At 58.0% G+C, this 138,665-nt stretch overlaps 1 protein-coding gene and 1 long non-coding RNA gene across 8 annotated transcripts; one reads left to right on the top strand and one right to left on the bottom strand.

Annotated features, from left to right (window-relative positions):
- Nucleotides 1-38,166: 38,166 nt before the first annotated feature.
- Nucleotides 38,167-124,782, top strand: BCL11B (BCL11 transcription factor B). 7 transcript variants are annotated; one of them, XM_051835203.3, is made up of 4 exons: nt 38,167-39,227; nt 51,116-51,481; nt 75,055-75,270; nt 118,246-124,782. In XM_051835203.3, exons 1-4 carry the CDS (start codon nt 39,170-39,172, stop codon nt 120,357-120,359), a joined length of 2,754 nt encoding a protein of 917 aa, XP_051691163.3. In that variant the 5' UTR covers nt 38,167-39,169; the 3' UTR covers nt 120,360-124,782. The 7 variants fall into 7 exon arrangements, with proteins under 7 accessions (XP_051691163.3, XP_089178674.1, XP_089178676.1 ...); XM_051835202.3 differs by having other exon boundaries at nt 38,168-39,227; nt 51,113-51,481; XM_089322548.1 differs by lacking the exon at nt 51,116-51,481.
- On the bottom strand, nt 100,022-106,171 carry LOC149120164 (uncharacterized). Its single transcript, XR_016226698.1, has 2 exons — nt 102,608-106,171; nt 100,022-102,491 (listed from the first exon to the last, which is right to left on the bottom strand). It is a non-coding gene; the product is annotated as an uncharacterized LOC149120164 (long non-coding RNA).
- Nucleotides 124,783-138,665: the final 13,883 nt, after the last annotated feature.

Genomic DNA, 138,665 nt, shown 5'->3' with positions numbered 1-138,665 from the left:
ATAAGGCTCTCGCCACTGCCTGTTTGTGTGCCCTCTGTGGTCCTGAGAGATGGCACCGCCAGGGGCTGTGCTGCCACCCCGCACCCCCACTCTCCCTTTCTGCCTATCTTTTATTGTCCACTCTTATCTTCCTCCCTCCCCACGCCCCACCCTGGTGCAGATCCCCAAGACCATAACCTTCTTCCAACGGCTGCAGGCTTTTCCTGACCTTCTGCCCCAGGCACGGAAGGTAACTTTATCAGCAGGGCTGGCGAGGGTTTGGCTGGGGCCCCAGCCCTGGGTGGCCAGAAAGAAGGCGGAGGTGGGGGGAGTCCTGCCGCCATGGCGGAGACCTGGAGCTGCCCAGCTCTGTGAGGGAAAGGTCTGGTAAGGACCAGCTGGATCCGACCCACGACATTCTTCTTGGCCTCCAGCTCCGCCCCCACCCGCAAGCCCCTGCCCCACAGAATGTGGGCGTGGGGGTGCCTCTGGTCCATTTCTCCTGGTCTGTTACTGCTCTGCACGGTGACAACCCCTCCCATCAAACAGCGAGGGAAGCAGCTGGCGAGGACAGAGCTGACAGCCACCGGGGACCTCTCTGTCTTTGCACCGTAGGATGAATTCCATGTTGCAACCTTCTCATGCTGGGGCCACGCTTTGGTACCCCATGGTCATGCACATCAGATCGAGAGGCAGCAAGACGTGGGTCCTGGGATCAAATGGCTCGGGCTCCGGCCAGCATGCTCCAGCCTCACAGCGGCTGAGCCTCGGTGTTGTCATCTGCCCGGTGGAGCCATGATCCCTGCCTCACGGCCGTGGGGGGTAGAATGGGCACCTGTCTGCAGAGGGCTCTGCATATGCAGCCGACTGGAAAGATGACGGCTTTGCAGTCAAGGGTACTTGGCTGCACATCACGGTGTTGCCGCTGGGCAGGTCCACTTCTTCCTGTTGGCCCGGTGGGCGCCGTGAGGCCCCTTCCTCAGGTGCACGTTGGGTGGGAGGGCACGGTGGGGGTGGAGGGAAAACCGGCTCCCTTGAGTCACTCTTCTCTGGTGCCCAGCCCATGTTTGCTTTGTCTTTCTGAGCTTTCAGCCCTTTGGCCAGTGGAGGTTAAAGATTACTGAGGCAGCTGACAATAAAAGTGCCCGGCACGCTGGCCTTTGACCGCCCATCAGAAGGCAGTGGGGTCGCGTTCTGCACAACCGCCACCACCGGGAGGGAGGCGAGGGTGTGCGCCCGGGCGCGCCCTCCTTGTATTAATATTAAGAGGACAGTGGCTCTCGCCTGGGCCCTTGGGCCAAGTTTCTCTTTTATCTGAAGCCAGGGCCACAATGTGGCATTGTTCTCCGTCTCAAAGGCCACCGGGCGGCCCCAGAGTGGACCCGGGATGGACTCCACCTGGAAGAGTAAACACCCACCCCGAGGTGGCCAGTCCAGGGGGAGGAGCTTTGCCTCTCTCCTGGAAGAGAGAATTTCCCTCTGGGTGGGTCTGGGACTCGGAGACCCGCAGGCGTTGTCACTGCAGACCTCCCTGGAGCTGAGGGTCCCGCCCGGGCTGGGGTGGTTGGCTTCTGTTCCGTGATCCAGGGACGAAGTCTCGCGTTGTCCTAGGCCCCAGGGAAGCCCAAGGACCTCCTTCTGGGATGATGTGATCCTAATGCAGAAAAGACCAGGACATTGCAGAGGAACACAGTTATCAAAACATTTAAGCACCGACGTGAGCTGATACCTGTGCCTCTTTGTAAGTGCATAAAACCACCACGATCTCAATGTAGTGAGGGAAGCAGCAAGGTCCCAGGCACCCCCGTTTTTTTTTTTTTTTACTGCATTTATTTTCTAAAAAACTTTTAGTTGAAATAATTATAGACTCACAAGAAATTACAAAAATGGAGCTGTCCCGGGCAGTGACATCGTACTAGCTGTGTACATTTTGAAACCAGGACACTGACTGGCGCAATGCAATGCGTCAGGCTGCAGACCCTACCTGCGGGTCCACACGCTTCCTGTGGCGTCTCCTGATCGCACACGCAGGCGCCGAGAACCCAGGAGAGGCAGGAGCTGCCTGGAGCCCCCGTGCAGTGGCGTCACCTGCTCCTCACCTCCCCTGACCTGCTGAGCTGCTCTCCACCCCATGCTCATAGCCACAGTGAACCGGCGTGCGGCACCAACCAAACCCTGTCCCATGCTCCAAAGAGGTAAAAACTGGGTGCAGAGAAGTTGAGGAATCCCTGCGGTCCCCAGCAGTCACCGGCAGAATGGACACCGCCACATCTGTTCTCTCTCACCCACGGACCTCACGGTCTCCAAGAGAAGCCATCCCCGGTGTGTCAGGAAGGAGGGCTCGGCTTCCAGTGTTGTCACCGTGTGGGTGGGTCATGTGCTGAGCCACTCGGACGTTGGTGTCTGCGCCTGGAAGACGAGGGTCTCCGCAAGGAGCAGGGTGATGTGCCCACCTGCAGGAAATGCATCCCAGCTGGACTTGGGGAGGACTGGTCTCTCACTAGTGGTGGAGCTCCCGGTGTTTCCGCTGGGTGAGGTGCTTCTGCCCTGGCGGAGTGTGTGTGCGTGCGTGCATGTGTGTGCACATGTGTGTACATGTGTGCCTGTGAATATGTGTGCATATGCATGTGTGTACACGTGTGTGCATATGTGCATGTGTGTAAGAATGTGTGTGCACATGTGTGTACATGTGTGCATGTGCATGCATGTGTACACGTGTGTATGTGTGTATATGTGCACATGTGTAAGAATGTGTGTGCACGTGTGCATGTGTGTGTACATGCGTGCGTTTGACTATGTGCGTGCATGTGTGTACACGTGTGTGCATGTGTGTGTGTACATGTCTGTGTGTGTGTAGACCCAGTGCCAACACAGCTGGGCAGCTCCTCACACACTCATGCAGTGCCTCTTCCCCATTGTCTCACATCATCTGCTTGGTGTCCAGAGCCCCTCCCCAGAGGTCCTGAGAACCGCAGGCGGCTGGGGAAGGGGCAGGTGGAGACAGTTTCTGCCAAAGTTCTGTGCCGGGGAATTGGCAGGAAAACGTCTGCATTTCCTCTTCCACCGTTTGGAAAACAAATGAACGCGTGAACAAATACGTGCACGGTAACACCCTGCACGGTTTTCTGAATGAGCTGAAACCCTCTTGATGGCAAACAATAGGATCCCAAGTTAACTGGGCTTTCGTGGGGAAAGAGTTGGATTTGGCTCAGGTCATAGGCCATCCTCTGGGGGCAGGGGCAGGGTTGTTCTCAGGACACATGGACCCGGGGCCTTGGACAGCACTGCACCTTTGTCTCTCTCTCTCTCCCTCCTCTCCCCCTCTCTCTGCCTCCACTCTTTGCCTCTCTCTCTCCCTCTCCCTCCCTCCCCCCCCCATTCCTTTATGCCTGTTCCTTTCTGCACGCTTCCTTCATGTGTGCTGTGGGCTGGGCAGGAATCGATGGCCACTGGTGATTCCAGAATCTCAGTGTGGAGCTCCGTGACTTGAGAGGGAAGATGGCTCTTCTCCACTGGCTCCATCCAAAAAACACCTTGGGAAGGACCTGGCTGGCTGACTCGGATCCCATGGCTGAATCTGACCATGACCATGACCAGAAGGCTCAGTGTGAATCATGAGCTCAGCAGTTCTGCTGGGCAGGCTGTGCTGGTCCTGATCTGGACGGTGGCTGGACATCCTTGTGAAAGCCCGGAGCATCTGTGGAAGTGCTCAGGACAAGAAGGGCCTCTAGGAATGCCAGTGAGTGGCCAGCAGCTGCATGGGTGACTCAGGGACTCTCCAAATGAATGCCTGGATTTTTAGAATTAAAATTACCAATAAATTAAATAATATTATTTAATTGTATATAATAATGTGACCACTAAATGTCTTGTCCTTATAAGCTGGCCTAGACATAGTGTCTGGTGCCTGCATTTAAAGGGGCCAGGCCAGTAGGCTTCATTCATTCCTTCAGTGTTGGTTAAGTACTTCCAGTGAGCTCGGTGTTGGGTATGAAGTCTCTGCCTCGGCTTGCTGATTGTGTCCCTCTCACACCCACAACCTTCAGGGGCTCCCTGTAGCTCCATACTTGTGGTGATACCAGGTACCTGACAGTAGAGAACACAGATTCTCTCTGTTGGAAGCCACTTCCGCTCAAAGCTTCAAAAACTTTCCACAGTTAAGCTTCATGGAAAATGAGGAATTCCTATGTAAACACCACCAGACAAACAAGGACATCAGGTGGGTTGGGGACAGTGAGCAGAATGAGGATGCTACATAATCAGACTTCCAAAAACTTCAGATATTAGGATTTCTACACACAGAATGCAAAAAGTGTTTAATATGTTTAAGAAACAAGAGAAGGTTTAAAATGGATAAGATGCAAGTGGATTATGAACTCCTGTAAGTGAAAAAACATAATAATTGGAGTTTAGGACATAGGACATTTAGAACAAGTTAAGAGAGAATTAGTGAGTTTGAAGGTAAGAATAAGGAAATTATTGAAAATCAGCCTGCAGAGACGAGGGTACGGAAAAGAAGAGACCTAAGGATAGAGTGGAGTTTCAAGTGCTGTTTACTCAAAGCTCCAGAGGGAGCTGAGAGGAGAGAAGCAGAGAAGAGAGGGAGGGGGAGATGGAGTGGAGACAGAGAGAGAGAGAGAGATGCTAGGGCAGCATCACCAGTGTGAACACACAATGGCCAAGAACTCTCCAGAATTAGAGGCAGAAAAATCCTCAGAATCACAAGCAAGTTAAATGAAAAAAAAAACACAATGAGACTGTAGGCACAAGAAAATATCATATGAGCAGGAGAGAAAGAGATTGAATACCCAAAGGAGAGACAGCTGACTTCTCACCAGAAACAATCAGAGCCAGAAGACGGTGGAAAGATATTCTAAATGTGCTGAGAAAAAATGATTGTCAATCTGGATTCCATACTCAGTGAAAATATCTTTCAACAGCAAAGATTAAATAGTCATTTTATATAAACAAAATTTCCCACCAATAGACCCCCACTAAAGGAATTCTTATAAACACATTTGGGCAGATGGAAAATGACCCTAGATGAACGATCTGAGGTGTAGGAATAAATTAATTAAGAAAGCTGTAGGTGGCTGGCATTGTGGTGTAGCTGGGTAAGCTGCTGCCTACAGTGGCGGCATCCCATATGGGCACTAGTTTGAGTCCTGGCTGCTCCACTTCTGATCCAGTTCCCTGCTAATGCACCTGGGAAAGCAGTGGAGGATGGCCCAGGTGCTTGGGCCCCTGAACCCACATAGAAGACCTGGAAGAAGCTCCTGGTTCCTGGCTTCGGCATGGCCCAGCCCTGGTCGTTGCGGCCATTTGAGTAGTGAACCAGTGGATGGAAGGCCTCTCTCTCTGTCTCTCCCTCTCTTTCTTTCTTCTTTTTTTTTTAAGATTTATTTATTTTTTACTTGAGATTCAGAGTTACACAGAGAGAGAGAGAGAGAGAGAGAGAGAGAGAGAGGTCTTCCATCCACTGGTTCGCTCCCCAATCGGCCGCAATGGCTGGAAATGTGCCGATCCAAAACCAGGAGCCAGAAGCTTCTTCTGGGTCTCCCACGCAGGTGCAGGGGCCCAGGGACTTGGGCCATCTTCTACTGCTATCCCAGGCCATAGCAGAGAGCTGGATTGGAAGTGGAGCAGCCGGGACTAGAACCGGCACCCATATGGGATGCCAGCGCTTCAGGCCAGGGTGTTAACCACTGCACCACAGCACCGGCCCCTCTCCCTCTCTGTAACTCTCCCTTTCAAATAAATAAAATAAGTCATTTAAAAAAATAAAGTGGTAAATATATGGGTAAAATTATTTCATACTAATTATATAAAGCCAAGTGTGTGACTGCTTGCCACAAATACTGAGTAGATTGGGGCTCAGTGATGATGATGATGGTGATGATGGATGATGACAAAGATGTCCACAAATGACGGTCTTGCAGGCAAGTGACATGGAAAGAGTGCAAAATTAACATTAAACAAACGTAAATTTGATCCTAAAGCTTCTTATTGGGGCCAGCGTTGTGGCGGAAGGGGTAAAGCTGCCTCATGCAATGCCAGCATCCCACGTGGGCACCAGTTTGTAAAGTTTGTCTCAGTTGCTCCACTTTCAATTTAACTCTCATTACTGGCTTGGGAAAGCAGCAGAAGACAGCCCAAGCGTCTGGGAGAGCTGGGGGAAGCCCCTGGCTTTAGCCTTGACCAGCCCCTGCCATTTCAGCCACAGTGGCACAGACGAGCAGAGGGAAAATCTCTCCATCTCTCCCTCTCACTCTGTAAATCTGACCTTCTATGTATTAGCTAACTGAGTTGGAGAATATAGCTTAAACTCTCTGAATGTAGTTTTATGACATGGTAAGTGGGGATAAAAATAGTGCTCATAGGGTTTTGAGAGAGATAACTTAGGTAACATTTTAAAAGATTTATTTATTTATTTGAAAGTCAGAGTTACACAGAGAGAGAAGGAGAGATAGAGAGAGAGAGATAGAGAGATAGAGAGATAGAGATAGAGAGAGAGAGAGAGAGAGAGAGAAAGAGGTCTTCCCTCTGATGGTTCACTCCCAAGATGGCCGCAATGGGCAGAGGTGCACCGATCCGAAGCCAGGAGCCAGGAGCTTCTTCCAGGTCTTCCATGTGGGTGCAGGGGCCCAAGGACTTGGGCCATTTTCTACTGCTTTCCCAGGCCACAGCAGAGAGCTGGATCAGAAGTGGAGCAGCCGGGTCTCAAACCGGCACCCATATGGGATGGTGGCACTGCAAGCAGCGGCTTCACCCACTACTCCACCGTGCCGGCCCCTAGATAGCATTTTTTTAAAAAAGATGTATTTATTTATTTGAAAGTTAGAGTTACACACAGAGAGAAGGAGAGGCAGAGAGAGAGAGAGAGAGAGAGAGAGCGAGCGAAAGCGCTAATAACAAAGGGTACGGTGCACTGAGTATCTAGTATACGTGAGGCACTAAGCCGTGAAATTTATATTTATTTTCTTGTTTAATTCTTACGCTATCTCTGTGAATTAGGCAGTGGCATGCCTAGTGTATTCAGCACCTGAAGTAGATCATTTTTAAGGCTTTCCCTTCGGAATAAAACAAAATTATTTTCCACAACAATCATGCAATAATCAGTAGTAATCATTATTTTATTGGCTTTGTAGCTCTAAAAGTTAATTAAAAATAAATTGCAACGTTGAAACTATTTACATTCGGTAAAATCCTTTATTTATGAAGTAGAATTTTCGCTTTGCAGACAATCACACTGCTCTCCTCAGGTCGTACCCTTGCAGGACGTCCTCGCTAAACGGACACCTGTAACGGAGTTCACGTGTGTTGGAAGTTCTTTGGATTAACCTCCATATAGGATACAGTATTTAGCAAAAGGTAAGAAATAAAAACATGTTAATTTGAAGCTTACATGCATATTATTAAAATCCCTCTCTCTGTAACTCTGCTTTTCAAGTAAATAAATGAATTAAAAAAATACAACAGTGATAACAGCAACTATTTACAACTATGCCCAACAAAAAATTTTGGTCTGGGAAGAGTGTTTTATCACTGGCATCATTTAGAGCTGCCAACTCCTGGCCTTAATAAGATGCGGGTCACTTTTCAGTTGGTTTTATGGTTCAAAAATCACCTGTGTGGAGCCAGTGTTGTGGCACAGTGAGTTAAGCTGTGGCTTGCGCCTCGGGCGTCGCAGATTGGAGCCCCGGTTCCGGTCCTGGTGGCCTTGCTTCTGATCCAACTCCCTGCCTAAGGCGCCTGGGAAGGCAACAGTGCACGGTCCATGTGCTTAGGCCCCTGCAACCCATGTAGGAGACTCAGACGGAGCTCCATGCTCCTGGCTTTGGCCTGGCCCAGCCCTGGCTGTTGTGGGCACTTGGGGAGTGGACCAAGCTAATGAAGATCTCTTTCTGTCTGTCTGTCTGTCTGTCTCTCTCTCTGTGTGTCACTGTGCCTTTCAAATAAATAAATCTTAAAAAAAAAAAAAAAAAAAAACTCTCCACACACAATTTCATGCTCACAGGATGAACCCTTCTCCAGGGCCTGCCTGGACACCCACAGCTTAGATCCTTAACATTTTTCATCTTGCTCAGAACTCTCAGTTTTGAATTTCAAATTTGTTAGATCTTGATGCTTCATTCAAAGCTATTAACTTAATATCTATCTTTCTATCTGTGCATCCATCTATCTCAAATGTATGCTATCTTCTCTCTTAACTGTGTTATAAATAGACCATTTTAAATTTTAATATCACGTTATAGGATTTTTTTCCCCCTCAAAATGGTTTAAAGAGATGTTCAAATTAGTACATATGGGCAGAGTTATCAAATTAAAATAGTCATATGGTCTTTTATAATGCAAATGTATCATTTTTTAAAAGCAGCATAAAAGTTGAAATGTAACACGTATGGAAAACACACAGAACCACTGAGTGCGACTTACAGGATCTCTGGAGAGACCACACGCTGGTGAAACCGCCACACCTGTCAACGAGCCGGAAGCTATCAGGCCCGCCGGGCGCCGCTCTCCGGTCCACATCTCCTCTCTGGGGACATCTGCCCCCGTGGCTTGTTGTGCTCGCCTCTGACTGTGTTCAGGGGCTCATGCAGTCTGTAGGTGTCGTGGGCTTCACCACGTGGCTGCCCTCGCAGTGGCACATTTCTTCTCCTCCCTCCATTGTGACCACACCTCTGTTTCTGCACCTGTTTTATCAGGGACAGACATTTGACTTGTCTCGGTATCAGGAGTAACGGCTGTGCACCGCCTTCTGTGGGCTTTCTGGTGCCCACCTACCCACACTTCGGCAGGGGAGCAGTGAGCGACAGGGGCCGGACGTGCGTGGTCAGTGTGGGTCAGCATTCTTGCTCGCTCCTCCCCTTGGGGGAAAGTAGTCTCTCCCCAGCACGTGTGGAGCTAATAGTGTTCTGTGTATTTGCCTCATGAGGATGAGGAGGGTTCCTCCCATTTCTGATTTGCCAAGTCTTGACTCGTGATGGGTATTTGATCCCACTACGTGCTCTGCACTTGTTGAGATGAATCTAATGGATTGTCTGCATTATTTTGATATAATAAACTGCATTGGTTTATTTTCAAATCTGAAACCAACCCATCATTTCTGGAATAAACCCCATTCGGTTACGATATGTTATTATTTTTATGAATTGCCAGATTTGATTAGCTAATATTTATTCAGAATTTTATGAGTTTTTCTAAGGAATTTGGTTTGTAGCTTTTTTAAAAAATATATGATTAATTATCTGATTTTGGCATCAAGGCCTCAGAAAATCAGTCAGGAGGTTTCCTCCTTCTGTATTTTCCAAAGAGTGTGTAGGCCTGGTGATGCTTGCTGCTTAGGCCGGCACCGCGGCTCACTAGACTAATCTTCCACCTTGCGGTGCCGGCACACCGGGTTCTAGTCCCAGTCGGGGCGCCGGATTCTGCCCCGGTTGCCCCTCTTCCAGGCCAGCTCTCTGCTGTGGCCCAGGAGTGCAGTGGAGGATGGCCCAAGTGCTTGGACCCTGCACCCCATGGGAGACCAGGAGAAGCACCTGGCTCCTGCCATCGGATCAGCGCAGTGCGCTGGCCGTGGTGGCCATTGTGGGGTGAACCACCAGTAAAAGGAAGACCTTTCTCTCTGTCTCTCTCTCTCATTGTCCACTCTGCCTGTCAAAAAAAAAAAAAAAAAAAAAAAAAAAAACCAAAAACCAAAACAAAAAAAAACCCCAAAACAAATAAACAAACAAACAAAACAGAAAGAACAGGGACAGGAAGAGTAACTTAAAAAAAAGTTTGATGAAATCAGCAGCGAAGTCCCCTTTACTTGCGCATCAGTGTTCTTGTTAAAGGTTTTCACGTTAGAAATGCAATTCCCTCGGCAGATGGTGGGCTACTTGTAGCGTACGTCTTACTGAGCTGGTTTGGTGAATCCGTGTTTTCACAGCCTGAATGCCTGTGTCTCCCAGGTTCATGGGCGGGGCCCTCACCTCCAGTGGAGGTCATGGGCAGGGACCCTGAGATGGGATTCCTGTCCTTACGGGAAGGGGGAGTCAGACCAGAGTTCGCTCTCCACCATGTGCACCTGGTGGGCAGGTGGGGAAGAGGCCTCAGCAGGACCCAGACCCCGCCGGCTGCCTCTTTGGCCTTGGACCTCACGGCCTCTGGAGCTGAGAGGCAGAGACACGCCCACTGCCGTGGCACCTGCTCCTCCGCCCACGGCGCTCTGCCGGAGCAGCCTGAGCTGGTGCAGACTCGACTTTCAGAATGTTTGTCTCACCACGTTGTTGGAGTGATTGGCGTGAAGTTATTAGGGTATTTTGTGAGGATTTTGGTGTCAAAGCCAGATCACCGTCTCCCAGCGGTCAGGATGAGGTCTCCTAACCCAGTGTTCAGTGAGGTCACGGGAGTGACAGCTTGGCGGGTCAAGCAGACCTGCCAATCAGAGCTTTCCCGTGCCACGGGGCCCGTGGCTGGCCTGGGCGCTGTGGGACCGGAGGCTGCACCTGCTCTTCTGTTCCTGAAGCTCACTTCTTTCTCGGTTATTCTAGCTGGAAATTCACCAGTTTTATTGACTTTTTCCCAAGAGCCAAGTTGTGGTCACTTATTTTCTCTGTTGTTTATGTTTTGTTTCAGTAACTTCTGTCTCTGTTACCTCTTTTCTTCTGCTTACTTTTGTTTTTCACGTTTAGCTTACAGATGGGTTTTAGATCCCTCTTCTTTCTCACAGACCCTTTTAAAACTGGAACTTTTCCTCTTAACCTCACTCCACACGCAGCTCACGTTTTCATGGGTTTTTGCTGTCACTCAGTTACAATGTTTTCGATTTTGATTGCAATTTTCTTGGACCCGTGGGTGATTTACAAGAACGTGGTTCAATTTCCCAATGCCTGAGGTTATCTGTGCACCCCCAATATTATTGGTAACTGATTTAATTCCCTAAGTAGCTTCAATTTGGCCAGAAGATGTACTCTTTTAAAAATGACTGAAGCCTACCTCAAGGTCGGGAAGAACAGTCCACAGCCACTTGGGAAGGGTGTGCATCCCGCAGCGTTGGGCGCGTTGTGCCACCACAGTCAGGTAGTTAACACGCGTGGGAGTGGTCTCATCTACCACACCCTGGAGGATTTTTTTTTTCCTATTTGTGCTGTCAATGATTTTTTTTTTAATCTTAAAATCTCCAACAGTGACTGCTGATTTGTCTCTTTCTGCCTTTAACTCGACCACTTTTCGTTGTTACAGGCACAGGAATTTTTCATTCTTCCTACTTGACTCGTTCTCTCGAATCTCTCTGTGTCGTGCTTCTTTGCTGAAGTCTGTTTGTCAAGGATCAATACAGCTGCTCCACCCTTCTTACGCCTCCCGTACCATTTTACTTTCCAATCGCTGTGTCTTTGGGTTTCAGTGTTTTTTCTGGAGAGAGCAGTTGGCTGGGTTTATGCTTTTAGCTGCTCTGCCTTTGGGTTTCAGTGTGCGAGCCACTGCTTTTTCACCTACGTATCAGTTTGTTAGGATTTAGGTCTATCAGTTCTATCAGTTTGCTATTTTTCTGTAAGCTTCTCTCTCTCTCTCTCTTTTTTTGAATTGGTCTTCTGTCTCTTCTTCTTTCTTGGTGTTCTATTTCAATTCCATTCTTGGCTTTGTAGCTGTAGACATTGTCATTATTTAGTTGTCTAGAGATTGTAATAGACATCTTCTAGTTATCACAGTCTATTTTCATACTGAAACACTGCACTTATAGTATATATATATTTAAATATTTATTTATTTATTTGAAAATCAGAGTTATACAGAGAGAGGAGAGGCAGAGAGAGAGAGAGAGAGACAGTGAGAGAGAAAGAGAGAGAGGTCTTCCATCCCCTGGTTTACTCCCCAATTGGCTCTAATGCCAGAGCTGCGTTGATCTGAAGCCAGGAGCCAGGAGCTTCTTCCGGGTCTCCCACGCGGGTGTAGGGGCCCAAGGACTTGGGCCATCTTCCACTGTTTTCCCAGACCATTGTGGAGAGTTGGATCGGAAGTGGAACAGCCAGGTCTTGAACTGCCGCCCATAGGGGATGCCGGTACTACAGGCAGCAGCTTTACCCGCTACGCCACATACAGTATATATGTTTAGCTTGAAATACTTCAGATAAAAGTTAAAAACACTGAGCAATGATTTCATTTAATGCCATCATCACACATTTCCATGTATATTCATGATAGGCCCAGTCAGCAGAGTTGTCAGTTTTGCTGTAAGCAATCACCTGTCCTTAACAGACATGAAGAGGGGGAATGTGTGTCTGCAGCGCGCGTCCCCGTGGCTGCCATTGCTGGTGACCTTGACTCTTTCCCTGCGGATCCAAGTTGTTAATAGATGTCATCCTCCCGCAGCCGGTCCTGCAGCGTTTCCTGTGACGTCCGACTCACTGTCTCCTTTCTGGCATCTCCACTTCGCTTTCATTTTTTAAAAAGATTTATTTATTTATTTGAAAGTCAGAGTTACACAGAGAGAGAAGGAGAGGCAGAGAGAGAGAGAGAGGAGAGAGAGAGAGAGAGAGAATATCTTCCATCTGTTGGTTCACCCCCAGGTGGCCCCAAAGGCTGGAGCTGCGCCGATCCGAAGCCAGGAGCCAGGAGCTTCTTCCAGGTCTCCCACACGGGTGCAGGGGCCCAAGGACTTGGGCCATCTTCTACTGCTTTCCCAGGCCACAGCAGAGAGCTGGATCAGAAATGGAGCAGCCGGGTCTCAAACCGGTGCCCATATGGGATGCTGGCACTGCAGGCGGTGGCTTTACGTGCTTCGCCACAGTACTGGCCCCCACTTTCATTTTTGAACTATTTTTGCCACATACGGAATTTTTGGTCAACAAGACTCTCAGAGTCTGAGAATGTGCAGTTTCATTGTATTCTGATGAGAAGTCGCTTAATCATTTTACTTTGTGTTCTCTTCTTCTTTTTCTTCTTCTTATTTTTGGCTACTTTCAAAGATTTCTCTCTAGTTTTACCCTTCTGACTATGGGGTCCCCAGCTATCATATTCTTCTTATTTATACCTGCTCAGGGGGTTCCAGCTTCTTGATCTGTGAGTTCACATTTTTCACCAAAAATAAGAATTTTAGGCCATTATTTCCTCAAGCACTTTTTCGGTTCTTTTCTGTTTGCTCTCATTCTCGAACGCCAGTTGCATCCACGCTGGAGCCCCGGCACTTCCCACAGTCCTCTGATGTTCACCTTCCTTCGGTCTTTCTCTCTGCCGTGGCTGGGGAACGTCCATGTCTTCCAGGCGGCGTGTTTCCCTCCGCCTTCTCCAGCCCGCGTCGAGACACAGGAGCACACTTCTCACTTTCCGTTTCGAATGGGCAAAGGTGTGTACGTTTCAGCAGCAGAGTTTTTAGCTTTTTTTCTCACTTGTATTTCCTCTGTTAGAATGTCCTATTGGCTCACTCATTAGGAACACATTTTCATTTAATCTTCTGAATGCTTCTAAGAGCTGCCCTGAAGTCTGTTAGCCAGCTCTACTTCTATGCTACTGGGGGTCGGTTTCTTCTGGCTGCATTTGCCTTAGGTATCCGTCCCGTTTTCCTGTCTATTTGCATGTCTATTTGCATGTCTAGGATTTTTTTGTTGAAAACTGGACATTGTGGATAAGATACTGCAGTGACTCTAGATTCCGTTCTGTTCCTCTAAGGACTATTGGATTTTGTCCCAGTGGGAGGTTCATTTGCCAGGATTGACTCTCCAAACACCGCCTTTTCTTTTCCATGTTCAGTTTTTCCAACCTTTGGCTGCTCTGTGGTCAGCTTGGCTCCCTGGTGTCAGCCAAGGATCTGGGCAGGGGTTTCAGCCCCATTTCTCCTTTCTGTGACTTTCCTGAGCCTGTGGATTCTCTCTTAATTTTTTAAAAAAGATTTGTTTATTTATTTGAAAGGCAGAGTTGCAGAGAGGCATAGACAGAGACAGAGAAAGTGGTATCTTCCATCTGCTGGATCACTCCCCAAAATTGACGCAAGGGCCAGAGCAAGGCTGATCTGAAGCCAGGAGCCAGGAGCTTCTTCTGGGTTTCCCAGGTGGGTGCAGAGCCCCAGGCACTTGGCCACCTTCCGCTGCTCTCCCAGGCACATTAGCAGGGAGCTGGATGGGAAGTGGAGCAGCTGGGACTTGAACCAGTGCCCATATGGGATGCCGGCACTGCAGCGGCCGTGCAGTGTTGGCCCCTCTCTCTTAAATTTCTAGCTGCTCCACCAGTCGTAAACTCTGACCTGTAACACCTCAAGCCAGTAAGGATCCAGCCTGCCGCTGCCCGAGGCCTGGGTGCTGCAGAATGCCCTGAGTGAAACGCACAGTGAGTTCACCAATCTCCCAGGACAGATGCTGCTCTGATCCCGGCTGCTTTCTCACTGGGCTCCCTGGGCTCTGTCCCAAGCAGGAGCAAATGAGCAACCAGCTCATGACACCCCCGGGTTTGGGAATCAGGGTTCTGAACCTTCAGCCACTGCCTGCATCCTATCCGGGCACTGGTTCAAGTCCTGGCTGCTCCGCTTCTGACCCAACCTGGCTCAGTCCTGGCTGTTGTGGCCATTTGGAGAGTGAACCAGCAGATAGAAGATCTCTGTCTCTCTGTGTCTCTCTCTGACTTTTTCTGTCTGTCCCTCTGTCTTTGTACTATGACTTTCAAATAAATAAATACTTTAAAAAATGCCAGCTACTCCCCTAGTCCAATCTCTCTCTTCTACCTCCTCACGTGTCTACGGATGGATTTTTGCCAAAGGACTCCTGAGGCTCTGAGGTCACCACCAGGCACCGCATGGAGAAAGCCACCTGTTTGCAGGGCACATCGCGTGGCACTAGTCCCCTCGGGTTTCTGCGTTCTTCTGATTATTTTACAACGACCTCAGCTAGTATTTCCTGTGATGAATTCTCTCCAGATTTGACGACGTCCTCTTTGAATGTATTTCCCTGGCCGACGCTGCCGTTACAGCCAGCCAGAATTCTAAACGGTATCATTTTCGACAACTCACTTTCTGATTGTTTGCTGCTGTTCTAGAAAAATAAGAGTGACTTTTGCTATTGATGTCCTATCTAGCTTTTTGGCCAAACTCACCTATTAATTCTAATACTCTGGGATTTTTACACATGTTGCTATGTTGTTTGAGAAAATGATAGTTTCGGCCGGCACCGTGGCTCACTAGGCTAATCCTCCACCTTGCGGCGCCAGCACACCGGGTTCTAGTCCCGGTCGGGGCGCCGGATTCTGTCCCGGTTGCCCCTCTTCCAGGCCAGCTCTCTGCTGTGGCCAGGGAGTGCTGTGGAGGATGGCCCAAGTGCTTGGGCCCTGCACCCCATGGGAGACCCTGCACCCCATGGGAGACCAGGAGAAGCACCTGGCTCCTGCCATCGGATCAGCGCGATGTGCCGGCCGTAGCGCGGCGGCCATTGGAGGGTGAACCAATGGCAAAGGAAGACCTTTCTCTCTGTCTCTCTCTCTCACTGTCCACTCTGCCTGTCAAAAAAAAAAAAAAAAAATGACAGTTTCATTAAATCATCTCCAGTTCTTACACCTTTCTTTTATTTATTTATTGTTCTTTACTGTACTGTCTAGGATCTTTAGAACAATGTTGAAATAAACGGAGGTGGCGGGAAACCTCGTCTTCTTTCCCATACCGAGGAGAGAACACAAGGATGACGACCACTGTGGGATTCTGAGGAGCTGCTCCACACAAGAGCGGGGAGCCATCTCTCTGCTGACTGCTCATAGCAGCTTTCTTAATTAGGAAGAGATGTTGAATTTCATCAAATGCTTCTGTATCTGTCGAGATGATAGTATGATTTTCTGAGAATGTTGGGAATTAAATCAGTTGATTTTCAAATATTAAAAGAGACTTATGTTTCGGAAACTCATCAGTTGTAGTCCTGATGTTTGATTCTTTTTTTTAAAATCACTGAATTCAATTTGCTTCTATTTTGCTTAGGATTTTAGCATTTATGTTTAGGAGAGAGACAGACCTGGAGTTTTCTGTTGTTTGATGTCACTATTAGAATTTTAACATCAAGGTTGTGCTGGTCCTAACACCAGCAGGCAAGTAGTCGCTCCTCTTCTGTTTTCTGGAGGTTCGTGCAGTATTTTGCCATCGCTTCTGCCGTCAATGCTTGAAAGACTCCCCAGGGCAGCTGCCTCAGCAGCTCTTTTTTGGGGGAAGATTTTAAATTATGAACTAATTTTTAAGTATTGATCTGCTCGTCACGTCTTCTAGATCTTCTTGTGTCTGTTTGGAAAAGTTGTGTTTTCCTGGGACTCTGCATGAGATCCGGGAGGCGGTGGTCCGCGACGCAGCACCTGCAGTGGTGCCCACGTTTTGTTCCTCCCGTTGGCCGTGTGCGCCTCTCTTTCTCTTGGTTGGCTTTGCTGGGTGTTTATCAGCTTCATTTTCTTTTGCCCAGGGATGGCGTTTGTACTGTTCTTCTCCGTGGCGTATGTGTTTTCAGCCCTCGTCCCTCATTTCTGGTCTCTGCGCTACTGTTTCCTGTTTTTATCTTCCTGTCTTGTTGCTTTCATTTTTCTCAAACTTGATGTGCTCCGTGTTGTTAATTTCAGTCTTTTGTCTTCTTTCCAGGCGATGGATGTGTCTCTGTCTGCTCATAGCCGTGGCTCTAGACCAGGTTTTTGCAGGTTGAATTTTTAGTTTCATTTCATTCAGAATCTTTTCTATTTTGATTTGCTCTTTGGCCAGTTGGTTGTCTGCAGGTGTTCTGATTCCTTTACAAACACTTGTGGATTTTTTTTCCCTGTGGTTAATTTTTGTCTTATTTACCCCAGGGTCCCAGAACAGTTTCTGAAGTTTCAGTCTTTTCAGATTTGTTGTGAATCACTTGATGGCCCAGACTCTGGCCTTAATGTTTTCAAAAACACTTTTAAACACTGTGTCTGGATCTTCTAGTTTGTTAACAGACTTACTGGTGTCCTATAAGCTACTCCATAGGAGCTGAAGGCATGAGTTTCCCACCATCAAAATCTAACAACTCACTCCCCTATCGGCAGACACGAAGCCCACCTTCTGCCTTGAGATGTCGGACCTTCTTGTGGCTGCTTCTTGTGTCCTTGTGTGATTAAGCAAATGTGTAGTCTAGGGGTTCAGGACATGGTCTCCCAGCAAGCTTGCTAGTTTGAAACCTTGTTAAAAGTGCAGAACCTCAGGTGCACTGAGGTAGTTTCTCAGTTGGGTTTTATGATCTTATAAGCTGGGGAACCACTGCTCTAAAGGAAGGCATAGGAACGACCAGGAGACAGGGACCAGCGTTGCTGTAATGCTACGGCTGAGCGCAAAGTTTCTGGGAGGCCGTGGAGGGAGGAGGAGGGGAACAGGCATTTTCTCTTGCTTTTTTTTTTTAAGATTTTATTTATTTGAAAGTCAGAGTTACGCAGAGAGAGAGGGAGAAACAGAGAGAGAGCAAGAGATCTTTCATTTGCTGGTTCCCTCCCCAAAAGGCCACAGTGGCCAGAGATGGGGCAGGCCAAAGCCAGGAGCCAGGAGCTTCATCGGGGTCTCAGGATGAGTGGCGAGGGTACAAGTGTGCTTGTACTACCTTCTACTGCTTTTCTCAGGCTATCAGCAGGATTGAAGTGGAGCAGCCAGGACACAAACTGGCGCCCGTCTGTATGCCAGTGTCCCAGGCGGTGGCTCTATCCACTGCACTGCAGTGCCGGTCCCCTCGGCTGCTTTTATGCCCTGGGGCTCCTTTGCTTCTTCCACTGGTTCCCAAACATGTGTCACCAACCAAGCACTTTGAATCTTCCTTGGCCCTCGGTCTGGCCCGCGAGGAGAGGAGCTGAATCTGAGATAATCCTCGGGCAGGCCTGACTCCCAGCCACAGATGCTGACTGGATCTGGGTGGCTGCTGGCGGCTGCAGGAGAGTTCGGGGCTGAGGAGGACCAGGTGCCAGGTATTTCTCTTGGGGTCAGGCCATGAGCAGCCCCCGTCCTGGGGAGAGGGAGCAGACTCCTCAGAGGCATCACAGCAAAGTCAGCCCCAAGAATGGCTCTGGAAGCTCTGTGCACCCCACTAGGCACCTCCTGCGACATCCACACGGATGCGTCTCTGACTAGAGAAGAGCTCACCTTGCAGACCCAGCTTAACACTCATTTCTTCCCGGCTCACTCACTCGTTCATTCAACAGATGCATCTTGTGCACAGCTCTGGGAAAACCATCTATTTAACAAATACTACTAAATTGGTGTGGCAACAATTGTTCTGGTTGCTAGGGACGCAGCGAGGAATAAAGTAGACACAACTCGGCCTTTTTGGAGCTTACATTCTGGTGGATAAAGACAGACAGCAAACAAAGTGTTCAATTTATAGGACGATAATGGCTACAGAGAAGCGTGAGGCACAGGCGACAGGACGGGCCAGGAATGGTGCTGCAAGGGTGCTACGTGGATGGATTCCTTTCTGGGCATCATTTCAGACTTGCAGAAAAGTTGCAAGAATAGAACACAGAATTTTCAGACACCTTTCACCCAAACTCCCCAGATGCCAATATTTCATTACATTTATGTTCTTCCTTGAACCATTTCAGAGTAAAGGACCTCTCTACCCCTAAACATTTCAGTGTGGATCCTCCTTAAAACCCAGGATTTCTCTATGTCACCACCATCTAATGTTGAAAATCAGGCAATTGACATTGAAACCAAGCTATCATCTAAATCGCACACCTTGTTGGGGGTTTACCGATGGTTCCAATAATGTCTTTTACTTGCTAGGAAAGCCCAAGGCAAGTGCTGCGTTCAATTCTTGTGTTCCTGTAGGCTCCTGTTTCACAACACGTTGGGATGCACAGCGGGTGATTTTGCGGAATGAGCTTGTTGGTGGCTTCTCATATTTGGATACAGGTCAGACACTTTTAAAGAGTATTATTCCGGGGCCAGCCCTGTGGCACAATGGCTTAAAGCCTTGGCCTAAAGCGCCGGCATCCCTTTGGGTGCTGGTTCTAGTCCTCACTGCTCCTTTTCCGATCCAGCTCTGCTATGGCCTGGGAAAGCAGTAGAAGATGGCCCAAGTCCTTGAACCCCTGCACCCACGTGGGAGACCTGGAAGAAGCTCCTGACTCCTGGCTTCGGAACAGCGAAGCTCCAGCTGTTGCGGCCATTTGGGGAGTGAACCAGTGGATGAAAGACCTCCCCCTCTGTCTCTACCTCTTCCTGTAATGCTGTCTTTCAAATAAATAAAATAAATCTTTTTTTTAAAGAATACTATTCCTTTTTATTTTCTATTTCTTATTTTATTTTATTTCTTTTAAAATCATTTTAACATTTATTTGAGATGTAGGGGAACAGAGTGCAATGGCTGGGGCTGAAGCTGGGGGCTGGGAACCCCATGCAGGAATACCACATGGCTGGAGGAACCCAGGTATTGAGCCAACACCTGCTGCTCCTGGGGCCTGCACGGGCAGGAAGCGAGAAGCGGGAGTGCAGTGTGGACTTGAACCCAGGCTCTCTGACGTGGGACATGGTGTCTTGGCTGAGCACCTGCTCCTGGGCCAGGTGCCCTGGACAGGAGGACCACAGAGGTGGGGCGCCCCTCTCAGCACCATGTCAGGAGGCTCCCACCGCAGTTAGCCCTGTTGTGAGGGGTGTTCGCTGTGAGCTCTCAGTCAGCGCGGTGTCCGCCCGCTTTCTCGGTGCAGTCCCTGCTTCACCCTTTGTAATGGAAAAGCGCCATGTGGGAACACGCTTTGGGACTACGTAAATATCCTGTCATTCTTCAGAGTTTTATCTACTTGATGACTCTTGCCTGAATTGAGAATTATTTTTATTATGGTTGCCAAACAGCGATTTTTAATTGGATCATTCCTTCCACTTTTACTAGTTGGCTTTCTACCCTAAGGAAGAACGCTCCTCATTTATCTACAGCGTTACGGACCCATGGATTCTTGCTTGATTCTATGAGCTGTAATCATTTACTGCCGTCATTTATTTTGATGCTCAAATTGTCTCTGCAGTGGCCACGGGAAGCTCCTGCCGTCTGGCTCCTGTGCCTGGACGCGCCTCCCCCAGGTCTTTGGGTACCTCCTACTTTTTGCCACACGAAGATGTTCTAAGCTCATCTTGTACTTTCTTGCTCTGATCCTGGAATCAGCCCTTGTTTCCTCTGCCTGGAGACTGGAGCTTAGAAACCAGATCTTGTCTGCACGCACGCTCGTGGCTTCTCCATTCTCAGGGCTGCCGACTTTTACGCATACACACAGGTGCAGATCTGCACATCTTACGAGTCTTGCTCCGTCATCCATCTATCCTCTATCTATCTCTTCTCCAGCTACAGATTCACACTGATACGTCCAATTCCAAATATCTCACAGCTCATGCTATCTTTTCTCCATAACTCTTGCTACAGATTTTTAAAATTTATTTATTTGAGAAGTAGAGTTACAGATAGAGAGAGGGAGAGACAGAAAGGCCTTCCATCCACTGGGTCACACCCCAAATGGTTGCAGTGATCAGGGCTGGGACAGGCTGAAGCCAGGAGCCAGGAGCTTCTTCTGGGTCTCCCACATGGGTGCAGGGGCATAAGCACTTGGGCCATCTTCCTCTGCTTTCCCAGGTCACAGCAGAGAGCTGGATCAAAAGAGAGGCAGCTGGGCACAAACCAGCGCCCACATAGGATGCCGGCAAGGCAGGTAGAGGCTTGACCTACTACGCCACAGCTCCGGCCCCTTCCATAACTCTACTCAACAGAGAACAAGCTAGCTGCCATGATCCACAGTATATTCCTGTGTGTGTTTAGTCCTGGAGTGGACGGAGTGTAGTTTTCATTCTTGCCAACCCACTCCTCTGCAGTGGGTTAGCGCCCACTGTTTGTTCAGAATTCCGTCTGTTTGCTGGGGGCACAGAATCCAGCACCGCATTGAAAACTCTCAGCTCCCCTCTCCCTTTAGCACAGCCACGCTATTTATTTGGAATAGAGCTCTGCGTCCTGATTTTTGACAAATATTTATTATTTATTTTATTTGAGAGGCAGAGAGAGAGAGAGAGGAAAAAGAACTTCCATGTCCCGATTCCCCCTCCAAATGCCGGCAACAGCCGGGACTGGGCCAGGCCTAAGCCGGATGGTCAGGATTTCCTTTCTCTGTGAGTGTGCGCCAGGTACAACTGCACTGCCTCCCATCTCCTCCACACTCTACCCCGTCCTCACCCAGCCCTGGGGGTAACCATTAGGGGCTGAATGGCGGTCTCCGAAAGTTTGTATGCAAAGTCCTAACTCCCATCTAATTGCTTGGAGATCGTCTTTAAAGAGATAATTAAAGGGGTCGGTGCTGTGGTGCAGCTGGTAAAGCCTCCGCCTGTGGTGCCAGCATCCCATATGGGCGCGTGTTTGAGTCCCGGCTGCTCCACTTCCAATCAGCTCCCTGCCAATGGCTTGGAAAAGCAGCAGAAGATGGCCCAAGTGCTTGGGCCCTGCACCCACATGGGAGACCTGGAAGAAGCTCCTGGCTTTGGATTGGCCCAGCTCCGGCCACTGCAGGTATTTTGGGAGAGTGATCCAGCTGGTGGAAGATCTCTCTCTCTGCCTCTCTCTCTCTCTCTGTAATCTGCCTTTCAAATAAATAAATAAATCTTTTAAAAACACAGAGAGAGATAATTAAAGTAAAATGAGGTCACACGAGTGGGCTGTAATCCACTCCACTGTGTGTCTTTGTGGGAAGAGGAGGTTCTAAGACACATGCAATGAAGCCAGGAGCCAGGAGCTTCTTCCGGGTCTCCCACGTGGGTGCAGGGGCCCGAGGACTTAGGCCATCTTTTGCTGCTTTCCCAGGTGCATTAGCAGGGAGCTGGATGGGAAGTGGAGCAGTCAGGACTGAACTGGTGCCCATACGGGATGCCGGCACCAGAGGCAGTGGCTTAACCTGCTGCTCACAACGCTGGCCCCTTCCTTCTCCCTCTCTTTCTCTCCAGATGTAACACCCTGGAGCTTCTCTCCCACTGCCTCACTTCACGCCGTATTCTAGAAATGGCTCCCCAGAGTGCATCAGCTGCTGAATAAGCGCCAGCCACGCGCTCCGGCACGAACCCCACAGCCTGCAGGCCGCGCTGAGTGCATCGCCTCATTCAACTTTCTCCTGATTTCTTCGGGATTTTCACCAACGACAAGGGCCTGACGTTTCCTTTCCTGGAAACGTCCTGGGCGGCTCCTGGTGCTGGTCCGCCCTCACGTGAGGTGGGCAGAGATGTCTCCACGTTTCCGGAAAGCGTTTGTGTTACATCGGGATTTCTTCTCTAGATGTTTGGAAGAATTTCCCCATGAAGTCATCTGGCGCAACGTCCCGGGGCGGACGGAGGCGTGGGAGGGGCCAGGTTTAAGTCGCAGATTCAGGCTTTGATACAAAGGACTCCGCATTTTTTGTTTCTTCTTATGTGGTGTTTTTCGGGGCGTTTTTCAAGGATTCGTCCGTGTCCCGTGGGCCGTCAGTGTTCCGGGAGGAATCAGGCGGGATGGCGGGATGGGGAAGACAGAGGATGCAAGGTGCACAAGCCGGGTGCCCGCAGACCCCCGGGCAGCTGGGAGAGCGGTGATGGAGATGAGCTCAGTGAGGGTGCGGGGGTCCCCAGGACCCTGGGGGCCGGGGGGGCCACTTGAGCAGAGTGCTGCGATGTGATTTGTGTGGCAAGGTCAGCCTGGCCGCCCAAGACACAGAAAGGAGGCTCCTGGTCCCAGGAGTGGCCATGGTAGTGAGGAGCGGTCGTGCGTGGGCAGGCAGGACCAAGAGGATGCCGGGATGGGTTGGCGGGGGGTGTGGGAAGAAGTTGAAGGTCAGGGGTGGCTCTCAGCGTTTGGGCCTCTGAGCAAAGACTGTTTCCTGAGTTGGAGAGCACCATGGGAGGGCCCATCTGGGGAGGGGAGCTCAGATCTCAGCCTGGGGCAGGTGAGTGGGTAGCGCGGCTGGTTGGATGCATGGAGGCCCTGTTGGGGTGGACATCTGGGATGCACTGGACACACAGATGGCCCTGGCAGCCACGGGGGAGGTGCTGACACGGCCAAGGCAGTGGCAGGGACATGAGACGGGGCCACGGCCAGAGGCTGCCGGTCAGCGAGTCGGCAGGAGACCCAAGGCCGCGTGGCTGCCCTGGAGCCCAGGGAAGGGCCGAGAACGATGCCCCGCGCGTGGGCTGCTGCTGGCCCGAGGCTGAGATGACGGCTGGACGCTGGCCACACAGAGGTCACCGGCCACCCTAGCGAGTGGCCCGGGCTGGGGCCTGAAGGTCAAAGCGGCCGGAGTGGCTTCAAGGGCGAATGGGAAGACAGCTCCTTTCAAGGAAGGCGCCTGGGGCAGCTGCAGCCGGAGCACTGCCCGTCAAAAGGACAGCCAGCGGCCCGGGAGCTAGGCACGTGGCGCGTTCCACTTCCGGGTCACGGCGGGGTCACAGAGGCGGGGAAGAGACCTCGCCGTGCCCACCTGGTTCTTGGAGGCGATGGGGCGACAGGAGACAGGGGGCGGTGTGCCGCGATGGACAGAGCCCACCCAGGGGCTGGGGCAGCCGTGCAGGGGCAGGAAGAGGCGCCCCCGGCCCTGACAGGCACGCGCAGAGGCTCCTCCCCCCGGAAGCGGAAGCGCAGCGCCGCCATCTTGGCTCCGTGGAGTGCTTGGAATGAGTTCCACAGGCTGGGCACAGAGGGCGGCCCAGGGGGCCCGCGGGACAGGACAGGAGCACGCGGGGCTTGGTGACGCCCGGGCAGCCGTGGGCCCGGCCGCCGGACGCGCTTGGAGGCGGGCTGAGGCGGGGACTGTGCCTTCCCGAGCCTGCATCTGGCTCGCTGGAGACGGTGGGCTCCCCAGGTGTCCCTTTCTCTCTCGATGAGCAGATGGGAAAGGGAGCGGGGCATGGGCTGGCGAGTCCCCGGCCCCAAGGCAGGCCCGCCCCGGGGCTCGGGGCTCCCCAGCGGCGAGGCCCCCGCCCCTCGTGGCCTCACCGCCTCCCAAGGTAGGTGGACTGCATTATCTCTGGGTTCCTTCCAGCTCAGAAAGTCTACGTTCTAAATCCGTCCATCAAACCCTGTTTTGAGGGCTTTGAAGTGAAGCCTGGGTGCTTTTACATTATCCCACACACCTGCCTCGCACCTTCCAAGCTTCCGACGTCTCTGTGAGTGGCACGTCAGGTGGACACATTTCTGGCCCGCCGGGGCCCTGTCGTGTGGCGGGGAGCCGGCGGCTGACCCCCAGGTCTGTAGGTTGGTTTGCTCCTGATGGGGGATGGCTGGTGAGGACCAAGGAGACCGCCGCGTCACTGGGAAGGCCTCGCCTGTGGCCCAGGTCCACGTGACGGGGCAGGCGCGGTGCCGGGTGGGCAGAGACACCTGAGGGAGGGGGAGTCTGTCACCGCAGAGCAGGATCCAGGCAGGCCGCCACTTGTGTCGCGCTGTCGTGCTGCTGCCCGGGCTACAGCCCAGGTCCGCTGAGCCCTGCTGGGCCTCTGTCAGCACTCACTGGACGCCCGGCCCTGCTGCGCAGGCCACGGCTCTCAGCTCCCCTGGCACTTGGCTTGGGTCCGTGACGAGTGCCAGTGCCGGCCAGCGGGGTGTGAGCAGAAGTTCTGGGGTCACCTGTGGGCTGAAGATCCTGTGGTCACCCCATCCCCTTCTCCCCTCGCGCGGTGGCCTTGGGCTGCCAACAAGCTCAAGGTGCAAGGACAGGGTGAGCGTCCAGACACACAACGGGGCTCGTCCTGACCGGCCTGAGTGAGGACGTGAACCAGGAGGGTCCATGCGCTGTCGGACACCTGACTGGCTCCTGGCTCGGCCGCTGCTGCTGTGCGGCTGGGGCAGGCCGCACTCCTCGGCTTCCCGCTGTGAACCGGGGTGCCAGTGCCTGCATGGAGGCCGTGCAGTGGTGTGCAGGAGTGCCGATGTCCAGCTGGTGCCTGGCACGCAGTACCGGCACAGCCTGAGTCAGCTCCGGTCTGTGGCCCTGGCCCTGGGGCTGCAGTCTCGGGGGGGTCACATCGAACCAGGAGAGGGTCCCAGGGCCTGCACACACACACACACACACACACACACACACACACCCGCCCCGCAGCTGCTCTCAGAACCGTGCGTTCCCCGTGGGGGTGCATACAGAGCCGGGGCCTGCCCTGCTGATGGTGTCTGCAGCGGTTGCTCGGGGCAGAAGGGTCAAGAGGTCAAGAGAGTCTTTCTGCTCTTCCTCCTGCAGGAGCTGGGGAGGGGGCTTTGCCTGAATGTTTTAGGGGCAGAGACGACAAACATGGTGTTTGGTAAAAACCAGAGAGATGTGTCTTTTATCCTAGCTCCGTTCTCCCTAGCCCAGCTGGTAACTGAGTCCTCTGTGTTCTGTTTGTTAGTCACAGAAGCAAAAGGGAAACCAGCCAACCACAGGCCTCACTCGCACCTCGCCCGGCTGCCGGGTGCAGCCTCTTGTTCTGAGGCTGAGCTGTGGCCACCGCAGGTGTGCGTGCAGGGCGCCGCCGGGTCCTTCAGCCCCCAGGGCACCGTGCGCCTGGAGCCGGGACGAGGGGTGAGGGGTGGACCCGTCACATCCTCACCCTCACCCTCATCACCCCATGGCACAGGGTGTCTGCAGCCCGCTCGCTGCCGCTCTTAGCTGGGTGGCCCAGGAGGGCTCGGCCAACTGTCCCGGTCACAGTGCTGCCCTTGCAGGGACAAAATGGGAGAGAAAGTTGTCACAGGGCCGACAGGCTCGGCGTCAGGGTCGTTGGCTCTGGGCCCTGAGCCTTGTGTGTTGTCCAGCCTGTGGCAGCTGTGACGAAACAGATCGTCACATTCGTCGTCTCTCAGATCTGGAGGGCAGAGGTCTGAAATGAAGGCTCAGAGACCCTGAGCCCCCCGGCCGACTCCAGGGGAGGGGCCTGCCTGCCTCCTGCTTCTGCGGCTGTGCTGCACGATGGGCCCAGTCTGTCTCTGTCGTCACATGATATTCTGTGTCTTTGTGTTCGGGGGGTGGCCTTCTTATGGGGACACGGCCACCCCAATGCAGTGTCGCTGCTTTAGCTGATTATATCTGCAGAGCCCTGCTTCCATGTGAGGCCCCATGCACAGGCACCGTCCCCCGGGGCGAGGGGGATGCTGGGGGCACACGGGGGCACACGCGAGAAGGGGCTCAGCCAGGAGGGCTTTGCGTTTCAGGGGTGCGTGTTTACCCACACACCAGGGAGCACGTGTTGTGTCAGGCGTGGTGTTCATCCAGCTCACTGCTCTGCCGAGGCCCGGAGTGCTCCTCTTCCAGGGCCGCTGGACACGTGCTGGCCTTTCACGTGTCCATGCACTCAGTGGCTGCAGTGAGACCGGATCCTGTGCCGATGAGACAGGTCCTGCTCCCAGAGAGCTCCTGGCCACAGAGGAGCAGGCTATGAAGGTGACACTCGGTGCTGTAGGCTGGTGGGTGTGATCCAGAGTGCTGGGGACCATGGGAGAAAGCAGGGCAGAGCACGACTTTAAACCCCCTGCCTTGTACATGCGCGCGCGCGCACACACACACACACCTACCTCCCGTCAGCTCGTTCACTCCCCAAATGCCTGCAACAGCCGGGGCTCTCAGGACAAAGCCAGCAGCCAGCAACTCCTCCTGGGTCTCCCATGCGGGTGGCAGGGACCCAAGCACTTGGGTCGTCACCTGCTGCCTCCCAGTGTGTATTAGCAGGAAGCTGGAATGCAAAATGGAGCCAGGTCTCAAACGCAGTCACCCCAATATGGGATGCGGGTGTCCTAAGGGCGGGCTTCACCCCGGGCCACAGGCCTGCCCTTCGCCTCGAGGTTTGGACTTTCATCCAAGTCAGGAGCCCCGGTCTGCAGAATCTTTGGCCTTGCAGGTGGTGGGGGAAACTGAGCTCCCGGCTGAGGTCAAGGTCATTGGCAGACACGGGTGCGTCCGTGCCCCGGCTCAGGCTGGCAGTGAAGGTGCCAGGGGGACGTCCCCTGCTGCAAGAACACGAGCCGTTCTCAGCCTTCCCTGTTCCAGAAGGCTCCGTGGTGAATGCATAATTAGGCCCTCTGTAATTACCAGTTTGAGTCTGCCTAGGACACTAGGGCTCCCACCCCCTAATTTACCTTATAAATTTATTCTGCTAAAAAAGTCGAAAATGTCAGTCTTCTGTGAAGCTGCATAAATGAATTATCTCCCCGGATGACAGAAGGTGGGAAGGGGGAGGCAGCGTCAGAGGACATTCTTCATTGTGAGCGTCTGTGAGAACCCCGCACTTAGCATGCACCCAGCCGACAGCCCGGTGGGAAGCCCCAGTGCCACCGGCTTCCGCGTGGTGTCCCCAGCGTGGGGACGCGCGGTGGCGTGTTAGCCAGCCTGTGTGGACTCTGCTGAGATCCGTGGTGACCAGCTCCTGCCTGCGTGTGCAGAGGGGAAAGGAAGGTAGCTCCTTCCCTGAGGCCCCGCCCCACCTCCCTCCTGCGCCCCCAGTGGTCTCACACCAGCACAGCGACCCCCGTGGACCAAACCCCGAGGCTGGCACCACAGGAAACTCTGCTTCCTCGCACGGCACTCACGCCGCAGATTCTTTTGCAGAGAAGAGTTTGACAAAACTATTTATAAAGATGTATAGCAAGCCTATAATGACACGTTAGGAGGTTCGGGAAATGAACTTCCTTTAAAAGTCCCTCTAATCCCGTAATCCTAACACAATAGCAGCCGTCATTTCTGAATCTCCTTCTAGTCTTTTTTTTAATTTTTCCATAGGTGATCCGTTTGTTGTTGTTGTTTCTCCCTGCACAATTAGGCAGAAGGCTCAGCGCAGCACCTTCTAATTTTGGATTTTGGGGGATGGATTATAAAACCCATAAATGTGGATTGTGGGGTATCTGGGGGACTAAGAAGAGCGAGCGATGAGGCCCCCCACCCCCCTTCCCCTCCAGGCTACTCCTTCCAAAGGGCTTCTCCCCGCCTTGTTCTGTGGGCACGGCTTGTGGCTTGCAGAGCACCACCTGCTCTGAGACCTGCTTGTGCCACCGTGAGCCCGTCAGCGGCAGAGGAGACAAAGCAGTCTCGGTGGTTGGCCCGGGAGCCTCCCAACTTCACGTGGGGCTGAGTTCCCACTTGGGTGGTGGCTCGGGGTGGGGCCTTTGGAGGAGCAGTTCAGCCACCACTCGGGGTGCCTGCCTCCCGTGCTGAGTGCCTGGTTCGAGTTGCAGCTCTGGCCACAGCTCTCGGCTGCTGTGCACCTGGGAGGCAGCAGCTGTGGCTCAAGTGGTTGCCCACGTGGGAGGCCCAGACTGAGTTCCTGCCGCTGGCTTCGGCCTGGCCCAGCCCTGGCTCTTGTGGCCACTTAGAGGGTAAACCAGTCGATGGAAGATACCTCTTTTCTGTCTTCTCTCTCTCTCCCTCTGCCTTTCAAATAAAATAAAAGTAAATAAGTAAGTGAATAAGTAAAATGTTGAAAAGACCTGGGGCCTTTGAGGAGGTGATTGAGGCCCAGGCTCTGCCTCGTGGTTGGATCTGTGCCTTATGAGAAGGCGGAGGGCACGAGCTGGGTCCCTGCTGATTTTCTGCTGCCCGAGGACAGAGTGTCCCCTCTGGAGGACGCTGCGCTGGGAGCCGTCTTGAAGGCAGAGAGAGAGCTCTTCCCGGACACCAAACCTGCTGACACTTTGGTCTTGGACTTCCTAGAGTCCAGAACTAGGGCAAACTACATTTGCATTGTGTTACCCAGTCTTAGGTATTAAAAAATTTAATTTTTTTTTTATTTAAAAGGCAGAGTGACACACAGAGAGGGACAGAGAGAGAGAGAGATCATTCATCTGCTGGCTCACTCCCCAAGTGGCAGCAAGGGCAGGGGCTGGGCCGGACCGGAGCCAGGAACGCAGAACTCTACATGGGTCTTCCCAAGGCTGGCAGGGTCCAGTTCTTGGGCCATCGTCTGCTGCTTTCCCAGGCACTGCAGCGGGCAGCTGCATCAGAAGTACAGCATCCGTTATGGGATGGCAGCATCGCAGGCGGTTAACCCATTGTGCCGTGTTGGCCCTTAAGCTGTTTTTCTTTTACTATAGTAGCACAAATGAACCAAGACAAAATATTTCATCAGTGTTATTTGAGTATGTTCACAAATGAAGTCTGGGAACAATTTTTCTTTGCACTCCTGAAATGAAACCAAGTGTGTACCGTGGACTGAGTGGGACGTGACTCCCTCTGCAGCAGAGAATAGTATCTGTTATTGATTAAATGCCCACTGTGTGCCAGGTCCCGGGCTGGGGGCTTTCTGTTGGGGGACTTGGTGTGATCCACACATTGGGTGCATTTTAAAAATTTTTAAAAGATTTAGTTGAAAGTCAGAATTACAGACAGAGAGAGGGAGATCTTCCATCTGCTAATTCACTCCCCAGGTGGCCGCAACGGCCAGCGTTGGGCCGATCCGAAGCCAGGAGCCAGGAGCTGCTTCTGGTCTGTCACTTGGATGGCAGGGGCCCTCACACTTGGGCCATCTTTCGCAGCTTTTCCCAGACCATTAGCAGCAGCTGGAACTCAAACTGGACCCGTGTGGGATGCCGGCATCGAAGGTGCTTTACCTGCTTTACCTGCTAAGCCACAGCGCCGGCCCCTCCAGGTCTTTTAAATCTTTCCTCCTTCGCCCTGTTTCTCTCTGCCTCAGCAGCTCCTTGGCATCTTGGCTGGCGTCATGGCTTCCTGGCTGTCCCTGTCTTCCTCGCGCTAGGCCGGCATGCCCTGCCTGCTCCTTTCAGACCTCGTTCCTCTTCATGGTGTTCTCTTCCTGCCCCTCATCCTGGTCCGGCTCCGACTTCGCCTTTGCTGTCCTGGTTCCACCTCCAGTGATGCCAGCTTCCTGCGGCGGGTTTGCAGGGTGGCTGGGGCTGGGATCCAGGCGGAGAGCGGTGTAGGGGTTACACACAGAGACCAACCTGCGGCAGTCTCTCTGCCAGTTCATGCCTGGCCTTGAGCTTCCTGTGTGATGGGGCGGATTCGGTAGGATGAGCTTCCTGACCAGGTAATTAGGGGTTCTCTCTGACTCGCAGGCCTGAGGGTCTGGGAGGATTTTATGACCTGTGATCAGGACCCTGGCCCCTGCCCCTGTGCTCCCATGGCACCTGGGGTGCACCGCGTGAGTGTGCCTGGTGGGCTGTCCTAGCCCCATTCCAGGACAGTCGTGTGTCACATGTCACTTCAGGACAGGGCACAGCCTGAGCAGCGTTCCCAGACATGTCCTTAGGTGGCTCTCTCACCGTGTGAACAGCACACCCACCCGGGGCCTCTTGGTGCAACCAGAGACTTGGTAAACACGAGGGCGAGGCTGCGGCCAGCCTCACACAGCGCACTGTCGTGCAGACGACGTATTTCTTGGGAGTAGGAGAGTCCGTTCTAACACAGTGAGAAGAAGGATCATGTCACTTGTTACCTTCACTGACAGCAGTGCAGCCGGTGCGTGTGCAGTGGTCGCGCCACGTGCGTGTGGGCTCTGCGGTCTGCTTTGGCATTGGGATGGCTTCAACGTCGCCAGACCATAGGAATCCTCCTACTCGCTATAGTGGGACAAGACCACTATGGGCATAGGGTATCTGTCAGCAGGCCTCCCCTCCATGTGTGTGGTTCAAGGAATGAACCACTAAGTGGCAGAGACCTGCCAGGTGTTCGACGTAGGTGCACCTGTCAGGTGCTCAGAAGCCCCGTCTACCAAGGGAGCGGAATGGAAGGAATGCCCCTTCCCCAGGCCACCCAGCCAGGGGGTGCCTTTCCATGTGGCCTGAGCCTAGGGCTCTGCACCCTGGCAGCAGGCAGGGGGTAGGATTTGCAGGGCAAGGGTGGCAGCAGGCAGCCCTCGTGCCGGGCAGGGAGGCGGCTGGCGGCCGGCCTGGCCATCCCTCCTGGCAGGTGGGTTTCACTAGAGGATGCCTCTTCCCACAGCCTCCATTTTTCATTTCGAGAAAGCCCTTGATGGCTGCGATGGCAGCGGCAGAGGCTAATTGCACAGGGCTGCGAGTTGATGCAGCCGCTGCAGTTCCTGTCACCTTCTAACAACCCGGGAGGAGCTCCCGGGGAGTCGGGCACGGGGCGCAGGGCTGTGTGCGTCAGTCGTAGGTGTCACTGTCAGAGGCCGGGCAGGGCGCCAGTGTCGGGGAGGAAGGCAGCACCACCTCGCCCGGCCTTTCATTAAGTCGGGAACGATGTCAGAGCCTGCATGACCAGCGTGCACCCTAACGGGCCCTCTCCTTCTGGGCGAGAGGTTTATGGGCAAGGAGGGGGATCAGCCACTCAGTGAGAGCATTGCCCGCATCGGGAGAACGAGGGTCCCCATGCTCGTGGGGAGACAGGCCACGTGCTGCGGGTATTCCAGTCCTCGGGGTCCCTGTGTGGCCGCCTCTGGCAGTCGGGGGCTCACCTGCGTTTGCCCCGTGCCTGGGAACTGTAACCCTGTGAGATCAGAGGGATGTGGGAAATGAGACAATGCAATAAAGTCACAATAAAACATCCAAAGCCTTTCATACTTCTCCACTTTCTTTAACTCAATTTATTTTTCATTTTGTGGACAGAGATTTAGTCCGGGTATTAGTTTATGATTTTTACTGAAGGAATTACTCAACACACACACATATAAAAAGGAAATATTATTTTTATCATTTATTTTGTGCCATGTATACCATAGGAGAAAAAAATGGAGCGAAATCACTTCAGTACCGCTGTGTTTTTCATTACAAAGTTATTACATATAGAAATTACTCCAAATTATCTGAAATGAATGGAAATTATGAGGTTTAAATTCCCCAGGTTACAGCAGGCATAGCTCTGGAAATTTATTTTGTCATCTTGCTGAACATAATTGCTACAACAAAATTTCTTCCATTTTACAACTGCAGCATAACTTATTTATACCGGTGTAGCTGTAATTTTACATCAATAAGCTGCATGGGAAGGAATACACAGGTGGTAATTGAAAACAATAATTTGTGCTGAGGTCCAGGTGGAATGGTTGGCTCAGGGAAAGACTTCGGCTACTGTCGGCAGCAGCGTCGTGTTGCGGTAGCCTCTTCCCATCCCCTCAGCCAGCGCCGGTCACAGCATCCAGGCACCCTCCATCACGTCCCCACGGCTGCTGCGGGGCGAGTCACAACTTGTGTGACTTTGCGCCGTGGTCCCTTCATCCTGGCCTGCAACCTGAGGCCCCGGGGCCCTGGGGCGGCTGAGGGCGGCTGAGGGCGGCCGGCGCGGCCCCTGCGCCAGCCCCTGCCCTGCCCGGCTTCTGCTTTCCAGCCTGCCTCTGGGTTGGGTGCATTTAGGTGCCCGGAGCTAATTAAGGTGTTTGATAGATTTGAGTTGGAGGATGCGTTCCTGCCAGAAACATCAACAATTCGATTCCCCAAGCACAGTGCAGCGTTACATCCACTAATGCTTTATACATTACTGTGTTCTTCCCAGCCGGAATGTGTGGTCTGGGTACAATACCAAACCCATCCCCACGCAGGCATTCTCAGCCTTCGGTTCCCTAATTGTTCCTGTTAAGCAGATACAAATAATGAAACTGCAGATGCCTGTGCTAAATCCCAACAGCTGATGAATCCACCCGTTTTAATCCTGAGGTCCAAACACAGATCTGCAACAGTTGGCCGTAAATCTGCCCTATTTGGGATCCAGATCTCCAGATCCAGGGTGGCCTGGAGACAGGTCAGAGGTGAGCATCTTTGCTCTGCCTGGTGTTCCAGGGCATGGTCCATGTGGGAGGGCCAGGCAGAGGGGCTCTGTCACGAGTTCCAGTGGGAGATGTTATTGCCACATCCATATTTTAGAAGCCATTGTAGTTACAGTGATCCCGGAGGCTTAAAATCCATTGAAATCATTTTTTTTCAAAAAAGGATCCAGATTACACTGATATCAGAGTGCACAGAGATCCAGCATCTCGGTTTTCCCTGGGTGGCATTAATGATCTTTTGTTGTAGCAAATTGTCTGCCTTGTATACTGAGCTGAAGTTCACGTTCACGCAGATGCACTGTGTTAATACGTCCGTAATGGAACAACTTTCCGTAACTTGCGCGCACTACAGAGATACCATCCTGTCTTTAGCAGTGCACCTGCTGTTAAAACTTTGTGCTGCAGAGCCTGGCCGGTTTGTCAGTTCGCAGCCTCCACCTTTCTCTGAAAAACAGAGGGGAAGCCACTTTGGTGTTCTCTAGGGTACTACCTACCTTTGCCGAATTCATTCGAAAGTGCGCGTGGCGGTTTCTAAAACTACAAAACAACAGATGCGATCTCCCAGAGCTCTTTTTTCTTTCTGGCTCTGGAAGGCATCTCTGCACCCAGGTGTGGCTGGGTTTTATTTTTATTTTTTGGTGAGCGCCCTCTTGCACCTCCTCATTAGCGGTGCCTCTGGGAGGCAGGCTAGCCTGACTCACGCCTCTCCCCGCGCCGTCTTCCAGAAGCCACTTCCTCCCAAGTGCAGCACAGCGCAGACAGCCTTCCGAGGCTGGCATGGCGGGTGGGGGACAGCTCTCCACTGAGTCAGACTTGTCTACAACTCCCACTTCGCACTTGGGGCAACTTCCTCTTTCTCAAACTAATTAATCCTGCAGCCGCACACACCCTGGCGCGGAAGGTGGAAGGTGGAAGGTGGAAGGCGGAAGGTGACGGTGCCTGCTTCCCTCTGCAGCAGCTCCCTGGCACCAGACACCTCATTGTCGCTCCAGTTCTCACCCGGCTGACAGCCAGAGTCAGATCAGAAAATTCCCTTCTGAATCCTAACGCTCTCCCCAGGCGAGCCATCTCAACTCTCTTTCCCTTTCTTGTCTGGGCTCTAAACAGGGCAGGTTGACGGTCAGCAGATCAGCGAGTTGAAAGCTTGCTGTGTGTGTGTGTGTGTGTGCGCGCGCATGCGTGTGCACGTCTGTGTGCATGTGTGTGCAGACAGAGCTGCTACCCTCTTCAGGAAAACAGTTCCCTTTGCATGTTCACTTGCACACTGGCAGGCGGGCAAGCAGCACAGAGACCCTTCTGCACGCCCAGTGTGTGCACCCTGGACTCCAGCCATGCTGAGGGGTGGCGGGGGGACCCGGTCATCTTCACCAGTAACATTTCCCCTGAGGCGACCAACCGGGTGATACCAGTCCCTACCAAATTTGAATTGATGACTCAACTTGAAGAATTAAAATTAGCAAGGCAAGAAAATTCCAAATGAGGTGAGAAAGCTGTAGAAATAGTCCCAGTTCCCCTAGTACCCAGCCATTCAATATCATTTCAGATGACAGGGACAGAGCTAGGAACATTCAATGTGGGTGTGAGTCTTTTTCATATACGGAGAGCTGGGTAAGTATTTTTTTTAAGGAAAATAATACATGAATCAGGAACGGTGAATTTAGTTTAACCCCTTGCAGGCTGCAGACATGAAGCCAGCAGGCCGTGGTGCTTCCTGGTTGTGCCAGAGCCTTCGTGGGCCTTGCACAGTAAGCAATAGCCAAAAACCTACCACTGGATCAGACCCAAGTGTCACTTGCAGACAAAAATAAGGCGCAATGATGTCATATTTTAACAAACGCAATGTTGCTAAATTCAGTACCTGGTTAAGAACCAACCCAGTAACCAAGGCGGGCGAAGCCTGTCGAGTGCTGACGGCATCCAACAATGCGCGGCGGTGCCGAGACCGCGCCGGCAAACTCGAAAGGCCTCCTCTGCCTCTTCGTGTTTCTGGGTTTGATAGCTCCTGAAGATTCTGGAATGGAGAGGAAGGAGATAAGGAGCCTCTCGGGAGCCTTATTAATTTGTACATAAATCAGATTCGCTTAATCCTTGAATGGCAGTTTCCTTGAAAGTTAGGAAAAGTCGGTCCACGGATCCACGGATCCACCGATCGCACCAAGTCCACGATGCTTACGGATCTGCCGGAACAGAATCAGCAACACGGTTTGCTCCTGAGTTTGCCCTGCACCGGTGAATACTCAGAGCTCTGCTTTCTCTTTGCATTGAGGCTTTTTTTTTTTTTTTTCAAAACACCTGAAATGGAGCCCAAATTAATGTTGATGTGCTGTTGAGCTTTCCTATGGCTACGAAGTTATTTGACTACATTTTAGAAGGAGGATCCTTGTTAAAAAGAAAATAACAAAACAAGTGAAATGTCAGCTTTCTTTCCCCAGAAACATCAGGAGTTCCCGTTTCTACCGACACTTCTTATCTTGATTCTTTCCAAATTTCTGTAAAGACATGAGAGAAAATATAACAGCTCAGAAGGCAAAGATAACATTAAGAGAGCCCAGCCTCCGTAGAGTTAGTGTTGAGGCTCGAAGAATTTTAAACAAAAAGCCTGGCTTGTGGGCTGGGTGGATGGGGGGTGGGCCCCGCTACTTGGCGTGTTCCGGGTGGCACACCCGGGGAGCGAGGGCCCGCAGAGGGTTACAGCAAAGGCACCCTGATTTCTGAACTCTCCCTCTACAAAGAAATGTAAGGTGACGCAGAATGGGGGGGGGTATCTGCTGGAATGCACCGAGGAGCTAGGACGCAAGAGTGGCAGGGAACGTCTGTGAGTTCAGAACGCTTTTTTGACATCTGCTCTGTGTGCGTGTGCTGCAGACGGTGCCGAGATGCGGCGGTTCTTCCGTCGGATTCGTCGGCGCGGAGCCCCCGGTTCCGGCGGCAGGTGCCGCGGAAAGCAGCCAGTCTCCTCACCTTAGCGCAGGACCAGGACGCACCTGCAGCTGCACCTGCCGCTTCCGTTCTCAGGGTCACCACCTGCATCCCCTCTCCGGGCGTGGCAGTGACTTCAGTGTCAAGGAGGGCGCGGTGCATCTGGGGTCGGGGGGCGCGGGTGAAGGTGCAGGGGCCTCTCCAGAAAGCCTGGGGGCCCGAGGACCGCGTGGGGGCCGCGAGGCCGCGCGCGGTCGAGCGGGAGGTCAAGGTCGGCCGAGCGGCGCTATCGATCCGCCCGGCACGCGAGACAGGGAGCGCAGCGAGACTAAAGGGGGAGCTGTGAGACCAGACATTAACAGCTCGCAGCGCTAATGATGCCCGTGCCAGACGCGCAGGGGAAGAGGAGGAGACGCGAGCGGCAGCTGGGCTCGCTCGCTGCTGCGCCCGGCCGCCTCTCGGGAGAGGAGGAGGGGGCAGAGGAGCAGGCGGCGGCGGAGGGCTGGGGGCCAGCGCAGGGCTGGGCAGCCTCTCGCCGGCGGCCGCGAGGTGGGGCGGGCGGCGGGCGGCGGCGTGTCCGGCCCTGCGCCTGCCCGCCCTCGCGTCCTCTTCCCGCCGTCGGGGCAGCGCGGGGCCAATGAGGAAGTGCTCCTCGGGTCAGTAGGGGCCCGTGCCGCCCCCTGCCCGCCACTTCCTGCCGGGGATGGAGCGGGGGTGTCCCCTGCCCGGGCCGGGCCGCGTGATGGCGCGCGAGTTGGCAGCGGCAGCTGAGAGCCCCTATCTCCCCCCCCCCCCCCCGCGCCCTGTGCCTTTGCGTCGCCCTTGGAGGGGCCCCTAGCCTCGGGTGGGGAGCGTTTTCCTGTTTGCCCCAGCCGCTGCCTGGGTACCCCTCCCTGCAATCAGTCCTTGGAGCGCGAGGGATGCAGACTCGTCCCCGTGCGCTGTGTGTCCTCGGGCAGGGGTCTCACCCTCTCTGGGCGTCAAGTCGCCGGTTCTGAGAGGGAGAGAGAGAGGGCGCCCTGGATGCACACCTTAGGGAGCCTCGGCGAGTCAGGATGGCCAGTTTATGGATTTTTTTAAGTTTATTAAAGGTGCGTGCGGGCATTTTTTCCTCTCAGGCCACTTTCCTGGAGAGCTTCCTTCGGTGGGACGCGACGGCCGCAGAGGGAGGCGCTTCCAGACCGTGGGACACGCGGGGGTGCTGGGGCCGCCCGCGCCAGGAGAGGAGGTGCGCGCCCGCTGCCGCCGCGTCCCCACCCGCTGGGCCGCAGACCCAAGCCGAGGGCACGTTTTATGATTCCTTTGGGGGAGGTGGGGCGGGAGGGGGGCTCTTTCCGTTCCCTCTCTTGCGCGCTGTTGGGTATCGGTGCCATCGCTGCACCCGAGACCTTCGGCGGGAACAAAAAACCCCATGCCCCCGAGGCAGGCGGCGCGCGCGGAGCGTCCCGGCCTCGCCACTGGCTCGGGAGAAGCCTGCCGAGCGGGCCCAGGCGCGGGGTGCGCGCGCGGGGGCGGGGGCCAGGGCCTGCCCGCCAAGCCCAGCCCGGGCCAGGCCCTGGCGCGCCCTGGCCGCGACCAGAGGAGCCCTGGGAAGGGCCGGGGGTCCAGCCGCGTGGCGCGCCCAGCCCTGGAGGCCGGGTCATCCAGCGGACGAAGTTGGCCGCCGCCGGGGGAAGGGCGCGGACGGGGCTGCCCACGGGGACTTCGGGCCGCGCACCGCCCCCCACAACTCCGCCGGGCCTCGCCCGCTGCGGATCAAACAGCTGCCGTGGCTGACCGGCGATTTCAAGTCCTCGGGGCCCGCCGAGCCGCGCGTGGGGGGTGGCCTCCAGGGTGCCGGGAGTCACCCCCAGCCGAGGAGCTGCGGCCACACCTCTGCCTGGGCCGGCGGGTCCGAGTTCCCGTCCCACGTGGAGCGCCCCCAGCTCTGCTCGGACCTCAGCGATAGGAGTGGGGCCGCGTGTGACCCCTGGGAGTCGCTGGGATGAGAGGTGGCAGGGCCAAAATTTGGGAGGAAATCCCTCCCAAAAAGGGCCTCGGAGCGAGGTCCCGGGTACCCCTCCCTCTCATTCACTCTGTGCACCTCGCTCTCCCACGGGGCCCACACCGGGGCTCCCGAAGAGGCACTTTTTGGGAAGTTTAACCCCAGGTTCCCCACTCCGGCCCCCCAATAAAACAAAAGTAAAAGCAGCCCGGCCACTTTTCCGGGGGCCCAAGCCGCTGAGCCCCCGGCCTCATGTGGCCGCCTCGCCCCCCACCCCCAGCTCCCCGAAAGCTTCTGGGCGGGCGGGTGGTACCGGCCGGCATTCTCTCACTTAGCCGCGCCCCCTTCCCGGGGGTCCTGGCCCCGGGAGAGGAGGGGGTGCTGGGGATTTTTGGGGAAAGCGTCGCCCCCCCGGCCCCCGCCCCCCGCCGTCCTCGCGCAGCCGGTGCCGGGGGAGCCGGGAGCGCAGCGGCCCGCGCTCGGCACGTGTGGCCGGCGGGCGGCGGGGCTGCGCGCGGGCGAGCGCGCGCCTGTGTGTGCGGCTTGTTCTCTTGCAGGGTACAATGTTAAAAAGCCACCGCTAGTCGCCCCCAGTGCTCCGACGCGCTGGGTCTTTTTGTCTCTAGTGCAGATTAAACGTCACGTCCGCACTTGAACTTGAATTTTATCCCATTGTACAGAGGCAGCCCCAGCCATAGAGAGACCGAGAGCTCCCGGAGAACCCGGACTCCGCCATCTTCACGTTGCAATCTATAAGCTCCCAGTCCGCGCCCGCACCGACCCAGGCGCCCTGGGCGAGCCGCCCTCAGCCCCGCTGCCCCTGGGCCCGCGGCGCCGGGGCAGCGCCGGGCAGCGCTCGCGGGGACCCGGCAGCCGCTCCGGCCGGCGCCCGCCTGCCAGGTGGACTGGGAGGAGCCGCTCCCGGAGTCCCCCGGAGCCGCGGCAGGGTCAGTCTCCGAGCAGAGCGCGGGCGGCCCGCACGCAGCCCAGACGCGGCCGAGCCGGGGCAGTGCTACCTCGCCGTGCGTTTTTGGAGGGGGCGGGGTGAGAGGGGGACGCGACAAGTCCCCAAGTTTGCTTGGCCTTTTTCTTTCTTTTATTTATTTTTTTTTCATTTGTTTGCATTTTTTTTTCTCCTTTGCCCCTTTCCTGGTAGAAGTGCGCTCTCCATCTACCAGACCCCGAAAGAAAAGTGTCAGGAGCCGGTGCAGAAACCCGGTTCAAGTTCTCCAAGACGCTGGAAGTCCAGGTGGCCAAGCAGTTTGAAGAAGTCTAGGAGATTTTTTTTTCCTTCGGAAGAAGATATTTTTAAAGAAACCGGCCAGCGCGCGGCAAGCAGCAGCAGCAGTGGTTTTTGTTTTTGTTTTTGTTTTTTTTTCTTTCTCCTTTTTTAGATCGGGAGGTTTTTGGTTTTTTTTTTTTCCTTCTTTTTCTTCTCTTTTTCTTTTTGCAAACAAAACAAAAAAGAGCCTAGAAGACAGAGCAAAATAAAGAAGAAGAGGAGGAGGAAGAGAGGGCAGCAGAGGAAGGGGAAAAAAAACACCAACCCAGGCCGAGGAGGAGGCGCGGCGGCGGCGGCGGCGGCGGCGGCGGCGGCTCGGACCCCACCCGGCCCCCATCGGTGCGGCTCTGCGGGCGATGCCGGAATAGGTGCCGGGGCAATGTCCCGCCGTAAACAGGGCAACCCGCAGCACTTGTCCCAGAGGGAGCTCATCACTCGTAAGTGTCTGCGGCGTGCGCGCCAGGGGCCCGGGGCTGGGGACACCGAGCCGGGCGCAGCCGGGCCGGGCCGGCCGCGAGCGCGGTGGGGAGGGCGGGGCGCCGCGGCAAAGTTTCTCCGCAGCCGGACGCGCCTCGGGCTCGGGGGCCTGCGGGGCCGGCGGCGGGCCGGGGCGGGCGCGCGCGGGCTGCAGGAGGCGTGTGTGCGCGCCGAGCCCGGCTGGACGGTCGCCCCTCCGAGCGGCGTGTGTGGCGCCGGCGCTGGTGGCGGGGCTGGGAGCGGAGGGGGAGGGGGCTGGGGGAGCGGAGGGGGAGGGGGCAGCCGGGAAGTGGGGAAAAGTTGGCGAGCGCGTGGGTCCGCGCTGACGGTGCGGGCGGAGGAGCGCGGGGCGCGCCGCGGGCGAGGGGCGGCCGCCGGCTGCGGGTCCCCGGTTGCCGCGCCCGGCCCGGCCCGGCCGGGCGCCGCCGGCCACGCCGGTCGCAGGAGTCTGCAGCCGCCTCTCTCTCTCTCTCTCTCTCCCCTCCTCTGCTGTTGGCAAAAGAATCCAGCTGCGCGGCTGCTAGCCGGGCGCCAGCGCCCCCTCCCCACCTCCGCCTGTCTCCTGGGATGATCTTGTCTGTTTTTCCCCTCTCCTAAAAAAAAAAAGGTGGGGGGATTGGAGTTGGTGAAAAACCCGCGCTACACAGTGTGTGGGGGGGAAGGTTGTCAGGAGTGGGGAGAGACGGATGCGCTTGTAAAATAGCAAAAAAAAAAAAAAAAAAAAAGAGAGAGAGAGAGAGAGACCCCCGCCCCCCGCCAGTGTCTGCCCGTCTTCCCCATCCGAGCACGCGAGGCAGGGAGCCGTGCAGACGCGCCGGCTGGGGCCGATGGCTTTCCTGCGCGTGGCGGGGCGCGCACAGTCAGGCCGCTTCGCGCGCCGCGCGGGGTCCGTTCAGGAACCGGCGGAGCGAGCGCGGGCGGCCGGGCTGAGCGCAGGGGCGCCCGCCCGGGCCCCGCCAAGGGCGCCTCGCTCCGCCGCTCCGCCGCCGCGCGCCGAGCTCTCCCGCGTCCGCTCCCGCGCCGCGCCAGGGTCGCCGCGGCTCTCTGTTTTTGTTTTTTAAATTGCAATAGGAATCAAACGCCCTCCGGTGCCCCGCAGCCCGCCGTGCACCGCCCCGGGCTGGGGCCGGGCTGCCCGCGCGCGCCTCCGGCCGCCGCGGAAGAAGGCAGCCGCGCGGCCGAGGGCCGAATATTTATGTTACATTTTAAAAAATTTAAATAAATAAATAAATATATCCAGGGGTTCTCCCCTCCTCTGAAATCCCAGCACAGGAGCCATCTGCTCGGAGCAATTGCGGTGGCTGCTGTCTCCTTTGTTACACCCGATACGTTCGTAAGACTCTGGGAATTAATTATTGCTAATATTTTGGGAGGAGGAGTAGATGCTAGGACGGGGCTTGCCTTCCGAGAGGGATGCCGCTTTGCAGGGAAGACGGGCTTTCTTTTTTATTTTTCTTTCTTTTTTTCCCCCACCGGGCAGACATCAAAGACTCACTGGTTGCCTGCAAAACAAAATGTTTTGCAACCGACTTGAGCCTCCCGCGATCCAGGTCCCTTGCCCCAGCCGACAGGCCATTCCTTTACGGAAGCCCCCTCCCCCGGCAGGGGGTGGCTGTTCGGCCTCTGTACTGGTAGATGCCTAATTTCTCCAGGAGGCAATTTTGCCCCGTGAGCCTCTGTCTAATTGCTAGGGTTGTTTTTTGAGGAGGGGGAAGCGTGGGGGAGCCGGGGAAGGGGGGAGTCGCTGGGGGTGCTTTGCCAGGCTGGCAGCAGCGGCGAGCACCGGGAGCCGGCTGCAGTTGTGCGGGAGGGGAAAGAAGCAGGTAGGTTTGCCTCGCGCTGGCTCCTCTCTCTCCCGGCAGCGCTGGGGCGTCGGGAGACAGCCCTGGGCACAGGAGGACGGGGCCAGGGGTGCCTGGTGCCTCCTCACCCACCTTCGTTTGTTCTCCGTCTCCCAGCCTTGCTCCGAGCCGCGCGGGGCAAAGCCAGCTGACACCCGGGCTCTGGCAGGCAGGGGAGAGAGAGAGAAGGGCCGGGAGGTGGGGAGAAGGGAGAGGCGATGGAGACCAGGGAGCCTAGGGGCTGTGCCCCTGTCTGCTCCTGGCACGGGGAGCCAGGGTCTGTGCAGGGTTTCAGCAGGGATGGTGGCCCAACCAGTTTTCAGACAAGGCCATTTATTACCCCGAAGCAGCTGGCTTCCCTCTGTCCTGTGTCACCGGGATGTGGAAGCAGGCAGGGGGAAGGCGGTTGGGGCTGAAGGCCTCGGTACATGGAGGCAGGAGTCGTGGATTCAGGGTGCCCTGGAGCCCTGGCTACCCAAGAGGGTGCTGGCACCGTCCCCAGCGGGGGGTTCGTGTTGGGGATTTTTAAATGTGAAAGAAAACACCTCAAACACAGTGCATCTTCATTGGTCTGGTCTGGTGGCAGCCGGGCCTTGGGGCTGCAGCCTCAGGTTCTTAGGGGTGATGCAACTTAGAGGCAGGCCTGGGAAGCCAGGAGGGCGCAGACAGCACCCGGCAGCTTTGTCCCCGGAGGGTGGGGGCTGGCGTTTGGTGGGGGGTGCGATGGGAAGACGGGCTCCCTAATGGGCTAAATTTACCGACAGGGCCAGTGACAAGAGTGTGGGGACAGCTGGAGATGGAGCCGTGGGCTCTGGTTTGTTTCAGAACGTTTGACCCAGATGGAGATGGCTTTGAAAAACCAGAGGACAGACACGGCTATTAATAAAAACAAACAACACAGCACAGGGACAGCAGGGCAGAGGGGAGGTAAGAGGCCGGCGGTGGACCAGGCACAGGGAGAGGCCGCGGGCCGGCTGTGCCAGCCAGGGCCAAGGCAAGGGAAAGTGTTCTCGGTGCAAGGCGGGAGCTTGAGACTTCCAGAAGAAACTGCAGAAAACGCTGTGTCCACACAGATCCCCGGACCCCAATCTAGGTGGGCGTTCAGCAGCACAGCCGATTTCCTGGGAAGATTAGTGATCCGTGTGCATCCGCGAGCCTGCAGGACAACCCGAGACTGGATGCGGAAGTTGGGCCAGCTGCGTGCCTTCCATGTTGCCTCTGCATTAGGCTTTGCTGTGCCCGTCTGCTTTGAAGGGGGTCCTGCTCTCGATGATCGCCACTCTCCCTGGCCGGGGTGGGGTAGCGCAACTCCGAGGGTCTAGTCCTCTTTGGAAACTGGGCCTCTGATAAATTTCCCGAGATCCTGGGCCCGCGTTTCCCGCTTTTGGTAGCTGGTGCGGGGAGTGAAGTTTGTCTCCGTGCTGCACAGACGGGAGCCCTGTGTCGGGAGACGTGTGGTGGAAATCGGCTGCCCTGATCCCACAGGAGACTACAAATTCGCTCATCCAGGGTGTTGGACCGGGCTGCTTGTATTCATTTGTAATTCACACCTGAGAGAAGAATGCCACCGGCATATTTAACAGCCCCTAGTGTTTTCAGAGGGGGTGTTTTTCCCCTACCTGAGGATCACGCACAGTTGCGTATTTCTCTTCTCGACCCGGGGCGGGGAGGTCGCCGGCTGCCTGTGCCTTAGCCTTGGAGACTCGTCTGGCCTTCAACATCTTTCTGTGACAGAAAAAAACCAGGTGTTGCTGACGTCCCGGAGGGGACGCAGCGGCCCTTGCCACCTGGAGGGAGGCGGGGGTTGGATGGTTGGGCGGCACGCCTTGCTGCCCACTCTGAGGGGCCTAACGGGGCGTCCACCGCGGCGGGCAAGGCCGTGTCTGGGTGTGTCTGACGAGGATTAGGATTCTGTCTCAGGTGAGCCAGTGGCATGGAAACCAGTTCCCAGCTTCCGACTGCACGGTGCACCAGTTCCTAGTGCTGTCTCGCAGCTCAGAGCACGGGTCGCACCGCCTGCACTTATCCCCTCTCATCTCCTATCTCGATTGCTTTGCGTTCCATGTTGCTCGTGATAAAATACTTTCCAAAATAAACTTTGGGCTGCGTTGCCTTCTGGTGCATGGCTAGCCGGAGAGGCAGCAGCTCGGCGGGCGCCGCTTGGCGGCTAGGGGGCGCTCGGTGCCCGTGTCTTGGCTGCCTGGCGCCTGGGCGAGGACGGCTGGCCGTGGGCTTCCAGCAGCAGCGGCCGCAGTTTCCGTGGCTGCAGAGTGTCTAGGTGTGAAGTTGCAGTATTGATTTTCCTGCAGAGGCTCGTGCAGGACAGTGAGGACGTAAGTCGGAGAGCTCTCTCTTCCGGCGGCCGCTTCACTAGGCCGAGGAGGCTTTTTGCTTTAATCTTTTTTTTTTTTAATAACTAGAATTGTTTGGAAGGCTTGTGTTTTCCGCAGTCTGTGGCTTTGCCGTTCTGAAAATCCCCTTATGTTGATAAAGTGATGAGACGGGGGCCCCGGGGGGAGTGTGCCCCCTCTGGGGGTAAGGCAGCGGGGCTGGCTGGCTGTGCTGTATCCCTGGCTTGTCCCTGGCTTGTCCCAGACCCGGGCAGCAGCCGGGAGTCAGGCGCGTACAAACAGCTTGAGGAGTGAGAAGCCTGTTAGCTCCGACTTGATAACGCTTGGAGTCTCGATTCCATTTATTAGGAAGTGTGCCCACTGCCCCATTCCCTAGAGATCTAAACGCCAGCTCCAATAACGCGTCAAAGTTTGTCTGGAAGGGGTGTAGGCTTGCCGCCGCCACCGCCGATACATAGCCTCCACCTCCCACGGTGCCCGTCATGGGTGGCTTCTGATGAGTCCGTTTCTCCCCTGAACGTGGGATTCAGTGCCCGGTGCCTTGCTCCTCCGCTCTCAGGGTGTCTGGATCCTACCGTCCTCTTAGCCGAGTTCAGGAAGCCTGCAGCAAGCGCAGCCACCCCAAGTCTGGCGCTGGCGCTCCGTCTCTGAGCCGAGGAGCTTACCCGGCGACAGCAAACCGTGCCTTCTTGTAACCTGAAAGAGAAATAAATTAGGTCAGACAAAAGCCTCGTGCTGTCATCAGCCAGAGAAAGAGCCTTCACTCTCCAGTGCTGAAGACCAGCAATTTATCTGATGATCTCTCTGCCTCACTGAGTGTTTGCACCGAGCCGGCTGAAAGCGGGTAGCGAGTGCACTGGACAGCTTGGGCACGAAGGGGCATGGTCACCCGGAAGCCTCGGGCTGGGCGGCAGCTTCTGGCCGGTGGAAGACCGTTTGAAAAATCAGTTTAGCGATCTCCAACCCTTTGCCTGGAACTTGGTTTCACCGGCTGTAACCAGACATCACAGAGCCGATGCTGCAGGAAGAGACACATGTGTGGGGGAGGGGTGGGGATAGGTGCTCCCCCTCGGGGGACTCTGCACCTCCTGTGGCTTGAGAAGGGGGCCGGTTAGGCCTCACCGTTGGCTGCCAGTCTGCAAGGACTCTGGCCTCCAGATCGCTGCTGGCGTCACATCTGGGGGGAGCAAGGAGAAGCAGGGCATTGCACCCCGTGGGCAGGGTCTCGATGCTGGCTGCACAGCCAGGTGTTTCCGGGTGGAGAAGGGGCACGGGAGAACGCTGGGAGTGAGTTCTGCGTCCTCCGGCTGCTGACGGTGGCTTGTCACTTCCAACCTTTCCTTACTCACAAGATCCCGTCCTCTGCTCCTGATCCCACAGATCCCGTCCTCTGCTCCCCGATCCCACAGATCTCCCTGTGGGCCCTGGGAGAGCTGCGCACGCCTCGTTCCCTGGCCCTGCACCCTCGCCCGAGCACTGCCGTTTGTCGCCGGCCGGCCCTGAGCAGTTTCCCGGGGAAGGGTTTCGGAGGGGCCGGGAGCAGGCTGCAGGGAGACGCTTGGAAGCGGAGGCACGCACTTCCGTGCCTCCCGCGCAGGCCGAGCCCCAGGAGTGACGCTGGGCCGAGGCTCGGTGAACGGGGCCACGGCCACCAGGGCTTGCAGGCAGCGTCTTCACGGCGAGGCGGGCCCTGTGTAGCAGCTCAGATGAAAAGAAACGTGTTCTCTCCTGCTTCCGCAGCAGCTGAGCCTTAGCCTGGGTGTTGCCCTAGCCGGCCCATGCCGTGTGACTGCAGTGAAGTCCCAGACTACACAAAATGAAGTCCCTTCAGAGTAAAGGAGAGAGAGAGAGAGAGAGAGAGAGAGAAAGCCCTCTGTTTTACATAACATTTTCTGACCCTCTTCCACTGAAATACAAATAGGTTTGTGAAATGTTCTTGAGAGTTCTCTACCGAAACAAGGCAGGAAAAGGACCCCAGGACGCTCGGTGTCAGTGTTACTGTGATTGACATGTGCCTGTGGAAAGGATGCAGGCCTGCGCATTAAAATGGGGGGGGGGGGGTCCTGTTGAAGTTTAGACCTTGGGAACGGGGCTCTGAGCACGGCTGCCGCCGGTTTGCTGTCAGGCTGTGTGACGCTGAGCTGGTCCAGCCGGGGCCTGCAGTCCAGTGCAAGTCTTTTTTTTTTTTTTTCTTCCCCTTAGCACGTTTGAAGCAGCATAATGTTCAGTAAAACAAAATCTCCTCATTTGGCCACAAAGAGTACTTTCAGATCACAGCACCCGAGCCCCGCTGTGGCTCCAGGATCCACGGCATCTGCTGCTTGTGTTTAGAAGGACTTCTGTAGAGCGGCGAAGCGTTTGCTTTTTCTTCCCTTCAAAGCCACTGTTTTATTTCTCGAAACTTGGGTCCCTCCATTCTTTGGACTTGGCTTTTTAATTTGTGATCCTTGAGCCACGGCCAGGTCCGCGAGAGGCCCCCCCCCCCCCAGTGCTGTTTTCTTTCTTGATGTGTCTTTTCCTGCTCTCGCCTTGGTGAGACCCGAGCGCAGTTCTGTGGGGTTCTGGAAGGGTGAGTGCAGCGGGGCAGTGGGGAGTGGGGACGAGGTCTGTAGATCTGCTGAGCAGGTCAGCGCGTTCTCGGGGAAGCTGCAGCACATCTGCTGTACCCCGAGTCCAGGCTGGAGTTCTGCAGGGCAGCGGTACCCACACAGGCCCCCTGCCCGCCCAGAGTCTGCCGGCCAGGGCCAGGTGAGCCAGGTCCTTCCTGGAGTGCAGGCCAGGCTTGAACCTTGTGCCGGCTGCCAAGTCAGCTGGGTCCTGGCCTCTTCTGGGGAAGGGAAGCGCACGCTGCTGACATGTTTTCACACTGGCTCTCTGCTCTGCCCAGATGTCAGAAACAGTGACAATTGCATTTTGCGGCGTGTGCTGTGGCTGGCACTGAGCAGACAGGGCCTCGTGGGGTGGTGGCCGAGGTGTGCACACGTCCCTCCGGGGAGGTGTGGGGCTGGACTGCTCCGCCCTTCCTGCAGGTGGACAGGTGGGCAGGCGGGCAGCACAGAGAGGGGTCCCCCGGTGATGACACTGCCTGCTGGGAACCCTGCCTGGCTGTGTCCTCCCGGGCTCTTAGCTGTGTCCGCTCCTCTGCTGGGTGCTTCATTATCCCCCCTTGAGGAGGACTTCATGAGAGCTCTCCTCATGCCTTTAAGCGTCCTCTGGCCATAGATTATTTTCTGCACCAAGAATTGATTCCAGCCCCCCCGCCCCCGTCCTGCCCTCCTCCCCACGGTTGTTATTTTCCCTTGGATCCAATAAATTAAAAATTGATGGCAGCTCGGAAAGTGCTGTGTGTGTTGGTGGCGTGTCGATGTCGTGCGGCTGCCCCTCCCTGGGCGTTCGCCGGCAGGAGAATGAAGAGATCCCCTTGCAGATTGCCCGCGAGCGCGTCTTCGTAGGAAGCAGGTGTCAAGTCTCCAGTCAGATGCAGGGCTGTAGCAGGCGGGCGACTGCCGAACAGTTCTTGTAAACACACATGCAGCTCACCATGGAGGCTGTGACGTCGGTGGCACAGGATTTTAAGAGCCCTGCACTCCTCCCCCACATCCTTTTCCTCCCCCCCGCCCCCCCCCCCCACGGAAGCGATAATTCTGCGTATGTTTCTCCTGGACTGTCTGTGGCTCAGCCATTCAAGACCGAGATTTGGATCTGAATCGGTGTGGGAGCATGAGCTCCTGCCTATGTATGCAGTGACACACGTGTGTGTGTGTGCGTGTAGCCACGCACAGCTGTGTGCAGCAGTGCCCACATGTGCCGTGTATGTGGCGATGCACACGCCCTGGGCTCTGGGGACAGCAGGTGGTTGACCCCTTGGCTGGAATTTTCCATAGAGCAGGTGCAAAGGCAGTTTTTGGTGAGGGATGGGGACAGATGGGGCCTTGGAGCCGTGCACGTGGGGGCGGCTCCACCAGGTAAGGCCTGGCTGAGCCTCTGCAGCCGCTGGGGCCTTCTCCATCTTCTGTGCCCAGTTCCTTCCCGGCCGAGCTGAGACACGGGGAAGCTGGTGGCAGGGTCCAGTGCCTGCCCCTCCGGTTAACAATGATGTCCGTTATTATCTGTGAAGCCTGATTTCATTGCTTCTAAATGCGTTTACCACCTGGGAGGAGGCTAGCCTTGTAAATAAAATGTGGTTTTGTTGTAAAAGAAATTCTAACTCGTGTGTGTGTGTGTGTGTGTGTGTGTGTGTAAATATCTATTTGTTCATGCATGCACTTCAGGGTTTAACATTTCAGGACTCAGCCCGGTCCTCTGGTGTCTGGCATTTGAACACGTTGCCTGCCGCATCCGTTCATTTCTCCTCTTAATGAGTCAAACATTTCAGCAGGTGCTTGACTTTATCTGGCTCCCCATCTATCGAGAGCAGTGATATTTTGCAGGGCTGCCCGACACTTGGGGAGCTTCTCACAGAAGCACAAACCTCGCGTCTGCCTTAGTTTCCAAGGGCCTGACTTTCCTAGACCAGGCTGCGGGAGGGGGGTCGGCAAGGCTGCTTTTTGTCTTTTCTCTCTCTGCTGCTGTGTCGTCTCTGGGTGGCAGCTCCGACCACTGCTGGCGAGAGCAGGGCCTGGCGCTCAGGTGAGCACAGGGCAGGGGAGGAGCTGTGCTCTGCTTTGGCCGTCTTGGGCTTGGCCAGGGGGCTCTTGCTCCTTCGATTTCTTCAAGTATTGATGCGATTCTAAGAAGGGGTGCGTGCGCACTCACACACACACACACACACACACCCTGCACCCAGCTCCGTCGCCGCCCGCCAGCGGAAGTGAAACCACAGTCTCTGGGTGTCTCGGCCCTGAGCGGGCGCTTCCAGGCCCAAGCAGCTGCCCTCCCCCACCCTGACCCCCCAAGTTAGTAGGTTTTGGGGCTCAGGTTGACTCTGCTGCCTGAACCCTGGGGCTGCCCCTGCCACTTTGCTTAGCAGTGTGGCACGCAGGAGGCGAAGCCCAGAGCCCCAGGGCCTAGGCCACAGGGAGAGGGAACCCCTTCTTCGGAAGGGGCTGGGCGAGCAGGCTGTCATCTGAGGGAGTTTACTTTCCAGGCTGAAAGTGGGAGGGGAGAGGGAGGTCTTGTTGTTGTTGTTTTTGTTTTTGTTTCTTTCTCGGATCCCCGGGCTGGGACATGGGACATGGCCGTGGCTTTGAGAGCCCAGCCCGGAGCCCTGGCTGATCCCAGGGCTGCGGATGGGACTCCGGTGGCTGCGAGAGGCCTGGCTGCAGCTGCACAGACAAGCGTGGCAGCAGCGTGAGCGGCCTTGGAGATCTCCACGCTGGGTTCCCGGGGCTCGCGGGCACAGGCTGCCGGAGAGGAAAGACTACCAGATGTTACCAAAAAAAGGGGCGGGGTGGGGGGGGTGGGGAACGTGCTGGTGCAGCGTCTTGGCAATAGAGGGCTGGGGTGGGGGAGGCGTGTGCGGCCTTTACAGATTTTTTCATCAGTCCGTGTTTCTTCGGAAGTAGAAATGCATTTGGAAGGCTGTCGCCTGGACCCTGGGAGCAGCCAGCCAGCCAGGACTCCCGTCCCCGGGAGGGCGGATGTGGCCGGGAAAGTTAACGAGAAGCCATCAAAAGTGCACCCAGGATGAAACGGGAAACAAAGGAGCCCCAGAGCGGGGGGCCAGGGGCCGCGTGGACCTGCGGGCGCCCGTGAGGTGGCCGCGCTCCATGCCACTTCTCGATTTCGCTTCCGTCCCTTGCTCGTTTCCTTTGTGCCTCTCTGTCCTTTTTGTGAACAAAACAATATTTTGACACCCCTTCGCGTTTGTTAGCGCCCCTTCCCTGCAAAGGGCGCACAATGCAGCCTTATATTTCTAAAGAACTGTTTGCCCAGCCCTCTCCTTTGGCTCCGAAAACGTATATGTAATTGGTAATTAAAGGTGCGAGCTTTTCAATATCAACAGTATTGCTCAATGCTAGAGTATTAAAGGGAAAGGAGGCACGGAATAATTCCCTTTTGCATTCTGACACCCATTCCCGGCCCCGGCCCCCCCCCCCCCGCCCCGAACTGCGTTCAGCAGGAAGGTGGGGGTTGCATTGTCACCATAGCAAAGCATCTTTTCATAAAATAAATTGGTAAATTAATTATGTAGCATTGTCTTCCAACTCCTTTCTAAGTAAACTCGGGTTTCTTTTTCAAGTGTAATTAATGGTTTCTGGGAGCGGCTTTGTGAGGGCTGCCTCTACACCTTGTCGGTTCTTTTTGTTGGCGATCTGCAGCCAGGGCTCCCTCACCCGCCGGTGTTTCTGCGCTGCCATGGGGCTGATGTGCTCCTGCCTCGACTTCCCCGAGGGCTCCATCTCCTTCCCGGGAACCACAGGCATGCCCAAGGCATTCCCTTCTGAGCCAGACCCACGCCTCTCCCCGGCCACGCACTTGTACGTCCCGTGTGTCCCGCGTGCCGGCTCGCGGGCCCTGCCGAGGCCCAGAGCAGCGGTTTGCAGGCAGGGTGGGAGAGGCCGCAGGGTTTTCCCGCTGAATTATCTGTTCTTTGGCTGCGGCCTGCGCACGGGATGTGTGTCTCCTCCCTTGCCTGCCTTCTCCGTGCTGTCCCTGTTCCCAGCTCTCACGCCGCTGAGGATCCACCTGCATCTGTGGGCTCCCGCGAAGGCCCTGCCCCTGGTGCTATCCACGCGGCAGGCTGCTGCCCCCCCCCCCCCGCCAGCTCCAGGCCCCTCCCCCTTTATTTTGGCGGCTGCGCTTTTCCCTTCAGGGGGTTCCCAGTCTTTCATGAACTTCAAAATATTTGGGTCCTGTGATCCCCACCATAGAAAACAAAAAAAGGGAGGACATAGTTTGTCTGCGAGAGAAGTGCAAACACATCTCTTAGACGGCGGGCGTCTGCCCCTACCTGCCGCCCGAGGCTGGAAACAAAGTCCCACCCCCCCAACCCCCTCAAGTGAAAATAAACCCAGCCCGGATGGTGGGGAGTTGATGAGCACTGGGAAACCCACGGGAGACACAGAAGTGGGCCGGGGCCGGGCAGGACGCGGGCTCCTGCTTCCGCAGCCCTGGCGCTGCGTGCCTTGCCCCTGGGACCCTGGTGCTCACTTGTTGCTTTCCCAGCCGGTGGGACGACGCCCTGGCTAGCTGGTGTGTGCCAGGCCTCCACGCCAGGCCTCAGGTGGAGTCCGTGAATGGGGAAGGCAGGGACGTGAATGGAAGTGTCCTGGGGGGAGGGGCGGCGGCTGGCTGGTGGTCACCTGGAGAGCATTGCCAGAGGGCGGGTGTTTGGCTCCCAGCGTGACTGGGCTGGGTGGGGTGCGGGGGGGGGCTCTCATGTTGGGGAGTTTGAGACCCATGTCTGGTAGCAGCTCGGATGTGTGCGTGTGTGCACACGTGTGTGTGTGTGCTCTTAGTGTGTGTAGGGGGAGAAATGGCCAGAAAATAAGCTCGGCGGACATAAGGTCAGCACTGCTTACGTGACAACTTCCGGGAGCCGCGGTGGCGCCCCCCGCCCCAGGGAGCACCTGGGGAGCTCTGGCAGCCGAGCGAGCGGGGTGGGGGGGCTGCTTCCCGGTGGGGAGGGGTCGGGCCGGTGCCGGGTGCTTGCGATTGCCTAAGTCCGTCTCTGTCTTCTCTGCCCCTCCCCCGTGTCCTTCCTGTCTGCAGCAGAGGCTGACCATGTGGAAGCCGCCATCCTCGAGGAAGACGAGGGTCTGGAGATAGAGGAGCCGGGCAGCCTGGGGCTGCTGGTCGGTGGCCCCGACCCTGACCTGCTCACCTGTGGCCAGTGTCAGATGAACTTCCCCCTGGGGGACATCCTGGTTTTTATAGAGCACAAGAAGAAGCAGTGTGGGGGCGGCCTGGCTGCCTGCTACGACAAAGGCCTGGACAAGGGCAGCCCGCCGCCCTCCTCGCGCTCCGAGCTCAGGAAAGTGTCCGAGCCCGTGGAGATCGGGATCCAGGTGACCCCCGACGAAGATGACCACCTGCTGTCGCCCACGAAAGGCATCTGCCCCAAGCAGGAGAACATTGCAGGTACGGAACCACGCGCTCGCCTGGCCGCGGCAGGGGCCGCCCCGGTCCCACGCCGCACGTGCTGGGGCCCCTCGGTGGCCTCCGGGCCACCAGCCAGCCAGCCGGGCCCCTCCCCCCCGCTTTCCGAGGGCCCACCATCCAGGTTCCCTTCCCGAGGGGTCGGGCCTGGGCTTGGGGAGGCCCCACGGACTCCTGCGTGCTTTGTTTCTGGCCAGGGGACTCCTCTCTGCCTTGGGACCTAACCTAGCGGTGGCCGGGAGCACAGCACGGAAGTTGGGGCGTCTGCTTGACCCTCTCTTAGCTGGTGGTCTTGGCTTCGTCCCTGGCTGTGCAGCCAGGCAGGCTTGGGTTAGAATCTGTCCTTTGTCACTTGGGCACCCCATCTTCAAAGGGAGCTAAGCTGGGGGGAGGGCTGAGAGGGTGTGTGGCGGTCCCTGGAGGCACCCTGAGTGACAACACTCCTCCCCACCCCCTCTGGACTCAGCTTCCTGGCTATAAAAGGAGGGTTAGGGCCCTTGGTCTCAGGGACTGCTCCTGACACTGCCTGGCCTCGAAGGGGTCCCGGGGAGGGGGCTGTGGGAGCTTGCGGTAGCACTGTGCCCCTCGGCATGCGCCTCAGCTGGCCCCCTGGACAGCAGGAAGAGCAGGTGTAGGGTGGGGCCCAGGCCTGAGCCTGCATGCTCCATCCAGGGCCTCTTGTCACAGAGGTTTGCTCTGCGTCATGGTCGTGCTCATGGCCATGGCCACGGCCGGGTCGTGCTGGACCCTTCTCCTCAGCCACCGCGTCCTCTGCAAACCGGAGTGTTTGCGTCTGAGCCCAGGAGACCTGGGGCAGATGGGGGTGGGGGAGACCCTGGCCAGCCCGTGTTCCCCAGAAGCAAGACAGACAGCAGGGTTCCTGCCGATGAGTGTGGGTCCTGCCGGTGACTTTGGGCCAGTCGTGGGCCTGAGCCTCGGTTTCCTCATCTGTCACCAGGGTGTGGTCACACAACAGGCCTGGCGTGGGGAGCGCACGAGCAGGACAAACTCTTCCCTGCAGTGTGCCGGGGGTGGCCGGCTGGGAAAGCGTGTGTTCCGTGCCCACTGTGTTTCATCATGGAAGCTCTTGAGGCAGCGGAGGGAGGCTGAGGGCGTGGGCAGGGACCCGCCCCCCGGAGGCAGTCAGGGCAATACAGCAAGCTGTCTCCTGCATGGCAGCTTTGTGACTGTGGGCCTCACTTTGCCCACCTGCGTAATGGGAGCGATGAGGTTCCTACAGGCACATGCGGGCGGAGTGGGGGGTGTCCTGGGTGAACCCTGTCCTCCCAGGTGCAGGGGGCACGGGCAGCACAGGTGCGTCGGAGCTCAGAGGGCCTTTCCTGGCGGGCGAAGCGTCTGGGGTCAGTGCACACAGACCTTTCAGGGGTGGCCTCTGCGAGGAGCCGTGGGCCCCATTTATGTTTCAATGCAAATTCTTGCTGCTTTTTTCCAAAAACACGCGCCGCCTCCTTCCGTGTCGGAGGAACTTCCCAACGCGAGGCTGCAGGGCCCCGTGGGTCGGTTTGTTGAAGAAAGAGACTAAATGTGATTTCATAAAAGGCAAAGTTAATCTCCGGGGCAGCTTTGTCCCCCCCCACCCCGAGTTGTAATAACGCGGCAACCTTCAGCATTTTATTTTATGTGTGACGAAAGCTATTCTGGGGCTTTCTGTCCAGCAACAGGACGAATGGATTTCTTCATTCGAGGAGAAATATGTAAAATAACCCCTTAGAAGTCTAAAGAGATATGTTTGTTCAAAGCATTTAAAATGTTATTTTAATCAAAGGCGCCGCACAGCCCGCGCGCTGTGTCAGCTGAAGGCGACGGTCCGCTCAGCCGCGCGCCGCCGCCCTGCCTTTCTAGTCCCCGTTTTTCCCGCTTCCCTCCCGACTTTGGCACCAACTTTTCTTCCCTTTTTTTTATTTAATAAAAAGGAAAGATTAAAGAATAAAACTTCAGTGGCTCAAATGTGTAAAGTAATTTAATATGGTGGGAGCATTAATTATTTTAGCTTAATTGAATTCTGAGGACTGCCGTAGTTGCATTTTGCTAGACAAGCCCTGTTTATTATTTCTCTGTGTAGATTAACAGTAAAGGAAACACAGATAACTTTCAGTTATTTATTGTAAAATAAATGTGTCAATTCATGTGTAAAGCAAGCTGCTCGGAGATAATTGAGTCTTTATATTTTAAGAGGGCTTTCTCCACCCTGGCTTCCGGAAACCCGCACAGCTGCTGCCCAGGCCCCGCGCTGGCCTGGCCCGGGCCTCTGGTGCTCCTGCCCCCTGGCCGTGGCTGCACAGCGCTCTTCCAGCCCTTCCACGCCCCCCTGCTGCCCCTCAGGGTGTGCTGGCCCTGGCCAGGCCCTGGCAGGCGGCAGCTGTTCATCCTTGGGACTCTACCTCTAGCTCTGGCCACCCAGGCTTGGTCATGTCCAAGTTGAGGTGGCTGTCAGGGTCTCACATGCCTAGGACCAGCAGTCTGGGTGGAATGGTCTCTGGCTTGTTGGGGACCAGAGTGCAGATGGGCAGAGGGAGGGTCTTTGGTCTTGCGTTCTATCAGGACAGGAGGTCTTGTCTTGTCTAGTCTTTTCTCTTTCTTGCTTGCTTTCTTGCTTGCTTTCAGATTTATTTATTTATTTGAAAGTCAGAGTTACACAGAGGTAGAGAGAGAGAGGTCTTCCATCTGCTGGTTCACTCCCCAGATGGCCATAACAGCCGGAGCTGCGCCGATCTGAAGCCAGGAGCCAGGAGCTTCTTCCGGGTCTCCCATGCGGGTGCAGGGGCCAAAGGACTTGGGCCATCCTCCACTGGTTTTCCAGGCTATAGCAGAGAGCTGGATCAGAAGTGTAGTAGCCGGGACTAGAACTGGCACCCATATGGGATGCTGGCACCGCAGGTGGCGGCTTTACCTGTTGCACCACAGCGTCGGCCCCTACATTTCCTCCTTCCCTTCCCTTTCCTTCCCTTTCATTTCCTTCATTCTTTCCTTCTGTTAGATTTATTTATTTGAAAGGCAGAGTTGGGGAGGGGGGAGAGAGAAGGAGAGAGAGAATCTTCCATCCGCTGGTTCACTTCCCAGATGGCTGCAACAGCCAGGGCTGGGCTGAAGCCAGGAGCCAGGAGCTTTATCCCACGTGGGTGCAGGGCCCAAGCACTTGGGCATCTTCCACTGCTTTCCCAAGTGCACTAGCAGGGAGCTGGACCAGAAGTGGAGCAGCTGGCACTCAAATTGGCGCTCATGTAGGATGCTGGTGTCATAGGTGTGGCTGCTTAACCCGCTGTGCCTCAACACCAGCACCAAGTTCTTCATGTTTCTTAAGACCCCTTCCCATGGCATTCTCTGTGATGGGCTAAGACCCACCCATTGAGAAAGAGACAAGAGCCCACCCGACCCTGGGAAGGGAGGGGAGACACAGAGAGCAGGTGTCCCTGAGCCGTTGCCTGGGAGAGCGTTAGGGGACTTCGGGGTGTTTGGTGTTTGAAGGCCACGAGCAGCCCCCTGCCAGCCGCAGGCATGTGGCTGGACCTTCCAAGCCTCTGTTCCCTCCTGTGTGCATGAGCCCAGTGCCGGTCGGATGTTTATGACTTGGGCGCCCGGCAGGGTGGGGCAGGGTGGGGCAGGGTGGGGCTGGAGATGTTAGCTTTTCCTTGCTGGCACTTTGTTTTCCTTAGTGAGAAGTAGACTGGTCTCCTGAACTTGGGCTCCCTGCTAGGGTTGGGGAGGAGCCCAGAGTCCCCCACTCTGGGGCAGTGTCAGGAGACAGGCGTGCGTCACGTCCCCTCCTGCCTTGTCACATGGCCGTCACATGGTGGCTTCTCTTTGCTGGGGAGGGCCTGGAAGCTTGGATGTCAAGGGAGTGGGGGGTTTTGCCTCTCTGGGGAACATCCTGGTGCCCTCGCTCCCTGCTGGCTGCCCGGTCACTTGGCTCTTCTGGGCCTTAGTTTCTTTGTCTGCACCTGCCCTTCAGCGTGACGGGATGGGGCAGGGAAACCCCCCCCACCCCAGCACGGGGTCAGGCCTGAGGTAGAGGACCTGGACTGGAAGCTTCCAGAAAGCAAGCTCTCCGTAGTCAAAACCGTGAGCGCTCACCCGAGACCCACTTCTCAGCCGTCCCTCCAGACCCTGCCTCCGAATGCCCACTGGGCAGCTGGGGTGGCGCGGCGCAGGGTCCAGGCAGTTCGGTTTCTCCTGTTGTCACCCTCGCACCCCTGCAGGAAGCTGTGCAGTCAGCAGTCAGCTGTCACTCACCGCTTTGCCTCCTCGTCCCCGCCCCCAAACCCAGAATGTCAGTTTCCTGCAGTGGTGCAGAGGGCTGGCGGCCAGAGGCAGGAGGTGGCAGATGCCCCCGGTTGGGAGGGGCAGGCGGGCTGCGCTTCCATGTAGCTCCTGCTTTATCCGTCTTTGTGTGGGTCCCAGGAAGGGCCAGGGATGAGCCTGGGGTCCCAGGGCGCACGGCGTGGGTGGGGGCTTTGTTTGGGGTCCTGGTGACCATCGCTAAGCACAGCGTGCTGGGGAGAAGGCCTCTGGGTTTAAGGCTTTGATGATGTTTGCTTCCGATTTTTTAAAAATAAAGTAAATGCAAAAAAAAAAAAAAAATAGTAGCTCGGCCAGTGGGAGAAACGAAAGGACTTGGCTGTATGCTGGAAAGTGGAGATAAACCCCTCACAGGTTGTCTTAAAAAACCTGCATCTGATCTTCTTAGAGTTGTGATTTTTCCCTCCAAATTAAGATTAGTGAAATCCGTGTGCGTTGTGGCATGGATTATCTTTTTTGCTGTTATTAAATCGTGGCTGCTAATTACTAGTTCTGTGTGCATCGAGGCGTGATGCGGTGTTCTGGGCTGGGCCGGGGGCCTGGCTGTGTGCACAGGGCTGACCCTAGAGCTTGGGCACGGCTGGAGGGTGCAGGGGAACCAGCCAGTACCCAGAGCGGCTCACCGTGCAAGGTGCTCGTCCTGCCAACTTCACTCTTCAACCTTGGAATGGGCATTTCCGGCTCACTTTGCGTTGGGCTCAGAGAGGTTAAGGGACTTGCCCAAGGTCACGCAGCAAAGTAGAGTTGGCCGTGGGTCTGCCTGGCTTCCTCTGGTGGCTTCTAGGGAGAGGTGCTCTTTACTCTGCCTGGCTGGTGGGGGGTCCTGGGGGCAGGCACTAGTGGGACCCCAACCCAGGTGGTCTTTGAAGCCTCCCCTAGATCTGACCTTTGTGGGGACGGCCCAGAGGGCTGGACCCACCACCTGTGGCACCCTCCCCTACTTTCCTACTGGTGGAGATTTGGGGAGGTGCAGTTGAACTTGAACTCAGATGGGCCTGGCCCGGTGTATACGTACGGATTTTTTGCTGTATTTCGTATCTGTTGTTGCGTTGTTTGGCTCCCCTTGCATGCTGACACTTTGCTGTATTTTGTGGGACGTTGGTTTTGCCACAGACTTTGCTGTGTGACCGTCGCCTCCTCAGTCGCAGCTTCCTATAGGACGAGAGAACGTTCCTCTTCTAGGCTGCTTGTAGGATTGATCCTGACAGCGTGGAGAAAAGGAGAGAAGACCCGTTGATTTCGGTGCCGCGTTGGAAATGCGTGCGCCATTTCATGATGCCTCTCTCTGACCTTCCAGAAACCCCCTGGCCTAACTGGATCTTAAGGCTCGTGACCTGTTTGTACGCACTGGGAGGCCTTGCTGGGATCCACAGGCAGGTTCCGGCCTCTGGGCCAGGCTGGGAGACTCTTGCTGCCAGCCCCTCCTGGTCTCAGCTGCCCAGGGCCTGAGCCTGCGTCACCCAGCACTGGCAGAGCAGCTCAGGACTGGTGACCTTGGGGCGTCCCCGTCTCCTCTGTGGTCCAGGGCGGTGAGCGAGGTATTCCTGCCCTGCTGGCCTCCCGGGGAGGCTGGGGACGGAGCCTCCGTGTGAACCGGGAGCAGTGTCGGCGGTTACACCCCGTGATGCCTTGCTGAGCTGTGGTTATCGGGTTTAACAAGAACAACAAGACCAAAAAAAAAAAACTGGTCAACAAAACGGGGCGCTTCTCCCTTGGTGGGGTGGGGCCTTCCTTGTTGCTTCCCTGCTTCTGGGGCGATGCGGACCAGAGGTTGGAGACTTGGGCATTCTCATCGTTAGGTTTTTATTTGACAGTAAATCGTTAGCAGTTGACTTAAGTTTTTTATTAGGCTTTTGACAGGTTTTTTTTTGTTGTTGTTATTGTTGTTGCTAATTTTCATGCCTGACTAATGCATAACCAGCAGCTCCAGGATCTGTTCCGAGTGGGCTCTGGGTCACTCATCGACCTGAGTGGGGCAGCCTGGCCGTCGCCCCCGTGCCCTGGGTCCGCCTTTGACTGTAACCCCTGCTAAGGAGGCCTCACATACGTGACGGCCACTGTTCTCTGGTGACTGTGAGGTGGGAACCTGAAGCACAGTGCGTTTGGTTCTTTGCCCGAGGTCGCACGGCGGTGAGCCGGGGGCCTCGGGTCTCAGCCTGGACAGTCCTGGCGTTTACCCTGCCGACCAGGGCTGCCGTGGTCGCGGTTCACTCTAGGTTTCCATCTACCGTCCCCACTCCATGGGGCCGGGACACCACGCGCTGGTTTCATCTGGGGTTGGGGGTGCAGCTGAGTCGCACAGGTTCGGTCCTTGCACAGTCACCTCGAGAGTCGGCAGCTGGGCTGTGCCTGGACCTCCCACGTAGGCACTGGGTCAAGTCCGTGGGAGCCCAGGCCCCCTGGGAATGGGGAGGCCTTTTATTTTTATTTATTTATTAGAGAAGTAGAGACAGAGAGAGCCCCCACCTGCTGGTTCACTCCCCAGAGGCGTGCAGGGGCTGGAGCCGGAGCTCTATCCAGTCTCCCAAGCACCTGCTGCCTCCCAGGGCGCACGCCAGTGGGAAGCTGGAAGCAGGCTCCAGAGCTGGGATTGAACCCAGCTCCCCCCATTTGGGATGCAGGGGTCTTCATGGCTACACCCAGCACCTGTCCCCGACTGCACGGTCTTTCTGTTGTTGGCAGACCATCAGTGGTGTCCACACCGAGGAGGAACCTCCACGGGGGAGCTGGGGGGGACCAGGACAGGGCCTCACCCTCTCGCCACACCTGTGGATTGGGCATTGACTGCCACCTGTGGCTGTGCATCTCCTGTCGAGCTGACACACCCACCCCTACCTCGTTGGGGCTAGTGGGCCAGTGACCCGGTCAGATGCTGGTGACACAGGTGCAGGATTAGCCAGTGGGGGTGGGGAGGGGCTGTGGACTCTGGCCTGAGGCAGACTTGCTGTGTGCCTCGAGTGGGCCCTCCCATCTCTGGGCCTGAGTTGAAGAGTGGTCGGGAGCCACCGGTGGTTTCCAAGGGCTGCAAGAGCCAGGCAGCGGGTGTGGGGGTGTGGGAGGCCGTGGCGGCCTCCGTCTGAATCTGCTTCCCGCCCTGCAGCCCTGGTGTTTCAACCGTTTCTTTCATTTTTTTTTTTTTAAGATTTTATTTATTTATTTGAGAGGTAGAGTTACAGACAGTGGGAGAGAGAGAGAGGTCTTCCATCCGCTGGTTCACTCCCCAAGTGACTGCAACGGCCAGAGCTGAGCCAATCCGAAGCCAGGAGCCAGGAGCTTCTTCGTGTCTTCCACGCAGGTGCAGGGGCCTAAGCACTTAGGCCACCTTCTACTGCCTTCCCAGGCCATAGCAGAGAGGTAGGTCAGAAGAGCAGCTGGGACTAGAACCGGTGCCCATATGGGATGCTGGTGCCGCAGGTGGAGGGTTAACCTACTGCACCACGGCGCCGGCTCCTCAACGGTTTCATGTGCATTGGGCCTAGGAAGTGAGTTTTCTCTGAACAGTTCTACTAAAACGTCAGCCGAGGTCTTTGTGCTCCGAGGGCGATGGTTCTGAGAGGTTGACAGGGTTGACACAGGGTCTCTGCAGGGCCCAACCCTAATGTTGGAGCTGACAGTTTGGTAATTGTCAATATTATTTTGTGAAGAGTCCCCCCCCCCCCCCCCCGCCAAGGCCCCACAAGATCTGGCCCCGCCCTGGCCCCACACCTGTCACAGGGCGGGGAGCCTGCACGGCTTCGCGGGCCTCCTTTCATTTTGTTTTCAAGTGGGTTTCCTTGGGGCCCCGCTGCTGGCTTTCATCTGGAGTGGCTCAGGAGGAGGAGCCTGTGCAGAGGGGCTGGGAGCCCACAGGGGTGGAGGTGGGGGGGGCTGGAAGGAGTGGGGTAGGACTACTCCTTACCTAGCCACTGCCTGGGGACACTGCCGCCTGCTGCGCTGGAGCTGGGAGCCTGGGCACTCAGCACCATGGCATCTCGTGGCAGGTGAAAAGTCAGTGGCTCTGCTGGCGCTGGCCACACAGACCGCAGCTGTCCGTTCGCCCCCTCCCCAAGGGTGACCCTCCTGGCCCAGGACCACACTGGATCACTGCAGATGTTTGGTCCAGGAGCAGTGCCTGGCAGCTTCCCCGGGCCTTGGGGTTCCTGGTGTGGACAACAGGGAAAACGGTGTGGGTCACTGTGCACCCAGGAGGGACCCCCCCCCCCCCCGCAGTGCACAGCGCCTGCGGCCTGGAAACCCTCCCCCACATCCAGTCCAGGAAGCCCCAATGCCCTCCTAAATTCAGGTGCCAAAGGCATCCTCAGAAGCGGAGGAGAAGCCCTGCCTTATGTGGCCGGGTCCTTCCCTGGGGCTGGGGGCCAGACACTGCCTGTCCGGGGCTCCGTGGCACCATTCAGTCTGGATTCTCCTTAAAGAGAAAGCCAGGCAGCCCCCTTCCAGGACCTCTCCACCTACGGGCAGCGGGGCTGGGAGCGCTGGGGGCGCCGAGACCCCACAAAGCCAAGTTCTCCAGGGCCCTGTCAGGCGCACTCCCCTTCCAGAGCCGGCCAAGGAAGGCACCTGGACAGCCGGTTTTCCTCGGGTCCTCGGCTTGTAGAACTTGCCTTGCCCTCGTGGAGACTGTATCCACGGGTACAAAGGAGTAGGGTCTTGTCCCGACCTGGCCTCTGTCTGGGGGGCGAGGGGACCCGGAGGATGAAGTGGGACACGTGCAGAAACGCCTGGTCGGTTGGGGACAGCGGTGGGCGCACGGTGGGCGGCAGCGAGGTTCGAGAATGGCGGGGAGCGCGCCGGCCGGTCGATGTCTGGGGGGCGGTAGCCCACGCGCCCGCATCTCTGTGCCCCAGCCTGTGCTCCGGCTGCACAAAGCCGGGCGCCCCTGCCTTCCCACCAGTGCCAAGCCTCAGCGGCCGCAGCGATGCCGCCCGAGGTCTCCTCTCACCCCTCCTCCACCCCTCGCAGGAGACCTCAGCTCCTCTGGCCCCGCCGGCAGGGGACCTCCAGGTGCTCCCGCACCGCCAAGCCCGGGCGCACAATGGCCTTCCCGGAGGCTGGCGGCGCCGACCCCGGCCCCGGCGCGGCGCTGGACGAGGGGAGCTTCCACCCTGCGTGGGCCTGGGCCCGCTCGGGGCCCGCGGCGCTTCTCCACCGCCTCTCAGAGCCTGGCCTGCGCCCGCGGCCTCCAGCCTGCGTCCGGGGCGCGCAGCCCGACGCCCACCGGCCACCTCTTTGCCTGCCCTCCGGGACCAGCGGCCGCTGCCTCGCTGATTGTGCCTCCCCGGGGCGGGAGGGCAGAGGGGGCTCCGGGCCCATGCATAATTCGAGGGCTTAATGGGCCAGCTGCCCGAGCGGGCGGAGGCGCAGCTGACCCTGCCCGCGTCTGGCCTCGGCCGCGCGGCGCGCCCCTTTCTTCCTCCTCTGACAGCTCCCCTCCCCCTAGGCCCGGGTCCGAGGAAGGCGGGGGCGGGGGTGGGGGTGAGTCGAGGGGCCAGCCGGGGTTGGGCGGGAGGGAGGGAGGGGGCTGCCTCCGCGCAACTTTTGCTTTGGGGGCGGGGGCGTGCAGCGAATCGGAGCCACAGAGGACCCGGCTCGTCGCAGGGTTGGAATGCAGGTCTCCCGGAGCAGAGTGCAGCCCTTGAGTCTTTCTCCTGAACCCCTTCCCCCCAGCTCCCCCGGCGGCCCCCTGGCGGCCCCCAGCCTGGCAGCATCCCGGCGAGCACGCCCCTGGCCCGGGGCCAGCCCCCTTCCCTGGCAGCGCGGAGATGGATGGAGGCGGAGACCCAAGGTCAAGGGCGGGGAGCCCGCCCCGGGCCCCTTTGTGCTCTCGGGACCGCCCCTCCCCCGCCGGCTCCTCTCCCCCTGCCGGGTGCCTGGGCGCGCACGCTGTTGAAGGACCTTCCCTGGCTTCGGGGTTGCACTCCCGGACCCCTGGAAAGCCCCGCCCGGGGCCTCAGGCCAGGGGCGGCTCTGCTCCCGGGTCCTGGGTCCTCCCCGCCGCCGCCATTGTCCTGGAGGCGCCCACTGACCTGGGCGCTGGGCAGGAGGGTGCTGCGCTGAGTCCCCTTGCACATCCTGTGGCCACTGGGGAGACAGGCCTGGCCGGAGGGGGGTGTCTGGCATGCGCTCAGCCCGCCTTGGGAGAAGGAGCCGGGTTTTGCCGAGGGACATCCCTGGGGCTGGGATTTAACCCTCTGGGGACGCCGGCGCTTGCCAGGCTGTGTGGGGATGGCACCCTCCATAGAGCAGGACACAGAGCACCAGGAATCCCAGGAACGCGCGGCCGTCCTCCCTGGGAGAACTGGCCTGCACGGGGTCACCTTGCTAGCACCCTCCCTGTTTTTCCTGCTTTTAAGTTGGCCTTGGGTTGTTTAAGGGTCCCAGGGACCCCAGGAGGCAGGACTTGCACCCCCAGGGCACCCACCTCAGAGTCCTTCAGGGAAGCAGCATTTTCCCAAAGCTGTTCCTCCGGAAACGCAAATGCACGCTGCTTGCCTGTGGAAGATTTAAAAAAAGTTTGCCTTCGCGGTGACAGCTTTTCTCAGCCAGGATGGGAGCCGCAGCTCCATTTGCCATTATTCGGAAATAAGTCTGAACCACACAGAATAGATTTGCTGTAACAACAGGCAAGGTAGTTAAAAAATCTGTGTATACATATATATTTGTGATTTGGGTCCAAAACAGCACATTCTGTGCTCTTCCTTCTAAGGTTCTGTGCAAACAATGCCTCCATGGCGTTTTGAGTGCGAGTTGTTAAAAAAATCTCAGGTTGAGCGAACCTGAACTTTGAGCTTCTCTGGTGGAGGGATCTGAAGGTATTTGTCAATTTGTTTTCTGAAAGCCCTAAAGGACAGGTAACCGGTTCAACACTCGAGAACTCAGAGCGACTGCCGGTCTTGGGCGGGGAGGGTTTCCTATCTGTCTGGACTCGCTGTTGGGTTTCTCGCTGTCCATTTAGAACAGTTCCAACAGGACGGAATCCGCCTCTGAGGCTGGGAGTGTGGGTGAAGATCACGCCGCGGCGTTCGTCTGGGCCAAGACGGAGAGGCAGATTCTCCTGTGTGATCCTGGAGTCCTTGGCAGAGACAGTGTGTGTGTGTGTGTGTGAGCCTCAGGAGCTCCCCCTGGGTCTGTAGGGTTCCTTTCCAGAAATGACATTGTGGAGATTTTTGGAGACAAGGTGTGTGTGTGTGTGTGTGTGTGTGTGCGCACACGCGTGTGCATGTGCGGGGTAACTGCTCATGCTTTGCTGGAAGGCGAGGTGCCTGTGGTTGGCGGACTTGCTGGCTGTTGCACTGAGAGGCGGCGGGCGGTCATCTGTGTTCTCCGTATCTTGACGACCTGATGGTGGCGTGGATCCCGTGGGCTGGGCTGGGCTGGGCTGGGCTGGGCAGAGTGGTGGAAGGCTCTTCTCCAGGTCCCTCCTGGAGGGAGGCAGCATGGTGGGCTGCCTGAGACCTCAGCCCTGAGACCCCTGGGCAGGGCCAAGGCCTGGAGCAGCCTGGGAGAGATGTGCTTTGAAATGGGGGTGGGGGAGGGGCTTAGGAGCTTCAGGAACCTTGCTCTGAGCCGTCCAGGCTTTCTTACGCGATTCTCTGGGGGAGCAGCCCCTGGGTCCCAGTCGGAAGGTTGGGGAACACCGGCTGTTGCTTGGAGCGGCCAGGGCCATCGCAGCGTGGGGCCACCGCGCTGCCCGACCTTGACCGTGTGTGCTGCCTAAGCAGCCCAGGGTGCGCTGGTGGCCTCTTCTAGGAAGTGGCAGGAAGGCAGGGGGATTTCACAGCCATCAGAACCTGGAGACAGTTGCTGGGGGTGGCGTGGGGGCGGGGCGGGCAGTGACTCCCAGAAGGGCCGGGATCAAATGGCTGCTGGGATAGGATGTCCTTTTTAATGCAAGGGAGGAAGAATTAGGGGCTGGGGGGTGGGCAGGCTAAGTGGGGAGGACTTGGGTTTTCAGTTTGGAAACCCAACACCAACAGGAAAGCCTCCTCGGTGGAGCCCATTCATGGTGGCGGTACCACAGCGTGGGGGGGTCAGTGGTGGACACGGTCACGTGACGCGGAATCCCCCGTGGTGTCCTTGCCCTTGACCTGGGCGCACAGTAAGAGGGGTGTTCCTGATCCTGGGACCCTGGCCCCAGCAGCGCCGGCGTGTAGTCTCGGACCGCAGACCGCCCTCACGCGCGTGTGCACGGTGTGGCTGGTGCAGGTGAGGAAATTCTCCCTTCCCTCTTGCTTCCCGAAGCCCAGCAGTCCTGCCCCCGGAGCGCACAGCTGCCTGCCGAGGATCGGCACCCGCGCCGGGGAATCGGCAGGCCGCCGGCGGGCTGTTTTCCTTCCAAGAGGCTCGGTAGCTTTTGTCTGGCAAATGCTGGGTGACCTGCATTAGATTTGTGATAGGGGTCGCCTCTGACAGGGCCCCAAGTCTCTGCTACTTAGAGAATATGGACGCTGGCCTGATGCCTCGGGTTTGTCTCCGCCTCCCCTCCCAGGGCCGGGCCAAGACCTGCGGCGGGGGTAGGGGAGTGTGCCTTCTCCCTGCTCCACGGGGGGCCTTGTTCCCTGGCATGGGCGCTGGAGTGAGGAGGTTGAGGGATGGCAGATACCCCGAGCCTGCGTTGCCGAAGGCTTGGAGCCAGCAGCCGTCTGGCGCTCCTTAATTGAATACAGGTCTGAGTATACTCCGTGTGGGCATGCTAGGGTGGGCCGGGAAGCCGGTGATATTTACCCCCTGGCTCCCGGTGGCAGCTGCGAACCTCCCAGCCGACTGGCCGGCTGCTCCTCCGTCCCTCCTCCCGGCCCACGTGGTTTGCAAAAACAGGTAGGGAAGTGGGCTCCGAGGTCTCAGGACTCCCATGTAAACAGCGCGCGTGTGAGCTGGAGTTGCATCTTTTGTTCGCGGCAGCTCGTTAATTAACCAGCAGATTAGGGCTGCCTTCTCTGACACGTGCGTGCGTGCGTTCTGGGGCCGAAGATTCTCGGTCTCCTGGAGCTCCGAACCGAACCGGGCCCGAGTCCTCCTCCCCACGTCCTCCGGCTCCCTCCCACCCTCCCCTTGGGCCCCAGTGGGCTTCAAGTTGCGCGGAGGACAGCCACGTTAAACACAGCTAAATAAATCATGTTTACGCTTGGCATTCGTGCCAGTGAAAAATCTGTTGGCTGTTTTTACTTCCTTATTTCTCGGCATTTGTTTCCTACCTGTTTTTGAGCACATGCCCAGAAGTAGTAGTTTTGTCAAATGAGGGGGTGACGCCAGCCAGCCGAGCTGGCTGCCAAGGAAGCTGCTGGATTTTGCAAAACAGAGTGACGTTTTTTTAGTGACACTGATGTTTTTTTCAAAGAAATTAGGATGTAGAATAAGGGTATTAAAATGCACTTAGGGGAAGGGGGAAGAAAAGCCCCCCAGTCACGCTCACAGCACAGGGCCACGGAGCAGGCAGGGCAGAGCAAGGTCTGACCGCACGTGGCCGCTGGGAGGCTGCGGGAGGCAGAGGCACTGCCCTGGGCCCGGGAGCTGAGCCCGGGTCCCTTCCCCTCCGTCCCGAGGCTTCCTTTGGGCTGCCGTTTTGGGGATGGGCTGCGACGGTTTTTCTTTCGGCTTCCGCGTCTGTTCCGTCTCTCAGCCCCCTGAGCGGGGCTTTCGGAGCCTCCTTCTCTGAGGCCGCAGCCCAGAGCCTTGCCCTCACCTGGGCTTGGAGCTGGCAGGCTCCGAGGCTGCACCGCGTGTTTATGCAGTGGCCTCCATCCCCTGGGGCGCTTGTGGCCCACCAGGTTTTGGGGGGAGGGGCCTGCGAAAAGTCGTTTTCATAATGGAGGGCCGCTGGTTGGGCAGAGAACTTCTTGGTAATCACAGATGAAGGCTGAAGGTTAGAAAAAAAAAATAAAAAAAAGAAAAAGTTCCCAAAGCCAGTAAGTGGCTGATAAACAGTGGGCACCGCTGGAGGGAGACCAGGCCTGTGTGACCATGGCACCCTCGCAGGGCTTCCCCAGCGAGTTCTGGGTGGGCTTCGGCCCATCAGCCCTCCGTCTGAGACTGCCCAGGCCAAGAAAACAAGAAAACAAACGACAACAAAAACCCAAATCCAAGTCGGCGCTGTGATCGCCCAGGTTCTGGTGGGAACATCCGGCTGAGGCCTGTGCTGCCGGCTGCTTTAATTACATTAACTACTCGTGGCGGCACCAGCCTCGGCCGAACGTGCGCCGGGTGCAGCGGCCCTGGGAGCGTGGCTGCCTGGAGTGGCGAGGGGCAGCGTCACCGGTGTTCATGCGCGCCCGGTCTTTATTAAATCAATGCCGCGAAGTGTTAATTTTTACAGATTTTGTTGTGCACACACACCGCACGGCACCTCTGGCGTGGGCCGGGATGGAAATGGATTTCACGTCAAAAGCCGAGTTGGAAGGGGGCACTCAGACGGCCTCCCCAGAAGGAAAGCCCTGATGCTCTCGCTGTCAGATGCTGCCCGCGCTGAAAAGACGGCTTGCAATATGTGCGTTAAATGCCATCTACATACGGAAGACTCAGTTAAAGGAGCTACTTAGTGGAAAGTAATTACAGGCCTGCTCCATTTTTCAGGCAGCGACATTTGAGACTGGGCTGAGAAACATAAAGGGGCCATAGAAGGGTTTTGCTCCTGCGTGATGTGAGCAGTGCGCCTCGCTGTTCTAGAATGTCCATTAGGAGAAGGTAAAAAGGAATGGGGGCCGAGGGCTGCAGGATTCGGCCATCAGCAAAACCCAGGGAGAGCTGGATTTTTTTTTTTTATTACAATAGCAGAGATTGATTGCTTGTCGTGAAAACAAGATACACATTTCAATTATAGCAGGAGTCCCCTTTTTTGCAATTTGATTTTTCTTTCTTTTTTAACGTCTCCCCACCAAGTTTATTTCCGTTCCATCTAAAACCAGAAACCCCGCTGGCCCTGCGGGCGCCTGTTCCTCTGCTGCCCAGATGGAATTTTATGGTCTGATCTTAAGAGGGTGGCACACGCTTAACGCTCTTCAGATCCGCACCTGACACCTCGGCCGCCTGCTCTGGGCCGGGCGAGCCGTCACGTCACCGTCACCTCCGTCCCCTCCTCGCTGGGCACTCCATTTTCTTTACTTTCTTTTCATTGGCTGGGCCGTGTTGTTTTCATTCCTGATTCCCTGGGATTCTCACAGGCCAGACTGCCCGCTTGTATTGATCGCGTCACGCCGTCTGCACGTGGCCGCCGAGCAGAAGCCGGCGTTGGAGTTTATGGGACCGCAACTTCCTGAGCGCGCCAGTGTGTATGCATGTTTTTCACGTGCGATGCCTGGTACAGGGGGTGCCAAGCGGCCGGGAAAAGCGCGCCTCATTTGCTGCGCGGTGTAGACGCCCAGTCTGAAGGCGCGTTTCCCGGGTTAGACTCTGCACGTGATCTGTGACTTCTGTGATGACTGTGGATTCCCGGCTCTGAGTTCATGGAGACACGGGGACGTGGGTGCGGCGTGGCTGGCCAAGCTTGTCACTGCGGCGTGGCCACTGAGTCCTGTCTGGAGGAGGCCTGCAGGGCCCTCGCTCGCATCCAGGTTCCTCATGCTCGGAATCCAGAGGGCTGCAGCCATCTTTCTCCTCGTGCTTGCAGACTGCCTGGTTCCGGTCCGCCCCGCTGTTTCGTGCAGAGCCATGGAGCACGCCGTTTGCACCCCAGATGCCCCGGAAGACAGAAACGACAGCAGGATGTTGGAGGAGTTCTGTCTGAGGGCAGAGGGTACGCAGGGCAGGCTTCTAAGAGGAGGCCTAAACCAGGGAGGAAGGGGGACCTTCCCTGCTGGGTGTCCGTTAACTGCTCACTGCTGTTTGCCTTTGGCCACTGGGCCGCACCTGCCCGTGTTGTTGATAGGTGTGGGTGTGCGTGTATGTGAGTGGGGAGATACAGTCTCGCTCTAAGAGATGTGCACACGCACGTTTTTCTGACTAGTCAGGCGCGTGACTTCCCCTTCTGCTGTCCCCAGGCCTGTCCGTTCCTGGGTCCCAGGTCCCACCACGGTGGCTCTTGCCTGCCAAGGTCTCCCCCGAGGACTGGGCTCCATTTTTCTGTGCCTCCTGAAGCTGCTGCAGGTGGTGTGGTTTATCTGCCTCCCAGCAGTGGAGAGAACTCCAGGGGCTCCCCAGGAGAGAAGCGGAAGCAGGAGGCTAGGCTACCCGGCGTGTGCCCCTGCAGATGCCTGCTCATGGGCTGGAATGCTCAGCCCTGTCCACTTTACCCACGGGAGATGAGTCTGGGGTACCCCTCCCCAGGAGCACCTGACCTCCCCCCGTGCTCTCTCTCTGAAGGGCCACACAAGGCCCGGGGACATGGGTGGTGTCAGCTCACCCACCGATCCCTGGCTGGCGTGCAGAAAGGGGAGCTGGTGCAACTCAGACCATCTTGGGGAACTTGGGCTTGGCTGGCAGGTGCTCTCGGAGCCAGTGGCAGGGTGTGCCTGTTCCGGCTGCTGATTGCAAGATGTCCCCTGCGCGAGGTTGTGGGCATGGCCCTTCCCCTGCTGGGGTGCGGGCAGTGGCCGAGCGTCTGCAGTGACCGCGGTGCTGGTGGGCACGGTTTCAGGAGGGCACAGCTCAGCATGCGCTCAGAGAGGGGCTTCTTGTCTCTTCTTTGCGGCCAACCTTCTTGCAGTGGGTGTGGGGGATGCCCAAGTGTCCACCAACAGGGCCCTGGGGGTGGCCGGGGGTGGGGGTGGGGGAGGATTGTTTGGAGAGGTGGCTCAAGTCCAGAGATGCGCGTTGCCTGTGTTCCGGGGTGCCCCTGGCCAGCCCCCCACCCCTGGTGCCTGGCACTCCACTGGGTCCCTCTGTGGGTCTGGTAGGGCCCAGCTGGTTGTTGATGAAGTCGAGGCGTCCTAGTCCTTCCCTCCCCAGCCAGCTGCTCCCGAGCAGGGCCCGGCAAGCCCTTATGAGACCTCGTTTTCCCTTTTGGTTGCTCTATCAAAGGACACTTGGGCACTCGTCCCCAGACCATACCCCATGTCCCCAGCAAGGGCTTGGGGACCCAAGATGGCCGCTGGGTCTGGCATGAGACACTCAGGTCTTAGGATGGGGATGGCCTTGGGGCGTCCTAACCTCCTGCTTAGACTTTCTGGGTGTCCCAGGGCTCTAGCTAGGCCACACACCCACTGCCTCTGCGGTCCTGGCTTGGGGACCCTCCTGTACTTGTAGGCTTTCATGGCAGTTTATGGTTTATTTCACATAAACGCTTGGGTTTTCCTTTCTGCTTTGTGTTATTATTATTACTATTAATTTTTTATGATGACTTGAACAGCGAGTTCCAGTCTGCTGGTTCCCAGGTCCTGAGAGTTAAACCCGAGGAAAGGAAGTCACACCTGCCCAGTGAAGGAATCCATTTCTGAGGTCTCCCAGCCCCGCGTGGCTCTGAGACTGGGCCACAGGAGGGCCCCTGGGCACTGGTCTGCAAGGAGACCCAGGTGGGAGGGCCGGGTGTCCTGGATGAGTCCGGCTTAAGGTGGCGTCCACGTCTTCCGTGGACATCACCGGTGGCAAATCAGCTGTGTTTTAACTGCAGGCTTGTTTTGCCAGCTAATACTGTTCTGTGGGCTTCGGTGTGAACCTGTGGCGGGGCTGTCAAGATAGGAGTGTGGGGCCCGAGCGGCCAGTGATGGAGCCTGTGGGTTGGTGGGGGCACCCCTTCTCAGTGGCAGTGGGGGTCCTCTCCTTTCCTGTTACCACCTTCCTTAGGCGAGCAGAGCGGGGGTGGGGGGCTGGGTCCCCAGACTGAGGTCCCTAGTGGTCCCCCCCCCCCCCGCCTTTAGGCCCCTGGACCGGTGACCACACGTTCGGTCCGTGCCTGCCCAGACAGCGTCACAGCTCCCTAGCGCCCTGAACAGGCAGGCTCGGATCTCATGCCTGGGGTTTGCAGGCTGAGCCGGCTTCCCCTCCATCTTCTCTCCAGCAGACCGGAAAAAGAACCCTAATTTCCCGTCGGGGCGGGCGGGGGTGGGCTGGGCTGGGGCGAGGATTCTTGCCTGGGAGCACCGCGTTTCGCTTCGTGTCCCCCCCCCCCATCCATAGCATTTTTATCATCCTTAAGACAAAGTAGCTGGCAAAATATTTAAGCGATCAGAAGAAATGTTTTTATTTGCCCGCGTGCGAGCTGGGTTATCTGCCTATCTTGTTTATGAAATTTGGGGCTGCCTTTCCCGCACAGAGTGTTCGCCTCTCAAATCTTCCCAGCTCCCATTTCCATATTTCTGCGCGCTTGTTCTTTGTTAATCACTTGGCAAGCGCTTATTTGAATATTAAAAATTTCTTTAATCATCAAAGGCAGGAGCGCAGTCTCATGAATATTCATATTTTCCCCCTCCTCAGACTGGATTCTAGTTCATTACCCTGCAGTAAAAGCCAAACAGCCATCAATCGCCCTCATTACAGGCTCTGGCGTTTTGATTGGCTGCCTGCTGCCCAGAGCTTTTATTTATTTATTTTTTTAAATTTTTTCCCCTTCTCCTATGAGCTGTCTGCTACCTGCCAACAACACCCGCCCCCCCCCCCAATCAACAATGCAAGAATAAATTTCTCTGGTTGAAAAACAACTTTGCAAACTTGTCCAGCCCAGCTCGCCGCTGGCCGCTGCCTTAGTGGCCGCCAAAGCCAGCCCCCCTCCGCTGTCCCCACCCCCGCCCCCAACAACCCGGGAAAAGAAGGGGGGAGGGAAGAGCGAGAAAATTAAATAAATAAATAAAGAGGGAGAAACTTGAGCCTCAGAGATGAATATTTGTCAAGAGAGTTGACGTAAGTTTCATTTGCATAATGACTTTGTACTTCTGCATTAATAAAATTTGCATATGAAGCCATGTTAATTACTCCTGATCATGCTTTTTGCATTCATGCATAGTAATTTTCTCCGACTTGTGAGAATTAATGTCTTGGCATGGGAGGAGGGGCGCGGGGACTGTCAGGTTTGCTTGCCAGTGTCCCGCACTCGCGGGCGCTGGCCCCCTGTCTGTCCCCGGCCTTGATCTGCACCATCGGAAATGGATCCAGGACAGCACCGGCAGCCGGGAAGACGCCCCTCCCGCGCGCGTGCGGGGCGCGCAGTCTGTCCCGCCCCCGCCCCGCTCCGTTGGGGCGGAGACGCCCCCGGGCGGGCGGTGGCGGAGCCGGCGGGGGCTCTGGCGTGCGGTGTGTGCCTGCGCGCAGCGCGCATGTGTGAGCCGCGGAGCCGCGCATCTGCCGGCTGCGAGGGAGGGGAGCTGGGTCGCGGGCCCGGTGGAGGCTTGGCGGAGGCTTGGCGCGGGATTCGGCCCCGTCTCCTAGCCGCAGGTGCATTGCGGGGTTGTCCTGGAGGTACCCCGTGTCCGCGGCAGGGGCGTGGAGCCAGGAGGCGGAGCTGAGCTGGGCCTCCCTGTCCCAGGATAGGTGTGAAGTGTTGAATAATACTTGGCTTTTTAATGAATTAAAGCAGCCTCCAGTCTTCTGCGAGGGGCAGCGAGGCAGCCAGGGGCTTCCCCGTCCCAGGCCAAGCCGAGAGGGGTTCCCTAGGCCTTGCCCTCGGCACACACAGGTTTGTGTGTACAATAAGATTTTAAAAAAATGATAAAATAAGAATTTTTAAAAATAATATTTACTGGGCCGGCGCCGCGGCTCACTAGGCTAATCTTCCGCCTAGCGGCGCCGGCACACCGGGTTCTAGTCCCGGTTGGGGCGCTGGATTCTGTCCCAGTTGCCCCTCTTCCAGGCCAGCTCTCTGCTGTGGCCCGGGAGTGCAGTGGAGGGTGGCCCAGGTGCTTGGGCCCTGCACCCCAGGGGAGACCAGGAAAAGCACCTGGCTCCTGGCTCCTGCCATCAGATCAGCGCGGTGCGCCGGCTGCAGCGCACCGGCCGCGGCGGCCATTGGAGGGTGAACCAACGGCAAAGGAAGACCTTTCTCTCTGTCTCTCTCTCTCACTGTCCACTCTGCCTGTAAAAAAATATATATATATTTACTTATTTGAAAGGCAGAGTTAGAGATCTTCATCTCTGGTTCACTCCCCAAATGGCTGCAACGGACAGGGTTGTGCCAGGCAGAAGCCAGGAGCCAGGAGCTTCATCCGAGTCTCCCATGTGGGTGCAGGACCCAAGCACTTGGGCCATTTTCTGCTGCTTTCCTGGGCGCATTAGCAGGGAGCTGGATTAGAAGTGGAGCAGCCGGGACTTGAACCAGCGTCCGAATGGAGTGCCGGTGCCTCAGGCAGAGGCTGAGGTGGCTGTGCCACGGTGCAGCCCCCAGAAGGCTTCTTCAGACTCCCCCGGGGGCTTCTGAGGCTCATCTGTGCTCTGGGCCTTTGTCCACCAGGCAAGGCCCATGGCGAGTGTTAGGAGGCCCAGAACTGGACACCAATGCATAGATGATGGAGACCATTAGCTGAGGTGCCTGGCTCTGGTCAAGGCTGCCCTGAGCCTGCCATAGATGTAGGAACTGAGGCCCAGAGCCCGTGGCTGACCTTAGCTCCCAAGGCCAGGGCCAGGCAGAGGAGCAGTGGGAAGCTGGTCTCTCTGTCTCCAGGCTGAGTTGCCTTCCAGTGCCATGGCTTCCTCAGCACGTCTGGTGCTGTTCTGTGTTCTGGATTTCCTGGTTGTACTTTTAAACGCTGCGGGGTGGGGCTGGCACTGTGGCATAACAGATAAAGCCACCGTCTGCAACGCTGGTATCCCATATGGGCATCAGTTCCAGTCCCGGCTGCTCCACTTCCTATCCAGCTCCCTGCCAATGCGCCTGGGAAAGCAGTGGAAGATGGCCCAGCTTCTTGGGTCCCTGCACCCATGTGGGAGACCTGGAAGAGGCTCCTGGCCCCTGGCTTCCGCCTGGCCCAGCCCTGGCCATTGTAGCCACTTGGGGAGTGAACTAACTGATGGAAGACCTCACTCTCTTAACTGGCACGCGGCCTAGAGACACGGTGCTCACATAACGTGAATAAAGTGTGCCGCCAGGGTTTTCAGTCTGCGTACTGCTTCCAGAACGTTTTCACTGCTCCCAGAGAAAACCTGTCCTCACCTCTCCACTCCCCCGCTCCGGCCCCATCCCTGGCCACCGCTGCTTTCCTGTGTCCATGGCTTTGCCTGCTCTGAACACGTGCGAGCCACAGAATGACGCGCGTGTGGCCTCCCTCGTCACCTGAGTTTCAGTTTCTGCAGTAGCCTGAGCAGTGGGTTTTTTGAGCTGCACCTCTTAGCAGGTCTCTGGGTTAAAGCTGCCCCTCCCCTGCTGCCCCGGGAGCAGGTGGACAGCCACAGGTCAGAATCCCGAAGCGGCTGTGTCCGCAGGGTGTGCCTGACCCCGACACCGCGGGTGAGCCCCCCTGGACAGACTCGGGCCCGGGTGTCCCCTGCCCCCAACTTTTTGGAAGGAGAAGGCTGTGGCTGGACAGGTGTGTCTTTCTTGCCCTTAACTCCTCCTCCTCCTGCACATCCGTGGTCAGCTGCCTTCGCTGGACCAGCCATGACCAGCCTGTGAGTTGTTTCTGTTGGCTTCTCGGCCGTGTCCATGGTGCTGCCTCTGTCCTGGATCACCCAGAACCCAGGAGCCAGAGGTGGGATTTGGCCACCGATGGAGTGGAGCCCGAGGCCCCTCAGGCCTCCCCCACCCCACTTGGTCCTTGTGCTCAGGACCTGGGCACCCTGCTCACCCCACCGTACCAGCCCTGGAGGGAAGTGGAACACAGCCAGAGCTTGGAGATAGCTGGGTTCCACTAACAGAGCTCCCCTCCCCGGGGAACGGACGAGGGCTTTCCTGCTGAGCCCGATGGCCGTGGTGTCCCCAGCGCGAATCTGCTGTCGGTTACAGGTGACCCGTGTGAAGGGGGCCCTAAGAAGGATTCGAGACCAGTCATAGCCAGGGTCGAATGCTGGCTGCTGAGGGTGGGGGGCGGGTGGTTCAGGCAGGGACTGGCCAGGGCAGGCTTCTGGGAGGGAGGCAGCAACACTGGCCATGGGTGCCCGCCTTCCCTGCTGGGGCGGAGGGGAGGCCCTGCTGAATCTGGGGCTGGCCCTGCTCAAGGCTCCTTGGCCACGCCCTTCCGGGGCTGTGCCTCATAAACGCTCCTGGCCCTGGGCCCAGCCTAGAGCAGTCTTCCTTGGCTCAGACACGCTTGAACAATGTCCATGTTAGCTTTGGCCCAAGTCCCACGCCGGGGGTCTTCCCCAGTGCCCTGATGCCTCCAATCCTGGATAACATTTATTTGAGAAAACGTAGCCCTGATTCAGGAGCCAGGCACCCTGGGTTTTGATGGGCCTGGCTGCTAGGGCCTGCAGTTTCCTGCTGTGCTGGCCTCAGTTTTCAGGTCTGTGCAGTGGGTGCCTGCCTGGGTGGGCGTGTTAGGAAGCTCTGTGGTGTTCTGACTCGAGGCAGGCACGCAGAGGCCTGGCTTGTCCTGGGAGGGGCGGTCTGCACTGAGCGGGGGGTGGGGGGGGGCACAGAGTGGGCAGACCCCCACCCTGGTGGACCTGTGCTGGGAGGTGAGGCCTCCCTGGTGAGCGGGCCGGGCCCAGCTGCCCGTCATCTTGTTGATGTTTTCTCTCTCTCTGATGCTTCCACACTCAATTATTTACCCGGGGAATTTGGGCTTCTTCACTTGTGGTTTTGGCAACGGCTTCACACAAATGTTTTGCCCTGGTGGTCTCTCAGCCATTTAAGATAAACGGCCAAAGCAAACGCAGGCCTGCTGGCCCGGGAGCCCAGGCGAGCCCCGGCCCGGGCCCCGGCTCTGCGGTTGCTGCCAGGCGGGCAGGCCACCCAGGCCAAGGCTGAGACCTTAGGAGGGGTGTGGGCAGTGCTGGGTCTTCTCGGGGAGGGGGTGGGGGCCTCGAAGCCTTCTGGAAACCTTGGGGTTGGGGTGCTGTGTGCTGGGGCCTGGGGGCTGGAAAGAAGCCCCCTCCCCACTCCTCGGCTGGTGGTCAGCCAGTGAGCAGGCCCCCCCAGGCCACTCGGAGGCACCCCAGTCCTGTCCAAACAGCCGTGGCTTTGAGCTTCCTGGCTCTCGCAGGGAGGGGTGGCCCAGATCTGGGGGGAGTGAATCCCCAAAGGGAGCCTGCTCCAGTTTGCTCCGGAATCCCTCCCTGGGGTCCCTCCCCGACGGCCCAACCTGGCAGCTGTGGTCCTGGGCCTCTCCCCAGCGTCGCTCCACCCTAAGGGCTGGCTGCAGCCCCTGGCCCGGCCCCGCCCCGCGCCCCCTGTGCAGCCCACAGCCCGCAGCCCGACTGACCAGCTTTTTCTATTGTTTTTTCTCCAGGGCCGTGCAGGCCTGCCCAGCTGCCAGCGATGGCCCCCATAGCTGCCTCCTCCTCCCACCCTCACACATCCGTGATTACTTCACCTCTGCGTGCCCTGGGCGCTCTCCCGCCCTGCTTCCCCGTGCCGTGCTGCAGCGCGCGCCCCGGCTCGGGCGATGGGCCTCAGGGTGAGGGTCAGACGGAGGCTCCCTTTGGATGCCAGTGTCAGTGGTCAGGTAATAGACGCCGCCGCGGGGGTCGGGCGGGCTCCCGGGGATGGCGGGATGTGCCGTGGGCTGAGCCGGGGCGAGGTGGGGCCCCCAGCCCGGGGGCTGCTTTGGGGGTGCCAGAGGAAGTGGTGAAGGCTGTGGGCAAGAGCTGCAGACCCCCGGTCCCGGGCCCCAGGTCAGGCCATCCCCGCACCTTCACAGGTCCTCACTGGTTCTGAGTCTCCCTCCAGCCTGCACTGCCCAGGCTCCAGAGCTCATCTCTGTTTAGCCAGCGTTTAATTGGATAACGCTTAACATCTGAGGCTCGCCTCTGCTGCCCCCACCCCCAGCAAGGCAAGGCCGAGAAGGTCCCCCCCCTCCCCCCCCGTTGTCTCTGCACATCCCCGAAGCCGTCCAAAACCCCGGTTCTTTACAGGACAATGTGTTGCCCATTAACTTGGAAGGAAAAAACCCCAATCACTCAAAAAGGAGACTTAAAAAAAAAAATTGGCCCCAGGCTGGCGTGAAAGGCTCTGGGGTGTGTGGGCCTCTGGGCAAGGCTGAGCACCTACTGTGCACCAGTCCTGGGCAGACCCCAGACCCCTACATCTGGGCGGTGGCCCCCAGCTGGCCTCCACTCCCTCCCTCCTCTTCCCCCTCTGAAAGCCAAAGCCTGGGTCCCTGGGGATATGCAGGCAGCGGGCTCCCTGCAGCCTGCTGGTGGGGCCTGGTGTGAAATGCTCTGTGGCCGCCCGGGGCCAGGATGCTGACACAGACACACGTGGCAAGCGGCTGTGGCCTGGTGTCCGTGGCAGAGGCCAGGAGAGGGTGGGTGCAGATTCAGCGTGTCCCTGCATTGTCACCAGGCGTGTTGCAGGCTTTAGGACAACTATTTCTATGGGGCAACTTTTTTCTTTCCATTGACGCTGTCCCAGGGGATGGTCCCTGTGGGAGCCACCACTCTGCAGAGGGCCTCGGGCGGTCAGGAGCCCTTGGGCCTTCCTGCTGGGAGGGGGCGGGGGTTGGCCTTCAGAGCCCTGGCCTCTGACTGGGCTTGTGCCTCAGTGCACAAAGCAAAGACCGCAGTCACCTGGGAAGGACTTGCAGAGATGTCAGCGGCCTGTTCTGGCTGCCGTGGTCCCCAGGGCCCCTCCCACGGGAGGGAGCCGAGGAGCCTGCCCTGCCCTGCCGTCTCTCTGGCGGGGCCACACGCAGTGTTTACGTCTGGACCCGATCAAGCTGTGCGTGCAGAGGAGTGATCCGCTCACCTCCTTACGCTGCTCTTGGCTCTGGCCCTGCTTAGCAGTAGATGAGACGCAGCCGGGGGACCCAGCCCCTCCCGGCGGCGGGCCGGGTCCTGTCGGTGTCTTTCTGTGCACCGTGCAGAGCGGGAGCTGCCACCTGCCCGCTTTGCATGTGGGGAGTGAAGGCTCCGAGGGTAAAGGGCAAGGCCAAGGTTGTCGAGCTGGGATTTGTCCTTGCGACCAGCCCTAGTCCCAGGGAGCCGCACTGGCTCTGTCCTCACCTGGTGGAGGACAAGCGAGCTTCCCCCTGCCTCTGCCGCCGGCAGGTCCTGCCCCTCCGCCAGGTTCCTTGGAAGGACCGAGGATGGTGGGGCTGCCGCGTGTGCCTTGTGCCGGCTGCTGTGCGTGCACTCCTGTAAACAGTGTTCATTCATTCATTTTATTTGAAAGGCAGTGGGCCTGGGATGGGGGGTGGGGGGTTGGGATGGGGACGGGGGAGTGGAGAAGAGAGAGAGAGAGAGAAAGAGAGAGAGAAAGAGAGAGAGAGAGAGAGAGAGAGAGAGATCTCCCCTCTGTTGGTTTACTCCTCAAGTGCCCATAGCCACCGGCTGGGTGGTGCCGAAGCCAGGAGCCAGGAACTCAATTCAGGTTCCCCCATGGCCACGTGGTGGGTGCCTCCCAGGGTGCAGAGTAGCAGGAAGCTGGGTCAGACGCAGCCACTGCAGCCTGGGACGCGAGTGCCTCCCACAGCATTGTTACCACTGCGCTGACGCCCGCCCCGGTGTGTGCACCCGTGAGTCTGGGGTCTGCTGCACCCCACAGAGAGACTGAGGTCTCACGGCTGACATGCCTCCTTGCATTGTTTGTGCCTTCATTCTTTAGCTCAGAGCCGCTTCCCAGCCCCTGGTGTGTGGGAAGCCTGCAGACAAGGGAAGAGCCAGGCCTGTGGGTTACCTGCCTGCAGTGCGGGGGTTGTGGAGAGCGAATGGGGTCCCTGGGGAGTGAGGGGAGAGGAGGTGGTGGAGGCGGGATGGGGCCCTGGGCTCCTCACCTGGCCCCGGCCTCATCTGGGCGTTTGTCGGCTCAGAGGCTTCCTTGGACTTCAGGACTGGAGACCGTGAGCCCTTGACTGCGGTGTGCGGGGAGGGGAGCGAGGCAGGACGCCCCGTTCCTGGGTGGGGAGGCCCTCCTGGGGGCCTGCTCTTGCCTCCAGCCCTCTGCCCCGATGGCCAGCTCTGCCCGCTTCCTTCGCCGGGTCCCACCCGTGAGTCTGCAGCCAGGTTCCGCCAGCGTATTTTCTGATCACTTGCGATACCTGAAAAATGTCCTGTTCCAGTAGTTTTTGTCCCTTTGTGGTTTCTGTCTCTGGCACTGGGCCGTTCACTTAAGTGTTTTTAGTGCCTGTTTAATTAGTAGTTGGGATAGAGTCATTAAATTCCCCCGAACCGTTAGGAAGCCGCCGTCGGCCGCAACCACAGAATGGCCCCGGACTGGTGTTGTTTTGCCTCTCTGGGTCGGACGCGTTGAACCCAAGAATCCCGGTGAATAGGGAGCGCCCCAGTGCACGCGTGCTCGCGCTCCAGAAGCCCCGGGCCTGGGTGTCTGTTCCGGACCCCAGCCCCAGGCCTCCCGAGGGTCACCCTGGGGAGAGGGGCTTGGACTCTGCTGAAAGGTTGCTTTGCCTCCGAGGAGCCCACACAATCTGGCCGTGTGGCCGTGGGTAGGGGTCCGTGGCTCGTGGCCTCCAACAAGTCCTTGCCCCCCTTTGAGCCTCATAACCCCACCCCTTTTAAAACACACACACACACACACACACACACACACACACACACAAATTTCTGAGCAATGTGTGAGGACTGGAGCTAGAAAATAGTGTTATTTGGGGGCAGGTTTTGAACTCCAGCTCATACAAGAGGTCACTGAAAGTGAACTCTTAGTTCCGTGTCCCCACAAACTTTCTTGTGTGCATGCGTGTGTGTAACGTTTAGAAATGAGGTCCTGGGGTTCAGCTGCTGCCTGCGACGCTGACATCCCATATGGGCACCGGTTCGAGTCCCAGCTGCTCTACTTCCAATCCAGCTCCCCTCTAGTGGCCTGGGAAAGCAAGGGAAGATGGCCCAAGTCCTTGGGCCCTGCACCTGTATGGGAGTCCTGGATGAAGTTCCTGGCTTTGGCCTGGCCCAGCTTTGTGGCCATCTGGGGAGTGAACCAGAGGATGGAAGATCTCTCTCTCTCTCTCTCTCCCCCCCCCTCTGTAATTCTGACTTTCAAATAAAAAAAAAAATCTTTCAAAAAAAAAAAAAAAAGAAAAATAAATAAGGCCTTCGTGTTGGTCTCTGAGACAGCCTGGGCCTGGCTGGGGTTCCCAGGGCAGGGTGGGGTGTTCAGAAGACGAATGAAACCACAGGGCTTTGCCACACCCCTCCCCCTTGCCTGCCTGAGCTTTCTGTGATCCAGAGGAGTCAGCCCGCTGTGGGTGGAGCTCTGTGGCCTCAGGGGATGTGTCTCCCCTCCTGATTCCTCAGTCTCCCTATCTGCAGAATGGGCTAATGGCAGCCCACGCTTCCAGGCGTGGTTCTCAGGGTTGCATGAGCTCAGGCCAGGGGCTGAGAACGGTGCCTCGTACCGCGTGTGCTGCAGCAGGTATGACTCATGGGCTCAGGCAGCAGCAGGAAGGGCCTCACCTTCGGCCGTGGTTAGTGTCTGTGCCCGTTTCCAGGCCTTTGCCGCTTGCCTGGCTCGATGGTGTGTCAGCGTCGCAGGTGGCTGCGAATGGTCTTCAGCCACTGTGAGGTTCAAGGTCTCCATAGAACACACAGGATTCCAGCGCGGGGAAGTGGATGTGTTTGGGTTTAATAGAGGGAGTCAGTTGCAGTCATTAGTATATGCCGAAATCACAGGGCAATCTTGTAAAGTTAAATTCAATTTACTTTTCTACTGAAATGGTGCTCGCTGTGTTATTTAGCTAGTCTGGGGTTTCTTGGCATGGGTTAAAGGGACAATAAAGATAAAAGAATACCTGTAAGTAAATGGTAGGGTTTAACAGTGGAATCGGCCGTTTCCCCCTCCTTCAATTATATCCCGGTGTTCGTTCTGTGTTGGTTTTATAACCGGAGCCGTCCAATGGGACGCTGTGGATCAGACCACCCTAGCTGTGAAGGCTTGATGCAATTAATACAGTCTGTCTGGAAAGTGGCCTTATTTCTGGAAGTTTTATGTTAATGATACGGTTTGTGCTTTGCACATCTCATACCAGAACGAGCAGCAAGCCGTAGTTTCGTTCTAGACTGGGTTTGATTAACACCGGAGGATCAGTGAGCAGCGGACTGAGATGGACACACTGGCCAGGCCCCGCCCAGGCCCCACCTCAGTGCTGGGGCAGGGGTGCCCGAGGGGACCCCAGGAGGGCTTTGGAGCCTCCGTGGAGACTCTGGAGGGAGGGAGGGTGAGTACGGGGCTTGCTCCGGGGTGCCCTTGGGGACACTCACCTGTCCCAGTGTCACTGGGGGTTGGCGCACGGTGGGGGCGGGGCTTTTAGGGGAGGTGCAGAAAACCATAGGCAGCTGTAGCTCTGGGAAGGGGCTGTGGTCCCTGCACAGATCACCGGGTGCCCGCTGCGGTGACCGGCTTGGGCTGTGCACTCCAGCTCTGTGGGTTCCCTTCTGCTGTTTGCCCGTGGGTGGGGATCACACCCCAAAGAGGCCGCCATCGCCACCTCCCTCTGTGACTGCAGGAAGTGCCCCAGAGGCCCGTGAGGGTTACATGGTCCCCAGGGCTGGAGCAGGCGGCTTCTCCAGGGTGGTGGAGGTGGCCGAGGTGGCAGCAGAGTGCCCGTCCCCAACATCGACATCTCTGGAAGTCAGATCCCCTCTGGTACAACTGGAAGCCCACAGGACCCGGGCAGGGGCTGTGCCGCCCGGCCGGGACACCTACCCGTATGACTGTCCTCAGATAAGAGGGGTCCGGGGCGCGGGCGCTGCCGCAGCCCCGCCAGGGTCCGTGTCCCTCTGCGAGTCGGCCCTTCAGACCTTTGAAGGCAGAGCTAAATCAAAGAATTCTGTTCAAATCCGTACAAGATGTTGCTGTTCTCTGCTCTGACAGGAGAGGCAGTTGGAAGTGCAGTTCCTTCCTTCCTTTCTTCTTCGTCTTCTTCTTCTTCTTCTTTTTTTTTATAGCTGTCTTAAAAAGGAGGTTGGCTGTTTAGCACAGCTGGTGCTCATTACATTGTGCACTGGCAATAAAATAGCATGTGTAATTAATTTTTAATGCAGCGCTGGGTGCAGAGCTTTCAAGCAGTTAGTGGATGCGAAGAAGCAGCGCCGGCCACCGGCAGCAGAGACCTCAGCCCAAGGCGGTCGCCTGCTCTTTCGGGCCGGTGGCAGGGAAGGTCTGGTGCCCTGCTCTGCGTGGACACCAGGGGTCTGGCCAGAGCCCACCTTGGGGGCGACCTGAGGCCCGAGTTCATCCTTGATTATCCAGGAAGGGGGGGTGGACCTGAGAGATTATTCCCTCTGACTGCTTCATGATATGGGTGGAGAGACTGAGGCAGAGGTGGGGAGAGTGGCCACAGGATGTGAGCCCGGAGCTGGGTGCTCGGTCCCTGTCTGCCAGGCCACAGTGCCCTTCTTGAGTTCCTATGGAAACCAGAAAAGGATGCCTGTCACCCAGGAGAAGCCGCTTAAAAATTCTGCAGCAAACACGCAGTTTGATTCGGCGGCAGGTTTGGCTTTGAGGGGCCACCTGGAATCCTCGGTTTTGCCACCTGCGGTGGGATCGACCCTTTATGCATGCCCTTCTGGGCTGTGCCTCGTGACCGGGCGCCTCATCTCCCCAGAGCTCCGAGGTCTGGCTTTGTGTGTGAGCTTAGCTGTCACCGTGGACGTGTCTCAGCAGAATGGCTGCAGGCCCTGTGGGAAGCTTCGGGGACAGGCCTCCCTGGGCCCCCTTCCCAAAGTGAGGGACGTATGTGAACCTGGGACCCAGGCTGGCCGGTTGCTCTGTGCCTCTGTTTCTTTACCTGTAAAATGGGTCCCCCACGTCCCTGTGAAAACGCCGGCACACTGCGGTACCATGGCCCTGGGGGCCCGCGTCCCCGTGATCACTCGTCTGCCGCTGTCCCTGAACATCTCTTAGTGTGGGGACAGGGGAGGGAGGGCCACTGTCACCCACATCCCCAGGGCTTGCTGCCGTCCAGCGGGCCCACTGTGCACAGCACTGAACTGAGCACTCCATCCTTATAATGCCCCTAAGAAGAGGCAGCCCTCCGCCCTTCTGCTCAGGACTCTGGCCCAGGGAGACCAGACCACACACTTGGGGCCGTACAGCTGAGGTTCGGACTCAGGTCTGGCTGGTCTCGAAGTGTGGGGTTCACCCTCCCCTCTGGCTTCCTGCCGGTGTGGGCCTCGGAGGTGGAGCTTGCCGGTGGAAACCAGAGCAAGCTGCCGTCTCCCTGGGTCATCCCTCAGTCCCTGTGCAGGGTGACACTGGGGAGCTCGGCCGGGCTCTAGAAGGTGGCACGGTGGGCGGGGCACCCCCAGAAAGCCCTCTCGCACTGGGTTTTCAGGAGCTGGTAGGGCTCCAGGGGTCTGCTGGGTGGGGATGGCTTCTTCCTGTCCAGCACGGTCTCCAACAGGTGTGGATGTGGGCCTCCCCCAGGACCCGCCTGCAGCGCTGGCTGGACTCGGGCCGTCACTGACCCTCAGGCCACCAGAGGGAAGCACTGATGTGGAAGAGGACTGGAGCCTGGACAAGATTTTCCCATCAAATCCCCCTCAGGCTGGGTTTCTGGGCCTGCCTGGGTGGGGGTCAGGGACGTATCACCTGACCCCCGACGCCAGCCTTCACAGGCCAGCTCCTGTGCCCAGCTGCAGGGCTGGGGGCGGGCCCGGCCCCCTGGGGCACAGCGCTGACCCAGCTCAGGGTCTGTCCACAGGGTCAAGGGGCAGAGGACCGAGTGTGGGCTCCCGTGGAGTTGATTTATCTTCCTTTTAGGAGCGTGGTGGGTCCTTTCTTGTGTCTTTGGTTGGGGGGGGGGTGAAATGCCCTTGACGTCAGTCCCCAGGGCCCGCCCAGGATGCAGGGTTGTGTGTTGTGCATAGCTCACAGCCAGAGCAAAATCGTGGAAGCCGTGAAATACGGTTTGTCCGAACGCAGCCCAGGCTCAGGAGTTCAGTCCCAGGAGCAGCCAGAAGAAGCCGCTGGCGGGAGGGGTCCCTGTGTGGGGGGTTTCTTGGCTACACGTCAGCGCTTGGGGACCCGTGGCCTGCCCGTTCCTAAAGCCCCTCCTTGGGCTTTGTTTCATGAAGACCGAGAGGCAGGCTTGGCCTGCGCCCTTGCCGTGTGGTCAGTGGTGGTGGAAGCAGCAAACGTGACTGGCTTCCCCGTGGGGTCCCTCGGCAGTGGGACCGCGGGTCAGGTGCAGCCGGCCCCGCTGTGCGTCAGGCTCCCTGCAGGAGTCTCCCCAGCCTGCATTTGGGACTCTGCGCCCCTCTGCAGGGGTGGCGTCTCCCATGGTTCACGGGCAGGGGGTGACGTGACTTGCTTGAAATTGCTCATCTGGCAGACATGGTGGTGGGATTTGAACCCAGGTCTCCTTGAGTCTGGGGCCTGCCCCTCCTTGCTTCCTGGTTCCCAGGCTGCCCCTGTCCTGCAGGCTGGCCGGAGCCCATGTGTTATGATTGCCACGGAGAGGGTCGGAGGTTAATGCCGAAGCAGAGTCGCCCCTGCCAGAACCTGCCGGAACCTGCCGGAACGGGGGCAGTTGGCATTTTGTCTTCGATTGTTCTTTTGTTCCTGAAGGCGAGCCCCGCCGGTGCTCGGGTCTGCTCTTGGCGTTGTCTTAGGCGGCGTTCTTTGCTTCCGGTTCCACTGTGCTTTGTTGACGGGTTACCCCCTGTGTCCTGGGGTGGTCACAGGCCACTGAGCAAGGCCCATTTGCCTGCGTTGGTCCGAAGCTAAGACTGTGAGAAGCTTCTGAGCTGTGGCGACACAGACACACACGCACACACATGCACTCACATGCACACACACGCCACACACACGTGCGCACACGCACACACATGCACACACGTGCGCACACGCACACATGCACACACACATGCCACACACATGCACACACGCACACACATGCACACACACGCACACACACACGGATGGCCTGTTCTAGGCAGATTTAGGCCTGCGCCTCAGTGGCATTCATGTGGTTGTGCAGCCGTCGCCATGAAACTTGGTCATCCTAAAGTGAACCCTATGCTAGTCCAACACTGACTCCCCCTCCCTCTGCCCCAGCCCTGGTCTCTGCTCGCGTCTCTCTGAACCCGCCGGCACGCGTAAGGCAGGTGCCTGGCCTTCCGTGTCTGCCTCATGTCCCTAAGCACGATGTCACCTCATCCGCAGGTGTCAATCCCCTTCCTTTCCAAGGCTGGGTAGTATTCCGTGGTGTGTGGATGAGCGCCTGGCTGCTCCCCCTCTGGGCCGTGGGGAATCACGCAGCTGGGGCCGCGAGTGGACGCACCCAGGCGTGGGACGGCAGGTCAGCCATCGTCCTGTGTCCAGGGTTTGAGGAGCTGCTCGGCTGTTTCCCACTGCGACTGTGTTGTCCGTTCCCACCAGCCGGGCAGTGCTGGGGGCGGGCCCGGCCCCCTGGGCACAGCGCTGACCCAGCTCAGGGTCTGTCCACAGGGTCAAGGGGCAGAGGACCGAGTGTGGGCTCCCGTGGAGTTGGTTTCTCTCCCTTTTAGGAGCATAGGGGGGTCCTTTCTTGTGTCTTTGGTGGGCGGGGGGAAATGCTTCCAAGGTTCCAGGTGCTCGCGTCCGCACCTGATGGGATAGGTCTGGAAGTCGCGTGCGTCTCGGGGACAGGCCCGGGCCTGCGTGGGCAGGAGCCAGCTGCCCCTGCCCCTGGCTTGCAGCCTGAAGCCCCTTTGCTGGGCTGCCCCCTCCTGGATGTCCTGCGGTTCTCCTGCGCCGGTCCCCCAGGACGTGAGCTGTCTGTCAGCTGAGCACTTCGCTGGCTTGGGGCTGGGGACAGTTGCACAGTGGACGGGCGCGCTGCAGCTGTCCGCTGTGTCCACAAGGCTCCGACTTGCGGGTGACTGCAGGAAGAGCCCCGCGTTTGGCGGGGGCGGGGTGGGGCTCCCTGGGTGTCCTGGGCAAGCCCTGGCTCTCCCTGTGGTGTGGGCCATGCTGGCCTGGTCTCCTTTGCTGCACAGGGAGGGGCCTGGTTGGGGGGGACCCTGGGCGAGGGGCTTGTGCTGCGAGGCTGTGGCGAGGGTGTCGCCTGGGGGCTGTGATTTCCCCGTGGCTCTGGGAACCCCTGTGGCAGGTGACTGGGAACTGGGCGACCTGAAGCCGCTGACGTCACGCACGCGCGCTCACCTGGGTGATCCTGGATCCTTAATCCTCAGTCGAGCCTGCAGGGACCATTTCCAGATGAGGCCGTGTTCTCCGTTCCAGGGGTTTGGTTGTGGACCGAGCACACCGGGGGCCCTGTTCAGGCCTCCCTGCCCCTGCTGGGGTCGTGGGCCCCTGGAACCCAGGCTTGGTGCCCTCCGTGAGCTCCCACACTGGGGCAGATCCGAGCTGCGTGTGTCTCAGTGTGTCCCCTGTGGGACCGGAGCTGGTCCCGGATGTGGTGGCCATGTTCCTTCTCCCTTGGAAACACACTGCTCTCCCAAGACTGGGCACCCCTGGCGGGCGGGCAGGCGAGCCGTGGTGGCTGTAGGAGGCCCGCGTGGTCACTTCCGGCACCCCCCGCCCTGCCCACCGGCCTAGTCAGGATGCAGCTATTAACAGGAGGGAGTGCCTCACGGAAAGTCCGCAGTGATCATTTTGAGGGAAAATTAACAGAGTTGAATAGGAGCTAAAAATAGCTGGACACAGACTCGCCTAAAATCTACTTTTTTTTTTAAGAAAACATAATTATTTTTGTAAACTGGCTCTGAGAAGCCAGGAGTATTTTCAGTCTGCATCTTCTAAGACACTGTACATCTTTTCAGGAAGAGCAGTTTGGAGCTGCAGCGTGGTGATGTCACACGCCGGGCCACAACGCCCAGCAGGGACCTGTGGGAGTGGGGTGGGGGCAGGAGGCAGGGTCAGAGGTTAAGGAGCCTGGTCCTCAGCCCCAGTTGAATTGGCTGTGAGGACTGTCCGGCAGTAACCTGACCGTGGCCTGACTGTGGCTTCCCTGCGCACCTGTGGGCTGAGGTGTCCTGGTTGTCCCTGGACAGTAGCTGGTGGTCCTGGGCTCGGGCGAGGCCGACCTGCCCAGCTGCCCTGGAATCTCCAGGTCTGAGCTGACCTGCAGGAAGTGGCCGCGGGTGGGAGGGAGCACATTCCTGGCTTTCTCACTGCAGCCAAACGTTGCCTCATGTGATTTTCTCCCGGCTTTTCCCATTGCCTCTGCCAGGGTCCTTGGGCCTGGCACAGACCCTGTAATAAAAAGCCCTGTGTGTGTTTACATGTGTGCACGTGTGTGAGTGCATGTGTGCACGTGTGTGTACATGTGTGAGTGTGCACAGGGGTTTGTGCACCCGTGTGGGTATACACATGAGTGTGTGTGCACGTGTGTGAGTGCATGTGTGAGTGTGCACACAGGGGTTTGTGCACCCACATGGGTATATACATGAGTGTGTGTACATGTGAGTGTGTGCACAGGGGTTTGTGCACCCACATGGGTATACTCATGAGTGTGAGTTTGTGTGTACGTGTGTGAGTGTATGCATGTGTTTGTGTGCACATGTGTGTATACATGTGTGAGTGTGCACACAGGGGTTTGTGCACCTAAATGGGTATATACATGAGTGTGTGTGAGTGCATGCGTGAGTGTGTGCACCCACATGGGTATACACATCAGCGTGTGTGGGTGGGGGGAGCTGTCAGCACAGGACAGGCCCCGCCCCCTGCCTGCTGCTCTCCGTGCCTCCTGCACGTGTGAGTCCTCCTGGATTGGACTGTGTGCCTGTCGCCTTCCAGCACCAGGGTCTGCTGAGGTCCCTGGAGATGAGAACCTTCCTCAAGATCTGGGGGGAGCTGAGCCCCCGCGCCCCCCTCCCCACAGCCCACAGCCCTGGAAACCGCGGGAGTGTGTGCAGGGAGGCCGAGGGCTTCGGAACTGGGTTCCCATTGCGCCTGACGTTCCTGGGGCAGGCGGCCTCGCCTCTGGGCAGCCCCACCCCACCCCGTTCCTCAGCTGTCGAATCAGGTGGTTGGTGGTGGCGGGGCACACGCAGGGTGTCTGTGGTGGGCTTCGGGCGCAGGACCCTCAGGTGAGGAAGCCGAGCAGTCTGACCCCGGAACCCTTCCCCGCTCCGTCCTGGGGTGAAACACCTCTCCCTGCTGACAGGAGGCACCTTGCGCAGCAGCTGGGCGTGCAGCGTGGTGAACAGTAGCACTTATTACTATTGTATTTTATTGTTGTTATAACTGTAATTATTATCATCACAGTCATTATCCTCGCTGTGCCCCGGGCGGAGGCGCGAGTGCCAGCGTCCCTGTGGTCTGCTCCTCCATTGCCGTAACCCCTCCTCCGTCGGCCCCCAACCCCGTGCCTGATTAGGGTCGAGGGCCACGTGTGTTCTTCTGCTGGAATTCGTACCTTCGGTCTCTCAGCTGCCTGGCTCTCCGTCCCCCATTCTGGGTTTGTGTGTGTTTGAGGTCTCGGAGAGTCTCTGCTCTGATTGAGATAATGAACACAGTATTTCCAGAGCCACAGAGTCAAGTGCAAAGTGATGGCTTTCATTTGCTGTTCTCCCTCTTAGCATACGTCTCTCTATGCCGGGATTGGCTGGAAGCAAACAGCTAATAACCTATGGACTTATGGAGCCAACGCCAGCCGGCTGCCTGAGCTGCTTCTACCTGGAATCAGTGTTCTGTCTCTTTAAGTGGAGACTCCAGCTCGCCTTGGTATTTTACAGTGCCTGGTTCCATTTACGCTGGAGCCAGACTTACTATGTGAGAGCCGTCCGCATGCTGGAATTAGTCTTAAGCTTGCTTCTGTGGCGTTGCCAAATTCCATGTTTGTGTTTTATTTAGAATTCTTTTCACGGCCAGCCGGTTCTGTGCCGGCACACATAGGCACCGCTGCACCCCGCGGAGAAAATAAGCAAGCTTGCGTTTTCTTTGGCAGGGCCGTGGCCACAATAGACTGCGGTCTCGGAGACAATTTTTAAAAGCTATTTTAACCCATAACAGATGCATAAAGTCGGCGCAGGCATGCCAGTTTTCTTAGTTTTAATTAAAAAATAATTACAGTCTAATGGGATGTTAGTGACACATTTGGATGAATGGTGGGTGACATTATCTGTGACTTATAAATTAGTGCCTCTCCCCTGGCCAGGCGGGGGGGGGGACCGTTGGGAAGGGAAAATTGGGGTATCTGTTCTTCATTGCAGGGTGGGGCTTTAGGGGTGGGAAGGGCCCTCCCGGGCATCGTGGGGACCCAGGGAGATCTCGGTGCAGGGTTGGCAGTGCTCAGAGGGACCTGTGGCTGCCCAGGTGACCGGTATCTCGGAGCGGCCTCTGCTGCCACAGTGCAACCCGTGGGAAGCTCACCTGTGAAGTTCTTCAGGTGTGGGGTGCAGGTGCCTGGGTGTCCCTGGCTCGAGCCAGCTCTTGCTACCGGGCCCTCAAGTGTCACTTCACCCCGTCACGTGGCGTCCCTGAGCTGGAAGGACCCAGCATGGGCACCTGCTGGGGGCCACGTAAGTTAGAAGGGGGGGGGGCATGTAAGTTAGAAGGGAGGGGCCGTAAGTTAGAAGGGAGGGGCCGGGTGCCCATGCCTGCAGGAAGTCTTCTCCCCAGACGCGCAGCCTGAGTTCAAGTTCATGTAAAACTGCACTCCTAGGGGTGAGGAGAGGAGGCGGGGATTCTGCAGAGGTTCGGGAAGAGGCAGCGGCAGGGACCAGGCGTGCCCGCTGCACCGGGGGGCTGAGTGGCACGGCTTTCCTGACAGCTGCTGTTCTGGTTGGGGGATCGGAGGACAAGGAGGCGTGGGGGTCCTTAGCCTCAGCCTGCTGGTCCTGTGCCCTTCCAGCCAGCTCTGCTGGGAGCAGGGACGTTGAGGGTCTGGAGACTTAGGCTCTCTCTCCAGCAGGCCCTGGCGGCTGTGTCTCCTGGCCGCCTCTGGGATCAGGAGAACGGTGCTGTCCCAGCTGTGTCCTTGGGCCCAGCCACGCCGGGCAGCCCCTTGGGGACCACGCCAGGGCCCGTGCTTTGTTGCCAACTGCCCTTCGGGGACGAGGCCTCAGCAGTGCCCTGCAGGCGCTGCGCCTTGCCCGGGGCACCGTGCTGAGCCGGGGCTCTCCGTGGGTCTGGGAGACCTTTGTCCCACTCTGGGCCAAGCTTGCTGTGGTCCCAGCGAGGCGAGTGTTTCTTAGACAATGTTTCCCCGAGCCCAGATTCCTCAGAAGTGGAAATTAAGTTCTTCTATTAAAAACATGACTCATCCCCGGCCAGAGGAGAGCCGTTCTGGCATTCCTGGAATTTTTGGAAGGGAGACCTCGCGATCATGTTAATTCTTGCAATTATACCTCGGCACTGGCTAATCCGCTGGGCACCAGGGATTGCGGTCCTCTGCCATCTGATGACGGTCGGGGCTGTGGGCGGCACAGAGGGGCAGGCATGGGGCTTCCTGCCCTGCCCTGCCCCTCTCCGCGGGCAGCTGAGCCTCCCGTTTCGGGGCTCCCCAATCGGGGTCCCAGGGAATAGGCTCCTGCAGATGTGGCTGGAAGGTTCCTGTTTTTGAGCTCAGGTGAATTCTGGGCCGGTACCAGGATCTTGGCACGGGGTCTGGTCCCCTGGCCCTGGTGGGCGTCCTGCTCAGCCGAGGATGGAGGCAGCCTTGTTTGTCCTTCTGACCAGGTTTGCCCACTGGGCGCCTTAGGGCCTCCTGGAAGCTCCAATGACCGAGATGGGGACCAGTGCAGGAAGTGTCTCTGAGGCCAGCATTGTGTTTTGGGGAAAAGCAGCCAGGCAGGGTGTGGAGGTGGGGACACACAACACCCCCAGATGGGCTGCCCTGGGCCGTCTGCCTCTGTCCCCTCGGGCCTGGTTCACAGATGGGTGGGCCTTCGCTGCTCCTGGGGCGGGGAGTGTTCTCTGGACATCTCCACTGATCCCGGGCCTCAGGGGTCACCTCTGCCTTCCATGCCCTTCTCCCAGTGACACCTGTCACAGGGCCTGTGACGTTGTTGTAGACCAGGCTGGGGGGCTAGTCTGGGTCTCCCTTGTTCCTGGCCGTGGTTTGGCTCCCAGGAGGCTGTTGAGCCCAGACAGAACGAGGAGAACCGAGCGGAGGTGGCAGGGCAGGTGCATCTGGGGGCCTTGGTCTCTTGCAAGGTGCAGGGACGACTGTACACTTGAGAAGTGTCGCCTTGCGCAGCAGTCAGGCCCTCCGGGACTCTGTCTCACCGCGCTGGGCGCGCCATTTGAGTTTTGGGGGTCACTGGAAATTGGGGGAGGGGTGTCTGTTCTGCTTTTGCCTACTTGGGCTGCTCGCTCTGACCCACCCACTACTCAGGTGAGTCCCTGGGCCGGCGGCACCTCTTAGAAAGGTGCAGGGTGACAGGGGGTGGGGGTGAAGGGAAGGGTGCGGGCAGGGCCGAGTGGGCTTGGTGTCTGGAACCTGACACAGGTGTGGTTTGGAGCTGAGGCTTCTCATTGAGGATGCCTGGGGGGGTGTGGGTCAGGGCAGGGGTTCAAGCACGCTTCCTCGCGTGGAGTCGAAGTTTGCTCTTTATGAGTAAAGGAGAAAGTTCGTGTAGATGAGGAGCTCCGGCTGGAGGAGCAGTTTGTCTGCTCGTTAAATTTCCCATAAAATGAGCAGAGGCTCTGGGGGGGAGGAGCCTGGCGTGGGAGGAGCCTGGCGTGGGAAGTGGGCTGGCAGGTCAGAGCGTGCGTTGGTGCGTTTGTGTGAAAGAGGTTGGGTGCAGCCCTGGGAGACAAGGACGAGGCACTCAAGTGGCCACAGGAGACGTGTGTGTGCATGTATGTGGACACGTGGGAATGCACGTGTGGGCATGTGCTTGTGCATGCACACGTGTGTGCGTGCTTTGAGTACACGTGAGGGAGCATGAGCGTGTCCACGTGTGCACACCTGCATGCCTTCATGTGCGTGTGCATGTATGCGTGTGCATGCGTGCATCTGTGTGTGCGTGTGTGAAATGTGCCTTCTGCCTTCTGCCCGAGGACTGTGCTCTGTGATGCCCTGAGGAGGAAGAGCCGCAGGACCAGGAGGGAGTGCGGGCAGAAGCAGCCCCTGAGTGTGTGACTGGCCCCGCTGTAGGCGCACAGGGCTGGGGAGGGTGCTCACCCCTCTGCTGCCCTCCCGGTGCCTTCTGATGCAGGGTAGGGCAGGGAGCCCAGCGTGGAGTGAGCAGGCCTGCGCCTGCCCTGCCTGCCCCCTCCGCCCTGGGTGCCTGTGGCTCTCGGCTGCCATCTTCCAGCCTCAGTTCCCTCCCTCCCTGAGAGGAGGGCACCGTGGTTCGGGGTCATGGGCGTGCGTACGGCCGTGGCTGCAGGGCTGGCACGAGGCAGCCTCAGCAGTGCCCAGGGTCTGGTGGTTGTCGTTGTCACTGTGTGGAGAGCGCTCCCATGGGAGGTGCCTGTGGGACCCCATGTGCATGGCTGAGCTGAGGGCTGGCGGGAGTTGGGCCCCTGCCCTGGGGTCCATGGCACGGAGTAGGCACGGAGGCCCTGTGACACCAGTGTGGGCTCCTTGCTCATCTGCATCCCACGGTGGGGACATCCTGTCCCCCAGCGGGAGCCCTTCCCTTCGTCTCTCCCTTCCAGCTGTGGGGAGCCCCTGTCACCTTCCGACTGCGCCGGCCACGTCTGTGTGTGTGTGGCCCTCACACCCAGGCGGGGGCCATCCTCGCCGAGGACCCGAGCCTCAGGAACTCAGCTTCTCCGTTCTTGGGTGTGAGAGCTTGGGCTCCTTGGGGAGGCTGCTGCAGGCCTGGGACAGAGGCTGGAGCTGGGGTGGTGGCCAGCAGGGCAGGGAGAGCTGTGCTCTGTGCCGTCTCTGGGGAAAAGCTTCCTGGTAAGCACCTGTGGGTGGGGTGGGCGGGGAAGTCTGACTGTGCTGGTGCCCAGCGACTGGGGGCATCCAGGCGCCTCTTCCTCCTCTGCTCCCCCGTTCCCACCATCCTCTTGCACCAACTCTGCCAGGTTTCGTTTTCCTAAAATCCTTTTTCTGTCTGCTTCCGTTTCTTCTGGAAGGGATAGGATGCTGCTGTCCAGAGATGCACTGTGGTCAGGGGTGTGCGCCTCCATTGCTCCCTGCTGTGCCGCGGCAGACATCACTTGTCGATCACAGCACCTCTTTTCCCTGGGCCTGCGCGGCTCTAGCCGATAGGCCAGCAGCCACACCTAACCGCTCATACCGGCCCAGGAGTAGCATCTGCATTTTCTTCCTGGCTGGGCTTTGCTCCAAGGGACGGGTGGGAGGGGACACTGAACTGCCAAGGAGACTGGGGTGGTGGAGGACACTATGGCCACCCTCTTGGGGGCCAGGAGGGCCCAGCAGACGTCCTGGGCAGGCCGCATTTTCTGGTTTTGCAGTCCAGGTGCAGAGAGGGGACATCTTGGCCTGGGGGCCTAGACTTAAAAACAGCCATGGAGGAGAGTGGCCCGGCCGGTCCACCCCAGAGCTCTCCCCTTGTCCTGGCCCCAGCCTCCCCCTCCCGGGCCTCTCGGCGGCCGGGGCAGTGGGTTCTGGCCCAGCCCAGGCCCAGGTTCCTCTTTGCTGAGCCGTGGCTCGGTGCAGGCCTCCCTTCCTTGGGTGTCCCCTGCAGTGCAGCTGTGCCAGCGCTGCCCCTGCCCGGTCGGCCCTCACCCTGCCCGCATCCCAGCCCTGGACTTGGCTTCTTCTCATGGCCTCCTGTGATCTCCCTGGTCTCCACGCCGGCCAAGAAGTCCCCACTGATGTCCGTGGAGGCCATGTGTCTGATAGACACGGCGATTGGGGGCTCAGGATGTGAGTCGGGAGAGAGGGCGGGTGCTCCCCCACGTGTCCCATCTTCCCCCCAGTGGCCTGAATTCTCACGGGTGCTCTGAGACGGGGTGGCTGCGCCCATCTTCCAGAGGAAGAGACTGAGGCTCAGAGGGGCCAAGCCCGTGCTGCAGGACCACACGGCTGCCCAGGGTCTCAGTTGAAGCAACGTGCTTCCCTCCCGCATAGTGAACCTGCTCTGCTTCCTGCACCGTGCCCCACCCCCTGCACCTCGTGGGCGTGGAGGTCCCGTATCCATGCTGCCCTTGGCCTGGCTGGGTGTCTGGATCCCACCGTGGCTGAGGGCAGGGGCCACGAGACCAGCATGGCGCTGGGCTCCAATGAGCGCACCTAGGTGTCTCGGGCCAGGAATGCCGTGCCCTGCCCCCAGTCCCCCTGGACCAGCTGGACATGGCCACTGTGAACCAGCGCAGTGCGGGGTCTTGCTGGGACCCCTTCCCGTCTCTGTGAGCCAGGAGTGATGGCCCTTTTATTACTTGAGCTGCAGGAGCCCTCGAGAAGCTGGGCGTGAATCCTGGGGGCCGCCGGCTGCCAGTGGCAGCGACTGCCTAATCAAGTGCAAGCAGATAACGAGGTGATCAGCTGGCGGCCGTCCTGGAGCCCTGGCCTCCTTGTCCATGGGGGCACGGGGCCTGTATGAGGCTGTCCGGTTCAGGCTGGTAGGGACCTGTATCCACCTTGGAGCCCTGTGTGCCCCCATGGGCAGGCCAGCTCCTCCTCCTGGCCTTTGCAACCCCCTGGACCCCCCGGGCTCACCGCCAGTGCTGCCCTGTGCACTGCACTACCCTTGCCAGCGCCAGGCCTGGGTGCATCAGTGATCTGAGTCCCTAACAACGCCGTGGTGCTGCTGGGGGAGACCGGGACTTGGAGCCCCTGCAGCTGGCTCAGGTCGCCCCATGTAGCCGCTGGCTGCTCTGGGCAGGAACTGCCGCTTGGGGCTGTTGTGGGACAGCTGAGCTCTGTTCTTGGGACTCCTCCGTGCTTTGGCCTGGCCAGACTCTGCCCAGCAAGCCCCCTGGCCTCTCTGGGCAGCCACGGGAGCTTCCGTTTATCCAAGAGCCAGCTCCCTGCACAGGCTGTGCTTGGCGCACACGGCTGGGTCAGGCTGCTCGCCGCATCGCATCTCCGGCGTGTGGATCCCGTCCTGTGCTTGCCTCTGGGTCCCCTTGTGCAGGGCAGTGGCAGGTGGGTGAGGGTCTGAGTGAGGGAGGGACATCTTCAGAGCTCTCTGGCCCATTGGAAGTGGGATGGGCACTGCAGGTGGCCACAGTGAGTGGCCAAAGCTTCCCCAGCTCCTGTGGGAATTCCTAGGCAGGAGGACCCAAGAGCAGGTTGAGGTGGGAAGGGAGGGATGAGGCGCCCTCGGCCAGGCGAGTTCTGAGTGTGGGGCCTGCAGAGCTTATCCTGGTGCAGGGGGCCCGAGTCAGAGCCGCCACCCTGCACTCACGCCTTTATCTTTATCTTTCTGCCTTTACCTTTTGTGCCGCAGCTGCTTCGTAACCGGAGGACTCCGGGGCTCCGTGCTTTAAGAAGCACTGAAATGGGGGTGGAATAACGGGAATCCTGCAGTTGGCAGTACAGGTTGTCCCCGTAACCCGCACCGTAACGGAGGGCACAGCGCCCTGGCAGCCTTGGCAAAAAGGGAGGTGTTGTGAGTCGACTTGCTTGTGAAGATAAAGAGTAGTAGCTCAGGGTAGGGAGGTGCTGGGATGATCTCAAACCCATTTGTCCGACTGGAGACGGAGCTTTTTTCTAAGCTACAGGGCCAGGTGAACACTTCAGGGGCCTGGGCCCAGTGGCCTCTGGGGAGACCATCGGCCCCGCCGTTGCAGTGCGGGGGCAGCCACGGGCAAGGCAAATGGTGGGCGTGGCTGTCGTTCAAGAAAACTCTACAAGAAGAGGCAGCCGGCCGCTGGCCCTGGTTTGCGGACCCCTGAGAGCGAGGATGTCCACCTGACCGATGGCCTTGAGGTATCACGCAGAGCCGCCTTCATCTCCTCCGCGGCCCTGTTGCCAGGTGAGGCAGGACGTGAAGTGGCCGGGCTGGCAGGATGGAGGGGTCCCCGGCTGTGGGGTTGGCTCCCCTGGGCACCGCGATCCCTCGGGGAAGAACGCTGGGGCGGCCCTGGGACTGCGTGGTGGCTCAGAGCCACCTTCTCCGGGGACTGGGAGGCGTGCTGGCATTTTCTGATTGCTGGGGAGAGAGCATGGGCACCCCCGTTCTGACTTCTGCTCCCTAACGTGCGCCTCAGTTTGTTTTTTGACTCTTTCCTGACCTCACCCGCCAGGGGCGGTGTCTGAGCTGCTTTCTCTCCTTTGGAAAACGGAGCTCATCGCTGGTCACTATGTGGTTTAAGGAGTGGCCAGCCCAGGGCCTGGCACCAGGGAGGGCTCCGAATCGGGCCTCCCTTCCCTGGGATGCCAGCGTGGCCGACACCTGGCTGTTGGCTGTGTTGAATTAGTAGTTGCTGGAGTGGGAGAAGCAGCCTTTTGGAGAGTCCTTGAGTTTTCCCAAACTATAAAACCTGGGCCTGGCTGTCCGGGGCTGTCCGGGTCAGGGGTGTCCCAGGTGGCTTGGTTTAAGGCCCTCTGGCCACACCAGCATGAAGAAATGGCCAAGGAGAGAAGCACTATTGCTGCCAGCTCTCGACTTTTCTCCCGACTACCTGGGGTCCCTGAGGGCCTGCTTTATCCTCACCTTCCCTTCCCACCACTGTGAATGGTGGCATTTCCAGCAGGTCCCCATCGCTCCGTCCTCCCTTTGAGAGTAACATAACTGGAGGTGCATGCTGTGGACACAAGCCCTGGTGATCCGAGCCCGGCCCACCTGTCCTGCCCCAGCAACCTCTCAGTGATGATCAAGAGACAGAGACGGGGGCCGGGGTGTCACAGGTGTCTCGGCTGCTCTGTACCGACCCCAGCTAGACGGGTGCCTCTGTTCCATAGCCCACGAAGAGCCGGCCGCACAGTTCAGCTGCCCGCTCGGCTGACACCCCAGGCAGCCCAGGGCTGAGCTCCCCCTGCGTGGGGTCCTAGATGTCTGTGCTTTGGAAATTGGGCAGAGCCTGGAAGGCGGGGGCAGGGGCAGTGGCCTGGGAGAACGATTTGGGCTGCATCTGTCTGTCGTCCAGCTCTCTGTCCCTGCTGTGATAAAGGCCTCCCTGTAACGGGCCCGCAGGTGTCATGGGTGTGGCTCCTGACCATGTCCCCCTCCGTCCAGGCTCCCTTGCTCAGGAGTGAACGAGTGAACTCTTCTAGGGCAGGGCCTCGTCCCAGGGCCCCTGCACATAGTAGGTGCTTCAGGGGACGCCTGTTCAGTGGTGAAGCCGCAAGGAACTGGCTTTCCCTTTCCCTCTCCCGCCCCCGTTGGTGGGGCTTGGGCACTTCTTACATGGAACTCTAGGAGCCCACCTTGGGGAAGGGACGGTGTGGACTCAGCATCAATGTTCTCTTTGCACCCCCCCCCCCCCACCATGTACACACGCACACACGCAGGTCAGTGCCCTCCACTTACAAGCTGGTCGAGGGCGCTCTTCTCACTGGTGGGACCTTCTCGCTGTCCTGGGTACGCGTGTGCTGTTTCTGCCCTTGGCAGTGGGGTGTGTGGGTGCTGTTCGAGTTGGGCAGGGACCCCCTGGTGCGGGCTCAGGCAGCCGCTGTGACCCGCTCTGCCCACCGAGGCCACAGGGGACAAGCCCAGGCCCAGGACGGGAGTGGAGAGGCACGGGGGCTAATGGAGACATGTGGGGAAGGGGCCTCGTCTGCCTGCGCACAGCGGGGGCTTGGGAAGGGCAGCGGCCATTGACTCTGCCACAGAGGGCAGCGGGCAGCAAGGAGGATGGGCAGCCAGGAGACCTGGGCTTTAGGCTGTGGGTTCTCAACAGTAGGTTTGAACTGATGCTGGCTGGCCTGGACGCCCGCCCTGACCAGAGCCCCAGGCCCAGAGAGGGAAGGAATGGTCCCAGCTCACCCAGCATGGCAGGAACTACCTGAGACCCAGGTCCACCTTGCTGACCCCCAACATGAGCCGGCCTGAGCGAGGCTGGGCCAGGGAGGGCCCTTGCTGTTCGCCTTGAGCTCTGGGGTCCAGCAGGTGGCTTCTCCTGCCTCCCAGGGCTGTGTTGTGGCCAGGGAGGGAGCCTGGAGGGGGCCGGGCTACACCCTTTGAGTGGTCAGGGGTTCCGGCAGGAGCAGGTGTGCCGGTGCCTGTCTTGCCCGGGCGCCGACCATCTAGAATTTGTTCTTGGCTCTCCCTGGACTGTCCCCCAGCACTTTCTCTTATCCAGCTGATGGGGCGATGCCTCTACTCTTTTTCCTCTTGGGGGCGGGGGGAATCTGTTAAAAAAGAAGGAAAGACAACTCCTCTGCACCCCCCTCCCTGCTGTGTGACACACTGCCCCACCCAGGCTCCCACTGTGTAGGAAGCTGTCACCAGGACACGCAGGTGGCTCTGGGCTGGGCTGTGTGGCAGTGCCCTCACCTCCTTTCTGCTTGGCTTGTGTGTGCAGTCCCGTGTTGTCCTGGGCACCGGCAATGCAGAGACCAAGCGTGCTGCCCCGAGGGACGCCCGGGGAGGCAGGGCTCGGGGAGGGAGGCTGAGCCCAGGCTCAGAGGAGGCAAAGACGCTGTGCAGTGGGCTTGGCGACTGGGAGATGAGGTTGAGGGGACACTAGCGCACGGGCTGAGGGAGGACACTCCAGGGGCCCGACAGCGGCCAGCGTTAGCCCAGACCAGGGTGCTGGGGACAGGGCAGAGAGAAAGCCGCGGTGGCTGTGGGGAGCGGATCAAGGTGGACCCAGTCCAGGAGGCGTCTGCAGCTTCCCCAGGGAGCTGTCACGGGACACAGGCACTCTGCTCTGTGACTCTGGGTGCGTCACTGCACCTCTCTGTGCCGTGGGTTCCTCACGGGGGGCTGGTGATGCCTGCCTCATCAGGTTGTTGCAAGGCCCGGGTTGGGGCCTGGGTGTGAGCTCGCCTCATCCGTGGTTGGCCTGTCACCGACTGCGCCCTTCCTTTAAAACCGTATTCGAAGTGTCACTTGCATGTGACGGCTTGACTCCCTGTCCGTTTTCAGGTTAACGTCCGATTTGTCTCCGAGGCGTCCTTTACCGCGTGCCGAGGTTTGGCTGCAGGGATGAAATCCTGGCCAGAGGAGCTGCTCTGCGCGGCTGCAGCTGCAGCCCTGGGGAGCTGGGTGCTCTCGGGAAAGTGCCACCGCCGGGGGGCTTGGCGTGGCCACGTGGCCGCGTGTCCAGTCTCTGACCTGGCTTCTCACAGCCTTGAAGGGTCTGGCTGTATCCGCGGCCTGAGGCCAAGAGCTCCTGGATGGGGCAGAAAAGGAGGCTGGGCTCCTGCTGGCTCCTGCTGGGTCAGGAAACACGGATGGGGGCAGTGCTCTGTGCCAGGCCTCAGGGACGGCCCTGGGCGCTGGAGGTGAAGCCGCAGGTGCAGTGAGCCCTCGTGCAGGACTGGCTGCTTCCTGGCTGACCTGGGTTAGGCCCAGCAGTGGCTGTGCCAGCTTCCTGCCTGATGCCAGGCATGTGTGGCCACGGAAGGGCTGTGGCACGGGCCCTGGGCAGTGCACTGCAGGGGGTCCCTGACCGTGGCCGCAGGGGAGGGCTGTGGGGTGGAAATCCAAATGCCCCCGCCTCTTCCTCTCTGGAGCAAGGTGGCTCCCCTGGGCCTGGGCAGGGGTTAGACCCCACCCCTGGAAGGAGGTGGTCCTGGGAGGGCTTCCGGATGTCAGTGCCTGAGCCACACCCTCTGCCCCTGCACGTCCCCCTCACTTGTGCCCGGGCCCTCGGGCACTGCCATGGCCGCTGGCTGTGCATCCCAGCCTCTCAGCACCAGGCGCTGGCACTCTGAGCGGGGCCCACCGAGCTCCCAGTGGGGTTTCAGCCAGGTCCCCTCCCCTGCACCACCGCGCCCCACGGCCACCAGCCCGGCCTGGCCACGGTGCCAGGGCAGCCGGCTCTGACCTCCGCAGCATCCGGGCTTCCCACTGCCTTCCTGGCAGGGACTCCCAGCTCGCCCGTGCTGCCTGTTAATCAGGTCATTTTTAAGAAAAGAAGACCCGAGTCCCCGTCGGTGGTGGGACGTGGCGGCTTTGGAAGGCGCGGGATGGCGAAGTCAGGGGGAGCTCTTTCACCAGGAATCGACTCTCCTGGCTTGGTGCTCGGGGAAGCAGGGCTGGTGAGGGGTTTCTGCCTTCCCAGGCACTCCGTATTATTAAGACACTCAGTCTTGTAAGGGATGTTGGATAATTAATCCTGTGGCGAGGCAATAGCAACAAGCGTGGGAATATATTTAAATAATGAGGAAGTTCTTTAATGTGGACTCATAAAATAATTGTGGGCCAGTGGCATGAGAGAGGGAGGCTCTGTATGTACTGAAACGTGCTTTTCCCCTCCAGACGGTGGGGCTTTTCCTTTTGTGCACACACACGCGTGCTCGCACGCTCAGGCACACACGCATGCACGCACGGCCGCTAGCCAGGTCCCCAGCTATGCCTTCTCCCTCTCCAGGGGAGAAGAACCAATTATGCCCAGTGGTCGATGTCCAGAATCCACTTGTGATGGCGTGGTTCCGCTTCAGTCGAGCACTCTTCCCACGTGTCGGGGCGCTGGCTCAGGTCCTCAGCCACTGGGAATATTGACAGCCGTCAGAATTCGCGGCTGCGCAAACTGCGCTTCTAATTGAACTGGGAAAGGTACACCCAGATTCAGGGCTCTGCACGCCGTAATTGCAATAATTTAATTTAGCTATTTAACCTGTAATTCAGTGGTATTTATTAAGGAGCATGGGAGAAAATGAGGCCATTAGGAGCCAGAGATGAATACATTGAAATGAAAATGAACACTTCTAACTGCCAGTTGACCTTCGGTTTGTAGCCGTTTTTATTAGGCCGGTCACGGTAATTACCAGGACGTGAATCAGGGAGGAAAAGTGAATAATTCAGTAATGAACATTTTTATTCATTATCTCACGTTTTCAGGAAGCAGACAAGTCGCGCAAAAGTACCAGCAACGCTCTCTTTCTGTTTGTTTTGTTTTGTTTTGTTTTTAAATGATTGTTTGTGGACAACGGCCGTGCGCAGCCTCGTTCTGTGGTGTCCAGGGAGTGGGAGGGAGGCGCCACCGCGTGCCCCGGGTGTTGCTGGGAGTGTGGCTGGGGCACCCGTGGGGACGCGCCTGCCAGCATGGGCGGAGCCAGGGGGCGTGCCTGCCAGCATGGGCGGAGCCAGGGGGCGTGCCTGCCAGCATGGGCGGAGCCAGGGGGCATGCCTGCCAGCGCCCAGCTGGGGAGGTCTTTCCAAGATTACTGATTCTGTAGAAGGGTTGTTTTTCTGATGTGGAGTCCCGCAGGTACTTTTCTGCTGTTCAGGCGGGCGTGGAATGGTGCAGTGTTCCGAGGGCTGGGTGTACCGCCGGGAGTTTGTGGGAGGAGCTCCCTTGCCCTCTGACCCTGGCGCTCCACTTCCAGGACGCCAGCGAGAAGACAGAGCAGAGAGGCCTGCCCACCAGCTGCAGCGGTGGCCTCAGCGGGGACTGAAACAAGCAGAGTCCGACTGGGAGGACAGGGACAGCTTCCTGGCTTTCGAGGGAGGGGCCGTAGCGGGGCAGAGAAAAGCGTGGATGTCACAGCGGAAAGCAAATGCAGACCAGCACAGCAGCAGCTCCCTGGGGAGACGGCCGTGTGCACCTGTCGCAGCCTCCAGGGAAAAGGACGCAGCGTGTGCACGGCTGGTCCCCTGCTGGTTCGCGTTTTCTCCCGCATCCTTGCCTGTATCTGTGCAGTCTCCTACCCGAAGTGAGTGACCCTCAAAGATCAGAAAATGCAGCGACGTCCATCTTTGAGTTGCGGTGACTTTGGCCAAATGGGAAGAGGAGTTTCTAGCCGGGTCGCCTTTGCCAAGCTTGTGGTTTTGTTTGCTCCTCCCTCCACTTCCCAGAAAACCATTCAGCCCTTTGAGGTAGCAGGGGATGTGAGCTAAACTCACAGTGTCAGCCTGGCCGTGATGGATGGCTCCCCGGCCCCGTGCGGCCCCTCCCTGCCTTTGGAGCCCTCTTCTCTCTGCTGGCATCGCGTCTCTACCCTGCGCGTGGCTCCAGACTGGGAGTCCAGGATCTGGATGGCACCCGGCCTCTCCTCTTCTGGCTGGGGCTGCACGGTCCCCAAGCAGGGACACTCTGCCCGGCTGTTGCCCGGATGGCCCTGGTCAGCGAGCCTCCTCCGCTGCAGCAGTCACCCAGCACCTAGCTGTGGTCATTTCCATTCAGAGACGTCAGAAATAATCAGATTCTATTCATGCAGCCGGGAAGCACGCAAGTGGCCTGTGTGTCTCTGATGTCAGAAGCAGCTTATTAGATGCGCGGGGACTTCTGCCTTCATTTCTTCCCTGGAGTGCCCCCACCACTGCCACCCCCCGACGCCCACAGGAGCTGGAGGCTTGCCGCGTGAGGGAACAAACCCACCCCTTCCAATTTTCCATTTTCCAACTACACTCATTTGCTTTATGGATGTTGGAGAGAAAGAGTGACAGCTCTGCACTACGTTCTGAGCAGGGGCCCCACTTCCCAAGGGACTTTGCTGACTGGCGAGAGAGGAGTGGGGGGGGTCCTTCTGGGTGCCAGGTGGTGCCTGGCACTTGCTGGGCCCCTGCACACATGCCTTCAGCCTGTGCTTCTCTCTTCACAACTGCTCATCCCACCTGACCCACTGCCACCAACCGCATCCCCGCACAGCACCCTGAAATGAACTGACTGTTGGCAAAGAGCTCCGTCGTGTGGGCCGAGAAGGGCCCAGGCCAGGCAGGCACAAAGGTCTTGGGCCTCAGTTTCTGCATCTGTGAAAAAAATAGCGCACCCCGAGGCCCGAGAGCATGTTCTTGAGACCGCGTGTGGAACCTTCAGGCCAAGTTCCTAGCATGTGGTGTGTTCCTGGTCACAACCCCTGTCCCTTCTCCAGCCTCCAGTCGCCTGATCCAGGGCCTGCCTCACTGGGGAGGAGGAAACCCCCACGAATGAGCTGCTCACCTGAGCACTCGGCTCTCGGGGCGTCTCCTGCAGCCTTGGACGGTGCCGTGAGCTCCGACAGCAGACGGATGCACCTGCTGGCTCACGGCACCCAGAGCTTCCGTCTCCCAGGGGCACGAGGTGCTCCCACCGCCGGGAGGCAGACATTTCCTCCATGCGCAGCTGACCAGGTTGGGCCCCGGGATTTGGGTCCCTGGATTTGGGGAGCATCTGTCAAGACAGCTGCAGACCGGGAATAGTCGGGGAGGCTGAGCAGAGGGCGAGCTGTTCCGGAAGGGCCGTGGCCCGGGACCTTCGGGAGCCAGCATCGACCGTAGTTGTGGCTGGGAGGGACGTGGCGCCGGCCAGGGCCGGGGAGGGCGAATGCCAGGACCTTCAGGTCTTGGGCTGGAGGAATGGCTTGTGCGTAGCCCCTGCCCCACCTAAGGAGGGCATCACAGCCACCACAGGCAGAACACGGCCGTCATGGCTTCTGTGCAGGAACTTGGGAGCCTTTTCCTCCCCTGGTTGCCTGGTTACGAGATCGTCTGTCACGTGTTCCCCCCAGGAGGGGCTTGGTGGGGGCGGCGTGGTGGGGGCGGGGGCGCCGGGCGGTGGTGTCTGGTGTTGGGAATGCAGCGAGGACGTTCGATCGTATCTAATTCCCATTTATATTGCGCCGGACGGCCCCACTGCCCAGCTGCCCTCTCGAAGCCTCGGACCGCTGGGGTTTTCTTGATGCATGAATGAAGACTGGGAACTGGGCCAGGACTTGGCTCCTGGGCTTCTTCATCATTTATTAGCTTCTAGTTTTAATTGTTTCCCGACCTCTTTCCAGATATTTATCTAGGAAGAATTGTCAGTTCTCGCTGCGCCGTGCAGACGCTCGGGGCGGGCGCCGACTGCAGAATGTTAACGGCTCTCTTGGGCAGCAGGCAGGAGGGCCGTTCCGGTAGAGTCCAGCAGGTATTGGCTGAACACCTATTGCGTGTCACATGGTGCTGTGAAGGGGCGCGGGGGTGAACAGGACAAGCCCCCCCCCCACTCTGGAGACCCCTGGCATCCCCGGGGGCAGGGGCCATGGCAAGGAAACTCACCCATGTTTGATTTTGAACTTCGCTTGCGCTGCAGGCCCTGGGCTGGGTGGGAGCTGTGTGGCCTCAGGCAGGCTGCGTTGTCTCTCTGAGCCTTGTAGCCTTCATCTGCTATCTGAAAGGGTTAGGGAAGATAGGCTGAGCCCAGGGAGGTGTCGTGGGAGTGTTCTGTGTTCTGGGCTCATCTGTGGAAATCTGGGTGCCAGGGGTCCCCCTGGGGGGAGCCCTGGGTCACAGTGGACCACTGCCGGTGCCCGTGCTGGGTTTGTGGGCTGTGGCTCGGAACGGCAGACAGATCCGCACTGAGCGCCTGTCTGGGCTGTGCTGTGGCTGGTTGGGCCTCCTGTTTCCTGGGCTGCACAGCAGCTGAAGACCCGGGCCCTCGTCCTGCTTGGGCTGGGGGAGTCCCCTCTGCGGCTTCAGCTTCCCCTTCTCTGCCTCCGCGTGCCTGGGTGCCATCCTGGAGGAGAGGCCAAGCTCGGCCAACATTGGGCCACCCCGACAGCTGCCTTTCCTTGCCGGGGGCTTCACCGCAGCGCCTCGGGCTCCTCCTGTGGGAGCTGTGGCGCACAGGGGCTGCTGTGAGAGCGGAGCAAGGGGCGGTGGGGCTGTGGCTTCGTCCAGCGTTGCTAAGGCTTCTGGGTAGGGAGGCAGTCCTCCATGCAAGCCCTGCAGGCCTGGGCCCCTGCAGGCCCCTGCTCCCCTCCCGCAGGGCCAGCCGCTAGAACCTTGGACTGTCTTACCCCTGTGTGGCAGGCAGGGAATAGCACGCCGCGGGCAGTGGGGACGGATTCGCGGAAGTTCAGCACCTCGCCCTGGGTCTCCCAGCTCATAACTGTGGAGTGGACGCCACTTTGGAATGGAAGCCCTGGATTCGAGTCCTGTGCCCGAGGCACGTGGAGCAGCACGGGACGAGGGTCTCCCTGGCAGGAGGGCAGCAGCCAGGGAGGCAGAGGCTGTGGCCATGCCCCCCAGGCCTGCTCCTGGCTTTGCTGCCACCGTGGGATGTTTGTCCAGGCACCTGTGCTACCAGACCCGACCGTGTTTTCTGAGCCAGAGCAGTTTAGAGGGATGCTGGGGGCAGACTGGGCTCAGGAGTGTTTGTGCTAAGCTCCTGTGGTTTGGGTCCCCGGGGTGGGGACCCTGGCACTCCCCGTGGGCCTCCTGCTTTCGCTTCCTCTCGTCACGTCTGGAGGTGGGGGGGGGGTCAACCATGTTGACAACTCATGTGCCTGCAGGTGCATATTTCTCCCCAGACTCCGTTTCCTTGGGAAATTGCTGAAATTTGCGATTCCTTTGGGGCCATATTGATTGACAGCAACCATCCATCCCCACCCCCAGCCCAGGGCTAAGGTCACGTTGACACTGACCCCCGGGGGCTTCAGGAAACTGGGAGAAGTAAGACAATCCTGGGGGTGGGTCAGCCCACGTTCCAAGGAGAGTTTTCACAGACAGATCCCTCCTGAAATCTGGCCAAAAGCGATCAGAAGCAAAGTGACCTCAGACTTGATTAGAGAGGGGTGACGTCACCCCCCCCCCCCCCCCCCCGCCGTGGCCCCCGGCCGGGACTCCTGATCGCAGTGGAGTCCGAGCGCCTGCCTGCCTGGCTACTGGGCCTTCACTTGGTTGCACTTTCTACCCGAGGTTTGGGTTTAATCGTCTGTTTTATCTTTGCAGAAGGGAAGCATTTGTACAGGAGAGGGTGGTTAGAGGATGGCGGGGAGGTCAGCGCTCTGCAGCCAGAGCCGAGCTCGCCGTGCCAGGTCCACGGTGATTACTCCTCCCGCAATCACGTCCTCTTTTTACTCGCCTTTAACATTCTGCCCTTGGCGTCTGTTCCAGGCATTGTGGACGGACGTAGGCTGTCTTTTGACAATAGGTTAAAGCACGCACTTACTGAAAAGCATTCTCTACTTAATTACATTTCCTTCTTCTGGAAGCTATTTTAATTTTTTTTATAATCACATGTTAATTGTGTATTAGCGGGGCCTTCCTGATTAGTTGAAAACATAATGAAACCTTTGTAAACAACACAGAGAGAAAGAAAGGGGAGCGTGTGAACACAGTGGCGGGAGCCCCTTCCAGAGGGCCAGATAGCTGTGCCTGTGCGAGCCGGGGAGGGCGGTCCCGCCTCAGACTGACAGCTCCCAGCCGTGAGTGACCAGGGATGGAGGGCGTTGGCTCCTGGCCCGTCCGTCACCTCCTTGTCCTCCCTGGCCCCCACCTGCTTTCACTCACTCACTCACTGGCTCCTGTGCGCTGTAGCTTCGAGCAGCGCGAGGCCCTCCGCGCACAGGCTCTGGTGTCTCCCACCAACCTCGGTACAGGCGTCGTCCCCATTTGTGGGTCAGGAAACCGGAGCTCAGGGTCAGGACCTCGCCCGCCCACCCCCACCCCCACGCCCATTCATGTTCAGCCACACCTGGAAAGCTGGAGCGTGAGACGTGCCCAGCCCACAGCGCCAGCCCCACGTGGTAGCCAACTGGCCTGCCCCTTCCCGTCCTGACTTCCTGGGGCTGTACACCCCTGGCACCCGGCTGGTGGCAGGAGAGAGGAAAGAGCTGGCCAGGGCAGGGCCTGTGTGTGTGGCAGGGGCGAGGTGGAAGCTGGCGCACTGCTGTCCCCGGAACGTGCCGGCGTTGTTTTGTTTTCCGCCTTTTTAACAAGAGCCACGTTTCTTGATTGAAAGCACCGGCCCCGGTTTACAATCCCTGTTGTGGCGAGCAGGGCCCCGAAAGGGCTGCTCTGTTCCCCATTTAAAGGGCCGGGCTTATAGGGGTTTTGCAGCTCCCAGGCTGTTATTCGGGAAGCGTGGCTCGGCGCGTAGAATGAAAGTGCTACTGTGTGCGAGAGCCAGGTTCACCGTGCGCGCTCCAAGGAAAAGCTGCCAAGACAGTCTTATGAGCAGCCGCCAAGCAAAACACACGCAGGCCGTCCAGTGGAGCCAGCTCACTTCTGCAAATAGAGGAAAAATTGACTTTCTGATTTGGAGTGTTTCTACCACTAAGAAGAATCACTCCAGTGATTGTTCTAAAAATATTCTGGAGGCCTCGGGATTCTGAGCGTCCCTTAATTGTACTTTTTATGTAATCTCTGTGGATCGTGTTTTAAAAAAAAATCACTTAAGCTTGCGTGGTCATCCCCCCACCCCCGCCGCCCCGTCCAATGGTGCTGCACTGTGAAAAAGAGTGGCGGACGCAGCAGAAATTGTATTTTCATCTCCACGGCTTCAGGAAGTGCATTTGGGTTTTCAGCTCCTGCAGCCGCGTTTGCAAAGCGCACAGCTGAGCAGCTGAATCTAGGACAGCCCCGAGGTCCCTGCTGGAGTGGCCGGGCTGAGCTCCGGAGGGGCGTCCCTCGCCAGGGACCCTTCTTGGGTACCAGGCTGGGGGGGCAGGGGCCGATGAACGTGGAGCCCACGCTCCCTCCACCAGCCCAGGCCAGGCACGGAGCTCCCTAGGAGCCCTGGCTCCTGGGCTCCAGGCAGCTCCGGAATTCAAATGATTTCTGCGATGATGAAATTGACTGGGATTCCACAGTGCCTGTGCTGCCAAAAGTGGAGGGTGTGGGCCCCTCCCCCTCTCCCGCCCCTCCCCCCTCTCCACTCCCCCGCCCCCGCGGCGCCCCCCCCCCCCTCTTTTCCTCACGTCTGTTTTTGCCAGCTTGAAGGACAGAGCCCACAGGAAGCCCGTGTTGAAGCTGAAGTCCCAGCCCGGTGCTTCTGAGCCGTGGGGGCTGTCCTGTGCGCTGTGGGGGTGCTTAGCACCTCCCTGGCCCCCTGCCCCCTCATGGTTAAGGACACCCTGAGTCCTCGCTTTTGTGATCACCCCAAAATGCCTCCAGATGTTGCCCCAAGCCTCCCAGTGGGGCCAGCTCAATTGAGAACCTCTAGTCTCACCTGTTTTTCCAAACTGGGGACTTTTAGGATCTATTTTCAGCCTTAAGGATAAGCAGTAATAGCCCCGTGGACTCAAAGGCCTTGGAAAGGGAGAGTGACTCCCCATTGTCCCAGCCCCAGAGCGAGTGCTATCTAGAGGCCGAGGACAGCCCTGGGTCGGGAGTTAGAACGGTGCAGGCGGCAGGTGGTGAGCTGTCCGTCACAGCCGGACCTGCAGGCAGGCAGATGCCCGCCCTTCCTCTGGCGGTGCCCTTGGCCTCCTCTGCCGGGCTGAGCCCCTGGCCGGCTCACTGGGGCACGGACGCCAGTGCAGTGTTTGTGCCGTGCACTCCGGGGCTGTCTCAGCTCTGCCGCCCGCCCTCTTGCTGTGGCAGATGGTTTTGACCTCGTGTTAGGAACTGGCTGCTCCTAGGCAGCCTCTGTCTTAACGTCACGGTGTCACCATTTACAAGAATCATCGTCGGTGGCTGCACACGGGGACTCACAGCTGGGGTGCCTGGGAGGGTCGGGTGCCGGCTGTCAGCGGGTCGGTCAGCGGAGCCGTCGCCGAGAATGCGAGGACTAGGTGGTCAGCAGCGTTTGCGTGAACTGCGTGGCAGTGGTTCCCTGGGCCCAGCCAAATCCCCGGCTTCCTCTGACTGCTGTCCAGCCTTGCGGTGCTCAGACACTTGGAATCTGTGGGCCTTCTGCTTCTCCAGGGATCTGGCCTTCAGGGGTCCCTCGTGCAAGCCGGGCAGGACCAGCCTGGCTGCAGCTCCTCAGCCCCCGTGCCACCTCCTTTGTCACCAGCCCAGCCTCCCGCCTCTGGCGCCCTGGAACACTTTCATCCTGTGCCCCGGGGTGGGCCGGCGGTGCTGAGGACTGGCTGGCACAGCCGCTGTGGGTCACGGGCCAGCACCAGTGCCTGCGTGCATCCAAGCCTCCGAGTTGCCCGGCTTTGCCGCTGGGGCTGCCGGTGCTTGGGGAGGGCCCCTGCGTGTATGCATGTGCCCCGCGTTTCTGTGTGTGCGTGGGGAGGATGCTCAGGCCCTCCCGGCGCAGCCTCTGCGGTGGGGCTTGGCACATCCCCGGCCTCTGCTGCTCTCACCTCCGCGGGCAGCTCAGGCGCGCATCCGGGAGCCCGGAAACTTGAGCTCTGCCCGGCTGCGCCTGGCGACGATGACCACGTCCCCGGCTGCCGGCAGCGGGCTGGAGGAAGCTTGGCACCGTGGCAGAGGCAGAGAGCTGCAGAAGTGCCGCAGGTTTTTCATATGGAAATGTGAAATAATGGGGTGATTAAATAGAGCTGTATATTAAAGTACATCTGACATTAGAATTACCATAATGTGCTGTAGCCTTAGGCTGAGTGCTTTATTTGCCATCTGCGTCGGCCCAAAATCCCCCGGGGAAGCGCTAAAATATTCTGAATAAACTCAACCCGAGTCCTTATTGAGAGTAAAATACCATTTGTGGCACGTCGTATTGATTCGTCTTAATTGCGGTGCAGAAAAGAACATTCACTGGCTGATGACTTTTGTGCTCCGTGACAAGCTGGCTGGAGTTCGTCTCACACTGCAGTTGGTTAACCTGGGCAGACGGTGGACGCAGCCAGGCGGGCACCTGGGCTGCAGCCGCGGGAGCTGCGGTGCCTCCTCCCCCGCCCCGGCCCCGGCGGACACACAGCTGGGGCTCCTGGCCAGCCCCCTGCTCTCCTGGGTTGGGGGGGTGGTGAGGCAGAGGAGAGGGGCACCCCACGTGAGGGCAGAGGAAACTCTCAAGGTATCACCCCCAGGCCGCTCCCTGTGCTGGCCTTGTCACAGATGCCCTGGCCAGCTGCGCCCAGGGTGCCCTCGCCTCCACCTCGGCCCTTGGTTGGAGAGAAGCGCTGTGCAGAAAGAGGACGAGGAGGATAAAAGGGCCCGCTCATGCAGGCAAAGGCAGTGACCCTGGGACCAGGTACGCCCCAGCCCCTCTCCAGGGCGGAGTCGCCAGCAGGAGCAGTCAGGGGGCCCCACGCGACTGCCCCCTGCCACGCGAAGTCCAGTTTTTACCCCATAATTGCCTATCATTATCCACAATTTAAATATTCAAACATTCCCCACAAACCCTGGGCTGGCGTGTCGTCATTACAAATTCAGAACAAGGGAATAACCTTTAACTTCAGGGACAAATGAGACAAATTTACAAGTGCGCCTCTGCCGCTTCCTGTGCTTCATCAGTCCCCGCGGACCGGAACACTTTTGCTGTAACACCGCTCGGAACAATATCCATATATTACTACTTGTTTGTAGTGTGTGGGTAACGAGTCCCCTCTGCATTGGCTAACCTATATAACTCGGCATCCAGCCTCTCTATAACGTCAATTATCTCCGCAGAGCTAAACGTACACTCCATTAAAACCAGATTTACTGCCCCTGCCATACTTCTTGGGCTGGAACGTGGAGATTTTTGTGGATTTAAGGAAAGGAAGGATGGCGGCCTGCCTCGCGGAGGAAGTCGTGAATTATGGAGCAGGGAGACTTCCTGTGTTCCTGGGAGGAGGAAGGCCCGCCCCCGGCCGGGCAGGAGGCTCGGGGCCCGCGTGTGAGCGACACCCGCACGCGCACCTGCGACCGGCTGCTTGCTTTTTTCTTTTTCTTTTCTTTTCTTTTTTTTTTTTGCCTGTTTGTTTCCTGATTCACTCCTTCTTTGTCTGCTGCGTGATAAGGAGGGTTGGCTCGCAGCCTCCCTTTCACGTGCTCTGCGCGGTTGCCGTCCGCAGGGTTCTAGAGTGTTCTCGGGGAAGTCTGGGGGGGTCAAGGGGGAGCACAGGCCTCATGGACTCCTCGGTCAGAACCCACTGAAAGGTGAGGGCCCTGCCCGGGAGGTCCACGGAAGGTGGAGGTCAAGGGCATCGGACGCCTGGTATTTCCGGCAGATCCCGGTGCTTTGTGCCGCAGCCGAGCCGCCCCGTGTGAGAGGGCCGTGCGCGTCCCACCCGGCTCTCCCGTCTGACTCACACACACTGCCGTTCCCACCCTGCACCCACACGTTGCCGAGCGCGGGCTGGGCGGCTGTTTGCTGAGCCTAGAGCTGCGCACCTGGTCTGACCACAGAACTGAGCGGTTGCCGTCGAAGCTGTTCTGGGAAGTGTGGGGCGCGTGGGGCCTGCGGCTGGGGTTCAGCTCTAAGGCCCCCACCCCATTGTGCTAAGAGCCCAGACCTTGCTGTTCCCTGGGAGACCCCTGGGACGAGGGCGCTGGAGTGGCCGAGCTGCTCCGCGGAGTGTGGGAGCCGGCCCCGCAGGCGCGCCGGTCGGAGGGCTGCTCTCCAAGGGCCCCACCTTCCGCTGCACCCAGGTTGTTGCTCCAAAGGCTTCCTGGCTTTGAGAAGGCTCTGGGAAATGCTCATTTCCCTTCCTGCGGTGGACGTCTCGCCACTGTGCAAACGCAGCCGTTGGGACGCGCTCTCTGGGCCGTCCGCGGCTCCTGGCAGGTTCTCAGAGCCTGAGCCTCCTGGGGGTTTCGCCTTCGGTGTTCTCCGCTCTGAACTCAGGGTGCCGCCCCCGTGCCTCCAGGCCTGTGGTTTCCTCTGCTAGGCAACGCCCTCCCTGCCCCCCCAGGACAGACGCCCCCCCACCTCCCGCTGCCCTGGCTGTCCGTCTCCCCTCCCCCAGGCCCAGCGTGTGGCAGGGCGGCCTGGCCCATCCTAGACACTGCCAGTGCTGGACCGCAGGCTCCTCTGTGTGCCCTTCTGCTCAGCGGCCGTGGCCTGGAGCAGAGACTTCTGTGTCTGTAGGGGGAGGAGTGAACCAATGCAAGTGCTGAGGGGGGCGGCCTGTACCCGGTGGACGCGCGGGCCCTGTGGAGCTCCGGCCAGAAGTGGCTGATCTCCCGTTTGCCCTGACCGGCCCTGTCCTGCAGCAGACAGAAGTGCTGTCTGCCCAGCGTGGCCAGGCAGCCTGTAGCCCACATGTGCTCCCATGTCAGCCCTACCTTGCGGGCCCGCCCTCCTCCCCCGGGCTCGTCCAGCTCTGCTTGTTCATCTTGGAGGTCGCCTCCACGCATGCTTCCTCCTGCTTCCGCTGTGTCTCCCCAGCCCCCACCCGGGCCTCTTCCAGCAAGGGGCTCCAGGCCTGCTGGCATTTCGTGCAGGCCCGGCGGTCGTGGGCGGTGCCAGGGCGGCTCTGGTGGAGGCTGCAGCGAGGGCTGTAGGCCGGGGTCCCTGGGCCCCTCCCCAGCCTCAGGTAACGCTGGGCGGGTGAAGCCTGGCGGCTGACCTCGGCTGCATGGATCCCTCCGGGTAGATGGGCGGTCATGAATCCTGGGAGGTGAGTGAGGCCTCCTCCTGCAGCTGGGGCTTGGCAGGTGCAGGTGGGAACATGGGGCGAGGCTTTCTGGCAGCCCCGGTGTGAGGGGCAGCCTGCTGTGTGTCCCCATGCAGTGCTGACCCCGGGTTAGGAGGGTGGCATGTGTCCCTGGCTCTGCCACTTACAAACTTTGTGACCTTGGGCTTCGCACTCCACTGGGGACTGGCTGACAGTTTCTTTCCTTCCTTTCTCTCTCTCTCTCTCTCTCTTTTTTTTTTTTTTAAGAAAACCTGGGTTAATACCCACTTTCTAAGGTGGCGAGGAGTGTCCCCCTGAGAGCAGAGGCCATGGCACACACAGGCTGTGGGTGAGCGGAGCACACAGAGCTAAGGGCAAAGGGTGACCACTGGTGCGGAGCAATCTGGACCGGGTGGCCTGGGCCTTCAGGGGGGCTCAGGCGTGAGCTGGACGTGAGCAGGCAGATGTTCAGGCAGCGGGAGCAGCCCTGGTCGGGCACGGAGGTGTGACAGTGCGTGGCCCTGAGACAGGGGACCCGGTGGGGAGTGCAGCGGGCTGATTCCGGGAGCTCTGTGACGTGGGGAGACGCTGGTGCTGGGGTGGGCTGTGGCGGAGGCGGCGGGAGATGTCTTGGTTCTGTGGTCACCCGGGACGCCGGCACTGCTCGGGGGCTGTGTGGCGTACAGCTGTGGGGAGTCATGGGCAGCGCGGGGGCTCTTCTGCTGCACTCAGCCCTGCCTGGGGCAGCCTGGGGTGGAGGGCACGGCGCTGGGTCCAGCTCACTGGGGCTGGGCACATGCCCTCGTCCTCGTGCTGACAGCTGTGAAACACACGGATCGCAGAGTGGCAGGCGCAGGGCATGGGTGCCCCTCCTGTGCACCCAGCACCTGCTGCGTGGGGCCCCAGCCTGGGCACTTTGCGACGCTAGATGATCCCCACAATGTGAAGCTCCCCGTGAAGGCAGGTGCATGTCCACCACCCGGATCAGAGCCCGCAGCTCCGTGAGGTCCAGCCCCATAAAGGCAGGTGCATGTCCACCACCCAGATCAGAGCCCGGAGCTCTGTGAGGTCCAGCCCCATAAAGGCAGGTGCGTGTCCACTACCCGGATCAGAGCCCGCAGCTCCGTGAGGTCCAGCCCCGAGAAGGCAGGTGCGTGTCCACTACCCGGATCAGAGCCCGGAGCTCTGTGAGGTCCAGCCCCGAGAAGGCAGGTGCATGTCCACCACCCGGATCAGAGCCCGGAGCTCCGTGAGGCCCAGCCCCGTGAAGGCAGGTGCGTGTCCACTACCCAGATCAGAGCCCAGAGCTCTGTGAGGTCCAGCCCCGAGAAGGCAGGTGCGTGTCCACTACCCGGATCAGAGCCCGGAGCTCTGTGAGGTCCACCCCTGAGAAGGCAGGTGCGTGTCCACCACCCAGATCAGACCCTGGAGCTCCGTGAGGTCCAGCCCCGTGAAGGCAGGTGCATGTCCACCACCCAGATCAGAGCCCGGAGCTCTGTGAGGTCCACCCCTGAGAAGGCAGGTGCATGTCCACCACCCAGATCAGACCCTGGAGCTCCGTGAGGTCCAGCCCCGAGAAGGCAGGTGCATGTCTACCACCCAGATCAGAGCCTGGAGCTCTGTGAGGTCCAGCCCCTTGGTCCCAGCGTCCCAGCTCCGAAGGGAGCTCTTGCTGGCAGATGGCTGAGAAGACTGTCCCACTGTGGGCCGCTGATGGTGCCCAGGGACGTCTGTAGGCGTGACTGCCGGGGGCTGGGCCTGCGCAGGGCGGACCCTGCATAGGGAAAACAAGGCCAAGGCCAGCAGTGTGCCCTCAAGCAGCTTACTTCTCTTCTCTGTTAAAGGGCTGCGGTGTGGGGGCTCAGCGGGGTCCTGCAGCCAAGACGCTGGCCTCATGCAGGTTCCAACACCCCCCCCCCGAATTCTTCCGTCTCCCAGCACCCGACCGTCCTTCACACTTTTCATTACACCCCTGAGAGGTTATTAGGTGTCCTCCACCCCCACCCCGGAAGGTGAGTGTCTCTCCAGCAGTGACGGGGGCCTGGGTCCTCTCTGTTCAGTGCACTAGGGCTGGGGTGTGGCGCAGCAGGTTAAGCCACCGCTTGCAACTCCAGCATCCGGATCACAGTGCTGACCCCGGGTTAGGAGGGTGGCCGCTCCACTTCCGATTCAGGCAGCAGCAGATGACCCGAGTGTGCGGACTCTAGTTTTGGCCTGGCCCTGGCTGTTGAGGCCATTTGGGGAGTTAACCAGTGGACACACCCTCTCTCTGTCTCTTCCTCTCTCTGTCGCTCTGCCTTTCAAATGAATGAAAAAATCTTAAAAAAAAAAAAAAAGAAAACTCCAAAGCAAAACAAAAAAGAAAGGCAGCTCTACGTCGATGTGCTGCTGAGTTTACTCCCGTCCGTGCTGGACCCCCATTTCCCAGACTTCCTGAGCCCCCAGACCCAAGACAGCACAGAGACAGTCAGACTCTCACTGGCAGTGGCTGCCTGGAGCGCAGAGCTGCCGAGGCCTGCCACGGGAGTGCGGGGATAGATTGGCAATGTCTGCCACGGGTGCTTGAGTAGGGGCAGTGGCTCTGGTGGACGGAGCCTTTGTCAGCCCATCCTTGCTTGGGGACTGTTTATTCTTAGCTTATGGGGCCACCGTGGCCACCGGCAGCACCGACATCCTCTGGGCCGCGTGTTTTGAAGACTCTCCTGGGTACACCACGTCTGCCCATTCTCGTTGCTGGTTAACGTGATTTCACCATGTGATTGCGCTTCTAGCCCACTGCAGCACGGCTCACAGCGCCCTGGCCGCAGGCGGGAGCAGAGGGTGTGCGTTGCAGGCACACGCGGCCACCTTCCTCCCGCCCCAGCTCCCAGGGCCGGCCTCAGTGTCCCACCCGGCTGTGGTCAGTGTGGCGGGAGGTGCCGAGTGCCTGTGTCTTGGGTAGAACCTTCTCTTCAGTCTTCAGTTTGCTCATCTGTTGAATGGGTTGTTGGGAGTGTTGTGTGTGGTCCTTGGGCACTCAGCTCAGAACCTGGCTTGGGTTAGGGTTTTGTACGGGGTCCTTGTTGCCACCACTGTTGTGCCTACTGTCTGGGGGGGCTGGGGGCTGCAGCGCGTTGGGAGCAAGCAGGGCTGCCTGTGGATTTTGCAGATGACCCTGCAGAGGGAGGATATAAACACGGAACTGACGCCCACCCTGGGGGTGCCCAACTGATGTCCTGCAAAGGAGGGCGGTCTAAATGAGTAGGAGGTCCACATGGCCGCGGGCCCACAGTGACCGCCACATGGCCGATGGCCAACAGTGACCGCCAGGTCCACACGACCGAGGGCCCACAGTGACCGCCACATGGCCGATGGCCAACAGTGACCGCCTGGTCACATGGCCGAGGGCCCACAGTGACTGCCTGGTCCACACGACCGAGGGCCCACAGTGACCACCACATGGCCGAGGGCCCACAGTGACCGCCACATGGCCGATGGCCAACAGTGACCGCCAGGTCCACACGACCAAGGGCCCATAGTGATCGCCTGGTCTACATGGCTGAGGGTCCACAGTGACTGGTCCACACGGCTGAGGGCCAACAGTGGTCATCATTTTGGAACTGTGGGGACAGCATTGCCAGCAGCCATAGATTCAAGAGAGGACCAAGTGGTCAGATGGTGAAACCAGCCCTGTCCTTGGATACTGGGCACCCCAGAGAGGGAAGGGACCCTGGGTTCCAGCGTCCTGCCCCTGAATTCGGCCACTGTGGCGTCTCACCGCCCCGTGACCAGGCCTCCCAGGTAACGGGTTGCAGCTGGGTCTGGAAATGCCTCCTGTTTTCTGTCCGGGGCGGAGGCCCCTGGCAGACCCGAGCGGGTTCCATCCGAGCATCGTCAGAGCGCTTCCCTCGAGGGACGGGTAGAGGGCGTGGGGAAGACCCCTTGCCTGGCCGTTTGCTTTGTGGATCAGGCGCTGCCCAGTGCACACAGGAGGACAGGTTCCCGCCCCACCCCGTGGGGTGTGTGCTCTGTGCTGGGAGGCGGTGGGGGTCCTGCTGGGCTCAGGATGGCCTCAGAGGGGCGGGGCCCTGCCCTTCTGGCTGTGGGACGCAGCTCCCAGCTCCTGGTGTGCTGGCAGGACTGCAGCCTTGCCCGGCCCCGCTCAGAGGCCGCGGTGAGCACTGGTGCAAGCGCCAAGCCGGCTGTAGAGTGCTCTGTGGCCGTGGGCTGGCCGTGCCGGAGCCACACTCCGACCCAGCCCCTGCGCAGGGGAGTCTCCATTGACTAATAATTCAGTTAAGGTGTGTTTTTTATTAAATATCCCCGATACCTTTATTGGTATTATTAGTGCAGCCGGCATAACGAGGAGGAGCAATCATTTAAATGCTCGTTAAAGAAAAGCCTGTGGCAGAGAGAGCAGCGTTTATTGGAGTCCAGTTGCCTGCCGCGTCCCGAGCGTCATCGTAAAAAATGAGGTTTCCTCACGGTGCAGGTTTCTGCCTCCCTGGAACCTGGCGGGCACGAGGCCGCTGTGCTGCGATTCCTCCCGGGTTCAGGTCCTGCCGGAGTCTGCCTGACAGGCCCCCATCAGCACCCAGGGCCAGGTTCAAGGGTGGATAACAAAAACCAAAGGGAATCATTTGTAGGGGCAGGATCTCCCCCTCTGGAGGCAGGTGCCTTGCTCCCATTCTACTGATGAGAAAATCAAGGCTCGTGGCTGCATTTACTTGACTGGCTTCATCCTTCTGGGAGCCTCGAGGCAGAGCCGGAACCCAGGCCGCCCTCCAGGGAGCTCCTGAGCGAGGGCTTTCGGGGAGGGGTCTCCAATGGAGGAGGGGGCTGCAGGCGGCAGGCCCTGGTTCCGGCTGCCCGCTGTGACTCAGCTAGCAAAACCTGGCCAGGTTCACACTGCTGGCTGAGTCACTTCGAAGCAACCCAGAACTGGCGCCTTCAGCCAGTAGCAGCACGGCGGGCAGGAGACCCTGAGCTCCCGGGGGGGTGGCAGCCAGGCCGAGTGTCACCCCGGGAAGGGGCCGGCCCCGCATCCCTGGAAGCCCGCTCCCCGAGCCGTCTGTGACTGTGTCGTGTGCTCAGACCTCTCGGCGAGTTTTCTAGTGGAAGGAGAATGTTCCGGGTGGCTCTCTGAGGTTTCTGACACTGCTGAGGGTCCTAGCACAGGTAGCCGTGCAGTGCTGACAGGCCAGTGAGGAGGAAAGGGGGAGGGGTGGCGGGAGTCCCCAGGGGGGCCTTTGTGGCCAGGGGGTCTTTCAGGGGCCCCTCTGCCCAGCCCGGCCCTGAAATCCGACCCCGTGAGTGAACACAGCGGCCAGTGACCCGGCCCACGCGCTCCAAGCCAGCCTTTTAGGAGGATATTTTTCTGTTACAAGAAGTGGAAGCATCATGCTCTTTCAGACATGCAGTTACATGTTTCCTGGCAGATGCCATTTTGAGTAAAAAAAAAAAAAAATCTGCCATTTCGGCTGAAGAGCAGGCTTCATTCCTGGCCTGCCTGTGGGTTCTGCGTTTGCCTGATAGCCACATTCCTCCAGCCACAGAACTTTCTAGAAAACGTGTGGCTGCAGATCAAGGGAGAAGAAGGTGGTGAGGAAGAGGCGGGGGAGGGGAGGTGGCCAGAGCAGAGCGGTGGGTGGTAGGGGGGCGGCCCTGGTCAGGGCGCAGACCCACGGCCCTGCAGGACGGATAGGAAAGGGATCTGTCGTCCTTTTGGTGGTTAATTTATTCTGCTTTGCCCTAAAACACGGGAGGAGAGGTGTGAACGGGGCAGCTGGTGGCTCTGCTGTGAGGGTCAGGGCCTGGTGGGCGTCAGGGCGGCCAGGCACGTGGAGGGGCTCCCTGCCCCCTTGGAGGTGGGGGGACGCACCTCGGGTGCTCCCGCGTGGGGAACTGGTGTGAGCAAGATGCCCCAGACGCCCTGGGCAGAGACCCCCTGCCCACCGCAACTTCAGAAAAAACTTCATTTCTGTCCTGCTGCCCATCTCCTGTCATCGAGACAGCAAACACAGACACAACATAGGACAGAGGGTGACACGACCCCTGTGTAGCACCAGAGGCGTGGCTGGGTCCCTGGTCCTGGGCGGTGGCTCCAGCTCTTGCCCAGGGGACAGCAGGAAGCCCCCTCTGCTACGCCCCCCCCCCATGTCCCCTGGGGTCCTGGCTCTTCAGAAACTGGGCGGCACGCAGGGCACCTGGTCCTTAAGGCTGCTGTGCACATGGCGGTTCCTGTGCCTCTGAACACCGCTAAGGGGGCAGCCCTTGAACGCAGTTAGTGCATGGACAACAGAGGCAGGCGGTCTGCACGGGGTCTCAGAGGCCCTGTGTGCCCCCTGGCCCATCACCTTCCTGGTATGGGGTAGGATGGTCAGTTTGCATGCTGGCCTCACCAGGGAGTGTCCAGTGTTCAGGTCCGGGAAAGTTTGGAAAGACAGAAGAGTCGGCATCTTGTCCTGGGGCTGAGCCGGGATGCCCGTTCCCTCCCTTGGCTTCCCGGCCGGTGAATCTGGTGCTGGAAGACAGGGCCTGCCCACACCTGTCTGTCCTGTAAAGCACTAGGAGTGGCTCGGGCTGGAGCGCGCGCCATCACCCAGAGTTGAGGAGGGCTGCCGCGAGCAGGGTTCCGGGTGTAATGTTCAGCCTCCATTTTGTGCCTGCCCCACGACGTGCCAGAGACCGTGACATTCTGGCCACACGCCCCCCGTGTCCACCGCGATTTGCTGCCAGTTTCAAATGCAGCAACATTTGCCGCTGCTCACGGCGCCTACCTGTCAGACCGCACGCGTCCTCTCATTCCTCCGCGAGCTGGCAGTGCCAGGGCCCTCTGCAGGGGGTGAGGGAGGGTGCCTGGGCTGTGTGCAGGACACGGGGTGGGGGCGCCGTCTTCCCCGCAGACCCTGGCCCGGGTTCTAGGGTTTCCCTAGACCATCCTACCGCTGGATTCCCAGCCAAGTCTCACGGAACAAAGTTCGTGTTTTTGTAAAGCTTCCTCCACTCAGAAGTGGCCGGAGCAGAGGTTCTCAGGGGCTGGGATTTTGCCCTGCCCCCTTCCGGTGGGGGTGGGGAGCGCTGCTTGGAAATGTCCAGCCCTGGTGACCAGGGACAGAGGGTGCTTCTGGCACCCAGCAGGTGCAGGCTGGAGTCCTGCTGTGCATCCCAGGTGGCACGGGACAGCCCCCAGGACTCCACCAGAGGCCCACCCAGTCCATGTGGTCCAGGTGGTTCCACACACACAGGGGCCCGGATGGCTCAGTGCACCCGCTGGTCTTTTATACCGGGTCAGGCACCTCCCAGACACCCAGAGGATGCAAGGCCCCCACCTGGAAGAGGCTAGGCCCAGGCGTAGCCCCAGGCGGCCTGCGCGCCAGGTGAGGACCCGGCCCCACCCACCCGCCCACCTGCGCCCACCTGCGCCCCCCTGCCGCGACTCACGGCCTCTCTGACCTTTCTCTCCGCGTGTCTCCCCAGGTAAAGATGAGCCTTCCAGCTACATTTGCACAACATGCAAGCAGCCCTTCACCAGCGCGTGGTTCCTGCTGCAGCACGCGCAGAACACGCACGGCTTCCGCATCTACCTGGAGCCCGGGCCGGCCAGCAGCTCGCTCACGCCGCGGCTCACCATCCCGCCGCCGCTGGGGCCCGAGGCCGTGGCGCAGTCGCCCCTCATGAACTTCCTGGGCGACAGCAACCCCTTCAACCTGCTGCGCATGACGGGCCCCATCCTGCGCGAGCACCCGGGCTTCGGCGAGGGCCGCCTGCCCGGCACGCCGCCGCTCTTCAGCCCGCCGCCGCGCCACCACCTGGACGCGCACCGCCTGAGCGCCGAGGAGATGGGGCTCGTGGCCCAGCACCCCAGTGCCTTCGACCGAGTCATGCGCCTGAACCCCATGGCCATGGACTCGCCCGCCATGGACTTCTCGCGGCGGCTGCGCGAGCTGGCGGGCAACAGCTCCACGCCGCCACCTGTGTCGCCAGGCCGCGGCAACCCTATGCACCGGCTCCTGAACCCCTTCCAGCCCGGCCCCAAGTCCCCGTTCCTCGGCACGCCGCCGCTGCCGCCCATGCCCCCCGGCGGCACGCCCCCGCCGCAGCCGCCGGCCAAGAGCAAGTCGTGCGAGTTCTGCGGCAAGACGTTCAAGTTCCAGAGCAATCTGATCGTGCACCGCCGCAGCCACACGGGCGAGAAGCCCTACAAGTGCCAGCTGTGCGACCACGCGTGCTCGCAGGCCAGCAAGCTCAAGCGCCACATGAAGACGCACATGCACAAGGCGGGCTCGCTGGCCGGGCGCTCGGACGACGGGCTGTCGGCCGCCAGCTCGCCCGAGCCCGGCACCAGCGAGCTGGCGGGCGACGCGCTCAAGGCGGCCGACGGCGACTTCCGCCACCACGAGAGCGACCCGTCGCTGGGCCCCGAGCCCGAGGAGGAGGACGAGGAGGAGGAGGAGGAGGAGGAGGAGCTGTTGCTGGAGAACGAGAGCCGGCCCGAGTCGAGCTTCAGCATGGACTCGGAGCTGAGCCGCAACCGGGAGAACGGCGGCGGCGGCGGCGGCGGCGCGCTGGGCGCGGGGCTGGGCGCGGGGCTGGGCGCGGGCACGGGCGGCGGGCCCGGGCTGCCGGGCGCGGGCGGCGCGGCCAAGGCGCTGGCCGACGAGAAGGCGCTGGTGCTGGGCAAGGTCATGGAGAACGTGGGCCTGGGCGCGCTGCCGCCGCCCTACGGGGAGCTGCTGGCCGACAAGCAGAAGCGCGGCGCCTTCCTGAAGCGCGCGGTGGGCGCGGGCGGCGACCCCGGCGGCGGCGGCGGCGGCGGCGAGGACGACGCGGGCGACGCGGGCGCGGGCGGCGCGGTCAACGGGCGCGGGGGCGGCTTCGCGCCGGCGGCCGCCGAGCCCTTCCCGGGGCTCTTCCCGCGCAAGCCCGCGCCGCTGCCCAGCCCCGGGCTCAACAGCGCGGCCAAGCGCATCAAGGTGGAGAAGGACCTGGAGCTGCCGCCCGCCGCGCTCATCCCCTCCGAGAACGTGTACTCGCAGTGGCTCGTGGGCTACGCCGCGTCGCGCCACTTCATGAAGGACCCCTTCCTGGGCTTCACCGACGCGCGCCAGTCGCCCTTCGCCACGTCGTCGGAGCACTCGTCCGAGAACGGCAGCCTGCGCTTCTCCACGCCGCCCGGGGACCTGCTGGACGGCGGCCTGTCCGGGCGCAGCGGCACGGCCAGCGGCGGCAGCACGCCGCACCTGGGCGGCCCGGGCCCCGGGCGGCCCAGCTCCAAGGAGGGCCGCCGGAGCGACACGTGCGAGTACTGCGGCAAGGTGTTCAAGAACTGCAGCAACCTCACCGTGCACCGCCGCAGCCACACGGGCGAGCGGCCTTACAAGTGCGAGCTGTGCAACTACGCGTGCGCGCAGAGCAGCAAGCTGACTCGCCACATGAAGACGCACGGGCAGATCGGCAAGGAGGTGTACCGCTGCGACATCTGCCAGATGCCCTTCAGCGTCTACAGCACCCTGGAGAAACACATGAAGAAGTGGCACGGCGAGCACTTGCTGACGAACGACGTCAAGATCGAGCAGGCCGAGCGCAGCTGAGCGCAGGCGCGCGCGCGCGCCCGTGCGCCCCGCACCTGCGCGCCCGCCGCCCCGCGCGCGCGCCCGACCCGTGTCTGCCAAGTCGCACGGAGACCCGAGGGTTGATGGAGGCACTGAACATTGTGGAGCCTTTTAACTGTGCAATAATTTCTGTATTTATTGGGTTTTGTAATTTTTTTTTTGGCATGTGCAGGTACTTTTTTTTTTTTTTAATTATTATTCTCTTCTGTTTAAATTCCTTTAAGAAATTTTGTTGGGTATCCGTCCCTTCTTCGTTTTTTTTTTTTTTTTTTTTTTTTTAAAACAAACAAACCCCGTAGTAGCCTGAGCAATGACTCGCAAGCAGTGTGGAGGGAGCCGAATGTTTTAAATTATAATTTGGGGTAGGGGCGCTGCTTTTTTGAGATTTAAGCTAAGCATGTGTAATTTCTTGTGAAGAAGCCAACACTTCAACGATTTTGAAGTTGTTTACTATTTTATTCCTTCCTTTTTACATTTTTTTGGCCTGAAATGAAATGTGGCATGCGGTTTCTGCCTTTTGTTTTGTTTCGTTTTGGGGGCATGTCAGCGGATAACAATCCCTAACGTTGTAGCACTTTGTTTCAGAAGTGGAATGGAGGCGCAGCCCAGGAGCTCCGACTCACAGAGGCCTTTTCTGTGTTCACTTCAGCTCTCACCGTTCTGTAAGGGAAACTTGGGGGGCGGCACCCCAAACTCAGCACCCCCCACCACCACCACGGGGGGGGGCGGGCGGAGAGGGGTCTGAAGCTGGGTGTTGCCCACAGATGCTGTCCTGGGTGCCCTCTCTGCTCTGTGCCCCAGGGGAGGCCAAACCACGGCCCGGCCCCCTGTGGGTCAGTGGCCTGTAAGTGAGTTCTTTCTGGCCACTTCTGGCCCCACAGGCCCTCTCCCCCAACTCCCACCACGGAAGCCCCATGTCCCACGGTGCCAGCAGTGGTGGCCGATCCTTTGCCGGGAAGTCACGTGGCCTGGTAGCCAGGGGAGGCAGTCGGTGCACGCTGAGCTGGCCGGGCTGCAGGGACAGGGGGAGGAACCCTAGGAATTTCTGCCCTTTCTCTGGAAGAGCAAGGGGAGAGACCCCGCCACTGGGGCCCCCCGTGCTGCTTCCCAGTTTTCCCCCTCTCGTTAGGTTGGAAGGAGCTCAGCATTGGACTGTTAAGATTAGACATTTGGATTCTGTTGACCCGCACTTTAAAAGCTTTTGTTTGCATTTAAATTCAATGGCTTCTAAACAAGAAATTGCAACATATTCTTCTCTTTGGCCCAGAGGTGGGTTGAACTCTAAGGGACAGCGAGATTGAGTGTCAGTGTTGCTAAGCGTGGCATTCACAATGCTGGCACTATAAAGAACAAAATCAAGTTACTTGCTGGACAGTTCTGCTGCCACCCAATCTGACGTGAGTGCCTTGAAAACTGATCTTCCTATCCGAGTCTCTTGAGACAAATGCAAAATTTTTTTTTTTTTGAAATGAAAGGACTTTTTAAAAAAGTAAAACGAGAAAAGCCACATTTACTTTAAATTAAAAAAAAAAATCCTGGTTGAAGAGAGAGGACATGAAAATGCCATAGAAGACCCAATCAAATGAAGAAATAAACCCAGCACAACCTTGGACATCGCGAGCTGAACTGTACACAACCCCTTTTGCATTTGGGACAACGCTGCTTAGATGTGGAGCGGAGGTAACTTACTGCTGAACTTACATGTTGCTATCGTTGAATGAAAATAAAAACAATTCAGGAACAACGGCTAATTTTTTCTAAAGTTAAATTTAGTGCACTCTGTCTTAAAAATACGTTTACAGTATTGGATACATACAAGGGTAAAAAAAATTGTGTGTATGTGTGTTGGAGCGATCATTTTTTTTTTCAAAGTTTGCTTACTAGGTTATACAAAATGCCACAGCGGCTGCGTGTATATTGTTTTCTTTTGGTGACGGGGTTTTAGTATATATTATATATATTAAAATTTCTTGATTACTGTAAAAGTGGACCAGTATTTGTAATAATCGAGAATGCCTGGGCATTTTACAAAACAAGAAAAAAAAACTTTTCTTTTCCTTGAAAATGTTGCAGTAAAATTTAAATGGTGGGTCTATAAATTTGTTCTTGTCACAGTAACTGTAAAGTCGGAGTTTTAGTAAATTTTTTTCTGCCTTGGGTGTTGAATTTTTATTTCGGAAAAAAAAATGTATAGAAACTTGTATTTGGGGATTCAAAGGGGATTGCTACACCATGTAGAAAAAGTATGTAGAAAAAAAGTGCTTAATATTGTTATTGCTTTGCAGAAAAAAAAATCACATTTCTGCCCTGAACTTATTTTTCTCTCCCTCCTCCCTCTGGAATGGATATATTGGTTGGTTCATATGATGTAGGCACTTGCTGTATTTTTACTGGAGCTTGTAATTTTTTAACTGTAAGCTTGTCCTTTTAAAGGGATTTAATGTACCTTTTTGTTAGTGAATTTGGAAATAAAAAGAAAAAAAAAACAAAAACAAACAGGCTGCCATAATATATTTTTTTAATTTGGCAGGATAAAATATTGCAAAAAAAAAAATTTGTATGTCCAGCCCTACTGTGCAGGAGAGCAAGGGTTGTCTGACGCCCTGAGAAGGGACACGAGGAAGGTGTCCGCGCTCGGTTCACCAGTCGTCTCAGCCCTGTGTTTTTTTGTCGGAATCGGCTCCGGCGGGCTTGGCTCCGAACGCCCCGAACCTTGCATCAAGGCTCCTCGGTGTGGCCGCAGCAGGCCGGATGGGCAGTTCTCCGTCCGTGTGGGGTGGAAGGATGTCGGTTCCATCCCTCGGAGTCTCCCTCGCTCCGAGAGGCCGGGTGCACCGGAGGAGGCAGCCAGACAGAGGTGCCCTCCCTGCCCCACCAGCACCTCCCGCCCTTGGGGGCAGAGAGCGGCACACCCAGCTGCAGGACCAGAAGGTGCGGGAGGCGTGGGGCGAGCGCCGTGAGACCAGGCAGGTGGCGTGTCCGTGTCCGGAGGGAGACCCTGCCAGGCCGGTCGGCGGCCTCTGCTCTGCCTTGCTCTGCTGCTTCTCCCCCTGCGTCCTTGAGGGCCTGGGCTGCCTCCCGTGCCTTCCCCTACCTCCTCCTCTGCCGTCCCCCTGCCCCCAGCCTCTGTGTGTCCTCTCTCTGTTCTTCCCATTTGCATTTGACTCCTCTTCTTTCTCCTTCATTCCTCCCCCACTCCCCTTTTCTGTGTGTAAAGCCAAGTAGCTTTAAGATAATGGTGATTTTTTTTTGGATGAGGGAATAATACGTTTTTTTTTTTTTTAAATACGTATATCAGGAAGCCATTTTTTATTTCAGGAAATGTCAGAAACCATTATTTTCCCAGCATCCTTTGGAGGCAGTCCTTTAACTTTTGGGCGCTCTTCTGTGGGATGAGCGTTTAGCTCCTTGCCACTTCACCCTTGCAAAGGGAGAAGGGAGGGGAGGAGGTGGGAGCCGAATCCGGGGTTCCGGCCTCCCACCCGCTGGACCTGAATACCCAGGGGCCGCCCTCCCCCGTGGAAGCCCCGGGGGGCCCTGCACAGCCTCCGCGGCGGTGCCCATGTAGGGTGAGAGGCTAGCAGCGCCCACCAGCTCACCCAGAATCGCCAGGACTAAGCCATCCCGAGGCACGGGCTGGGTGCCTGCGGCGCCTGCAGGGAGAGCAGCTTGCCTGTGTCCGGTGCTGTGCACCTGAGCCTGAGCACCCGGCCCGGCCCTCCGGCCCTCCGGCGTCGGCCACCCCGCCGAGCTCGGGCTGATTCCGCACTGCCACAACTCTGCCCAAAGCTGCCCCAACTGGGAACCTGCCGCTTGCCATTCGAGGGTCTTTCGTGGGGAGAGGAGCAGACTGCGTTAGTCTAAGCAAAATGTGAAAAGTGAGGAAATGCGTCTTTCCTCCGGTCCTGGTCCCCGGCGGTCGAAGGCTGTGCTGACCGCGGCAAACCTGTGATTTTGGTGCTTCTTTGTATCTCGGCCCGGCAAAGCCAAGTTCCATTGATCTAAGTTGTTTGCATTTGTACTGGCAAGGCGAAATATTTTTATTACCTTTTCTATTACTTATTGAATGAGCTTCTGTTGTTTACTTGGAGGTTTGTCTTTTACTACAAGTTTGGAACTATTTATTATTGCTTGGTATTTGTGCTTTGTTTAAAAAACGGGCACTTTTTTTTTATTATGGATAAAATGTTGAGATGACAGGGGGTCATTTCAATATGGCTTAGTAAAAATATTTATTGTTCCTTTTATTCTCTGTACAAGATTTTGGGCCTCTTTTCCCCCTTAATGTCACAATGTTGAGTTCAGCATGTGTCTCCCATTTCATTTGTACGCTTGTTCAAAACCAAGTTGGTTCTGGTTTCAAGTTATAAAAATAAATTGGACATTTACCTTGATCGCCAAAGCTTGTCCTTTGCTGTGTGTGTTGAAAGTGGGGGAGGGTAACTCATCTCCAGGGGGGAGCTGAGGGACTCTGCGTCTTCCTCCCGACCTGGCCCCGGAAGCTCGGGTCTGGGAAGAAAGGCACCAGCGGCACGAGACCGGTTCCCTTCTCCGCTGAAGCGGCGTGATCTGGAACAGCGCCCGCGGCGTGCACACAGGACCACCGGGGGTTTTACGGAATCTCCATGCCCAGGCCAGACCCCGGGCCGATTCCGTTTGAGTCTCTGGAGGTGGGTCCTGGCCTTGACATAGTTGCAGGTGACCAAGTTCAAGGGCAAGTGGAGTGGTGTAGAAGACAAAGCACTGGACTAGGAACTGCACGACTAAAGTCTAGTTTATTGATATTTTTTTAAAAATGCTTTTGTTTATTTAAAAGACAGAGGCAGAGGTTTGTTTTCTTCTCATTTACCACTTTTTTTTTTTTTTTTTTTTTTTTTTTTTTTTTTTTGTCAATTGCCTGTAAGAGCCAGGGCTGGGCCAGGCTGAAGCCAGGATCCCAGAAGCCAAGTCTGCTACTTGGGTGCAGGGCCCCAACGGCTTGAACCAGCCCCGCTGCCTGGCAGAGTGTGCAGTGAACAAGACGCTGGAATCCGAAGCGGAGCTGGGTCTAAAACCCAGGCACTCTGGAGGGGGACGCGGTGTCTCAGGCAGCGGCTTCGTGGCTGTGCCCGATGCCTGCCCCACAGGTCTAGCTGCAGACTGAGCTAACGTCTCCTGAATACCCAGTGAGGACCCCTGGGAGCCACCTGGGGGTCAGCAGCCAAGGGGAAGGAGGTCCTGCCCAGGGGGCTGAGAGACTCCACGCGCTCCCCGATGTATCAGGCGGGTGCTAGAAGAGGCGGTCTCTGACCACACGCGTGTTGTCGTGGTCACACAGGAGGACCCCTTGCTGTCCACCGCGCTGCGCGTTAGCGGGTTGGAGGGCACTCGATTTGGGAATCGTCGGAAACAAGCTTGCAGGGGAGACCACAGTAACCTGGCTCTGACGTCTCGGTGTGGAGCAGCCAACATGACGAGGATAGAAGAAGGCAGGGACGCGCGGGCTTCTGGCCGCCAGGGCCCCACAGGGTCTTTGGTTCCCCCTTGTGAGTGACAGTCAGGGCCCAGCCCTGAGCGAAGGGGTCGAGGCGTCCTGTGTCCCCTGTTCTTAAAGGGACAAGAAGCGTTAGACTGCAGACTCTCCCTGGCCGTACGGCAGCCCAAGAATCCCCGCGAGGCAGCTGCCCAGCGTGGAACCTGCTCGCTGGGTCCTGCCTGCCGAGAGACGAGAGGCCAGGACGCCCGCTCCTCTGTGCTGTCCCCACCCCAACAGCTCTCCGTTCACCGCAGGCCCGGCTTCACCCCCGGCCAGGCAGAAGTGGGCTTTGAGCTCCAGCTCCAGAACAGGGTGCAGCTGTGCAGCAGAAGCCCGGCCCTGCTTGGCAGAGGCCAAGGGGACGCGGCGGCTCCTGCTTCGGCGCTGGGCTCCCGCTCTGCCCCGCGGTTGGATTTCAAGCAGAGGTGCCTGAGCCTCAGGAAGCGTGCGGAGGGCAGGACTGAAGCTCACAGGGGTGTGCTCATCTGGGACAGGCCCCCCAGTGAGGGCTGGGGAATGAACTCCTGGACCGAGTACCAGCAGGTGCCCGGGATGAGAGGGTTGGCCCTCACCAGGGCCTGGCCAAAGGTGGGCGTTGCCAGGGAGACGAGGCAGAGGCTCAATCCGGTTCTCGTCACTGGGTTGTCGGTAAGGGGGTTGGGCCCTCAGGTCAGTCCCTCCCTTTTTCTGCATTGTTTCCACATTTTTTTAAAAAAAGATTTATTTCTTTTATTTGAAAGCAGGAGTTACACAGACAGAGAAGGAGAGGCAGAGAGGGAGAGAGAGAGAGAAAGTCTTCTATCTGCTGGTTCACTCCCCAAATGGCTGCAACGGCCGGAGCAGAGCCGATCCGAAGCCAGGAGACAGGAGCTTCTTCCAGGTCTCCCACATGGGTGCAGGGGCCTGAGGACTTGGGCCGTCTTCTACTGCTTTCCCGGGCCATAGCAGAGAAATCGATCGGAAGTGGAGCAGCCGGTCTTGAACCGGCGGCCATATGGGGTGCCAGCATGGCAGGCAGTGGCTTTACCTGCTACGCCACAGTGCTGGCCCCTTGTTTCCCCATTTGTGAAATGAAGAGTTAGGGGGAATCCGGAAGGCACCACTCTGCGGGGAGCTGAGCCCTGTGAGGACGCTATGTGCGCCCCAAATAACGAGGCTGATGGGAAGTTGACGCTGGAAACCCTTTGTCGGCGTGAGGAGGGGTTCTCAAGCACAGGAGGTCCTGCGTCGTTGGGGGTTGTGGCTCCTCGCTCTCGAGCTGCAGGTCCACGTTCAGAACTAGAAATCGGCCCTTTCTGCCCTGGCGATAAAGCGAGATGGAAAGAACTGGTTCTGAAGTGTTAACGAGATGGGAATCTAAACGAAGCTCACGGAACTTTCAGGCCGGGGAGGATGAAACGTCTTTTCTTGTGCACAGGTGAGGCCTTAGTCACTAATTGCCTGCCCTGCATGGTCGTCAAAACAGTCTTATAGCACTTGAGATGCGCTGAAGATGTCAAAGCAGGCTAAACTTGAAGGTAGATTTAATGCCTAAAGCAGAGGCTGAGGCAGACGTCGGACCTGGACGCGCGGGGAGGCTTCTGGTCTGATCTTTCCCCTCGAGGAGTTCCTTGCTCAGGGAGAGCAGCACGTCATGTAGGGAGACCGGAAGTCGGGGTGACACGGGCAGTGAGAGGCGCTGGCACGAGGGACTGACCCACCAGCCAGGAAGTCGGGCTTTCCCTGGGGGACGAGTAAGGGTTCCCCAACAAGGGGAGGACAGGTGAGGGAGAGATGGCATTGGAAAACTCAAGGAGGCTGGAAAAGCCCAGGGAAACCCACGGAGAAGGAGAGTCCTAGAGTTGGCTGGGACCCATGAAAGTATAACCCCACCCAATGTAGGCACCTTGACTCTAGAGAATAGTGATCCATCCTTTTAGCCATCCATTTAACGTCTATCCCTAACCATCAACCCACCCACCCCTCATCTGTCCATCCACCCACCCACCTTTCCCTCTCGCATCCGTCCGTCCGTCCATCCATCCATCCAACCATCCATTCCCCAGTTTGTCTATTTAACACTTATCAAAGGCCCCTGCTATGTCACAGACCCCGGGAAGCTGCACACAAATCGAGCTCACCCCTGCTTTTCAGTGGCATGGTGGGCTATCCATTCTGCGGTGCAGCCTTGACTCTCCCGGAGTTTCTACCGAATGCCCCGCACTGCCAGGCCTGGGGACACAGTCTGGCCGGGACTAACCATCCACGAGCTGGGGAGGCTGGCAGTGAATGATCAGGCCCAGTCTGTGGAGTGGGAGTGCAGGGACCAGTGGGAGGAGATACTCCTGTCCTTTGTTCTAAGTGGGAAAACCAGCCCTTACCCCCACTGCACCTGCCGCGACCCAAAGTGTCTTCCTTTACTATGGTTTCCTTCTCACAGACCACAGTGAGAATGAAATTGTGTTTCTTTTCTTTTTTCTTAAAGATTTTATGTATTTATATGAGAGACAGAGTTACAGAGAGGTGGAGGCAGAGAGAGAGGTCTTTCATCCACTGGTTCACTCCCCAAATGGCCGCAACGGCCGGAACTGCGCCGATCCGAAGCCAGGAGCTGGGTGCTTCCTCCTGGTCTCCCATGCAGGTGCAGGGGCCCAATCACTTGGGCCATCTTCTACTGTTATCCCAGGCCACAGCAGAGAGCTGGACTGGAAGAGGAGCAGCTGAGACTAGAACAAGTGCCCAGATGGGATGCCGGCGCTGCGGGTGGAGGATTAACCAAGTGAGCTACAGCGCCGGCCCAAGACTGTGTTTCTAATGCCCAGGTTCAGATGCACCCCAGGCTGTGAGCACAAGGGATCTTGCCTGGAGGATGGGCGTGGTCACTTATCCGTCCAACCCCGAGGCCTAGCACGGCAGTGATGCCGGGGTGTTGCTCATGGGCCAGGCTGTACAAGGCACTTGGTTTATTTGGTCAGAGTGTGCTGTGAGCCGTGGTTCCAGTGGCTAGACTCCCTCCCAGGCAGGGACCGGGCCTCCCTCCCTCCTCCTCCTCCTGTCCTAGCCCGTCCTCCTCTTCCCATCAACGAGGTCCTACTCCCTGCCCCTGTGCAGCAGCAATGGGTTGGGGAGTGGAAGAAAGAGACTGAGAGGCAGCCAGCAGGTGACACCGGACCCCAGACACGCACGGCACTGGGCACGACCCAGCCCTTCTGCCTGCGTTTGGAAGCGTGATCGGGGGTTCAGTTTCGTTACCTCCGTCACCTGTCAATCACGTTTCCCCCTTCCCTCTGCCAAGTTCTGTGGCAGAGTATATCTAGGGCCCAAACGACATTCCGAGCGTTTGGTTTGCTGATGTCATTCTTGGAAACTTTACTAATTAATCAGCGATTCCTAGAGAGAAGCAGCCAGGTGCCTATAGACGGCCACTTCGCGTTTCATTTAATACTCTGTTACTGATGTGTGATCTTCCCTCTCTCACAGGGCTCAGAGCAGACCAATAAAACACATAATAAAATACGGATGAGCAGTAAAACACCAGGACCAGAGAGAGGAAAAGACAAAGCGAGGTGTACGCACCTGTGTAAAACAGAGGCCGGGAAGAGGACCATCCATGGCCATCGATTGCCCCCTTCCTGGACCTCCCGCAAGCAAGCGGGTGCCTTTCACCCTGGGCACAGCTGCCCTGGCCCAGTGCCCTGGAGGTCTAGCCTGAGCGGTCCTGGAGGGCCCACGCGTCCGGGAAGCAGGGCTCGTGTGCTGTGCTGGGTGGAGAGGCCCCCCGGGCTGTGCAGAAACCTGGAGTACGAGCTGCTCCCTTCACAGGCGTCCTTAGAGCAATGGGGGTGGGGAGGGGCTGAGTTGCAGAAACCAAAGCCTGGCGTGTGCTGGTGGGCACGTTCACATGGCCCCTACCTGCACCCCCTTCGACCCTGCAAGTCTTTGGAGCTCACCTCTAGCGCAGCCGCTGCCGCCATCCCGTGTTCCTGCAAGAGCTGCCCTCGCGGGGCTGGAGCCCGACCACCGGGGGCCAGAGTCTGGGTCAGCTCCTTTCGCTGTGTGGCCGCCCCGTGCCTGGATTCCTTCATCTGCAAAGCGTGGGTGCTGCTGGGGCTCACCTCCTCCCGGTGTCGAGATGTTGCCTAAGGTGTGGCATGCAAAGTGCGAGCACGGTGTACACAGCAGGCGCTCAGCGTGCACCAGGGCAGTGGGGGGGGGGGTCACACAGTAGGCGCTCAGCACCAGGGCAGCTGGGGGTCACACAGTAGGCGTTCAGCACCAGGGCAGCGGGGGGTCACACAGTAGGTACTCAGCACCAGGGCAGTGGGGGGCCACACGGTAGGCGCTCAGCACCAGGGCAGTGGGGGGGATCACACAGTAGGCACTCAGCACCAGGGCAGTGGGGGGGATTCACACAGTAGGCACTCAGCACCAGGGCAGCGGGGGGGGGTCACACAGTAGGCGCTCAGCACCAGGGCAGCAGGGGGTCACACAGTAGGCGCTCAGCACCAGGGCAGCGGGGGGTCACACAGTAGGCGCTCAGCACACACCAGGACAGTGCGGGGGTTCACACAGTAGGCGCTCAGCACCAGGGCAGTGGGGGATTCACACAGTAGGCACTCAGCGCACACCAGGGCAGTGGGGGTTCACACAGTAGGCGCTCAGCACCAGGGCAGTGGGGGGGGTCACACAGTAGGCGCTCAGCACCAGGGCAGTGGGGGGGATTCACACAGTAGGCGCTCAGCGCACACCAGGGGAGGGGGGGGTCACACAGTAGGCGCTCAGCACCAGGGCAGCGGGGGGTCACACAGTAGGCGCTCGGCGCACACCAGGGCAGTGGGGGGGGTCACACAGTAGGCGCTCAGCACCAGGGCAGTGGGGGGGGGTCACACAGTAGGCGCTCAGCACCAGGGCAGTGGGGGGGATTCACACAGTAGGCGCTCAGCGCACACCAGGGGAGGGGGGGTCACACAGTAGGCGCTCAGCACCAGGGCAGCGGGGGGTCACACAGTAGGCGCTCGGCGCACACCAGGGCAGTGGGGGGGGGTCACACAGTAGGCGCTCGGCGCACACCAGGGGAGGGGTCACAGCAGCTGCTGTAACGGCCCCAGCCCCCGGCGTGTTCAGGTGTGCCTCTCGCTAGCGGAGCAGTGCGGTAAAGGCAATGGTGGGCAGCTCTCTGGTGATGCCGTTTCTGGCTCCTTCTGTCCTGTTTGCTTTTCTCTAGAACCATGCTGTCCATCATGTAGCCGCCAGCAGATTCAGATCGGAATGCACTGGAAGCAGGACAATTAAGGATTCCGTGCTTCGTGTTAGCCAAAACACCGCACGTGCTCCGTGGTTACGTGAGGCTGACGGGCAGCTCAGACAGAATTCCTATGACAGCAGAAATTCACTGCAAAGTGCTGGCCGGGGTCTCCCAGGGATAGCTGTGCATCTCCTGCTTGGGGGACTTCTGGGGGGCTGCATGCAGGGGTCCTTGTGGGCAGGCCTGGGCGGGGGTGAATATCACTCGGCCCCCATCTCTTGGCCAGCACATGGTCCCCTGGCCCTGCTCTGGCATCAGGGGGACCTGCGGAGTGCTTCGTCCTGGCTCACCGCCTGCTCCACTCATGCGGCCCCCACGCTGCCCTCACAGCCTCATCCCAGCGGTCCTGGGGAGGGGGGGCACAGGAGCGCTTGGAACACCAGGCACTGTCCTTTCTAGAATTCCTAGACAACGTCGGTCCTGTCTCATAGCCTTGAAATGGACCACAGGGCTACCCTTGAACCAGTTCTGCCAGAAGATTGCCAGGTGCCCATGGGCAGTGGCTGCTGCCCAGTGTGGGAGGAGGAGCTGGGAAGCGAGCCACAAAGCTGCCCGCGGGGCCCTGCTCAGCTGGGTGCTGGAGGAGCAGATCCAACCCCTGTGTGGTCCCTGCCCTTGGCAAGTACAGAGCCCTGTAGGGAGTCCACCTGTAAATGAGCACGGGCACCAGGCACGGCACCAGGCATGGCACCAGGCATGGCACGAAGCATGGGCACCAGGCATGGGCACCAGGCATGGCACCAGGCACGGGCACCAGGCACGGCACCAGGCCACCAGGCACGGCACCAGGCATGGCACCAGGCACGGCACCAGGCATGGCACCAGGCAGTGCCCTTGGACGGCGAGCAGAGTGGCTCAGAATCTCCCGGCTGCATCCCACAGGGTCTCAGGACTCTTGCCGGGTCCTGTGTGGTGGCTCTGACTTTGGTGCTTTCTAGATTCCGGTCACCTCAGTTTTGGCGAATCCGCCAGAATGAGTCTGTTTGCCAGTGCCGGTTTTCCTTCCGTCCTGAGCCCCAGCCTCGCCGCCCTCCCTTTCCACGTCCTTCTCCAGCTGCATACATTCCAGGTACTTTTTCAAACTTTTTCCCTAATGAATGCAGAGTGCTTGGCTTATTTATTTATTTTTGTCAGGGGCGCCCAAGCATTTAGCAGTTACCAATGATCAACAGTACATTTTGCAAACAAGTAATAAATTTTAACACCAATTTGTCTACGAATTGTGACCTTTTGATGATGTATTTGATTTTTCCCGAGAAGTTGAACTTCTTTGTCATCCAAGTTTGATTCATATTTTAATTTTTTTAAAAGCAAATGGTCTGGATAACACATTGCAACATTGAGCTGATTGCAAATGCTATCTTAGTTGCAGTCAATATTTTTAATTTATGCTGTTTAAGATACATGGGGAGCCCCCGGCCCACTTGGCTAACCGCGGCAAATCCACATCTCTGCCCCTGACATTTCATACTCCGTAGTTTTCTTAATCTTGTATGGATTTTTTTTTAAAGGAAGGATAATTTATGCCAGTACCTTTTAATGATGCACCTTTAACCGAAGATAAAACACGTCCTCGCTTCTCCGATCTCGGCTTTTGGCGAGCGTTTTGCTGTGGAAAAGGTGGTCGTCTCGAATCCCACAGCAGGTGTGTGGGTTGGTGTGAGTCGCCCCGGCACGAGAGAGTGGTCCAGAAGCAATCGTCCTTGTTTGTTAACGCAGCCACTGCCCATCAACGAGACACGACCGACATTGCAAGGTCACGTTCACCAGGACGCTGGGCCCTGGGGCTGCTCTCTCAGCATGCGCCAAACCTGCCCTGCGAGCCAGGTTCCCTGCCATGCAGCTCGGCCAGCGTGGCTTCCTGGCCGCTGTCACCTGGTGCCTGCCAGACCCAGGCTGTGTGCAAGCCCCACGTCATCATGCCTCTAAGACTGGCAGGAAGCTCACTTGGTTTCTCCTGGGACTTCAGAGGCCTACGCTTGTAAACAGGCAGTAATGTCTTTAGCCAAGTGTGCTAACGGGGTGCAAAGCCGTGGTCAAGATTCGGCATGGGGGCCGGCGACACCAGCATCCCATGTGAACACTGATTCGACTCCTGGCTGCTCCACTTCTGCTGCAGCTCCCTGCTAATGCACCTGGGAACACAGTGGAATACAGCCCAACTGCTTGGGCCCTTGCGCCCAAGCGGGAGACCTGATGGAGTTCCAGGCCCCGGGTTTCAGCCTGGCTAGCCTGGTCACTGTAGCCATTTGGGGAGTGAACCATCGGCTGGGAGATATTGCTTGCTTGCTCTCTCTCTGTCTTTTCCTTTTTAGCTCTGCCTTTCAAATAAATAGCTGAATCTTTTTTTAAAAGAAACAATTCAGCATGGATAGTAGAAATATTTGCAGTGACCCTCAGACTGTCATGCCAGTGGCTTGTTGCATACACATGAGGGAAAAAGCAGAGATGTCTGGTAAGAAACACATTTAAGAAATTAAAGCAATAATATAAATAATGATTAGGGCAGATGTCGATTTAAATAGAAGAGGTAAAATGAAAACACCCAGGGAACGGGGTTCTAGAACTTGATTTGCAAGTGTGACTGTTAATTTTGTTAATATTTTTCCTCCTGCAGTCGTGCCTTTGAACAGCGAGGACTGGTAGGGAAATGGACTGTGAGAACGTTTGCTCCACCAAGGTGGAGCTTCGGCCCGAGCAGAGTCACTTGGCAGGCTGTGAAGGTCCTGGGTGGCACACCTACATCAGAAGGATCCCAAAGAACACAGCCTACAAACAGAACTGTGAAATCCACGCGGCAAAACCTGACAGCATCAAACAGCAGCAAACAGAGAGACAGGCAAATCCACAGGATGGTCGGAGACTTCAACATGGCCCTCTTGGTACTGGATGGAACAAGCGCGTTTATAGTTAAAGACTCACTGAGACAAGTCAGACAAGTGAAAATCCTCCAGGCATAGCTGCTGTCACAGGTGAGTTCTATTAACTGTTAAGAAAGAAATAATATTAATTAATTATCCAAAACTCTTCCTGCTAATAGAAAAAGAGGGTATCTAGCATTACCCTGATACCCAAACCACACAAAGATACCACAAGAAAAGAAGATTATAGGCTAATATCCTTCTTGGACAAACATTTTAGCAGGATTTTAGTCACTGGAATTCAGTAATACATAAAATGATAATACACCATGACCAAGTGTGTTTTATCCCACAGATTAAGGACAATCAGGGGCCAGCACTGTGGCGAAGCGGATAAAGCCGCTGCCTGTAGGCCGGCATCCCATATGGGCACCGGTTCAAGTCCTGGCTGCTCCACTTCTGATCCAGCTCCCTGCTAATGTGCCTGGGAAAGCAGTAGAAGATGGCTCAAGTCCTTGGGCCCCTGAACCCATGAGGGAAACCCAGAAGAAGCTCCTGGCTCCTGGCTTTGGATCAGCCCAGCTCCTGCCATTGTGACCATTTGGGGAGTAAACCAGTAGGTGGAAGACCTGTCTCTCTCTGCCTCTGCCTCTCTGTAACTCTGCCTTTCAAATAAATAAATAAATCTAAAAGAAAGCAATAGCAACATATACAACTATATAGAATACATTTTAAGGCATATATCTAATAAAAACATGTTTGTATACTGAACACTACAATATTTTGCTGAAAGAAATTAGATTCCATCAAATGAAGACATATACTATGTTCATGGATTGCAAGACTCAATATTAAATCTCCCTAAATTTAAATACATATTTAAAGCAATTATATTGAAATCCCAGCATGATTTTTAAAATAGAACTTGACAACCCATTTCTAAAAATTACACAGAGATACGAGGAACCTAGAAGAGCCTGTATACTTTCCAAAAGTTGGAGTGCTTGCGTGATCTGACCTCGAGACTCATCATAAAGTTACAGTAATCAACACTGTTGGTATTGGCGTGAAGGTAGACTTACATGTCAGTGGGCTATAATCTAGACACACACATGTATGCCCTCGATTTTTTACTACAGTCCCCAGGCAATTCAGGTAACAGTAGGATATCTACATGATAAAAGGGAAATTCAGCCTTTATCTCCCAGACCAAAAAAGTAGCTTGTAAAAAAAAAAAAAGTGTATCAAAGGTTTAAACATAAGAGCAAAAACTATCAAATTCCTAGAGAAAATAGTTTCATTAGACAAATATTTGTAAAAACAAACTACAAGATAAATGAACTAAAAGAAAAAAAATGGATCATTGGACTTCAATTTAAAACACTTGCTTTAAGTTATAAATTTAACATTGATAATTAATTATCAATTTAATATTGATAATCCATTGCTTTAAATGGATCAATGGGCTTCAATTTAAAGTACTTGCTTTAAACTCTATTAAGAAAATGATGAGACAAAAATGGATTAGGAGAACATATTTACAAAACATGTTTAATAGAGTACGCATATCCAGAATATAAATATTCTTTTAACTCAATAAGAAAAGACAACATGACAAAAATACAGGCAAAAGATTTGAACAACCACCATGCCTGTGGGGAGCAACTGGGAGTAACTCGGACTAGACTGTTACTGGAATTAAGACTTATTCTATGCATCTGCTTTCCCACAATATGGCGCTGAGAAGGGAGTAACAGCTTCTACACAGCTGCCTCCAGTTCAACCAATAAACTGTAGGACCTGCTCCTGATTGGAGGAGAGCAGCGTACTCGGCGTGTGGGTAGCAGAGTTGGGATTGGTGGAAGAGGACTATAAAGGAGGAGAGAGACAACATGCACCAGGAACATCTATCTGAAGGAACACCTGTGCAGCCCCCGAGAGAGCCAGCCGGCGGTGTGCCGCTCCCCCGCGGAAGTGGGGAAAGTGGCTAGGGGGAACCACTAGGTAGCCAACCCGGGAAGAACCAGCAGCCAACCCGGGGAGGGCCGAGCAGACAAAAGAACAGCGCAGGGTCCTGTGTCGTTCCTCCACGAAGACGGGGAGCGACACATGCCAAAGAAGACATAGGAATGTCCAACAAGCACACGAGATGCTCAATGTCATTAGTCACTAGTGAAATGGAAATGAGAGAGAGGGAGAGGGAGAGGGGGAGGGGGGAGGGGAGGGAGAGGGGGAGGGGGAGGGGAGGGAGAGGGGAGGGGGGAGGGGAAGGGAGGGGAGGGGAGGGGGAAGGGGAGGGGAGGGGGAGGGGAGGGGGAGGAAGAGGGAGAGGGAGAGAGAACTCTGCATGCTAACTGTAAGTGGGGAGCCCAGCATTGTGGTGGTGCACAGGTTAAGTGCTATTTGCCATGCTGATTCCCGTATTGGGATGTTGGTTCATGCCCCAGCGGCTCTGCTTCCCAACCAGCTTCCTGGGAAGACAGCAGAGGATGGCTCGAGTCCCTGGGCTCCTGCCACCCGTGTGGGAGACAGATGAAGCCCTTGCTCCTGCCTCCGCCTGGCCAGGTCCTGGCTGTTGTGCCATTTGGGGAATATGCCAGTAGATGGAAGATTTCTCTCTGTCTCTCCCTCTCTGTGTCACTTCACCTTTCAAATCAATCAATCAATCAATCAATCAATCTTTATAGAATCTTTGTATAAAAGGAGCAACTGGAACTCTCAGGGCTTCCGTGCTCAGCAACGGGGCCACTTGACCCTGACCGCCAGAGAAGGGTGGGGCTGGCCCAGGGCTGAGTGGCCCTGGAAGGGATGCTGTCCAGGCTGCTGTGGAGGCTGTGGCTTGTTCTGGATCCCTCGGCCTCTCCTTGCCAAGGGGCCTCCAGCTCCTTCCGGGGGCCCCAGGACTAAGCTTATGCACACTCGGAATAGACAGGTCTGGAAGGTGGAGTCCCACATCTCAAGATCAGTTACTGCCGACACATCACATTTCAAAGCACTGATGTGTGCAACTGGCTGAAGGAGCGGCCAGAGAAGGAGGGGCTGGTGGCTGAAGGTGACCCTGGGGGACAGGGCAACTGAGGCCCAGCATTGGGCAGAGGCTGGGGTGCTGATGGAGGAGGCTCCATTCTGGGGGAGCACCCTCTTTGTGGTCCACGCCTGTCTCCGGGCCCTCCCTGCCCATCCCCTCTTGACCTGCCCTGACTTTCCCTTTCCCCCTCTGTGGGTGAGCTCAGCTTCCCCGGTGACCTCCATGTCACCGAGTCCCAGGGAAGCCGATGGGCCACACTCGCTCCGTGCGAAGCCGTCTGCCTGAGGCCTCCGGTGCCTCGCGCTCTGCCCACTTCCTCCCCAGCTCTCTCCCCAGCGTCACTGCCCTCTCACCTAGTGGCTGGGACCCTGGCGGCTCACGGACTGACAGAGCACGGGCATGCATGTCCCAGAGGCAGCCCTGATGGGAGCACACAGCTGCAGGGATGGCCAGCTCCGTGCTTCTGCCCCCCTGAGCCCTCGCCCACTCAGCCCCAAGAACTGCTCAGCTGTGTGAATGTCTGTGTGCCCGACCCAGCTCCACTCCGCTCTCCGTCACCTGTGCTACTGCAGGCCAGCCGCGGGCCCTTCTACATCTCAGTGCCTTGCTCTGTCGGGAGGGGTGCTGACACAGGTACGGCAGAGTGGCGGTGAGAGTTAGTGAGAGGACCCAGGCTAGTGCCTGCCTGCTATCATCTATGGATTCAAATCCTTTTCCTGCCGGTGGCTGAGAGGATGAACCAAGGTCACAGCTGGCGGCGCTGGGTCCCGGCAGGGCACAGACCGTGTGCTTAAAGGGGCAGCTGCAGGGCCGCCCACTTGCACCAAGGAGCAGTGCTCTGCCGTCGACCGGGTGTCAGGTGCAGGGGGGGAGGGCTGGGGGTCCCGGTGCTGCCACGGCCACAGGATTTCCTCCAGAACAGAGCGTGCGTCCCTCTGCTGGTACCTTTGAGGACCCCTTTGCCACGTGGGGGAGCTGCCAGGTGCCGCAATGCTCGGAGGTTGGGAGTGCTCTGTAGATGGGCAGGCGCCCTCCCAAGCTGTGTGTCGTGGCGAGCAGGACGCAAAAGGCACAAGCCCGAGGTGCTGAGGGAGGCGTTCATTGCCGCCCAGCCACGCGGCAGGAAGTAGGGCTCCATGTCAGATTCCACCCTGGGCAACGTTCGGGCACTTCTGGAAGATGCCGCAGTGCACGACAACGCGCAGAACTGGGCCACCCGGTGAGCCACGCCTGCGTCCGAGGCTTCTTGTGGCCGTGAAGTGCACTTCTCTTCTTTCCTGTTCAGCTCTCCTGGTTCTCCCACGACGGGAAGGCTCTGCTTTTTGTGTGCTGGGTGCTGGGAAAAGGCCTCAGTGGGGTTCCAGAGAAATGGCCGGGGTTTGAGAAGAATGCAGTGGCGGCGAGGCCACCTTCGGAGGCTCTCCGGGGCTGGGCTCGGGAGACGCCTCGATCCCAAGCTCATCGAGGGCCAGGTGAGTGCCAGGTGCTGAGCAGCACTGGGAAGAGGGGAGGCAGCGAGACCCTGGCGCCCACCCCGCCATGTGTGCTACACTGCTGTTCACTCCACACCTTGCCCCTACAGGACTGCAGTAAACAG

Source organism: Oryctolagus cuniculus, chromosome 20 (genome assembly GCF_051225735.1).
Source record: "Oryctolagus cuniculus isolate XC-2025 breed Fujian yellow rabbit chromosome 20, ASM5122573v1, whole genome shotgun sequence".
Classification (NCBI taxonomy): Eukaryota; Metazoa; Chordata; class Mammalia; order Lagomorpha; family Leporidae; genus Oryctolagus; species Oryctolagus cuniculus.
This window is presented reverse-complemented; position numbering and strand designations above follow the sequence as displayed.

Coding starts and splice junctions, on each gene's coding strand:
- BCL11B (XM_051835202.3), top strand. CDS start 39,170: ATGTCCCGCCGTAAACAGGGCAACCCGCAGCACTTGTCCCAGAGGGAG. Junction 39,228..51,112: donor CCAGAGGGAGCTCATCACTC/GTAAGTGTCTGC, acceptor TCCTGTCTGCAG/CAGAGGCTGACCATGTGGAA. Junction 75,271..118,245: donor ATGCCAGTGTCAGTGGTCAG/GTAATAGACGCC, acceptor GTGTCTCCCCAG/GTAAAGATGAGCCTTCCAGC.